At 38.6% G+C, this 121,896-nt stretch overlaps 8 protein-coding genes, 1 long non-coding RNA gene and 1 other non-coding gene across 15 annotated transcripts; 8 read left to right on the forward strand and 2 right to left on the reverse strand.

Annotated features, from left to right (window-relative positions):
• The first annotated feature begins 1,810 nt into the window (after positions 1 to 1,810).
• On the forward strand, positions 1,811 to 15,755 carry LOC116247771 (uncharacterized). Of its 4 annotated transcripts, none has more exons than XM_050076257.1 (4): positions 1,811 to 4,589; positions 7,628 to 8,808; positions 8,881 to 8,945; positions 14,951 to 15,755. In XM_050076257.1, exon 1 carries the CDS (start codon positions 2,279 to 2,281, stop codon positions 4,370 to 4,372), a length of 2,094 nt encoding a protein of 697 aa, XP_049932214.1. In that variant the 5' UTR covers positions 1,811 to 2,278; the 3' UTR covers positions 4,373 to 4,589; positions 7,628 to 8,808; positions 8,881 to 8,945; positions 14,951 to 15,755. The 4 variants fall into 4 exon arrangements, with proteins under 4 accessions (XP_049932214.1, XP_049932215.1, XP_031475940.1 ...); XM_050076258.1 differs by having other exon boundaries at positions 15,074 to 15,755; XM_031620080.2 differs by lacking the exons at positions 7,628 to 8,808; positions 8,881 to 8,945.
• Positions 15,756 to 18,604: 2,849 nt separating this feature from the next.
• Positions 18,605 to 18,678, forward strand: TRNAV-UAC (transfer RNA valine (anticodon UAC)). Its single transcript has one exon. It is a non-coding gene; the product is annotated as a tRNA-Val (tRNA).
• Positions 18,679 to 27,774: 9,096 nt separating this feature from the next.
• Positions 27,775 to 30,588, forward strand: LOC116248897 (probable pectate lyase 5). The gene is made up of 4 exons (XM_031621926.2): positions 27,775 to 27,932; positions 28,586 to 29,326; positions 29,489 to 29,627; positions 29,978 to 30,588. The coding sequence occupies exons 1-4, from the start codon at positions 27,826 to 27,828 to the stop codon at positions 30,197 to 30,199; spliced, it is 1,209 nt and encodes a 402-aa protein (XP_031477786.1). The 5' UTR covers positions 27,775 to 27,825; the 3' UTR covers positions 30,200 to 30,588.
• Positions 30,589 to 41,145: 10,557 nt separating this feature from the next.
• On the forward strand, positions 41,146 to 46,157 carry LOC116248151 (pectate lyase-like). Its single transcript, XM_031620779.2, has 4 exons — positions 41,146 to 41,323; positions 43,118 to 43,858; positions 44,778 to 44,916; positions 45,623 to 46,157. Exons 1-4 carry the CDS (start codon positions 41,205 to 41,207, stop codon positions 45,848 to 45,850), a joined length of 1,227 nt encoding a protein of 408 aa, XP_031476639.1. The 5' UTR covers positions 41,146 to 41,204; the 3' UTR covers positions 45,851 to 46,157.
• Positions 46,158 to 56,675: 10,518 nt separating this feature from the next.
• Positions 56,676 to 66,238, forward strand: LOC116246632 (protein STICHEL-like 1). Of its 2 annotated transcripts, XR_007572668.1 has the most exons (9): positions 56,676 to 57,248; positions 57,466 to 59,477; positions 59,832 to 60,051; positions 60,494 to 60,685; positions 60,810 to 61,028; positions 61,396 to 62,158; positions 65,316 to 65,385; positions 65,523 to 66,033; positions 66,124 to 66,238. XR_007572668.1 is itself a non-coding variant. In XM_031618426.2 (8 exons), the coding sequence occupies exons 2-8, from the start codon at positions 57,591 to 57,593 to the stop codon at positions 65,598 to 65,600; spliced, it is 3,429 nt and encodes a 1,142-aa protein (XP_031474286.1). In that variant the 5' UTR covers positions 56,676 to 57,248; positions 57,466 to 57,590; the 3' UTR covers positions 65,601 to 66,238. The 2 variants fall into 2 exon arrangements, 1 of the variants encoding a protein (XP_031474286.1); XM_031618426.2 differs by having other exon boundaries at positions 65,523 to 66,238.
• Positions 66,239 to 67,941: 1,703 nt separating this feature from the next.
• Positions 67,942 to 89,465, forward strand: LOC116248074 (probable Ufm1-specific protease). 2 transcript variants are annotated; one of them, XM_031620668.2, is made up of 13 exons: positions 67,942 to 68,214; positions 68,550 to 68,894; positions 70,889 to 71,154; positions 71,702 to 71,789; positions 71,866 to 72,041; positions 72,976 to 73,066; positions 73,728 to 73,853; positions 74,618 to 74,668; positions 74,774 to 74,850; positions 86,490 to 86,578; positions 87,616 to 87,727; positions 88,452 to 88,554; positions 89,038 to 89,465. In XM_031620668.2, exons 1-13 carry the CDS (start codon positions 68,028 to 68,030, stop codon positions 89,265 to 89,267), a joined length of 1,941 nt encoding a protein of 646 aa, XP_031476528.1. In that variant the 5' UTR covers positions 67,942 to 68,027; the 3' UTR covers positions 89,268 to 89,465. The 2 variants fall into 2 exon arrangements, with proteins under 2 accessions (XP_031476528.1, XP_031476529.1); XM_031620669.2 differs by having other exon boundaries at positions 74,621 to 74,668.
• LOC126409809 (uncharacterized) lies at positions 74,869 to 77,407 on the forward strand. The gene is made up of 2 exons (XM_050076250.1): positions 74,869 to 77,021; positions 77,315 to 77,407. Exons 1-2 carry the CDS (start codon positions 75,992 to 75,994, stop codon positions 77,356 to 77,358), a joined length of 1,074 nt encoding a protein of 357 aa, XP_049932207.1. The 5' UTR covers positions 74,869 to 75,991; the 3' UTR covers positions 77,359 to 77,407.
• Positions 89,466 to 92,742: 3,277 nt separating the features above from the next.
• LOC116248250 (MA3 DOMAIN-CONTAINING TRANSLATION REGULATORY FACTOR 1-like) lies at positions 92,743 to 98,021 on the reverse strand. Its single transcript, XM_031620929.2, has 3 exons — positions 97,290 to 98,021; positions 94,787 to 94,881; positions 92,743 to 94,710 (listed from the first exon to the last, which is right to left on the reverse strand). Exons 1-3 carry the CDS (start codon positions 97,549 to 97,551, stop codon positions 92,917 to 92,919), a joined length of 2,151 nt encoding a protein of 716 aa, XP_031476789.1. The 5' UTR covers positions 97,552 to 98,021; the 3' UTR covers positions 92,743 to 92,916.
• Positions 98,022 to 108,586: 10,565 nt separating this feature from the next.
• LOC126409810 (uncharacterized) lies at positions 108,587 to 109,101 on the reverse strand. The gene is made up of 2 exons (XR_007572591.1): positions 108,968 to 109,101; positions 108,587 to 108,878 (listed from the first exon to the last, which is right to left on the reverse strand). It is a non-coding gene; the product is annotated as an uncharacterized LOC126409810 (long non-coding RNA).
• On the forward strand, positions 109,044 to 110,925 carry LOC116247957 (uncharacterized). Its single transcript, XM_031620445.2, has 4 exons — positions 109,044 to 109,312; positions 109,420 to 109,821; positions 109,956 to 110,340; positions 110,542 to 110,925. The coding sequence occupies exons 1-4, from the start codon at positions 109,044 to 109,046 to the stop codon at positions 110,782 to 110,784; spliced, it is 1,299 nt and encodes a 432-aa protein (XP_031476305.2). The 3' UTR covers positions 110,785 to 110,925.
• The last annotated feature ends 10,971 nt before the right edge of the window (positions 110,926 to 121,896 follow it).

Genomic DNA, 121,896 nt, shown 5'->3' on the forward strand with positions numbered 1-121,896 from the left:
TAGAAGGACTAAAAGTCGTTGACAAAGCTACCATAAACCATTGGCACGTATAAACCGTCTTGAATGCCAATAGTGACTTTTTTATATGTAGGAAAATTGGTATTAAATGGTCCGGGATAAAAACGGGACCTCTTAAATCATTGTTAAATTACCATTTGCTTGAAAATGTTAAAGTAGAAATTTTTTTTAATAAGAGCTCAAGTTCTCGCCCCTTTTTACCTTTGCTTCTTGGGTGTAATGATCCATAGGCTCTTGATCCACCAGCTTTTTAGTAGTTTGGGTTTTAACATTAAAAAGGATAAGAAGCAAGACAACCAGCTACTTAACAACTCTTCTTATAATGCCTTAAAATATTTCTTTTAATCTTCAATACGAAAATAAATCTTTTGGGTGTTACATTTAGGTTTATTTTGGAGGGTTAAGATTGTTTCGAGATTTGAGTGCTCACAATTAGAATGTTTTTAGCAAATATTGAACTGCAATGGAACTCTCATGTGCATGGCTGTCCTACAAGCCATGCTAAGCCCTTTTGGAGTGAAGTATGATAATCGTGGATGAGAATAAATCTCCCTCATTGTGCATGAATTTCTATTAATTGAAAACTTACATATGGAAGATATGTGTAAAACCCAATTTTGACAACATTTAGGAAGGGATGTAATAACCCGCCCCTTTTTCCCCATACCTGATTTGACCTTACCACCTAAACACACAAACCAAGTCCCAAAAGTTAGTTTAAAAAACACGTTTTCACCACATAACATTTTTTAAGATGTCATCCAAACCTAAATATATTTTTTGTTTTTTCAATTAGTTTAGGAATTGTTCAATGTATTGTGTTTCCTTGAATCATGTCCAAAATGACTTGCATTGCTCAATTATATGTCGTGAGGCTTATATGGGACATTCCTATTAGTAATTACACATTTTAAGCTTTTACTATGAAAACATATAATTACCCAAAGCTTTTTAGCTTTCTCATGAACCAACAATCATCTGAACTAATTTTTTTTAGAATTATGATTGATCAGCCTACATTCATCTTCCAAAAGTGTACATCGCCACCTAAAAATGTGTTGGTAAAATGTGAGTCTCATATAAGTGACCAAAACTGGACCCGAATCAACTAAAATCCAATCACTAAAAGTAAGGTTATATAATAGACTTTATGGAGCTTTCGCTTTGGGGAGACTCCACGTATCTCTGCGCCTAATTGTAATAGATTGTAGCTATCTATATACCTAAAATTCCTAATGAGAGAAGGTGAGCATGTAATATATATTTATATGATCTTTTATATGATATCATATCTCAAACAAGAACCGGCTCGTGTTCATACTCTATGTATCTGTATTATCTACAGTTTTATCCTTCTTTTGAAGTGGTCAATGTAGGAATTTAGGTCGTTTAACTGGTCTTCAAACAATTTTCAGACTAATGTCTCAAGTGCCAAGGGACAACCAATTGTATGTCAAAATTGTGAATGAAAAGAATACTTGGCAAAAACTTTTTGGGATGTTCCAAAGGCATCGATTTCTATTAAAGGTGCTTAAGAAGACCATGGGAATCTGGAGTTTGGAATAATCAATCATATTCATATTTTGTTTAAATCATTTGTACAAATATAGATTTTCAAAATTTTATTGTGTGAAATATTGGAGATATGAAGGACATAAACTTAAGTTTTGTGTGTTTGTAATGTCGTTTACTCATTTGTCGTATATCATGTTTTTTTTTACAAAAGCCCAAAATGGTAAAGAATATCTTTCTCCCCTTGATATCCCAAAAACAAGATTTGGCTCCGAATTAGGTTCGGAGAACAAGGGGGGAGAGAGAGGTTTGGTTGCACTTGGGAGAAAAAAAACACATGAAATTGAAGAGCATGGCGTCGGAAGAAAACAAGGGACGGGGGAGAGGATAAGACTTTTCAAAGTTCGCTTTGAAACGTCGTTCAACTTCAAAGTCGTCTTCTTCTTCCACTTCCTTTCGCCGATCGATCGACCTGTAATAACGATTACGCAGACACGCACGAATCCCACCTCCGATCCGTCGTTCGATACCTCTCTCTTCCTTCAACGGTGTGTAAGAGGAAGCACGGTAAACAAGAAGAACACTAATCCTGAAGTTGGTAGAAGGGAAGATGGTTTAGGAGAGGAGCGTCTATCATTCTCTAGCTCTCTTTCCCCTTCTCTCTCTCTCTCTCCCCCCCTTGGTCCTTCCCTCCCGCTCCCCTGCTCCTTTTTCTCTTACCTTTTCACCTGTTCTCCCGCAACCGACAATGGACCCGATGTCGGAGGAGCAATTGGACTACGAGGACGAGGACGAGGCCTCCGCGGCGGCGGGCGCGCCCGGGGGAGGCCACAAGCTCCAGTATCCCGGTGGCGGCGCCATCTCAGCGCTGGCGGAGGAGGAGCTTCTCGGCGAGGATGATGACTACGACGATCTATACAACGACGTCAACGTCGGCGAGGGTTTCATGAACTCCATTCAGCAGCACCATCCTCCCAACCCTAACCCTAATCCCTCCAACCTACATCCTATCCCGAACGGCCTTCAACCCCCTCCTGCACCTCTCGCTGCACCATCATCATCTGCTGTCGGTAGCTCCGGATTTAGGCCGTCGGAACCGCCGGGAGTGGGAGTCAACATTCCAGGCGTTGGGTTTCAGGATGGGAAGAGCACGAATACCGGCGTCGGCGGCGTCGGTGGGTTTTCCTCCGGTAATAATGATTACGCTGCCCCGAAAGCTAGGGCGTCGGAAATTCCTCTTGATCCAGCGGCTGGGAATTTGGAGCATCGTGGATCCATTCTTCAGGGGAAGCCAGTAGGTGTTGGCGTCCCTGAGCAAGGGGGGAACATGGCTGGGGGACAGACATCTATGCCTGGAGGGGTCAACAGAGGTCCTGGCATCGTCGCGAGCCGGCCACCTCTGCAGCAGATGCAGATGCAGCAGCCACAGCCGATGCAGATGCAGCCTCAGCCTCAGCCTCAGCCTCAGCATCGGCTCCAGATGCAGATGCAGCCGCAACAGCAAATGCAGCAGCCGGCGCCGGCGCCGCCTCAGCAGCAGCAGCAGCAGCAGATGCAGCCGATGGTGGAGAGCAATGGCAACACGATGCTGTTCGTCGGGGAATTGCACTGGTGGACGACGGACGCGGAGCTCGAGAGCGAGCTTTCTAAGTACGGGAAGGTTAAAGAGATCAAGTTCTTTGACGAGAGAGCTAGTGGCAAGTCCAAGGGATACTGCCAGGTAGAATTTTACGACGCTGCAGCAGCTGCTTCTTGTATGGAAGGGATGAACGGTCACGTTTTCAATGGCCGTCCCTGCGTGGTCGTCTTCGCTACCCAGCAGAATCTGAGGCAGATGGGCGCTGCTTATCTCAACAAGACGCAGGCACAGGCTCAAGCTCAGCAGCAGGGAAGGCGAGGTGGTGCTAACAACAACGATGGTAATAGGAATGGTGGGATGAATTATCAAGGAGGAATGGGTGATAACCGGAACTATGGCAGGATGGGTTCGGGAAGAGGTGGGCAGGGGATGCAGAACAGAGGTCAAGGTGGGAACTATATGCAAAACAGGGTTAAAGGAAATATGGGTGGTGGTGGCGCCCCGGTAGGAAGTGGTGGTGCTGGTGCTGGGAAAGGTATGATGACTGGTGCTTTTGGTGGCCCTGCAGTAGGTGGCCCGCCGGGCGCCTTGATGCATCCGCAGGGGCTGATGGGACCTGGTTTTGATCCAACATATGGTTCACATATGGGCCGGGGAGGCATCTATGGTGGTTTCCCTGCCCCTGCGTTTCCCGGGATGATGCCGACATTTCCAGCCGTCAACAATGCTGTCGCTCTTCCTGGTGTGGCGCCTCATGTCAACCCTGCATTCTTTGGTCGTGGAATGGCTGCTAATGGAATGGGGATGATGGGTACTCCTGGAATGGACGGGCATCCTGCTGGCATGTGGACTGATCCATCAATGGGAGGGTGGACACCTGAGGAACATGGAAGAACCAGAGAGTCTAGCTATGGCGATGATGGAGCTTCTGATTATGCATACGGCGAGAGCCAGGACAGAGGTGGAAGATCAGGAAATACGTCAAGAGACAAGGAAAGAGGTGGTTCGGAGCGTGATTCTGATAGGAGACACCGTGATGATAGAGAGGCAGATTGGGACCGTCATAGATACAAGGACGACAAAGAAGGGTATTCGGATCACCGAAACAGAGAACGAGATTGGGGCAACGAGGAAGATTGGGATAGAGGAAGGTCCTCCTCTTCAAGGTCTAGAAGCAAAACTAGGATGTCGCAAGAAGAAGAAAAACGGTCTCGATCTAGGGATGTAGACTACGGGAAGAGGAGACGCCGGCCATCTGAATGAAGAATTTCTCAGTTTTTGTCATATGACATGATAGCAGTATTTCCCTTAAATCCCATTTGCTCACTTCCCTTAGTTTTCCTTCTGATGTACTGCTGCCAGGGTGGTGGGAGTTACTTTCGAGGCTTCAATCTTCCTTGGTGGCAAGACGAACTTGCTCCTTCCTGCTGACTTCTGGTGGCAACACAGTCGGCAGAATTGTTGCATCAGGGTTCAAACAGTAAGTTTCTCATGGTGTGGCAAGAGAGGGTGCATCTCTCTTTGCTAGTTATTTCTTTTATCTTCATCCAAAACACTAAACGAACCCAACTGATGGACTTGTCTGATGGAGGTACTTGGTAGTTTCAAACAGTTAGTGTATTTGATTTACTAGTGTTGGCTTGGGCAGTAAGCTACTTGCTTTATCTACGGTGTGGTTCTGATTTTAAACTGGGGTTCCTGCGCCCGGTCCATGAACTGGAACTTAAGCATATGTAATCTGTGAACGATCCCGGAATTCTTCTTTCCCTATTTCCATGTTGTTAATGGTCATTGTATGTTCTAAGGCCTTTCTTGCCCTTCGCTTTTTGAATACTGGCAAACAAAGGCATATAGTCCACTTGCGTGATTGCAAATCGGATTCAGTTTTGAATAATTAAGTTAGATTAAGTACGTTCTAATGTAGCATATTTGAAGAAAACACATGGTGGCTTTGTGCCACTTTTTTAAAGGAATGTGGAATTTAGCTCCTTATTGCTGCTTCTATTATTTGCTGCTCTTTGAACTCTCTACTGAGTTGAGCTATGATTTCCAATATATTTTTATGCTGTTTCATAATTTCTTTGTCTGAGATGCGCATTGAGTCATTGCAGGTTCTTTTCCAAGCTGTATTATTTTATTTGTAACTTTAGCCATTTGCTCGGTTGTGGGAGAGTATTCCCTTAGTGATGCAGCAACTTAGATTCAACTTGCCATGGATTTCCTTTTACCATGTGCAAGGTCGTTAAACTTTGGTATATGATTAATGGTTTCATTTTGTGATATTACTTTGCTTTGCTTCTTAATAAAACAGTTTTAACTTTTTTCTTGCTTTATTCATTTCAACATATTTTACTTTTCACTCCACAAGTTAACCTACAAAAGAGCCAGTAAAACCAAATGAGAAACTTCCATTTATTTGGCAATTGAGGTGCTATCGACAAGTTCTTGAATGTAATAGGCTGTTAAGCTGTCTACATATGCTGCTTCTTCTTTTCCTATTATTGTTTCTGTGATTTGCTGGAGCTTGTAGGAGAACAAAAATGTCAGTGATGGAATGTTTTCCTTTTTTCCTTCTCATGTTTTATTGGGTTGGTTGCCTTCTACCTTCTTCCTGTTCAGGCCCTTCAGGGGATATGTTTTGTTATGATATGTAGAAGGAAAAGGTTTTTTTGTGCACACTTTCCTGTCTTTTTTTTGAAAGACGGTTTACTGATTGATGGAAAGTGCATGGCAGTTACTTTTTGTTCTGCGCCTATTAATGAGTTGTTGTACTACATGTTAATTATTTGCATTTTTTGGGATAAGATTATCCAACCATAGTTGTCTCATGGATGCTCTATTTAATCATTATATATGGATGCCTTGTGATTGTAATCATCAGGCTTTCTGAATTGTGGTTTACACACACACACACACACACATATGTAACAGCCTATGAGTGAAGAGTTTAGTCCCGTATTGAAAATTATTAAAATCTTCAAGGGCTTATAAGGAGGTTGGTTTAGCAATTGGTCGTGTTAGTTTCTAGCCTTTCTGAGGATGAAATTGAATCTGCTAGGGGCCAGGTTGGGATCCGCCAAACCAGAAGCCTAGTTCAACATTCCGACCAAGGTCCTACATGCGCGGACACGTCTTAGGTGGGATAGATTGTAATGCCCGTATGAGGAATTTAGTCCCTTATATTTATCAAGGGCTTATAAGGAGGTTGGTTAAGTGGTTGTCTTGGTTTCTAGCCTTTTAGGGGTTAGAACCGAAGCTACTAAGTGGTGAGTGAGACCCGCTAGAGCAGAAGTCTGAGCCCGGTGTGGGAGTAGGCTGAGTTGTTACATATGAGTAAAACCAGTCTCAAAATGGGATGGGATTTTCAAGTCTCTTCCCATCCCTGGATTCACTTCTTGAGGTATAGAGGATGGCTGTGAGAAGGGAAAAAGAAAAACGAAAAGTAGACGAGAGAGTGGGCGAAAAAGGGGATTGAAAACCTAGTCCCAAATGAGACTGGTTGAACTCATTCTTATATATTTATATATTTGTGTATGGATGTATAATGTATACAATATCATAAACCCTCAAATTGTATGAATTATGATTGATTTATGTACATTTATATTTTGTGTGCATGTATGTATGTACATACTTATGTTTGTATGCATGTGTGTATGTTTATATGTATATATACCGTTTAGTGCTCAAGCTCATTTGGGGTTTTAGCTGTTTAGTCAAGAGAACATTGAAAGAGGATGGTGTCGTCCAACTAGCTTCTTGGAATTAATTTTTTGAAAGGAAAAATGGGGGAGTGCCTTCAATTTGTAAATCTAATTTTTGCTAATTTTACCTTCTCTGCCTTTAAAAACACGGATTCTGCCTGTTTTGTCATGTATTTATTTTTTGCCAGGCTATGAGAACAATTGAGTGCCGTCAATTTGTTGATCTACATTCTAGCTAATTTTGCCTCTTATACCTGATTAGCTTCATATTTTTTCCTCCTAGAAACCTCTCACATCAACTTTGTTATGATTCTATATTGTACTAAATGGTCTCTTCTTCTTTATGTTGAGGATCATATTGTTTATGATATCAGATCTTCATTCTTCTTTCCTTGCTTTGCTTATTTCTTCTTGCCAATTTTGCCTCTTATACCTTCATATTTTTCCTCCTCGAAATCTCTAGCATCAATGTTGTTATGATTCTTTATTGTACCAAATGGTGGTCTCTGCTGTATTATGTTGAGCATCATATTGTCTATGAGATCAGATGTCCATTCTTCTTTTTATGGTCTGCTTCTTTTGTTACGTCCTCTTATTTTTGAAGTTTTTTTTGTTCTTGGAGAGTTCATAAGCCTCCTTTATTCTCCTAATTCTCCCTCGTATTTTGCATAATCTTCTTAATCTCATCTCTTTTTTTCCCGAGCTGGTGCTTCACTCATCAGGCTGTCAATCTTGAGCAGTTTGTACTGCCATTTGCCATTATCCTTGTGCATGACTTGTACCTGATGTTTCTTATTGTCTATCATTGTTGCAGAATTTCACTACCAAACAGACATTTTTGTTTTTCCTCAGGATTCTATGTTTACTTGTTTTTCATGATGTCACCTGCTCTGAGTCGTTCCTTGAATAACAAGGCTTCAGTTTGGGCACATGGAATATGGGATGGATGGATGTGTCCTCCAGAAGTTGTAGTTTATATCCAACTTCCCAATTCCATGCAAAATTTCAAAAGCTCGTGAATATCTAGCTGAGAGCTTGTGGGTTCCTGCTGATTTGCGCTGGACCCTTCTAGCTGGAAAATTTTTGGGATAAACCCATTGTCCAACGTCATACTCCTCATCACGGTGCTTCTTATTGTACTGTTGGGCCATCTTGTTCTGTGCCGCTGCAAGTCTGCTCTTGATAGCTTCAAGCACCTGATCTCTAGTTTGAAGCTGAATATCCACTTCATCTGGCTGCAATCCTTGAGGGTGAAAGCGATGTAGGTGGTCTTCTGTACATCACTTCAAAGGGAGACATTCCAAATGCTGAATGAATTATAGGCATACTCAGCCCAAGAGAGAGACTCAGTCCAGTTATGAGGCTGACATTCAGCATAGCATCTCAAATAGGTCTCTAATACCCAATGAAGAACCTCCATTTGTCCATTCGATTGTGGATGGTAAGCTGTACTCATTTGTAGCTTGGTCCTCAGTCATGCAAAACAATTTTGCCAAAAGATGCTAAAAAACAAGGGGTTGCAATCACTTTCTATTGATCGCAGCATGCCATGCAATTTCCGAACATGTTCTTGGAATTCTTTTGCTACTTGTTTGGCAGAAAAGAGATTTGCCAAGGCTATAAAATGTGCATATTGGATAAACAATCTACTACCACCAGTAACCGACTCCTCTTTGGATTGGGGCAACCCTTCAATGGAATCCATGGACAAGTCTTCCGAGATTCTGGTGAATAGGCATGGGGTGAAGAAGGCTTACTGGACGAAGAGTTTTATACTTATGTCGTCAATAAGTATTGGATGCCTTCATATATTCTGAGTTTCTGTTCGTCCTACCAGTTTCCCTCTTCATTCCTGGCCAAAAAAAAGTCTAGCGGATTCACTTATATGTCCCCTCTTCCCCTTGATGTCCCCCTTCTACTCCTTCATGGAAATGGGAAATCAGTTGCCTGATCAGATTTGAAGTCGGTGGCACACAGACTGTTTTGGTAATAAAGGTATGGTTCCTTTCACCTATATCCATAAGTCTGGACTGAGTTGTGCTCCAACTGCATCTTCTTTTCCTGCAGGGTCCTAGAAGTGCTATGTGCTTATTGTAGCTTGCACATCTCCAAAGTAGGCCTGCACAACAATGGTAAGAAACTTTGTAATTCAGCCTTACCTTCATCCTCATATTTTCGAGATTAACAGTTGGCTACTATATTCTCAGTCCTTTCTTACGTATGATGTCAAATTCGTGCCCTGCCAACATCATGACCCATTTTAATTGAGTGGCATTGATTTTTTTCTGCCGCATACAGTGTCCCGAGCTGCTTTGGTCGATAAAAACCTAAAATTTCCTTCCCAGGTAATGATGCCATTTCTGAATGGCAAGAATCATCATTGTGAGCTCACACTCATATGCTGACATGCTCTTGAACCTCGTTCCTGTCGCCTTGCTGATAAAGCCATTGGATGTTTCCCTTGGCTTAAAACAGCTCCCACTCCACTTTTGGAGGCATCAGTCTACACATCGTAAAGTTTATTGAAGTCTGGCGTGTCTAAAACTGGGGTGTTTATAATGGCCTGTTTAAGCTTCTCAAATGCAGCGTCTTTGTCTATCCCGTACAAAATGGTCTTTCTTTAGCATGCTGGCCAATGGAGCAACAATAAGGCCATAGTGTCTAACGAATCTGTGGTAGTAACCTGCAAGGCTTAAAAAGCTCTCAACCCCTTCAACCCAATTGGTAACTTCCACTTTCATATAGCTGCCACTTTATCCTCTTCCATTTCCGTCTTCATTGAGAGATGGTGTGACCTAAATAGGACATTTGTTCACTGCCGAATGCACGCTTAGAAGATATACCATGAGGCTGATGGACTCTCAAGCACTTGTAACACCACCTTAAATGGCCTCGATGTTCCTCTTTATTTCTTTGTAAGTCAGTATATCATTGAAAAAACAAGGACAAACCTTCTCAAAAAATGGACGAAAAATGTGATTTGTTAAGGCTTGGAATGTCATGGTTGCATTTGTTAATCCGAAGGGCATTACCTTGAATTCATAATCACTTTCGTGCATATGAAATGTGGTCTTGCAATATATCTTCCTTGGCCATACGAATTACCCTGCGCCTTAGGTTCAACTTGGAATAGATTGCATCCCCTTGTAATTCGTCCAACAACTCTCAATAACAGGGATGAGATATCTATTCTTGATCATGATTGTATTGAGTGCCCTATAATCAACACAAGATCTCCAAGTCGCGATTTTTTTCTTACTAACAAGCCTGGAGAAGAATAAGGGCTCCTACTAGGCTCGATCTCCCATCAGCATGTTTTGTTTAGTTTTTCTATCTCCCCTTTTTGTATATGGTTGTATCCATATGGTCTTAGATTAACTAGCTTAGACCCAACCTCTAGTTTGGTGATCAAATTCACAACTAGGAGGCAGTACTTTAAGACCCTCAAACACATCTTACATATGCACCCATAATATCTTGCAGAAATGATGGGTTCCTTCGACTTGTCACTTAACTGCTGGCTGCTCGATTCAGTTGTCATTAGCAGAAAATACAGTCCCTCTTGGTCTAATTTTTGCAGGTTGTAGGTTGTAGATTGTCATTACGACAAGGCTGTGCTGCAGTTACAGCCTGGATATAAATAGGTCCACAAGCTCCTTTAAAAGTCATTATCATAGCAGTGAAATCCCATGCTACACTCCCCAACTGTTTGAGATTGAATACCAAAAACAAGGTCTTTTCTACCCATAGCCAGGGAAATAGCTCCACAATGAATTTCTGATTGTTTTTCTCTCTTTCTTCTTGAGGGTAGCATCCCTTAGACCGTAATGAACTCTCATTACCCACCACCACTTTGAATCCTAGTTGTTCAAGTATCTTGCATGCACATATTTCAGCAGTCATTTCCCTAATAAAATTATGCATGGAACCCATGTCCACCAATATACTAATGTTGCACCCTTTCAATTTCCCAACACATGCATCACTTGGGGAACATTGTCCCCTCCTAGCCATGAATAGATATCTCAGGAATTAACTCTTCCAGAGTGTCCTCAGCCTCACTTTCTGCCCCTTCATCAACTGTTTCGGGAGGCCTCTCATGATTCGTCCATTGAGTACATATGTAGCTTTTTACATGTGTGCTCGGGGCTCTATTTCTCGTCACATTGAAAGCAAAGGCCCTTCCTCCTATGTTCTTTAATCTGGTCTGGGTTCAATCTTTTAATTAACACTTGCTTGTTTCTAGGAGGTTCATTGGCTGCTGGCAATCCTTTCTGTTTTCTTTTATCGCCACATGTTCCCTATCAGCACCTTACCCATTTGCTCTCCTTCCAATCGATAATCAGCCTGCTAGATTTCTTTCAGCTATTCGTGCTAACTCAAAAGCTTCCAAGAGACTTTGGCGCCTTGCCTCCTGCACTTCTATGTGGTATTCTTCTTTTAACCCTTCAAGTAAGGTGCCAATCAATGATTTGATGGGCCACCCATTACCATATTGCTTAATTTTTCAAAGTCTGTCTGGTATTCACTCACCTTCTTAGATTAATTCTACGTTGTAGTCTACACATGTGGAGGGTCCAAAACTCCCTGTTAGCTCCTCCACAAAGGAATCCCACTATGGCTTCCCCTGCTGAGCAACTAACCACCTGTACCAGCTGTTTGCTGCCCCCTCCAAATGAACTGCCGCATGAGAGACCCTCCATTCCGGTAGAATTCTTTGACGATCAAAGAACTGTTCTGTCCTGAATGCCCAGCTTAATGGATGATCTCTATAAAATTTAGGAAACTCATTTTGGGACGCTGATATACCCATTCGTTTCCATTAGTATTTGGTAAACCAATAGAGGCACCATTAGGAGGTGGTGACGTGGCGGAGATGGATTTGAAGGACCGTGCGAAGGTGTCATAGATTCAGCCCCCCACGTTTCATCCCTCTTCCATCAGTTGTTCACCCTCCTGTGTGGCTGATTTCCTCTCTCAGCAATGTCGTCAGCTCTTGATGCTCAAACAATATGGACTGCGTCTTTTTTGCCATATCAATCATACCTCAATAAATACAAAAACTACAATTTATACAAGATAAGAGAGAGTGAGAGAGAGCGGTTGGAGTCTCCAGTGGCTAGAATTCTAGGTGTTGGACAGTTGGAGAGTCCAGCGGCTAGCAGAGTCAGCTGAAATGTTCACTGACAAAAAAATAGAAATAGAAATACAAGAAAAAGAAAAAATAAGAAATACAAATGTACAAAGAAAAAATGCAATATTAAAATTTAAAAGTCTGTAGTCTGTAAGAGGGAGATAACTCACCCACATGCAGCCTAACCTCACTGAGAATTAGGGTAAAGGCCCTCTGAGCACGAGGGATTCACTTTATTAAGATCAACCATGCCCTAATATATCATGTAAGTCCCTTATAAGGGCCTGAAATGGGTCTGTTACTCTTTTAAGACCCGACCATATCCCCTATTCTATTAGTACTACATATCAGGGTCTGATGCTGTCACATTGCTTGGCTGTAATGCATTATCATCCTTATGCTGAACAAAATTGACATTATGCCTGGGTTCTTTCTGTTGAGTGTTGACTGAAACTCCATGTGAGGGCAAATCCCAACAGTCTGCTGCACTATGACCGCATTTCTTATTTACCTGACATATGATCACACGCTTCTATCATTAGTATTATGTGGTAATGGTAGAATTCCCTTTCTAGACAAATAAAATCTAGCTTTACCTTTGCCTCTTCCTCCTTTTCGTTAAATTTGTCCGTCCTCGACAATGGGTTGCCCAATGTTGGCCAGTTTATCTGAGATGCCTTTCATTTGTTCGTGTTTTCCATAACTTATGAATCCTTTTTCCTGTATTCTAGACCTCCTCCTTCAACTACATGGCATACTTTTCTGAAATTTGAGAATATATCTCATGGAGCATCCACCAAATCTCCTTGGCATTCATCCATCATCTGTGCTGACAAGTACTTCCCAAGACAAGGTAGATATGCAACAACATTCTGTCTTAGCACACCCGAAGACAATAGCAGCATATGTATTTGGAGTCTTGGACTGACTTTCTATTCTCTCCTTCCCCTTTTGTCTCTTCAAAGAACCTAGGTGGGATAGGATCAGACTCATGCAAGTGTCCATCAAGTCTAATGTTGTAAATGGAGGCATTTGATCTGCCCAGATCAGGTAATAGGAGGACATCAACTTCTCCAGGAACAATGGTTGGGAAGAAAAGATGGCTTATGGCCAAAGAAAAGCGGGAATTTTAGCCATGGCACACAAATTGTAGCTTTAAACTGATTGGAAGAGCAGAGGGGGTTCAAATGTATGAATGGAGACAAACATTAGGTTCACGCTCTTTTTCTCCATGTAAGAATAGAGGACTAAAGAAAGGAAAGACATGAGAGGTATAAGAAAGGAGTTCTAGCCGTGAGTGTTTTATAGAAAGCAGCCACCCAAATGAAACAAAACAGCAAACAGAGTCTGCTCAGATTGAGAGCAAATTCAGACAGATGAAGTAGCGGTTCAAGAAGAAGGGAAAAGGTATTGAGCAGGTGAACAAAGGAGGGGGGGGGGGTTGTGGGGGAGAGAGAGAGAGAGACCTTGGACCAATCAGAGAGTATACCAAAACACCTATTCTGATACCATATAAACTTTTCCAGCAGGAAACCTTGATTGGGACTGAAGAGACAGGAGTTAAGAGTCATGAGAGCACTGGCCAAGGTCCCATGATGGAAAGGTGAAAGGCCTTCAGCTCTTTCCATTATTATCAATAAAAGAGATTGGTTTACGTTGGTGTTCCAGAAAATGCTATAATACCTCAAGTGGAATTAGTTATTACAGAAATAGAACCATTTATGAGAAATTACTGAAAGCAACACTATGATAATATAACTATAGTCCTAAGAAATGTTCCCTCTTTACCGACTATAGCTATGAAAGCTTCTGTTTGTACTTTGTGCTTTTTGCATGCATGTGTGTATGTGCATATGCTCTATGTGCATACAGTTGTATATTTATAAATGGAGGGGTCTTAAGTATAAACCTATGCATGCATTTTTTTTTTTTTTTTTGTGGAATGGGTTGCAAGTAGATCTAGAAAATTAAGAATTTTGTGTTATTTTTGCAACTTATATGACATTTTACAAGCCATCTTCGTTTCATCCTAAAACATGAAGAGTTTCCTTTTTTTTTTATGAATTATATGATGTTTAGTGAACTATGTTTTATTTATTTGTTCATTTTTGTTCCACAAAATAAGTGTACTTTCTCGGCTTGCAAATATACTATAACTCTCTTCACAGAGAAGCTCCAGGAATTCCAAGATGGCCTTTTAGTAATCTAAGCTCTGTAATGACTGGATTACATTAATATCAGCATGTTAATCTACCTCTGAACCCCATTTCATGATTCACATGGAGCCATATAAGCTAGTCCAGGCTGGTTCATCTGTCCAAGTCCACTGCTTTGTGTGTCTTTTGGTTAATAAGTGGCGATTTGCAATTTTCTATTAAACATTTCTCTAGCATTATATTTACTCATTTATTCATTTAACTCTTTACTTTCAAGCAAGGGGATGATCCTTGATTTTACTAGACCCTCCTGTTCAAAAAGCACATCCTTATTCCTGAGCAACCCACTCTTTTCAGTTTCTCTTGGCGATCTAAAGTAAATAAATTTTACGACGACGAGCCATGCGAAGAAGATGGTATTACACATCTTATGGCTTCTCATTTATGATAGTTTGTTTTGTGAGAGTCTTGGGAATACTGTGAAATGAATTTGAGACCATATGTCCATGGATGAGATAATGGTTGCTTAAGCTTTGTGACTCTTAGAGTGTTATTACATGGGTTTTTGAAAAAATGTTCATTTAGGTTCAACTGTTCTACTGTCAAAGCTTGAAAAACCTGTAATCAAAAGATCACCTTCATCGGTGTTCATATTCTACTCTTCTATTGTGGTTGAAACTTTTTAATTTTAAAATGGTTCTGGCTTTTTTAGATAATTGTTTTATCTATAGAATGTTGTCCTATTCATCAATGCATGTTTACTGCATTTCTATTTTTGTTTTACACAAACTGGCCCTTCTAGTACCTGATTTCTTTTTTGTGTTTTTTTTGGCATGCTTCTCACAAGTGCCTTACTAAGTGGCTTCATTTCTGTTAATCTGGATGATCGCATCTCCAACCCTGTTTAGATTTGCTCTCTGGATGTCTCAGAGTCTTTACAGGGCTTCTTCTCTACCTTGTATCTTACCAGATGTGGGTTTATGCTGTCAGCAACCCTCAGTGTGGAAATGTCAGAGATTGTGTATCCTTCCACCAATTGTATGTACTGTTCCAATTGCCATGTACTCTTCTTTGACAATTATTGTGTAGGGTCAGACACCATGATGTTTGTAATCCTTTCTCTCAACAAAATGCGGTGCTTGGGTTGGGTTGCCTTGTAACTGTATTCTGGGTTACCATGGGGTTATACGTGTATGTGGCTCACCACTTGCCCTACCAATATATATGTAACATACTCTGTGGGTGGGATTTGTATTATTTTCCTTTCTTGGTTGTTAAGGTGATTTGGGATCTTGTAAGTTTGGAAAGGTAGATATCGTGCCCTGTCTGGATTGCTGGTATTACCACTAATCTGGAGATACAGTAATCATCATGTACTTTGAGCCACAGCTGGAAATCAATTGTACATGCTTATGGATTCTTTTGTACTAGGGCTTAGAGCCCTACTTTGCTTTGTACTTGTATTCTGGAGGTAGATACTCTTTTGTTCTTGATTTTGTATTTAGCTTTGAAGTACCTGCTAATTTGTACTCCCCATTCATGTAAGTCAGAATGAGGGACCACATTTGTAACTGGGAGTTTATGTAATGTGTTGCCTTGTAACTACATTTAGGATAAGTGTGTAATTGGTTGATGTTTACCTTTTTGTTAAATGCACTTGCATGTGCACTTTGTCTGCATTCCCCTGAGAAGATTCATGTTTGATGTGCACAATGATTCTAGTGCTTCATTTGTATCTGGAATATGCTGATGATATCTGCTCAGTGCCAAAGGCCTTCACTGTAAGGCCATGCTGGCAACTGTTGGCTTCACAGTCACAATTCCATGATTGGTTGTAGCTCTTGTTAAATTGTTTTTTCTGTCCATCTTTTATGTACTGCTATAATTGCTTTGTCGTTGGCTTGGTAGGGTATGCTGTGGTGGTTGAGACCGCAAAATCTTCTTTCTTTTCTCTTTATTAGTTGTTGACAGACTTTTACTATTTGAGGGGATAAAAGATTCTTTACCATTGAATTATTTGGTAGGACATGCTCCCAGACGTATTGGGTGTGGGAGTGACCAAACAAAGACACGGATATATTTTGTGCTTCTTTTATTACTTTGTGTCGTATATGCATGTGGATCTGATTGCCTTGTTGATGATGGAAAGTTGGTTGGCAGTTCGTCATTCATTCAGGTACCTGCATATTTTCAATAGTGCTCTAGAAGTGTGTAAACGGATTGTGGTTGCTTGTATCTTCTGGAGTGCCTGTGGGCGCAGATTGTGGAAATAAAGGTTCTTATTTTTCCCAAATGAGATTTAGTTAGATCACGATGCAGTGTAAGCCTGCGAAAAGAGCTGGGTTCTCTTGGGTCCAGATATGTTCAAATTTGATCCAGATCTCGTCTGTTTTAGTTGGTATGCCTATCTAGTCTACGACAGTAAGAAGATTGTTGTGTTACACATATACCTCGCAAGAACACATTCTTGTTTTAGGAAATATGATGTGATTATTTCCAGCATTTGATTGTTGGATTTAATAATGTTTATGACATCCTCCTTTACGAAACAGCAATTTGTGTTCCAGGCGGACAGTTCTGCTGTGTAAATTCACTTAATGTCATCCATATTTAATTGTCATTGACAAATCTATTTTTGACATTTGATTTATAAGGTAATTTCCCCCCTTTTGTCTATACTGACGATGTTCGGCTGCTTATCCTAATTATGTGCTTCGTAAATAAGTCTGTCCTCTGTTGGAAATATTTGTTCGACATTCTGTGTGCATTGTTTCCCTCCTTTCATCTTTCTAAGAGAATCTCCGACCATCTTATTAAAAGACGACTTCTTGTTGGAAATTCAATTTCAGGTTCTTATTTGTAATGTTCAAGGTTGGGATGATTTTGTCATGGTTACTGTGTGGATGAATATGTCGATGGCTCGTGCTAGGAAGTTTAGAAAACCATTTGGTTTAAACATCCTTATTTGATCTTCTCTTAGGCATGCTTTCAGTTCTTTACGATCTGTCTTGCGAGAAAAATCTGTCATGACCATTGGCAGCAGTGCTATGCCGTTGAGCCTGCTTTGATTAACATGGAAAGGTTGGATCTATCTAAACTGCCAACCTGAATCAAAGTTCTCTTGGGTTGGATGAAGCAAATTGGATGTGATTTAATGGTAGTCATTTGCATTTAGGCTCAAGTTTATACTTAATTTAAATTTGATTACATCTTGCAGACATCAGACTGGCCGTCTTTTGTTCGGTTGTTGCAGAAATCATGCCATTCGGCCAAAATCTGAACTATACGGGGCCAGATTTGGTCTGCTTCTACTGTTTGAAGCGGGTTTCTGTAACCCTTTGTCGGGCCGCCGTTGCCTCCTGTGTGCATCGACTCACTAGAGCCGTCGTGGCTCCAATGGATGTTACTGAGTATTACGAAGTTTTCAGTGATAATATAATATAGTGTTTGCATATTTTAAACGGCCTTATACACGACAACAAATGTATTTTAATTGTTTATTATGATAGATGAACCAAGTTAGTCTCTCTTAGCTTTTTAATTTCTTACTGGGTTGGTTACAAGTGAGCTTTGGTAAGCTGATCCAAGTAGAAGGCCAAGTGCTTGGCCCATTTCCCAGCCCCGTTGTCTATTCAGAGTCCATTATCAATTTTCTCATCTCACCGTCCCGGTTACTGTCACCATTTAAATTGTCATTACTCAACTGAGCATGTGTGTGTATATATATATATATATAGCTGATAGTTGTTAGATGGTTTAAAATTCAAAATTTCAACGTTAAAATGACTAAAAATCATTGTTAAAGCCACTTTATACCATTGGCGCATCATAAACCATTGCAAGTGCCAGTGTAGTAATTGACTTGGTTACTTCTTTATCATGTACGAGTGAGAGCAGATCGGGTCAGGCCGAGCATCGCAGGGCACTAGTATGCATTGAATTAGTGATTTCGTTGCCATTGCGTTCAATAAAATCAGATACACTCATTATGGATTTTAATCAGGTTCGGTTAGTCTGACAAATTTGACTGCGTAAGAGTGACAAATGCTCAACTATTCACAATTGGTTTCCCGGAAAGCATTGAACCAATGATCACCCAGGACTTCTGTGTCCCACTAGTGGCGCAAAGGGCTGTGCACCACGGTAGGGTTTTCAATTAGGTGAAGTCGTTAACAAGGGAACCTGCGGCTGGATGGCGATAGGGGTTGGGTGGGGGTTTTGACTGAGGTGAAGTCGTAACCAGGTAGCCGTAGGGGAACTCGTGGCTGGATGGCACTAGGGGCCGGGAATTGTGGGGTTCTATGCACGGTAGAAGCTTTCTTCACAAGGATGGTTTCTCCATAGACAATGCAACCTTAAATCATGTTTCTAATCTGCATCATTTACCCTCGTAGGAGCCACTCTTCTTCATCTGCCTGCATTGCATCAACGTCGACTAAATAATGTAGTCCGTTTTAGTATACATTTACAATTAGTTTCTGTCGGAAACGATAACACAACAGGTGCTGTGGTGTAGTCGGTTATCACGTCAGTCTTACACACTGAAGGTCCCCAGTTCGAACCTGGGCAGCACCACTTTTATTCCCATTTAAATACTATCGTTTTTTTTTTTCCTCCTCCAAGAGACTTTCTACTTAGATAAAGTTTATCGGTCATGACCTTTAAGCAGTCGGTACTAAAGCAGACATGAGCAAAATCTTCACCTTAAAATCAAGCTTCTTCTTTTTATGTCATTTGGTGTGAAACGAAACCCGCTTCAAACAAGAACTGACTTTGTCTCTGTTCGTGAGGAACTAAATAGTTTCCATCAAAATAGATTACAAGTTAATGGAGAACAAGATTGTCTTTCATAGTTTCCCGCGATCAAATGCCCCCTTGAGTTACTGTTAGTTAATATGTAATTTCCGAGGGATATCTTAGGATCATCTTCCTTTAACATAATTTGGCCAAGCTCCGGTTAATCTTAGCTTGTCGATACCCCAAAAAGAAAAAAAAAATAATTTGGAATTAAAGAAATTATGTGAAATTAAGATGTACAACTCTTTTGAGTATGCAATCTAAACCCGATCAGAATTCGGTAATTTGGATTTATTGAAACCCCAATGTGTAAAAAAAAAAAACAAAATAAAACATAAATAAAATAAAACTGGAGCCCGTAACAGTTGTATTTGCTTCATTATTGTTTGATAACATAGTAGACACTTCATGAGTATTTCAGATTGAGGAATGCTCATGAACACTAGAACTATTGTCTTATGAACTTATTTGAATTTTTAAAATAAATTCTTGAGATACTCACAAACTTATTTTAAAAAAAACGGCGTCTTTTGTGACAGACTTCATTCAGCCAATGAGGCTCAGCGGCTTAGGCTTCTTCTCATTACCATGGTATCGAGAGATGTCCTAGGATAATGGAAGTCGCTAAAAACTTCAAGTGTACAACTTCCACAAATGTAGCCAACAACCAGATCTTGATCTTTAAGCAAAAGGATCAACAATAATGAATGTGCGTCCAAATACAAGTTAATTTTCATGAGGTGTCCATTGGGCAACAGTGATGTCTGTCTGGAGTGGTTTTCCGGTTTTCGCCATTTTTTTGGTGAGAGGAAGAGAACTTCACCACCGGAGTGAGAGGTTGAAGCCCCCTTACTTTCCCATCCTGGTCCGAGGTCTAGGGCTACGTTGGGATTTGGGAGCTTACCGTTACTCCATTCAACCAGAGAGTAGTGTCTCCCACCTTTTGTATGGGCTTGTCGCATTACCATAATGCACTTAATTGTGGGATTATGTGTATCTTATGTAAAGACACATCACAAGGGCCAATTATTAAATATGGTTATGTGTTTGGGCCCCAAAAAAGCCCAAATACAGTCCAAAATAAAACAACTACTTAGGAAAAGTCCCAGCCATGAAGACTAAATGAGAATTTATGTGTTTGAACCCGAATACACCACCACCTCTGGCCAATCACCAATAGTAAGTCTAGGGATGTCAATAGATCGGATTTGAATTGGAAGTTCACATATACACAGATTCTAATACAAATAAAGTTCTACACTATATCTCAATCCAATTTTTAAATTCACAAAAAGAAACCGATCCAAAATCTAAATCCGACTTTTCGATATACAATAGAATCTGCAGGAACCAACTTTGGAAATGTCATCGATATTGGATATAGAATCATATATTTGAAACTGAATCCGAATTCAAATCCAAACCTGATTATATCTCCTTGATTATACAAGCATCCAATCCAATTTCTTAATCGAATATATATATATATATATATATATATATATATATATATATATATATATATATATATATATATATATATATATATATATATATATATATATTTTCATACGCGTTTTTTTTTTTTTTTTTTTGAAGTAGTTTGCTTTGATATCAGAACCTAATCCTATCCATTGACATCCCTACCCAAGTCCTGCCACATTGTTAAAAGACTCACCAGCACTTTTTCTCCATGAGCTCTGCAGAGAACGGGACCTACCATGTGCAACACTGTCCCTTGTTTCTCTCAAGAAAGAGGATCTCCACTCTTTGCTTTTCTTTCAATGCCTGTATATGGATAAAAAATCCAAGGCTGTGGACCACACCCTACATGCGTACATGCCTAGACAACATGTACTTTTCTTGACCTTGCTTGCCAATGCTCATGACAGCAACTTTGAGATAACAATAAAGTCATGGAGGATCACTCCCAACACAGCACATGGCCTGAGATTATCACGGCCCCAAGTTCCTCATTATTTGAGAGCTAAAGATGCTTAGAATATTGCTGCATTTGGTGGGGGAAAGGATGAAAGGTAGGGGGAGATGTGTACTCTGTCCCCTCCTCTCCACATGCATTGCCTCCCATGGGGACGCTGATCAGATGGGCAGACTGTGTCCAAATCAGGTTTACATATATTTTTGGTTCTCCCCAAGTGATTAAAACTGTACACAACCACATATCAAACAGGTGGTGGGCACTGGAGCTTACAGTCCGCTTATGAGGCTTTATATTCTTCGTTTTTCTGCATATTAGGTGTGATTCAGAAGGTACCTTGCTCTTTGCTAATGTTGGTAGGCATAATGATCAAACTTCAAGGACATACACAAGGAATCTTTGTCTCTGCAAAATTTTTTCCTTCCAAGTTATTTCAGGAAGGGCACTTTTTATGTGTACTTAACTGATTGTGGCATACTTCTATCATTCATTATTTGTTCCTGGACATGCCAAGTACTGATTGTATAACCTTTGAAAAAAATAGTTCAAGGCTTCGGATCTCGCCAGTTTTGCATGTCAGTGCTGTACTTGCAATAACAATGAAAACTGTTTGGAAATATGTTATGTTAATCAATATGTTTTGTCCATCTTTCATATACCTTGGCAATCTATCTCTCTCTCTCTCTCTCTCTCTCTCTCTCCTTTCTGGGCTTGTGTGGGCACCTGCCCACAGAAAGAAAATGGCCGGAATGGACGAGTTCCATGTGACTAATTTGTAAACTAAAATTGTTGATCAGAGTTTTGTTGGGCATAGTGGTAGATACATATTTGAGCCGGATTTGTTTTGAATCTGGTACCTGGTCCGCGCCCACCTTAAAGTTTGCACCCCATCCAACAGGGGTGCAGGCAGGGTGGGCTACATGTGGGCAATTGCCCGCATGGACCTCAAAAAACTTTTTATTTTTTATGTTGATATTTCTGAACAATTTTTCTCATTTACATATTGATTTTCCTCAAAGATTTAAAATTTTATATACTTAATGCCGCTTAGCTATTGTCTTCCCCACATTTTGTGTCCCCACTTTGCTAACATAACGTGATTGCAAACATGACTAGGCTTGATTTGACATCACATCGAACGCCTTGGTGAAGATCCTGTCAATCTGAATCCATATAAGCTTGCGCAGACAGGACCATGCGATCAGATCTTTGAGAAAATCAAGGGCCCAAAGTTTTGGCTCAACTCGTAGGAATTGGTCCGTGACGGGCCTAGTCCACATCGAGCCTTCCTGGGTCCGACTCTCTCTTATGCAGACAAAATTTGAATCCTTGGTGGGGAAAGAAGTCTAAATCAGGTGGGTAAATTCATCTAATAGATCATGAAAAGATAAGTTATATTTTAAAAAAATGAGATCATGAAAGCGAGATCATTCTACTATTTAGAGGCCAATTAATTAGTATTATGACACCAATCAATCCAAAGGTAACATAGAGATGATCATTCGTTTCAGGGATGTCAATAGATCAGATTCGGATTAGATATCTAATCAAACTGCTTCAAATAGTTGCATATGAAAAATAAACAAATATAAACAGATGTAGAAAATGACATTGATTATATTTGGATTCTGTTTTCAAATAAATATACGGCCGGGCTTAGATTTAATTTTAGATAAATATCCTATATACAATACCCATACCTCTTGAAAGTCAACCGGGTGGTAAAATATCATAATGCAGCTTGGATTCTGTTGTGATTTAAGAATCAAATCCAGATGTGAGCTTAAAAATCGGACGTAGAATTGGATTCAGATTGTGAATTTAATATTCGGATTCACATATATTTGAATTTAAAATTTAAATATTCAAAATAGTTGATAAGTCACTATATCTGATTCGAATCAGATCCATTGACATTCCTATCTAGTTTACTAGAGAGGTGGCAATTTTCTTCTAACGAAAGCACACTGCCCAGACAAACCGAAAATATGTTTCGGATCTTCATACGTATTTGGATTCACATCCTCGACCCACGGCCGGGTCTCTTGGCTCGATGACGTCACATGTGCATAAGCAATTGGGACAACTTGTGCCCAGACAAGTGGTCGCCCTATACAAAGCCCCAGAAACATGAGGACAATCTGTCTTTTTCGTGGGGACACTGTCTCTCTGATCATTCCTCCATTGCAGATAAAGCCAGTAGCAGAGTGGACCATACCTCTTTTGGTGGTTGCTTAGAAGAACACGATGGATCCACGGCCGTTTATTCGTCTTCATGGCTCTGAAATGCACGGGAAAAATAAGCATCGCCCATGTCTCAGCCATGTTCTGAGTTTGCGTCTTCATCTTCCAACATTGCATCTTCTTTTCTGTTGCTAATGTTGCGGATAATTTAAAAAATTATGGGGACCAACGTAACAATGAGAATAAAAAAAATAAAAAAGTCATATAAGGTTTTAATTCTTCGTTACTTGTTCTAGAAATGAAAAGAAAGTGTATGGCTTGCTGATCTCAAAGCCATAAATGGTGCGGAGGGATGTGAAATCTTGTGGATATCTTTGTTTTTAAAGAATATGATAATGTGTTCCGGTCTGCAATGTGCGTAATGAAGAAGCATCTTTATGGCATGTCACACTTTTTTCCTTTTGGCGAACCGTTTATTTCAAAATATAAAAAAATCTAGCGGCACGTAAGTGTAATAAATTAATGCTTTACCTACTTCTTACGTCTTCTTTTTTAAGTTATACCGTTAGAAGATTTCCATTTTCGGACCTAATTTTGCCAATAATTTCGAAAAGGAAGCTGTCCGATGTGATAATGATAATAGGCTCTAGAGTACTATATATTCATTTAAATTACGAAACAAAGCCTAAATAGAACTTTCTATAGTTTGAACTATTATAAAAAGTTAGAGGCAGACTTTTTTCAATGCTAGCCCTGGATTACTTTTTTGTTTTAAACTTTAGCAAATATGTTTTGTGTTTCAGTTGACAAAATTTATACAGCGTTAGAAAAGGTCGGACTATAATAAAAAAGTAGAACCATAATTTCAAAATTTGAACACATTTAAATACAATTTTTCAAGTTTTTTATATATATTAAACTATTAAATTTTTATTTTCTTTTAAATATAAAAAAGAACCAAGGCTGTGTGTGGGCAATTGCCCACTCATTCTGAACAGTGGATAAGTTGAGGCAGAAAATGAACGGCGGCGATGAGAGGAAGGAAAAGAGAAAAAGTGGGGAGCAAGCCCACATGGGGACACTGACGTCATCCAAGAATGAGCGTGATCATGTAGTCCCAATCAGTGCCGTTGTTTACGTGGAGTGGGACCCACCTCGACGATATCGGAAGCGTAAATCAAACGTCTCACGTGCCATGTGCCCTGAACCTCCCTAAGCCCAAGGCTGTTTTCTCGAGTACAAGAATTTTGCATTTTTTTTGTCTTTTATATATATATATATATATGTTCATACATATTTTGATATATTGAAGCCTAAAATTCTAGGATGAAATTAACGTCAATGCTCTAAAAACCTTAGTGATAAGTTAATAAGTAAAAGAATATAACAATTTAAATTAATTCAGGATATGCTTATTTAAGTAAACACATAATTGCAAATACGGCTTACACTTATTCGTAAACGCAGAAGGAGTGATTAAGTTTCTCTTATGTATTTTTGAGTCGCAAGAAATGAATTCTACTTTTTTCTGAAGAATGATTGGACACCGGATCTATGCCGACAAATATGGAACAAGAAACGGTTCACGGGCCTACAATGGATAGCTTAACATTTAAATGAAAGAGAGAAGAAAGGCACAAAAAAAAAAAAAAAGATTTTTCAAAGCTTTCAGTCATTCATTTGAATATTTTCATATTGGTACCTCTATCATTGGCTAGTCTTAAAAGAGCCCTTGGAAATACTGCCAACCTAAAATTCAAAAGAGAAGGTGTTTTTTGGTCGCTTGCTTTTACAAAGTAAAGGCCAATTTGTGACAGCTAAATTTAACTATTAATTTTTCTCAAGTGGTGTTTTTTTTTAGGCAGACATATTTGTGATATATTATTTTTTTAATAATATTGTCCCTAAAGTTTTAATTTCGTTTTTTTGATTCTTTTCTCTTAGTTATCAGGTGGTTTTGGAAACCCAGCCCCATTCCTTTCCCATCCTTTTAGACTAAACTTGAAGATTCCTTTTTGCAAATAAGAGAAAGTTTTGTGAGCTAAAATAATTCTGCCGATTTCCGTGTTAGGGAAACGGCGTCCCCACGGTTTTGCATTTAGATAATCTTACGAATTTGTTTTCCGATGCATCTCGCTTTTGCCCTCGTAGGAAAGGGCATTTCATTTAAACATTAGGGGTATTTTGGTCATTTTATGTTGTGTTTTTTTATGTTTTCTGAAAGGGATCTTCATATTATCTTTTATGGTCAACTTATCATTCAAGAGTGAGGTTCGGTCTTCTTGTTAAGTGGTAAGATAAAATACTCTTTCTGCTCATCCTCTTGACTATGATCATGTGTTTTTCCTCCTTGATTTCATCCTTGTCAATGTTAAGTGAATGCGCTTGATGTTTGTCCAGCTACCAAAATCCAAATCCAAATCCATTTGCACCCCTAAGTCGTGGTTTTGAAGGATTATTGGATCCAGAATGGATATGGAGCCTAGGCTTCTTGAGATTTATGAACCCCCAACATCTAGAGAAAGTAGCCCACTGCATTTCTTTTCAACATTTTCCCTATCATATTCTGCTTAACCGCCCTTTTACCTATATAATAATTCCTAAGTTGTTGACTATTCAAATCTCACATTATTTATTTATCTTTCTCATTAAATGTTATAGATGAGTGGCCATTTCTCTTGTTCCTGGGGTCATAAGCTGCGTTGGAGCGCTTGGTGGGCAGCACGTTATTTTCAAGCTACACGAAAAGCTCTCACCTAGAGAAGTAGCACACACCAGAATAGTAGGTGCGCCATCTTTCTCATTAAATGTTCAACAATTAATATTTACCAAGAAAAATAATGGAAAAATTATTTGAGTTAGATCGACGTCTGCAACTTGAAAATGCTACATGTTGTAGAAAATTTGATGTGTAAATTAACTTTTTAAAGTTTCAGAATCACCAGTCTTGAATTTGTTAGTTCATTCAAAAGAAATAATTTGTCACTATTTGAAGTTTAAACATCCAAATTTATTTGCATTGTTGTCAGATTCAAAAAAAAAAAAAACAAGAAAAAAGGAAACGAATCGCATATAAAGCATCCAAGGGAACTTTTGATGTCATGCCGTTAACATGAGAGTTTCAGTAGTTTTAGTGAGCGAAATTTGTTTAAGTTTCACTTTTACCCTTACAGGAAGGAGTCTAGTATTTAACTAATAAGGGCATTTTTGTCATTCAGACCATAATACATGGTCCCTTCTTAAGGGTCACAACATAGAATTTGTTCTCCAAAGCATGGCATCTTATCACCCTTCCACTAACTTTTTTTTTTTTTGACTCTTTTTTCTCGTCACGACTTCACCTTGAGATCAGCAGCAGAGCTACATATAGGCTGGAGTGGGCAATTGCCCACACCAACAACAATTGTTTTTTAAAAATTATTTATATAAATGTGTTACAAGTATTTACATATTGATATATGTTGTACTCATAAGAAATGAAAATTTCTGCAACAGTGTCTTTTAGCTTAAAATTTTTAGCTCTGAGATTTGTAGATTATGAGGGAAAGGAAATGGTTGCTAGAGAGAGAAAGAGACATTAAAAAGATGCATGATGTATTTTGCTGCCAACCGGTAGTGAGTTGGAAACGCATAAGCTTGTAGCCTCTTTAAATGTATTTCCAACACAGAAAGTCGTGGATGCGTATTTTTGAAATATTATTATTGACTGATATTCTGCTTCCAAATTTGACAAGAAGAGGCGACGACCGAGAAAAAAGGGAGATGAGAAGCGAGAGGTTTGGCCGTCGTAATTCACGGAAGTGAAACGACGGAAATCAAGCCGGTGCCCCTGCCTTTGCCCGTCTTCTCATTTCGTTCGCTCCCTTTTCAAACCTCCCATCATTACTGACGACCGAGCGATTTACCAGCGATATTACTGCAATTGCACCTCCTGTTCTTACTGTATTGAGTAAAGCTGTCCCCATTTCAGAAAATTTCAAGCGGAGTAGATGCTTCAAACAACATGAAAAGGGTAGCAAGGATCTTACGCTCATGTGCCCGCTGCACATAAGAAAGCGTGTTATGGTGCCTTCTTTTATGACATGTGCCCTTGCTAAAAAGGCCAAGGGCTGCATGGTACAAGAAGAAGCACCTTAACTTGTTTCTTTTGGGGTTGTTTGACAATAGAAACAACAACATACAATTTTATAGTTTCGTGTATTCATTATTAAGTTAAATTTATTGAACATTATGTTATAGCATTTTATGAGTTTACGCAACATTTAGGTCAAGATACATGAAACAATATATTACTGTTCATATTACCAAACAACCCACATCGATACAGATAGTCTCGATCTTCTAAGTTGCCCATCACTATGAAAAAGTGCATGAAAGCTACTAATGTTGAAAAATGTTAGATCCACAACAAATGAATCAATGTTAAGCGCCGCAATTTGCAAATATAAACTATTGGCAAGTGGGGACTGCCAGGTCAAGATTGAGTGTTATACTGCTAACTGACATTTGGTAAGTCTTTTCTCGAAATTCGTGAATGTTTAGATCGGTACTTGAATTTCACAAAGAGTTGATGTGGGCTTCGGGAAATTTTTACGCTTAAGGAATATAACATCCACATTTAGCGGCACAAAGCCTCCACATGGGGATGATCTAGGCCACAAATCACGACCAAAAGTGGGCCCTCACCTTGTTTCGCTTTAGTCACGTTGAACGCAGCCCCACCTTCCCCCTTCTCTTTAAATTGCCTCTGCAACTTACAAACTCCAGCAACGACCTCTCCCTCTTGCTCTTGCTCTCTCTCAATGGCGAACCCTTCCTTCTTTCTCTTCTTCTTCTTCCTCCTTGTGGTGACGTCTTCCGCTAGAGCTCCACCGCAAGACCCGGAGCTAATTGTCAAAGAACTGGAGAGGTAAGCCTTGATATCTCACTGCTGGACTTGCAATTTCTTTTTTGTATGTAAATGTGTTGCTTCCAGGCATTATTGGCGGCTGCACTGATCTGATCGCTTCTGCAATTGCATCCTGCTGTAGTGAGGGTAATGTTGATTTTAGGGAGATTTGTTTAGGCCAATGCCGCCTCTGAAAGATCGAGTTTCCTAAACATGGCGGCGGCACCACCTTACCATGCTCCCCTCCGCCGTGAGGTAGCAAGAAATTGAGGTCTAGGATTTGGGAATTGGTCGAGGAGATGAGAAGAATGATGCTATCAATCAGGAGATACAATTTGCTCGTATCTCCAAAGAAGAAAGAGCTATCAGTTAGCAGTATTGGAGTCAAAAATAAACCTGAGGGCATATGCTCTTTTCTAATGTCACTATGAAAATGACTTTTCTACCCTTATTTTCATGGGCTCTACCCCCGCTATCAACGGGGGATTTGGCTCTCACTTTGTGGGATACTTCTCCGGTTCACTTATTTAAAAAGAAATGATGTTAATGTTTGGCAACAGGAACATATCAGATTCATAGTAAAGATGTTATATGAATTTGCTCTACTTCTATTTTTTAAGACAAGTTCATGCAGATCAATCGCTCATGTAATGTACATTTTGAACCTTTTGTAGGGAGATCAATGGATCTAGGAGGGAGCTGGGATACCTCTCCTGCGGCACCGGAAACCCGATCGACGACTGCTGGAGGTGCGACCCCAATTGGGAGGCCAATCGGCAGCGGCTCGCCGACTGCGCCTACGGGTTCGGCAAGAATGCACTTGGAGGAAAGAATGGCAAGACCTATGTTGTTACAGACAGTGGGGACGACGACCCGGTGAACCCAAAGCCCGGCACCCTTAGGTACGCGGTGATCCAGAACGAGCCACTGTGGATCATCTTTGCCCGGGACATGGTCATACAGCTCAAGGAGGAGCTCATCATGAACTCATACAAGACCATAGATGGCCGCGGTGCAAGCGTCCACATAGCCAATGGACCATGCATCACCATCCAGTATGTCACCAACATCATCATACATGGGGTTCACATACATGACTGCAAGCAAGGGGGGAACACCTACGTTCGGGACTCGCCGGAGCACTACGGGTACAGGACCATATCGGACGGCGACGGCGTCTCCATATTCGGGTCAAGCCACATCTGGGTCGACCATTGCTCCCTCTCCAACTGCCATGATGGGCTCATTGATGCCATCCATGGCTCCACTGCCATCACCATCTCCAACAACTACATGACCCATCATGATAAAGTCATGCTTTTGGGTCACAGTGACAGTTATACACAGGATAAAGATATGCAGGTTACCATCGCCTTTAATCACTTTGGTGAAGGCCTCGTTCAAAGGATGCCTAGGTACCCTCAAAAGCCATTAATATTGCACCTTTTCATATATATATATATATACTAACTTTTTATTTTTACAATAATGACATTTGAAAGATCGTTATATTTTCAAAATATGGTCGATATTGGTTAAATTACTGATGTTTGGTAACTATGTTGTGCGTGATTCAGGTGCAGACATGGATATTTTCATGTTGTGAACAACGACTACACTCACTGGGAGATGTATGCTATTGGTGGAAGTGCAGCCCCCACCATTAATAGCCAAGGAAACAGATTTCTTGCACCTGATAACACGTTTAGCAAAGAGGTTAGCTCATTTTTAATGAAATGATGTGTGTAGAGTGCACGCACACATGCACATACATATACACAGTCTCTCTTTATGATGGTACATATTTTTCATGCATGTCAAACTAGCATTAAATTCTTACTGTGACACATACGTAAATATTATTTATTTCCTGAAAAAATGAGCGTATACCCTAAGATATCAGTCATATTGAGAGGTGATCAGATTCACACTTGATACAAGTGGGCAATTCCTGTGGGCATTTATGGTTGTCGGTGGAGCCGCCCTCCTACTTGAATTATTGGTGTTGGCTTTTTCTTCTGCAACTAGGACGAGCACTTAATTCGAGACTAATTTGTCGATGGCAGGTGACGAAGCGAGAGGATGCACCGGAGAGTCAATGGAGCCATTGGAACTGGAGGTCGGAGGGCGACCTGATGCTCAACGGAGCCTTCTTCACTCCGTCCGGCGGCGGCGCGTCGTCCAGCTACGCCAAGGCTTACAGTCTCAGCGCGAGGCCGTCGTCGCTAGTCGGCACTATCACGACGTACGCCGGAGCTCTGAACTGCCGGAAAGGAAGCCGGTGCTAGGCATGGCGACCGAGAGATCAAATTAAGAAGCGCTACAACAATTAGATGCCATACATAAGGAGTACAAAGATTATATAACTATACGTATAAATAGCTATCCTGCTCTTTTCCTTTATTGAGTGGCTTTGGGGAGATTTGCGCTTTTTAAGATTTACTGTCTGTAATTCCAACCTCGTCCTGCTGCCCTTCAACCATTACTGAACAGATTTGGTGGTAGTGGTGGTGAATCTGGTGAAGACTAATGGGAAGAAAAGGCACAATGGGGACGAAGAGTTGATGTTGACTGTCTCAAGAGTGGTAGTGGTGCTAACTACCAACGGTGGAAGTTTCTGCACCGTATTGTACTCTTGAAAGCTCTGATATAATCTATATATTTATTATTCTTCGAATCTGCTGTCAGTCGATTTGGACGCCTCTCTTCCTCTGATCACTGTCTCTTCCATAATAATAATATATGTCTGCACACAGACGTACATGGACACGCATCGACGTTTCTACAATCACAAAAATAAAGGCATCAATGGACGGCTGTTGGTTAATTATTAAGGAATAGAAGACGGTTGGTAGAAAGAAGTGAGCCTCTATTCTTATGTAGATCTCTAGCTGCACATAGTCTACGAAATTAACAATTGCCATTTTGATCAGTCGCAGAATTCGATGCAATCTGTAGAAAAGCCATGGCGATTCTTCTTCTCTATCGTATGTCTATTGGAGTACTCCAACTCAATCGTATGATATAGAAAGTTGATCTAGACCTGTTCCATATCTACATTGATCCACTGGAAATAACTATATATTCAACCATATTGAAACCAGAGATGACAATATATTCGATTTAAATCGGACATTCGACTGAACAGTTCTAAAAGAATTGGGTATGCAAAAAAAACATATTTGACTAAGAAATCAGACAGCTGATCAAATTTGGATTTATATATCCTTAAACATCGACTGGATTCAGATCAGATTTCGTTTTAAATAAATGTCATATCTCCAGTACTCTTACATTTTGAAAGTGGGCTGGATTCGATCCAAAATTTGGATTTGGCTATGAATATAAAAAATAGTTTTTGATTAGATTTCGATTGTGAACTTGGAATCTGGATTTGAATATGACTTTTCTTCATTTGTATTAGAGTTTAAATTTGAATATGAGTATATGAATGTTCGAAAAAATAGATACAGTTAAGAGTATATCCAATTCGAATATGATCCATTTGCATCCCCACTTGACAATGTGACAACAACTTATCTAACTTTGCAGTCGGAAGTACTGACCAGGAATTGGATCTAATGCTTACATCCAAAAACCACAAAATGACATGACCCTTTTGGGACGCTAACTTCAAAATCAACACTTGAAGGAACATTAGATTCCTTAAGAATAAGCAAGCTGGATTAAGGCGCACCGCCAATAATCTTGTAAGAGAATATAATGCAGCACAACTGGAAATGAGCATCTTTCCAAACACTAGAGGGACGTCCATGGACTCCTCTTGTCTCGTTCATCGTGGGAGCAACGACATAGTTGCATCATTTGGGAATCCACACGCAAGAATCCAAGAATGTCAATGCAGGTTCCCCAATAATTGTATTGGGTGTGATCTAGTAAGGCTCCACTTGCAAGCATTTGATCAATTCTGTAAAGCCAATATGTCCTATGCATTTCCTAGACGACGAATAAGTATATAAGGGAATAGTGAGTTGTGCTTCCCTGTTTTTCTTCTCTTAATACCTCCCGGCTAGCAAACACTGGCAAGTGTATCTTTACAGTTATAAGATCAACCATGTAGATGAATGCAAAACGTTAAAATTACTAAAAGATAAAGGAAAAGCATACAAACAGCGTATAAATATTTACATCCTAAGATTGAGGTTCATAGTTTTCTAATTAATTGGCTCATGAAGACCAATCTAGACATCAAGTGTTTATGTTCATTTTCCCATTTTTTGTCTAGTTTTTGTTTATCTATATGATCAAATTTATCAGAAACCACAAATAGGAAAAGCGTATTCGGTAATAATTCTCTCTCTCTCTCTCTCTCTCTGTATGTGTGTGACGGCCGACCGCCGAATGTTGTTAACAATTGATGGTGTAGTGATAGTTTCTAAATATAGAAGAATCTGGTAACATTTGACAGCTGGCTGATTTCAATTTTTCTTCCCTCTCTCTTGTGTTGTAGTGACGGTTTTTAAATATAAAAGCATCCGGTAACATTTGACAGCGGGTTCATTTCAATTTTTCTTCTCTCTCTCTCTCTCTCTTTCTCTCGATATACATGTACACACATATATATATATATATAAAAGGTGAAGTCTTCTTAACATCTGAATATCCATCCAATCACGCTTGCCTAACGGATTACATCAAGCAGGCGTGATTAAAGACACTGTTTGATGCAATATAAGGTAGTGTACTGTGAGCAATTGGGGAGCTAGAAATTTAGGGGTAAACTATACATTCAAAATTTTAAAAGGGATAAAAGTGTAATATTTAAAAGGCTAGAAGATTTATAATATCTAAACTAGTAAATATATATATATATATAAGAGAGTGAAAAATTAGGTGGCTAACAAAAGTCTTATATTATATACCAAACTTAATAAAAATAATCTGGTTCGTCAATTCTAAGCAGATCTGATGATAGAAATTAAATTTAAAATATGAAAACTAAGTTTTCTTTTCAAGAGATGGAAATTCCCTTCAAAAGCTACAAGTATTTTTTTCTTTCTGTGTCTACTATTTCATCTAAGGCATATTTCAATCTCTTGAAAAAAAAAAAAAAAGTTTTACTTTTATATTTTCAACTTGATCTCTACCATCCTATGTCGTTAGAATCAAACCGATCACAAAAATGATTATCATTAGTGCACAAGAATTTGATAGGCATGTATATATATATATATATATATTATATGTTTAAAGTATAATATAATGAAAAAAATTTTGGCGTCAGGATGACCTCGTTATGAGCAACATGAAGTAGCCTAACATGCTATTTTTGACGGGGCGACAAGTTTCCATTATGTTATAAAAAGAAAATAGTACAGACACATGCATCAATTATTGCCCATTAGCTCTACTCTAGAATTTGACTCCGGCGGAGACAAGGCAAAGCACGACGCTGTCGGCAGGAGATGATGTCGATGCATGTGCGCTTCCTTCACATCATTTCTTCTTAACCCGCTGTTACCAATCATCAATCACCACATTCGGTCGACGAGACCCTCTTCCTCTTCTTGTTTCCATGTATTTACATCTCAAGTTGAAAAAACAGCCTAACGGCGGGCATAGCATAGCTGGTTCGCCAAACCTGGTGTGCCGACAAAGTGTCATCTCTTGAGAGGTTTGCGGACAAAGTGTCATTAATTTGGTTCCTGTAAATCCTTATCATCCTTATCAGTCGGATTACAGTGAAGATGCAAGACAATCAAATTAAAAGGTATATCATAAAACCACGCAAGTTTACAAGACCGTCTTCTTGTTTCATTGATTTACGTCTCATGATCAAACTGTCTAAGGGCATAGTATAGCTGGTTTGTCTAAAACGTAGTGTGCGGACAAGATCTCATCTCTTGAGAGGTTTGCCGATCAATTTGATTCCTGTAAGTACTGATCATTCCGATTATGGTGAAGATGCAAGACATTCAAATTAAAGGACATGTCATAAAGCCACAGAGGTTTCCAAACAGCCTTGAACCAAGAAAAAGGTGATCAAACACCGTGTGATTTCGAGCATAAGTGCGATCCATCGTCTCAAGAAAAGGAGTTGGGGGGATCTCTGTAATTTGTCGGCAGGCCTTTCTGTAGAGCTTCGTGTCATTGACAAGGAAAGCCACCAAGCTTCTTCGGATCCAGTGGTCCTGTTTTATACATCCCAGCTAAGCTGTCTTTTTGGTGTTCAATCTTTGGAATCTTTCGCTGCGAATTGAAAGGCGGTAAAAGCAAAAACAACCCTTCGAGCAGTTCAGTCAAAGATTTTACATATATGTGTCACTGCAATTGCTTAGACTCTACTACATTTTTCGGCCGAACAACTTGCAGCTTCAAGCGGTACGTTGAGTTGCAGCCTTGAGATTTGAACTTTAGCTTTAGCTTCAACTTGCATCAACCACTAGTAATAAATGGATGCATGTCTCATCATATAAATTATAAGGTACAAACTATAGTCATAATTTTTTTATTTTTGCGTTTTAAGCTTTAATATTTTTTGGGTATGATACGGTGAGCATGAAAAAAATGGAAGAAGTACAGTATTTTTTAAAAAAAAGTTAAGTAGATAAGCAACAAATGAAAATTAGAAAATGAAAACAAGCAAAAAACATGAAAAATGCCTTAAATGAAAAAAAAGGAAAAAAAAATGTGTTTTTTTCGTTTAAAAGTTGACATTTTTAATACACTTTCCAAGTAAAAGAGTTCTCAACCTTGTTAATTTGTTGAAAATTTCAGTTAATTCTAGCTCGGTCTAAAGAAGACATGGCAAAGGGAATAGAGGGGTGTACCGGTTTCTTTTTCGAGTGATGAATTGTTAACATCTCGCTCACCTTGATAAAAACTCACTGTGCTCTACACATCGTTGAGAGCATCTCAGTATATACCATTGCCCCGACATGGCAGGGTTTTAGAAGTGACTTCTAAGGCAGGGTTTGAACTTGATAGAAGTGACTTCTAAGGCAGGGTTAGACGAAGGCTCCATAAGTGCAGAAAAGTTACTTTCTCTTACGCTGGCAGAATATGTCTGGTAAAACACAACCTACTGCAGATTGTCTCATACTGGGCTGGGCTCGTGCATTCAAACTTCTAACTGGTACCATCCATAAACAAACACCTCAGACCTTCTGGCCTTTGGATGCTTAAAACAACACCCTCTAGCTCTTCTTCTTGAAAGGTAATCATATGGAGCTGGGGCGAAGTGGCCCACAGGATTCAGTGGAAGCTAGAAAATGGTGGAAGGATCCGTTTTTGGCTGGATGCTTAGGGATGGAGTGTCCTTCATACTCTGCTCCCTAGTGGCTACGGTGGTTGCCTTTCTGACCAGTCGCTAAGTTTCAATCTGCTCAACACCATTGCACCTGTCCGGCAGCTTGGAAACTTGGAGTCGGCCCCTTGGTTTCGGCAATTTTTCAGCTAAGTCACATGGGTAGAGACACAAACATGACAAGTTTAAAACATGTGGGTATAGGTATATATATATATATATATCAAAATAAAAGCAACATTTAAATAAACAAATGATTTTAAATAAAAACATTACATGTTAATGAATAGTAACTTTAAAAACATAATGAAAACTAAACTACAGAAAATTAAATAATGTAAAATTAAATAGTTTTGATTTGTTTCGATCTAAAAAGTACCTAAGTGTGTCCACGTACGCACTTTTAATATGGAAACGTCGACATGGATACATGAACCTTAACCTTATTGAACTATTCAAGTTCTCCCCAACCAAAGACTAAAGACTAACACTTGGGTCCTTGCTGTTGCTACCTCGCTCTCCAGCCTTCAGATGTATAACAAAAATTAGAGAGGAGGAAGACTCAGCCATTTGGCGTAGTTACATATGGGCACTCAAAAGCACCTTCCAGCTCCACATGGCGACTTGCAAGAACAGGATCCAAACTATGGATAAATGAAAGATGTGTTTGGAATCACCTCTGTCAACATGTTCCTTCTCTGCAAAAATGAGGAGGAAACGAATCCTCATTTGTTCACCACATGCGCCTACTCTGAACCCATTTGGAAGTGGTTTCCAAGAAGATTCGAACAATGCACTCCTTTATGCCCCCAAATGACCTTCAATTGGCAACAATTTGTCAATCTTTGCTGCCAACGATTATTGGAGGCATATGGAATAGACATGATAGACACTCTCCTCCCATCCCCAACCCTGTAAGTTCATCTGGAAAGACCTTAGATGTGTGTGTGAGAGAGAACATCTCTCAATTTCAAGTACACCCATGATATGGGCATTTGGTTTTCTAGGGCGGAGCCAAGGGGGCAGCATGGGTCTTAGTTCCACCTCAAAAGTTTTTTTTTTAAATTTATATGTAAATTTTAAAAAATTTTACTTGTTTTATATAAAAATTTTGAAAAATAATATTTCGGTTCTTGTCAAAATTTAAAAACTTTAACTTGACCCCTCTTATAAAAAATTTCTGGCTTCCCAAGTTGTATCGTTTAGACCTAGTCCGATAGAAGCAACTTCCATATTACCACACTGGGTAGCAGGAGGAATCATAACCTTGGCCCTCTCAAGCCACCATGCTACTTCCCTAGCTGCCATAATCCACTCTCTAGATGATATTATATTTTCAAGATTCCATTGCCAAGGAAAAAATGACTCTCTCTATCGGTCCTCCCATGTGGATCAAAAGATGCCTGACTCAGCCTTCAAATGCGGCACAAGCATCGTCTCTTTTTGTTCTGCTGCATAAGTCGGATTACTTTCTCCTTGGTCACTGATTAGTTTCTGTTACACACTTGTACCCCTCTTGTGAGGGGCGCTTTAGTCATTTGGACACCCAAACACTTTCTTAGTGTTCGGGCGGAGCATTCATTGAAGTCATCCAAGGCATGAAGCTCGAAGAAGTTTGAGAGAACAGCGCCATAACGACATAGACACTTTCCCAACACTAAGGATATATATATATATATATATGCCAAAAAGAACAAGTGTCTTATAGTAGAGGCGAAGTCAGTATTTTCTTTAGGAACGAGCCGACAATCCAACCTCTGGATTTTGGTAGGGCCAAATTAAATTCAAATCCAAAAAATACATGACGCAATTAAAAAAAAATTATTTTTTTCATTGGCCAGGATAAAGCCATGGCCTACGTAGGCCCTCCACTCCCTCTCGCCCCTGCCTTATAGAGTGTGCCACAATCAGCCAGTCAAAGGCGCTTGAACCCAGTGAGTGTTCTAAGCCAATTCCTTACTCACACATTTTAGTTGAATGGTATATCATAAGTTCATTCACGTTTCGAAACAATCTTGCAACCCAAAAATAAAAGAAATGGGGGAGGGCTTCAACGCTTCTTCGGATAGCTTCCGTTCACTCACTCACCAAGTAACATTACTGTCTCTAAACTTAAAGTTATAGTTTTGGTTTTTGGCATGTAAACCTCTTGGCCGGGTTCTATCATCTCAAAGAATTCAGTTAACAATTATAAACAGTTAAAAGAGACTTGGATTGATCTTGGCTTTGACGTAGACCCGCTTGAAACTTTGTTGTGCCGAATCGGATTCTGACCTAACTTTTAATGTACTTCGTAGCAAATTTTCTTGGGTCCTTGGTTTGACCCCCCATGCAAACATGAACACATTTTTCAAGCGTGAGATTTGATCAATTTTCTCATGTTCTGGTTGAAAAATGTGGCCTTCCCTTAGCACATTCACCGGCGTGGGTCTTCCACAACATGCTTGTTTTTTCATTTGACGTTGGAAGCCATTGCCATTATTTTTATTGAAGTTAGTACCAATCTAAAAATGTCCGCATTCTTTGATGCTGCCACAGAACAAAAAAAAAAAGAAATCTATTGAGTACTAATAAATACATAGTTAACGTCATGATTTAGTTTGGCCCTACTCGGATAAATTTATTAGACCGGTTGACCCGGTTAAATGACCGTTATGCCCACCCCTGAAAAAATTTCTGACCCCGCCCTATTCACAAATAACATTTGGGAGTTTTAAATGGCCAAATTTTATCTGGGGTATATATGGCGAGCTTGAAAAAATACGAAAAAAATATGGTGAATTTTTAAAAGTTTAAAAAATTAAAAATAAGAAAAAATAAAATAAGTGAGAAAATAATAACTCAAACATCAAAAGATAATTTGATTTGCAACAAATAAAAATAGAAAATGAAAAAAAATGTTTGGCATTTAAAAAGTGAAAAAAAAAGTGTTAAAACATGTTTTTTTCGTTTTAATGTTTTATTTACCAAATTATATTTTTTAAGTTTTAAACGGCATTTAATTTTCTCATTTTTTTAAAAAAAATAACACGTTTTTTTGTTATATGTTAACAACCAAGCCCACTAGGTCCATGAATCTTAGGGGCTGCCCCATAAAACTGAACCCAGGTCCACCTAAACCCAATTACCAAATTAAAGTTTGAGAGTGGCTTTGTGGGGGCAGAGACCCCAAGTATCTCCATCCCTGCTTTGATATTTTATGGGACAATTGAAAAAAGGCCGGACCCAATTTTCAGGCTGAAAATTTGGAACTATTGGCTTTGTAAAATGGTAACATATTTCAGGAACTTTTTCTCCCCGTTTGATTAGAGGAATAAGTTCTTCTTCAGTCGTACATGCCAGAAAAAGTTTCGGGGTATATGTCAAGAGGTCGGACTTTCTGTGCAATTATGATCTTGAATCCAGACTCAACTAATGGAAACCATATTGGATTGATGTATTGAATAGGGGCTTGTGTATATGCAGTTCTCTAACTAGCTAATTGAAATCTGTGTTCAGATCCATATTAAGTCCTAATCCAAATAGATAGAAACCATGTAATTGCATGTAAACTTGGACTTGATGCTGGTCAGACTCAGTTTTCGACAATGCCTAGATCCAACCCGAACCCGAACGTCCTTGCATCCCTGCTCATATATGATATAGGCACTCTTATATGTAGGATTCGCCTTAGAAATGCACTTACATGTGGGAGAAAAAAAGTTATTAGGCTTATAATTTCTGTGTATTAATTTTTCGGGATATAAAGAAACTCATCACCAGTCAAAGCGACTTATGGTACGCTTGCATATCTTATCAGGTTTTAATACCCAGATACCTCATTAATTTGAAGGAGAAGTCCAAGAGAAGGTACGCTTGTACCATATGAATATTATGCATACATAGGACCAAATAAAAAGATTAATTAATGCAAGCTGGCACCCAAAATTTTCATTTTAAATATTTGGGCATCTGGCTTTTCAATCCAGCAGGTAAGCTTAGATTAGCTAGAGCTTTGAACTGTCAGATTAATACATTTTTATGACATTATTATATATATATAAATATATTATAGAAAATAAATTAGTAGGTACATGACCCTTAAATGCATGAACTGTAAAGAATTATCTTGGTCGTCCATTTTTGTATATATATATATATATATATATATATATATATATATATATATATATATATATAATTATCAAGAAAAATGTTAATATGAGTCTGGAAATTCCAGAAAATGAAAAATATAAGGACATATGTTCACCGTGATGGGCGGACGTGAGGAGAGGGAGAAGTCAAGGGAGGGCGTGTGCCTGAGACTGAGCGTCTCCAAATTTACTCAACCGTTCAAACGAACTTTTGTTTCGTTTTCAAAAAAGTTGTTCTCCCCATCATTTCGTTACAATTTTCAATTTGCACAGTGCAAAAACATTTTTTTAGGAGAAAATGTCTCGATGTAGGCTATTTTACAAAGGAATACCTATACTTTTTGGATATTTTTATTTACATCCTACCTTTTGCAGGATTAACCCAAAGAGCATCCTTAAGGGGGCGTTTGGTTGGCAGGAAAAGCACTGTTCAACAGGAAAAAAAAATTCAAATTTTTGAAACTTTTCCATTTCATCAAACATGGAAAAAAAATTTGGACCGTTGGAGATGATTCTCGAAAAATATTTCCGGAAAAATTTCTCCAGCGAAAGGGGTGGAGAAATTTTTCCGGAAAAATTTTTGTGACCGTTGGAGGAGGAAATTTTTTCTCCCTCCTCCCTCCTTCTCTTCTTCCTCCTTCTTCCTCACCATTCCCATCAAACAAAGAATTTTTTTCCTAGAAAAAATTTTCTTCCAAAACAAACACAAACCGGTTTTGGAAAAATGGAAAAATTTTTCCGTTTCTTCAATTCCAGAATTTTTTTTCTGGAATTTTTTTTCCAGAAATTTTTTTCTGGCCATCAAACGGCCCCTAAGGGTTAAAGCTGACTGCAGTTAAATGGGTAATGGTGCCGAGAAAGGATGACTTTGCTTTTTCTCGTGTGCTCTTAGGTTGCCTGTCTAGCTTTGAGGGGTAGCATAACTAGTTTGAGGGGTAGCATAACTAGTCGGCCAAGCGTCATGCAAATGATGCATCAGGTGTTATTCATGTAGACTGCAACGATAGCATGCAGGACACCTGAGTTGAAAGATGTATTATAAAACTACTTAGGTCTCAAATCAGTCCTCAACCTTGAAGACAATAAACAAGAAAGTGGTTTTGCATTTAGAATACTATTTAATTTGCATGTCTAAAATCATAAGTATTAAAGCATAAATTAGGAGAATGGCAATTAACAATGGACAGTTTCCAAATTGAAACATGCATTTGAAAAAGGATGGCATAAATTATAATTCAAAAATAATTTTCTTTAAGATTTTTCAAAACAGTATGAGCAATGTTTGTTTCATCGTAAGGAGACATGCCATAACTAAAGCAGAGTGAACTATTTTTTCTGTAACCCCAACTATCATGATTCAAAAAAATTTAGCAAATGATTAAAGAGCACCAACGTATAAACAAGCAAACAGTTGATAATCACCAATACGTAAATCCCAAAAAAAATCGTAGTACTGTGTGGGCTACTGCCCACAGAAACCCACAGGTGGCTCCAAGTGGTACCCATTTCAGACGCATCTCTCTCGAGATTTTTGTGACTAAAAATAAACAGTGCAGAAATTTAAAAAACTTTCTGCGAGGCTAACAGGCCAGAGGTAAAATATTGACCTATTAACAGGCTTTTTGAAATATGCTAATTTACTTGTCCTTTTTACGAAAGATAGGTGCTTAAATATGAAAATCTGCCCACCACATTTAGCGGCAGGAAATCAACCCCCAGGACGGGAATCTCCCATGTTTACCACAAATCACGAACAAAGTTGGGCCCGCCTCTGTTTGGTTTAGCCGTCGAACCGGAACTTGTTCGTTCTCCTTTAAATGCTCGTCGTCCAAGACTGCAACTGCTACCAGCAGCCGACTCCCTTCCTGTCTTCTTCCCCTTCTCCTGATCTTAATGGCAAATCCAGCCTTCCTCCTCTTCTCCCTTGTGATCTCTCTCTTTCTGGTTAGCTGCATTTCCTCGAGAACTCCATCACAACGACGCGCTGATCAAATCGTCAAGGATGAGGAAAAGTAAGCTTCAAAACTACATTCATTGCAGTGAATTTGTTATTTGATACTTTAATTCAATGCCTTTCAATCAAAAGAAGGTGGTGGCGGAACTGTATTGAATGTCTTTCTCAAATGTATGTAGAATTTCAATTTGATGCTGTGTTGCTGTACTCTCTCTCCTTAATTCAATGCCTTGCATGCTCTGTAAATTTTAAGTGACTATGTTGTCATCTTATTGCAGTAAAAACTGAATCTATGTTCTACTGTTATATGTTACAAGAAATGGTAAAACATCATGAAGAGTGACGATTTTCAAGAAGAGATTGTCAGTGTGGTTTGAAAGGGTTAACTTGGGGACTTGTGAGTCTTTCCGATCGAGGTCATTGAGTGAAACTTCTCAGTCTGGTTGACACATGAATAAAATCGAGCGTCATAAGCAAAAAATAAAGATAAAATTTTGTATGTTAAACTAAGAAATTAGTCAAATTGCTTTGTTTACTTCATTTTGTATCAAGATTTTTCACATAAAATCTCTCTGTTTCTCTTTCCCTAGTATGTTCAGGAAGTTGGGATTTTACTGTCAATGGTAGCGGTTCTCTTTCAACGTTAATTGATTTTGAAATGCTGTCTTGGAAATTGATCAATGTTATTGGAAGATCCGTTCCCCTAGAACGAAGCTCTTCATTCTAACCGTAAACAGCAAGGAGGAGATTGATAGCTTGAATTTGAGATGCTTAGGACTTGTGAGCTGTGGATTCAAGTTTAGACCTCCTCCCCTTTGATCTTAAACCAAACTTTTTCTTAATGCAAAAGAAGTGAAATAAGGATCTTAGACCGTGGATTTTATCATGGATCTTTTGCCATATCAGTAAAAGCGTGATACGTCAGATCTACATCAGGTCATAAATTTCAACTATGAAGTAACCAATTACTTAAAGACAGAAATAAGTTGCTAAAATGCTGGTTCTGTTTTGTGGTTGTGTTTTGGAGCCAACGTTGAGAAGAATATGAGTGTGTGACATAATAATTAATATTGTGTTTGTAGACAACATCCTAATGAGGTAGGTGGCGAGCATTAAATATTCAGTAAATCATCCTCAGTCTTCATATCTCCTGTCGGGAGAAAATTTTACGAAAACCAACTCAACTGTTCAATTCAATTGGTCAGGTAGACAATCTTAAGTTGGAGTTTCCTTTTGATTAATACAAATCTACGTAGAGGTTCCAGAACATCTTATTGATATACCATCAAAGCATGCTGTTTTGTGTTAGGGTTCTGCACTTTACATAAAAGAAGCTGATAGTTAAATGAAAAAAAGTCAGACTTAAGCATTTTCCAGTTCAAATGCGGTATGGAGTACCCTAGCTCCATCTTCAACATGAAATTGCTGCAATAGAAGATGTTATTGATATACCATCAAAGCTTTGATAACCTTATTTTCTTGCGGAAAATCTTTGTTGAGTTCAAATGTGGTGTGCAGTTAGTTCACTAGCTCGATCTTCAACATGAACTTGCTGCAACACAAATCTTATTTTGGAGGAATTAGGGAAACTATGGTAGATCTCCATTTGAAGGCTGAGCCAAGGGGGAAGCCTGCATGGGCTCTCGCCCCACCTCGAAATCTTAAAAAAAAAATTAACATGTAAATTTCAAAAAATTTTACTTGTCATATATATAAAAATTGATATTTCGGTCTGTGTCAAAACTTAGAAACTTTAAATTCAGCCTGCCTGATTGAAAATTTTTGGCTCTGCCCAGTCCAACTACGTCTTTAACCAACAATTTTACTTTGTTTTTGGCTTGGTGCACCTTAGGATCGTCAATGGCTCAAGGAGGGGGCTGCAGTACCTTTCATGCCGGACCGGCAACCCGATCGACGATTGCTGGCGGTGCGACCCGAATTGGGCATCAAACCGGCAGCGGCTCGCCGACTGCGCGATCGGGTTCGGCAAGAATGCAATTGGAGGAGGGAATGGAAGGATTTATATTGTGGACGACAATGGGGACGACGACCCAGTGAACCCCAAGCCCGGCACACTTAGGTATGGGGTGATCCAAACCGAGCCCTTGTGGATCATCTTTGCCCGGGACATGGTGATACAGCTCCAGCAGCAACTGGTCATGAACTCACACAAGACCATAGACGGCCGCGGTGCAAGCGTTCACATAGCCAATGGCCCATGCATCACCATCCATGATGTCAGCAACATCATCATACATGGCATCCACATCCATGATTGCAAGCCATCACCTCCAGGCACCATAAGGGACTCTCCTCAGCACGCTGGTCGCTGGATCGAATCGGACGGCGATGGCATCTCCATATTTGCATCTAGGGACATCTGGGTCGACCATTGCTCCCTCTCCAACTGCCATGATGGGCTCATTGATGCCATTCATGATTCCACGGACATCACCATTTCCAACAACTACATGACCCATCATGATAAGGTCATGCTCTTGGGCCATAGCGACGCTTACCTGCCGGATAAAGCCATGAGAGTTACTGTAGCCTTTAATCACTTTGGAGAGGGCCTTGTCCAAAGGATGCCTAGGTATGTCCCACAAACTCTTCATCTTCTTCTAAATATTTAGATGATGATATATAATATTTTATGATGATATATAATATTTCATCTGATATTTAATTCTTTTTGAGTGGGAGAGACTTACCACCCGTGAAAGAGCCGAAGCTTTTATCCAACACTTTATCTTCTTAGCACTGTTTTTGGTGTCTCGAGATGTCGTCCCCTCTGTACTTCAACTTGTACATCAGTGGTCATACTTTTACACTACATGAGGTTGACGCTATTAATACTCGACATGAATACTGACCACCTAACACCACATCTCAAGCTGTTGCACTAACCTAATAGGGGACCAACTTCTATGTAATTAGATGATGATATTTCCTTTCTTCCCTTTCTTTTGAAAATTTTCGCTTACTCATGCATATATCATTGAAAAAAAAAGTCTAATTATCATATACTTGTGAATGTCCACTGCTTTAATTTGCTTACATCTACCAAGTAAAGATGTCAAGGTGAAGCACTTTATTTTGGAGAATTTTAAGAGGTTAAATGCTTGCTCGGATTACACATTTTAAAACCAAGTTTTCACAAAATCCAGTTGTACGTAGAAACTTGATGTCTTAATTGGGTTTTTAAATAGAAGAACAGCTTATTTTTGCTTTGTGTAATTTAGTTTTTGTTTTGAATGATAATAACTTGTTTTCTGTGAGAATCTATTAAACTTGATAAATAAGAGGAAGAACAGGTTTTGAGTTTTCATTCTGAAAAAATTGGAGAGCAGCTTTTTCATTTGAAAATCTGTTTCCCTCGAACCAAGCCTATGAAAAATTCAGATTACAGCAGTGTTGCGAATGTCATATTCAGAAGCTCGTTTCTTAGATGAAAATTACCTCCTTTTATTTCAAAAGTTGACTAACTTTTGTTTTCTAATGCCTTGTATCAGGTGCAGACATGGATTTTTCCATATTGTGAACAATGACTACACTCACTGGGAAATGTACGCCATTGGTGGGAGTGCGGACCCTACGATCATCAGCCAGGGCAACAGATTTCTTGCACCCAATACTCGATTCGATAAAGAGGTGATCATCCTAGATTTTGCGTAATACATCAATTTCATACTGTGCTTAATTCTTGTGCATTGGTCGATAGCAAAATTTTATAATGCTACTTACATGCAGTACTCTTTTTTATTTTTATTATAAGCTTATGATCTACTGTTTCACAAATTATAATGGGTATTTCTCAAAATCTTTCATGAGAAAAAGGGTCAGCAAATCATCCAAAGGCTTAAGAGAAAAAAGGATCACATGATTTGGATCAGGTGATCCAGTTTCAGAATGGATTGAAAATCATCAGTCTAAACTTCTTCAACTCATAAATTCCAATCTACCATTCACCAACGCTTTTCTTAGAATACACAAGAGTGAAAAGTTCACATGTAAGTCTTATACATATATGGTTACATTTGCCAAACGAGGACATTAAATAATTCTGATGCATGAGTTGAATTTTCTTCTGAAGAGAGTGTGTTTGTGTGTGATAAACAATTCAAATTGCATTAGAACTTAATAGTAAGAAACCAAGGATTTTCAAGAGACATTGGATTCGAAGCATCTCAGTGAATCATTAAAAATTTTACAGAAAGAAACATATCTGTAATAAGCGACAAAGACGATCAGGGGCTAAGAGAACTCGAATTTCGAGGCGTGTTGTCCGCACGCTAGTGTTCCCTGGAGAGTGATGTGATGATCGTAAATGAAGTCAATGACGACAACTGGGTGGCAGGTAACGAAGCGGGAGAACGCACCTGAGAGCGAATGGACGCACTGGAACTGGGTCTCGGAGGGCGATCTCATGCTGAACGGAGCCTACTTCCTTCCGTCGGGCTCAGGCGCAGGGGCGGCTACCAGCTACGCGAGGGCTGACAGCCTCAGCGCCAGGCCGGCCTCCTTCGTCCCCTACGTCACCGCCTCCGCCGGAACCCTCACCTGCAGGAAGGGAAGCCAATGCTAGCGCGGCCGGAGCTCTACCGGCAATCACTCGCCAACTTCTGCTGGTGGTGGCAGAAAGGGCTAGCGCAACGAGTGAATGAGTTGCAACAGGAGTATCTCCTGTTCAAAGTTTTTTTCTCTTTTCCTTTTTGTCTTTTCCCCCTCAAAAAGTTTGTACTGAACTCTCCACCTCGATAGATTGCATGCTTCGGGGTAAATAGCTTAGAAGGCTGTGTAGGACGAGTTGATGTGATCCCACTGTGCTATGTTCCCTGTCTGTGGGGAGGCACTGTTCATCACATTGGGGTTAATTTACATGCTTTATTATCTCTCTTTTCATATATAATATATACATATATATATATGTATATATGTATGACAAGAAATATGTTCTTCTACTTAATTTTACAACAACATTACAAAGACGCACCCAACAATGGGTTAACAACAAATCAAATCAGCATCTAACTTTTGGGCATCTGCCTGTGTGCGGTGAAACCCGTCAATGCAAAGTGAAGAAAATGCATTCGGCAAGACGGGAAGCATGTCTGCCGATTCACCGGCAGGCAGAACAGAAATGTTTTCTTCACCTTCTACAGACACAACAAAACTCCATTTTAGTAGACTTGAAATCGAGTTTCCTAATTAATCTAGCAATAAAGAACTCAAATCATTCAAAAAGTTAATCTATTCTCTGCTAAAAAATCAACTGTCAATGACTCAATACATCAGTAGGTTGCTTTTTAGGGGCATTGCCTAACTGCTCGGGTTAGATTCTGTCAAAAAGAAGGTGTCTTGTTCGATTGTTGTAGGCATTGTTCCTCAAGTGTGGCATTCATTCAAGTTAATGATACACTGCTGCACATCGAAACAGCTCAAGAACCTAAAAACAGGAAAACATGGAAGCCTTCAAGAACCTAAGAACAGGAAAATACGGAAGCCTTCAGTTTTGGTTACATACGGTGAGATGAACCTTTCTCCTACCCAGAATGGATTTTAGCATGATTTTTGCTACATCTAACCACTAATCTCTGTTCAGTCACTGGAAAAGTGATTCACATGATTTCAAGAGCGTAGATCCACTAAGCAAAGTCAAATCGACGGTAAGAAGATCAGGTCGACGTTTGAGAAAATGCGGGCGAGATGCCTTTTTTCTCAACAAAATTCAAAATTTGATCCTCTTATTTCAATGAATCTACATCACATAAAGAACAATGGCAGTTTTTTGACTTTGCATACTGGGGTTTCACCACCCACTGGTGCGTCTGATTTGGCATAATAGAAAAGGGTTGAGATTTAAGGCTCGGCATGGGGTCGGGCCGTTGGTGGGTTCTAGGTATCCAGCCAAAACTCAGGCCCAGACCAAGAAAAAAAGGGCACCGAGCCCGCCCGATAATTTATCGAGCCAGCCCGGTTGACTCGACAAGCTCGGGTGAGTTCGATACTGTAATATTTATTTTATTAATATATATATATATATATATAATGCCCCAAAGACAAAAAAAAATTCGCTTTCGCCTCCTGACAAGCAGCTGTTGGCCCAACTAAGTGCACCAAACCCATTGAATTTGTAAAAAATGTGTCTGTAATTTCTTTCTTGTTGCCTTTCATTCTCTCTCTCTCTCTCTCTTTTTGATCTCTCTTCTTATCTCGAATAAAAATTTACGCTAAAGTTTTAGGCAAGTTAGGCCGGCAAATATAGGTCTGAATTTGAACATAATTGCATATATACAATTCAATTGAGATGAATCTGGTAGGGGCTAGCTGGTTTCGACTAGAACCTTGTTCGAGCTAGTAAATATGCCGCTCGTAGCCTGTTTGCTCCAATACATGCACTCGGACAATCTTTCATTTCATCTGTGATTCTAACCTAATCAATTCTGTTTCCGAACAAAAACTTAGGGGCAATATATATCTTCAAACTTTACAATTTCACATGTTTTTGGGTCACCAAAGATCTTAGATCTAGAGCTGATTTTAAAACCTCAGATCTGAGATCTGAGAGGTTTTAAAAACTTTTGTTTAATGCACTTCCTCAACCTTCTTTCTCTCCTCCTCTCACTACCTTCATGTGTGGATCATCTGAAATCGAAACTTGGCAACCAACAAAAGAATCTTGTTTTCTTGTAAGTTGTATAAGTTGTTTGTTATACCAGTACCAGACACGTATAAGTGCAAAACAAAACAGGTCCAGATCCATTTTTTATTCTCATTTTTTCATTTGAGTCCAGTCTTAGGAACTCGAATCCTGTTGATGGAATTGATACCATGAACTCGAACCCTCATTAGAATCCAAATAAATTCCTTTGATTTGAGATTCCTGAATTTCAGCATTCTCACAAATCTGAAATCTGAAGTTCTTAAATCTACATTTTGATAAACCTCAAATTTTCTCCGTAAATTCGACCTCAGATCTCATATCTGAGGCTATCAAGTGCAACATTAGTTTGTGTCTGTTTTACAACGGACCTAAAATCCACAGCAATCTAAAATTTAATATCTTAAATCCATAAATTTAATATCAGACCACCAACCACCTTAAATTCATGGTTTTTAACATGAATGAAGTCTATGTTATTGTTTAAACTGAAGATTTTTCAAATCACACATTTTTATCAAATAAAATGCAATCTATTTATTTATTGTTTGAACATTATAAACAAATGGCCACATGACAGCTTCACGTAAAAAATATATATATATATATATCCAGGCATCATGTCTTTTTCAGTAGATATGTCCTGTGTTTAAACGCTAGGTGAGTTTATGAACCCTACATCGACGCCAGCTGCTGTGCGGCAGATATGATGAGAATAGGCCTGCATATATACACAGCGTTTATTATTCCTTCAAGACTCCTAGGCATTGTACTGCCTTCTCTACCGTCACGTCTCATTATGTGGACGAAGAAAAGATAAATTGTCGCTTCTCCACATCACGTCACTCCTTTTATGTCTCCATGCATGAGATAGTTTGTCTGTTGTACATGTGGAGAAGGAAGCAGGCACGGCATTCCCCTGTTGACAAGGGACCTGTCCTCATCCCCCTTGCCCTTTTCATACTGAAGTAAGCGAATATAATTTGTGGGAGCAAACTAGACATCTATGGCTAGTTGGCTACGCCTCCTTAGTTTTTTACCCTTCTTTACTTGGTGGTTTTACTGCTACCAGAAGCATCTCACGGCAATTTTGTAGCTCCACACGCTCATTAATATTAAAACAGAAATAAGTGTAACTTGATTTGAAAAGCATAATAATCTTGTTCTTCTCTCTTTTATATATATATATATATATATATATATATATATATATATATATATATATATATATATATATATATATATATATATATATATATATATATAAAGAGAGAGAGAGTAGAGCGGGCTCAGACCCCACCACTTAGCCTTAAGATTGATATCCCTAATGTAGGGATGTCAATATGTCCCATTTGAATCGAATATTTGATCGATCCGACTCAAAAAAATCGGATATGGAAAAAAATTTAATATCTCATGAAGAAATCAGATCAAATTCGGATTTAATAAATGGCATCTGATCAGATTCGAATATATATATAAATATCCAATTGGATTCGGATTCATATCGAATTCATTTTTAGACAAATATTATGTATTTAATGTTATTAAAACTTGAAAATTGGCAAAATCCAGTTCAAAATTCAGATTTAGATTCAAATATAAATTTAAAACTCAGATTCGGATTGTAAAATCTGTTTTTGGATTCGGATCTGGATATGACCTTTTTTTATTTGAATTTGAATCTGAATTCGAATCCAGAAATGAATATCCCAAAAAACGGATATGATTAAGGACAAATCCTATCCGTTGACATACCTACCTTACCCCCAAGCCAATACTCCTGAATATCATCAACACAGCACCTTCTAAGAATTGAACCAAGGGTATGTGTGAGAGAAAGAGAGACATTGGTGCTAGATGCTAGATGTTGAATACTTAAATGCTAGACAGATAAAGAAACAATTTCAACATTTCATCTTACTATTGAGAGAAACATGTGTGAACTAACTTTTCATCGGGTTTAAATAAACTAAATGTTACCTGATGGTTGTACTGAAGAATTTGTGGGTAAAAACTGTCACTCAAAAGAGCATTAGCAACGTTTATGTGCAACAGCACTTTATGGTGCTTTTAGCGAAGTTTTTCAATGACAGATTTTTTGAACTTTTATCTATCCAACATCATATTGACGTCCAACAAATTAATAGCGGCACATGTCAATTTTTAACTGTTTTTTTTTTATATTTAGTTTTAAATGTTAAGTACTTTATATGTTTCATTTATTTTTTAAAAACCTACTTTTTAGTTATTTTTAGCTGATTCACAACTTAATCGGCTGAATCAATGAAATCGCCAATTCATCACCCCACCGATTCTGTTCATGAACTTTTCGGGTGAGCAAGGGGTATTAAATCCACCGCTCGAAAAAGGCCCGAAGGTCCCCCATTCCCCCTGCTTCCAGGGTCCTGAGCTGCGTCGGTGTCAGTGATAGCAACGGTGCACCCTTCAGTTTGGGTGCTGCGCCCTACCGCCTTAAGATACAGGAACATAACGCCTATGAGAATCGAACTAGAGACCTGCCTTAATACAGGCCCCTAGCTCGACCAGCTACGCTATACCCCTTGAGGCTTGTTCATGAACTTTTACCTGCTGCAACAACCGGTTGAAAGTTCGAATCCTTTGAGATACATAAAAGGAACGAGTGCTCATATTTTTGTGACTTGAAACCCAAGGTAGGTCAAGATGTTTATATTTATGTTACTCAGTAAAATTGATTTGCTTCCTTTGCTCCCATGATCACCTATGCCAAATATTGCCATCCTTGGATATTATATGTCTGCCCTTTTATAGCTTCAAGGTTAGTCTCGTTGATGTTGGTAAGCGGTAAACTGCGGTTTTAACTGTTTTATTGAGAATTTCCACCTTGCTACTTAACAAAAACCTAATGAATTTTATTTATATATTTTAACTGAAGAAAACATTTTTAAAATGTTGGCTCGCACTTAGAGATGTACAACAAGTCCAGCCAAGTCAGGCTTTCCTCAATTAAAACTAAGTTATAAAAGAGTCGAGTTCGACTCGTTTAAACTCGACTTGGCTTGTGTCTTGCCTACTTGATAATCTTCAAGGGAATGTAGGTAAGTTTTGAAGAATTTTAACATCATTTTTGTTGTTTTCATTTAAAGAAAATATATGAATCTACACAAGCTTTACTGAGTCAAGCTCGAGTGATCGCTTATTGTACGTTTCTAATCCAAATACCACCAGCTGATATTCTTATCATTTCATTTTGTAAAGAAAACTCGCTTTAGTATATGTAGTGGCAGACCCAATACCTTTCCAAAAAGGTGGCCATTATGGAATTTTCAAAATCTTTTTTGGGGCCAAACTGACATTTTTGAAAAGTTTAGTCTCAAAAATTTTGACTTTTCAAAAGCTCAAGGGTGCCATGGCCATTGTGGGGGCTTCTTGGCTCTGACCTAAGTATCTTCCGTTGGAAAGTTATAAATAAGGTAGATTCAAGACATGCAAAAACATTTCATATTTGTGGTATTTTTACATGGGTGTCACAAGCATCGATTCTACCACTATGTGAAAAAGATTATTTAAGATCCTCGGTTATGTCACAGGGACTCTTTCAAAAAAAAAGGGCCGCACTTGTATCAACACGACACTAGTGCTGGTTATGGCGCAACTCCAACATGCACTCCAACCACATCCTTTCTTATGCAAGTTTAAATTTTTTTTTTTTTTATGTATAGTAATGAAAGTAAAAGAAAAGACATATTAAGTTAAGAAACAAGTAAAAATTATATATACCATGACTACATACATTTATATATATATAATAAATATTATATATATATATATATATATATATACATCCACATCCCGGTATCCGCACCCCGCACTCATGTGACATAAATCCTCGGTTTGGAGCTGAAATCTCATATTAGAGATGATGGGATTGTGAAGCTATGATTTCTAATGATCTCAAATCTCAATATATGAAACGCACGCCCCCTGAATTTTGAATCTTCTTCAACGTCCAGGTTTCTAAGTTGAAAGTTTAAAACCTTTAGTTACCATCTCCGACGGTTCTTATCAAAATGGCATTCCTTAGTTGCAAGTGCCACCGACGTCCCATTGAATACACCCTACAACGACTTACTGGATTTAATATAAATACAAAGAATGCAATGTTTGAATGGTCAGCATCTGGACGAAAGACTACCAATGCTGCCGTAAAAATTGGCTTTAATGTGGCCGATTCAAGGCGTACCATGTCTCGGCCTTTAATTATTTTTAAACTATTTTTTAGGATTCTAATTCGATTTTTGCCGAATCATTTATTATAAGGAAGTAAAGCGCCTCAACCATTTCAAACTAACTTGTCTAAGCATTCATTGTTTGAGCAGCAATAAAGAGGAGCCTTGGCGCCTAAGCAGTTGTAGTGGGTGAGTCACCATTTACTGGGGGGCAGTTGAAGGTTTGATTTTATAGGTGCTCAGCTCTGCACCTACTTCTACGTGCTTCAATTAGACTTGGGCGCTAAGGCCCATTATAATAAAAAAATATTTTTAAATATAAAATAAATTAAAAATATATTTTAAATCAAATAAAAAATATTTTTTATTTGTTATTGGACCAAATTGAGCCCCCATCGGGCTATAACCCGGGCCAGTTTTTCGGGCTTGATCAGATCGGATGTCCAGGTCTAGTCTCAATGCAAAGGTAAAAGGGGTTTGTAGATGATGTTTTCAAAAAACTTGGTTTGGTGGAAAATAAGTTGTAAAAACTAGATTCGTCGCGAAACTATTGTTTCAAAATTTTAACAATAACTAAAATATAATTTTTCAAAATATTTATATAGATTAAATAGAAATTTGTAAATAAATTTATTCATCTTAAAAAAAAAAGGAGAGGGTGCCATGGCCCCATGCCTTAACCCTTGTTTATTAGATTAGTAAATTGGTGAAAGTTTGCTCATTTGTTTGAATTCAATAAGTATTATTATAAATTGGAACGACTAATTTTTAGGGTAAAGAGAAGCGCTTCGACCTCTCTGAACACCCATAAATTGTGACTTTGGTGTTGAATTCCAAAAGTGAAAAAAAAAAAAAAAAAACAACACCAACATTTGGAAAAGTGGGCTGATTTTTTACAATTTAGAAATTGGTGAAAACATCTTTTCAAAAACCCTTTCACTTTCATTCCAAAAAATGCCTCGACACACTTCCTTTTCTTAAATACAAACCTATCTTATTTTGGCTTAAATTCTCAATTTATGATTTATTATTTGATATTGGGACGTCTGGCATTTCAAGTTCAAGACATTTTCCACTTTCAAGTGTTTGTGTTCTTTAACTTGTTTTTCAATATGATAAAAATAAAAAGCCCTAACAAACGACCTTGCTTCGAAAACATTGAAGTGAAAATGCAAAACATCAGCTGCTTTTTTGTGTTATGGACAAAAAAATGGGTCAGAATAAAATTTTATTTTAAAAAGGTTCGTTTCTTTTTCAATTGAAGAAAAAAAAAAAAAAGACAAGGAACTCAGTAAGAGTAAGGCAAGGGAACCATTTGTAGTGAATGTCTCGTTTCATGTCATGTCAAAAGGGAACAGTAAGTTTGACCAAGCCATGCAGTTTTAAAATTTTCAAGAGAAAAACCAAGAGCACCCAATGATCAAGCCCATTCTTGTGGCTACATGCAATTGCTGGCAACAAACTCCAAATCCACGCGTTTCTTCAGCAAACATGGGGCTTGATTTTTAAATTTTGAAGCATGTCAAGGGATCAAAAACTGCTTCTGCGAGAAGCTCGATGCCGCCATTCGCTCCCCAATAAGTGGCCGCGACGTACGGCAGCCGTGTGGTAGAAAGCGTCAAAAGTTTTTAACTATTCCTTTTAATTTTTCTTTTAACCGTCCGAGAAAAGTGACGGCTTGTCTTACCAAGGCAGCGCGGCGAGAGAGGGAATTCCCTTTAAAAATTTGGGAGGGAAAATCGAGACGATATCTCGAATATCTAAGATATCAACGCTTTTAATTTTATCTTTAAAAAAAACAAGTTTATATATATATATTTTTTTTAAAGAAAGTCATGAGGCGCAGCGTTGAGTTTGACTTCCTTCTTTTTTTTTATTATTTATACGGAGATGAGGTTTTCGTTCCGAACTTTTTTAAAATAAAAAGGTACTTTTATCGTTTCATCTTTTACAGTCTCAATTTCTGTGATTCGATCTTGAGCTGACAATCGAGTGAAGTCTGCTCCTTCATAAGCAATAGTAGATTTCACAACTAATCTTACATACATTAAGAAAATGCACATTCTATTCTGGTTGATTTTATGTTGGAGATCACGACACTCAAATTGAAGAACATATCCCATTTTATGTTGTACATATTAGCCATTGTCATGAGTCGGTCGCGCTACTCCACTAAAGGTGGGACATATTATGTATGTGAACAAGTACATGTGGGAATTTAAATTGGGTCACCCGATGCTATATGTACAACACTACAACCTTACAACTTTCTAATTTGTGTACCATCGCCAACAGTACGCGGCAAAATTATGTGACATGGTTTATTTTATTTTATTTTATTATATTATTATTATTATAGCCCATCCATTCGACTTTACTACATTGGTCAGGAATGTGGTTTTCCCATTCATTTTTTGTCTTCCATGGAGGTTTTGCATGGTTGTGGATCAAATATGTACTTCTTTTTTTCTAGCTCATGCCAGTGAGACATAGATAGGTGGGGGCTTTGTGTAGTATACATCCTACATAATATATTTTTTGAACGTTTAAATGAGTGGCTGAAGTTTGGTAGATCCAAGGGCAGAGTCAGGATTTTGTTCAGGAGCAGGCCAACAGTCCGACCTCTGGATTCGGGTAGAGCCAAACTGAATTTTAATAAAAAAATACATTACGTAATTAAAAAATATTAATTTTTCAATGTAAAAGAAAAATCATTGATTGGGGTGGGGCCATGGCCTAGGCGCCCCCCCTTCCCTCCACCCCTAGGTAGACTTAGGCTTAGTTATATAGGATAGCCCCACAAAACCCAAGTCAATGCTTCATGACCAAATGAAATTTTGTTAACTATATGTTTAGTGTTTTATGGGAAAAAATTTCTAGTTCGGATGCCTTCATAGTTCATTCTTAAAAAATATCTTAATCAACACCGCTTGGAAGAAGGCTCCCCACGATGACATTATTAAAAATAATTGAAATTTTTTCTTATTTTTTAATTTCTTACATAATTTTCTAAGAAGTTTTTTTTCAAGTAAAATTTTCCTTATATTCACAATTGTTCAGCCAATAAAACTAAAAGATTAAAAATCATTCGAGTTTCCAAATGGCATTGAACTCCAAGAATAAGAGGGAAAAGAAGGAGGGTGGAGCAGGTTCAGCCTCTTCTAGGTGCCTCTAATAAACTAAAAGATTAAAAACCTATATCTATGGAATGATGTTGAAACATGGCTTGACCATTGTGAGAAAGCATTTAGTGGGCTTCGGGTTTTAACTGGGGGGTAAAATTAAATACTCTTTTGACTCATTCGCAATCCTTTTTTACTGTTCATGATACAAAGTCACATCTTCACGATTTCATTAACTCAGGGTTTTAGTCTTGCTAGCATTCATTGACAACGACTTGAATTCATATATTACTATTGAACCTTCATCGCTTGGCTTATATTCATGGCACTCAAGGACTACCTTCATGAGTAAACTTTGACTGCATTTTTTCACTTTTTTTCAATTTAGAGTAAAATTTTGCCTTCCCTTTTTATTAAACTATAGCTATGCATTTTCTAATTCTATTTATGTCTTTGTTTTGCTGATTTGCAACTAATTTTGCAACGTAATCGGTGGCTTCGCCGATTCGATATATTGAAAACCGGTTTTTTTAAGCCTGCTTTGATTAGCATATATATATATATATATATATATATATATATATGTATATCGTCATGATAAATAGAATGCGTAGCCTAACTTCCATAATCAAAACTGATAAAAGATCTTGGGTTTCCTTTTATGACAAAATATCTATACAAGAAAGATGAGCGGCTTCCAAAAGTACAAAGTTGTTGATAATAAGAGATAATTAAATGAAAATACATGCAATTTTTACGCCAGTAATAAAAAACAACCTTCAGTTATTACTCTTACTAACAAAGGCAGGCTTTCATCAATCAAACCCATTTTTATCAACTACTTGAATTAATGATATATAGAATGACCAAAATACTGAAAGTTAAGTTTTTATAATCATGTAAAGTTTGTATCGTTTTTCTTAGTGTACTCGAGAATATCTGTACGTGCTTAATCATATCTAAATTGGTATTTTTTTTAATCAATTTTTGAATAAATGAGATCGAGCCTTCTTATTAATGCTAAGAAAGTGTAAAAAAACCCTCTCTGTTTACAAAGTTCGTATTTATACACCCGTTTAGTTATTTATATATTTTTTACTTAATGACAAAAAACATGAGTATACTGAAAAAATTGAAAAATTAAGCGACAACTATTATTTTCAATTAAATTATTTTTAATATATATATATATATATATATTAAAATTAACGCGCATATTTAAATTTTTCTTGAAAAAACAAATTAACGCCGTGTTTTATTTAGTTGCGAGGAAAGCATAAACGACGTCCCTCGTAACAATAAACAAATAGGGGCCGTTACGAGGGAGAGGGGGAGGGAATATATTTAAAAAAGGACGCACGCCAACGTATTGACTCTACGCGACGGTGCTACCATAAACGACACACACGGGCGGGGGGCTCTCTATCCTTCTCTCTCGATCTCTCGTTCCGAGGCAGAGAGAGGTGGAAGAATCTGCAACGGCTTTGCAGAGATCATGGACCTGTGATTAGTCTCTGATCAGCTTGTCTATTTGCTTCTCGTTCCCTTCCTCCCATCCTTATCACTCTCTCTCTTTAGGTTGGTGATAGTAATATTATTAAAAAAAGAGAGAAGAAAGAAAAATGGCAGTGGTCGCAGAGCTATCAATGTCTCGCTACTGTTTGCCTCTCTCTCTTTCTTCCCCCTCCTGTTCCTTCTCCGCCTCCTGCATTTATTCCGTTGCTTTTATCCGCCTCTTTAACTTCACCTCCTTTCCGCTGCACTCTTCCATAGAACATTTCCTGGTCTTCTTCAGAGCCTTTCCTCTGCCTCCTGTAAAAGCCTGAAGAACAAAAGTGAGAGAGACAGTGAGAGAGTGGAGAGGTTATGTTTTTCCCAAGCGGTGTTCATGCTTTTTTATTGCCTGTGAGAATGGTTTCCTTTGGGGAGGAAGAAGAAAAGGAAGAAGGGGACATACCACTGTCAGGTCGCTTCTGATCCCTTTTCATGGTATGTCCAGGCTTCACAAGACAAACTCTTCTCTGCATGTTTATATATTCCAGGAAAATATATAATGTCGCTTTTCTCTTTTGTGTTTGGAGTTGGGTGTTTGAAAAAAACTCGTTCCTGAGTCAGAGGTTTTCTTTTGCGATGTCTTATTGTTGGTTTGTGCTTCTTTCTCTTTCCTGCGAATATGTGTGAGTGGATATGCTCATTGTCTTTGCAGGAAGGAGCTTGGGGTTTCGTTGGGGAGCATAGGAAATGCAGGTAGGAGGTGGAATTGGTTGATGCAAAGAGGACTGTGGATTGGTTGTTCGTTGCTGTTCTTCTTCTTTCCTATAAGGAAGAAACATGGAAAGAGGCCGCCATTCTGTTGATTTGCCGATTTCCAGAACCCTTGTTGCTCTTAGAAGGGTTAGGTCCTTGAGGGATCCCACCACCAATTCCATGAGCAGAATTTCTGCCTTCACCAGCAATTTGGATTGGGAAACCCAGTCTTGCAATGCCGGTTGGAATGGTGTAGGGAAGGAATCCCATTTTGATGAAGGGGACAGAGAATGCAGGTTGCGATCTGTAGAGGCATTGTTTGAAGGTGATGGTAGGAGGAGGATTGATGGTGCCCATCAAGTTGGCACTTCTACTGCTGCTAGAATTAGCAGAAATGGCAGTCTTCGGAGGCAGGTTGATGCTGAATCCAACGCTTCTGTGTCGAGTCACGAAGGAAGACGTGATGACAAGGTATTAGTGCAGGAAAACAGGCTTAAATACAACAAGGAATTTAATGTCAGGAGCAAGAAGTTGGAAGCCAAAGAGCTGAAAGAAATCCTGTATTCCAATAATGATACAGGATCTTGTTCGACTGCTCTTCGTTCCAATTTGGGTTCACCTTGCTATTCGCTGGATCAAGAGGTTTGTCATTCGCCTTCCTTATCTGCATTGGAGAACTATCCAAGTGATCCAAGAAGGTTGGAATGCAATAGGATGGTCAATGCGTTGGATGGACTAGCAGAAGAGGTGAAGCATGTGAGCAGCCAGTGTTCGCCTCTATCTGAGTGTCAAAGCAATGGCTTTGAACAACGCAAAGTCAGGATGGATTACAGCAAGCATGTCAAGCCATGGGGACACAGCGAGGAGGATTTTGAATGTGAAGATGAACTTGCTTGTTGTTGTTCAACAAGAACCATGAGATTTAGCAATAGATTCTTTCCCCATCTTTGCAGATGTGGCTTGCCATCCAATCAGGTCCGGTGCTCTAGAAGAAAGTCATCCAAGCTATATAAGAGCAACAACATCAATTTTCACAAGGCATCCATGTCAGACAACTCAAGCCCCTCTGTTCCTTTGTTAAGAAGTACAGGAGAGGATATCCGGCATTTGAGAGCAGAATGTATAAATGGGTGCTTCTGCCGGCATGAAAATTTGGCCTTTGAGGATGCTGATGATCGCTGTAGTGTACAACATTCAGAGGGTACCAGAGCGTCGACATATCAGAACCAAGAAACAAGTTTGTGTTCTGTTGATGATGCAAAATGTTTAAGCCAAAAGTTCCGGCCAAAGAGTTTTGACGATCTCGTAGGCCAAAATCTTGTCGTTCAATCTCTCAAGAATGCTGTCTTGAAAGGCAAGGTAGCGCCCTTTTATCTTTTCGAAGGTCCTCATGGTACGGGTAAAACATCGACTGCTAGAGTGTTCTCCACGGCTTTGAACTGTCTTTCTACAGAGGATCTCAGACCATGTGGATTCTGCTTGGAGTGCATTGCATTCTTATCTGGGCAGAGTGTAGATATCAAAGAGATCGACTTTGGTAGGGCCAAACATATGTTTATGTTAAAGTCACTTGTAAAACATGCCACAATTCATTCACCTGCTACATCTCGGTATAGCATATTTATCTTAAATGAGTGCCACTTACTTCAGGGGGAGCTATGGGCTTCTCTTTTGAAGTGCATGGAGAAACTCCCTAGATATGTCGTCTTCATATTTATCACAGCTGACCCTGATAAGCTGCCCCGTGCTGCCTTATCTCGATGCCAGAGGTATCATTTTTCCAAGATAAAGCCGAAGGAGATTTTAAGCAGGCTGTGTAGACTTTGTGTTCAAGAAAATATGGATTTTGATAAGTCTGCATTGGAGTACGTAGCTGGTAAATCCAACGGTTCTCTTCAAGACGCGGAAGCCATGCTTGAGCAGCTGACTTTGCTGGGTCAAAGGATCACCGTACCTTTAGTGCTTGAGCTGGTTAGTGACACTTTTTACTTCTTCCTGTTGTTTCTTCATAAACAATCTGGTGAACTGTTGATTTGACCTTAAGTCTTGGGATACTAAGGTGACGTTGAATGGCCCTGAAGAACTTTCCTGGAAGAAGGATTCCAGGAAAATTCTTTGGGAACAGTGTGGAACCAGAAAAATTCTTCTTTATTCCAAATTCGGAGTGCTTAATCAATCAGAAAAATTATGAGTGGAAAAATAATGTGCAGTGCAATAAAATAGCTTGATTGAGGATGTGCCTGAGAGGATGGACCTTGAACCATTAGTCAAGTTTATTTTTAGTAACAACAGAAGCATCCTTACCTTATTTTTGCTGCTTTTCAGACGGGAGTAATATCAGATGACGAGCTGTTCGATTTGCTGGACATGGCCTTATCAGCAGATACATGCAACACAGTGCGAAGGGCTAGGGAGCTTATGAGATCTAGAGTTGATCCCATGGCCTTGGTTTCACAATTGGCGAATCTTATTATGGACATTCTGGCGGGCTGGCGCCAATGGAGAATCTCTGGAATCAGTAGAAAGTTTTTCAAGAGCCATAGCTGTAGGTTCATCGTCTTATATATGTATGCTGACTGAAATGTTATATTTTCAGCTTTTTGGTGACAATATTTATGGCTTTTATAGTTTCTCCAGGGGCTCATTTTTTAACCAAAGCTGCTTGTTTAGTACTATAGATTAATTATTCTGTTGAGTTGGCAGAAAACAGAAGGAACATCTTCTAGTGTTTGTCGTTCTCATTCATTCATGAGAAAAAATTGCTTTTTTAATCATAAGTTGAAACTAGTACTCATTATTTATGCTAAATCTTGACTTAACGTATAGAAGTTATGCTGGTACTTTCTGACACACCTGCATCATGTCATGTCTTTGTTTGCAATGGATTGCCTTTCTTCTTGCTGACTATATCTTTTCTATGCACATCTAATTTTGAGAATAATTTGATACCTTTGGTGAACTAATTTTTTTCACTGCATATGTTGCAGTAACTGAGGTTGAGTTACAAAGACTGCGTCATTCGCTAAAAATACTTTCTGAAGCAGAAAAGCAGCTGAGGATGTCAAAGAACCAAACTACATGGCTGACTGTAGCACTATTGCAGTTTGGTAATATGGAGCCTTCTTTACCTCTAAACCTTGATAATCCATGGGCATCCCAGGGCTCACCTGAATTGAGAGGTAAATCAAACAAATTTATATTTCGGTCTCTGAGGCTCAGCTGATTTTTTCAACTCAACTATATGACATTATCTACAATATACTGGATCTATCTCCTTACAATTTCTTGGATTCTCAAATGCAGACGATAACTTCTCGTGTGCATCCTTTCCTGTTGATAGCTCAAGGAACTCGCTTGTTCATGTAATGGATATTCATGAACCATATTGGCTTGAGTTGCAGAATGATAAGTCTGGCACATTAGATGCTGTCTGGAGAAAAACGCTTGCAAACCTACAGTCTAGAACTCTAAAAGACTTTCTAGAAAGGGAAGGCCAATTGTCATCCCTTTGTATTGATAAAGGTTAGTGTTCAACTTCAATCGCAGCATATCTTAGCTTTTGACCAGATAATCTTTTAGGGCATCAATTCTTGAAGCAGTTTTAGCTACTTTACAATTGACAGCACACACGGGATCCACTTTCCTCCACCACAGTGAAGCTGATGAATCTACTTGGTCATTAAGTTTAACTTCAGGCCCATCTTCACATTTTTAGTGGAAGTTTGAATTCAACTGAGTGGAAGTGAAGCAGTGGAATTATTTCCATAAGTTGACTTGACCCCATGATCGAACCTGTTGTTGTTATGATGTCTAGAAATGCAAAAGATATCAATGAGTTGGATATGCTACATGCGTGAGAGTTGATGAGATTCTTATTTATGGATTGCAGGTCTTGGAATAGCTGAATTGCAATTCCGTCATCCTGAACAAGTATTGAGGGCTGAAAAGTCACAGAAGCATATTAAAAATTCTCTTAGGGGAGTGTTGGGTTGTGATATGGAAGTCAGAATTAATCTCATCCCAGTGTCTTACCCAGAATCCAGTGTGGAAGTTCAGCAGTCATATCGAAGTAAACCAGGAAATAAAGGCCCCAGTGCCAATGAGAACTATCTAAATTCTCCTCTCTCACATCAGCAACCAAAAACTAGTAGAAGGAAACACAAAAGCAAACTTTCTGAGGTTAATGTTTGCCATTTCTTTCCATGTATGCGGAAACAAGATTCAAAAAACATGCAAGAGGTAGCCCTTCACCCAAAAGAAATATACTCTCCCGATAATCTCGGCAGAAATGCTGCAGTTGAGGATGCTGCCAAGAACCAGAAGATAGGTAATGGTGATGCAGCAAGTGTGTGTGTTCTTGAAAATGCATGCTTGAAGCAAGTTAAACATCGTGACTTCCAATATCAGGCCCTTGCCACACCCAAAATCCACAAGAGCTGCTTCCCTGTGGTCATCAGATTCCGAAGAAGGCTGCATGCATCTGATAATGTCCAAACCGTGGATTTGAAGACCAATGTTCATGAAGAGCTTGAACATTCTGATCCAAGGGAGGCATCCTTTAAGGCCTATATTTGCACAGATGACTCATGTGTCTCCTCTTCAAATCCATGTTCCCAATCTACCTTCAACAACAAATTCAATAACCAGGACAAGTAAGTGGTTTGAAAGTTTCATTTCCTGCTAATGCAATCTTATTTGGTTTATCAAATCCACATGGAACTTTTGTGGGGGTTCCTATGATTCAAGCCTTGCCTTTCCATCTACTTATAGTTGGATTTGGATAGTAGATCATATGACTGATTCTGTTGTTACTGTCTCCTTGCCCGGTAGTACATGCGTTCACAGTACAAACTAATGGTTCATTTTGCATGCGCTTACAATATTTTTAGTTAGATCTTAAGCCTATCATAGGCAAACTTCTGATAGAAAAATGCTAAAAAGTTGCAAAATATAATACTTCTATAGCCCTGGGATCAAATGCAGAAGTGATCCTAAGGCTCTTAAACACTTATACCTCAGTCAGAAACATCACTCTAAGTCACGTGGCTTGGCTTCCTGTGCTTTCTTGCCTTTTGTTACTTCTATCTACTGATTTCCAACTTCCAAGTTCTTAGCAATATGTCCATCAAATAACTAACTATTAGTGGCACTCACTGATGTCATGTTTCACTTATTACTTCAATGCTGGTGTAAGTTGTAATGAATTAAATTGATGCTTTACCATTTCCTAGTGAATCCATTTCACTTGTTCTGCTAGCCATGAAAGATGTTCACGAGACTAAAGATATTAGGGGAACTCTCCAGAGTCATGTTTCGCTTAGTACTTCAAATCTGGTCTAAGTTGTGAAGAATTGAATTGATCCTTTACTGTCTCCAGTGAATACATGTCATTTCTGCCAGCCATAGCATATGTTCATTTGAATTAGAGGTTTTATAACAATTATATCATTTGTGATATATGACTTGACTGCTCAACAGGAGATTACTTTGTTGTGCAGTACAGTTAATTATTATGCAGTAAATGCCTTAGCCTCCAACTTTTGAGTGGTTAATTAGCTTATTTTTCAAGGCATCTAGGTGCTACCCAACGCTTGGTGCCTAGGTGTCTAGCCTAAAAAGGCATCCAATATTTAACAAACTTTTATTCTGTTACTAACTCTTCAGTTCTTTGAGACTTCTTCTGAAATTAAGTCATGTCTAGTTAAAGATTAAACTCATAATCAAGAATTGCATTTAGTCTGCAAATGAAGGTGGAAAGTGACCAATATTAACAAACTTTTATTCTGTTGTGTACTGAATATTTGATGACCATGAATTGATAAGTGTATGTATCAAAAAGGATTTGTACAACATAGTTATTTAGGAAATGTTTTACGTTTCATGTGTGGACTATCATCTACATAGTTCATATTGTTTCTTTGCAGCTCTAACATCAGACTATGTTGAAGTGAGGTCTGCACAGCTTTCTCTGTTTACTAGACATGCAGTAAACAAGAGAAACTAGTAGACTTTTTACCATAAACCTAGGTTTTAACTTTTAAGTTTTAACATGGGTAAGAAGGCCGGCATAGGTTCCACAAAATATGTTTTAGAGCACATAAGTTACATGCAGAAATTCCTGGTTTTATAGAATATGTTGGATGGCTGGAACTTCCACTTGATGAGTTGATATAGAATATGTAATTAACGTATAGCAAACTGTACTTAAAGAACAGAAGTTATATAGTGTAACTGTACATAATATATGACAATATGTATATACGGTATAACAGTGGATAATAAAATTACAGAACTTTAATTTGGAATTTTGAAGGGACTTTCACCTTCCCATGGACTAGGTGCCAGGCTAGCACCTATTGCCTAAGTGATGGACTTAGGCGACAGGCTTAGGCTACGGGTATGGACTCATGCCTAGTCCACGCCTAGGTGTCACGCCCTTAACAACTAAGTTAACTAGTAAAAGGCACTAAATTTATGAGGTCATGTTGTAGGGATAGTCAAGGGGTTGGTTCTGCTTATGGTTCTGAAATCTGTCATAGTTTTTTTCTCTAATCAAAGTCAGATTCAGATTGAAACTCATACAATGACACTGCAACTAAATTTTCAAATCCAATTGATTGGGTAATGGCTGCAGTACAATCTGAGATCTTTCAGCAGTGTGGTTCAGCTAGATTTATTTCTAGTGTTTATAAAAGGTATTTTGGTGTGCATAAAGCAAGTGAGATTTATCTAAGAGCAATCTTTCTGAAAAAGTAGACGTAGTAGCCACAAAGATCACAATATTTTCAAAAATATTTGTGAATTTATGATATGGACCAAAAAGTGAAAATAACTTAAAAAAGGGGAAAAATACACAATTTTTCAAAAAATAAAAAATGAAAAATATTTTATCATGAACTTTTCACTATTTTTTGTTTTCATTTTTTTAAACTTTTATTTCATTCTTTCATTTATTACTTTATCATTTTAACAAGAAAGTTTTTGTCTTCTCATTAGTTTCTCATTTATTTTATTATTACATAATATTTTGATTTGTTTTAAAACTCCAAGATTTTCCTTAAAAAACAATTTTGCTAAAAAAGTACCCAAGAAAAACCTTGCTGAGAAAACCCGAGAATGATATTTGCAGCTATAGCTGAAACATATGCATACCTATATAGATGCAAAACAGTATTCCCTTCAATGTAAAATGAATGCTTTTCCACATCAGGATTTCAAAGATGATTATATAAGAACAAGCCCATGAGCTTGCAGCTTTGGATACAGGAATTCAGCAACCGTTATGGAACTCGCAATTTGGCTTCTATATAAGGAGATGTAATGTAATGTGGAAGTCAAATTGGAGAATTCCCGTGACAATCTGGAACGGAACTAAAAAGTGGCACCTTCTAGAACAAAGGCGCCAGATAAATACAGAGGGTTGGCTTTTTTGTTGGAGAAGTCTTTGAAAGCTGCTTTTGCTGCTCATCTGTCATTGACATTGTAACTGCAAGGAACTGGACTTGTTCCAGGGAAAGAAGGCCATTAAGAATTTCAAATGTAGGATCTAGGAAGTTGAAATGTTTCATAAAACCAAGGCAGGAGTTTGTGAACAAAATGAAATGTTGGTATTGGTGTGTATTTATGCCTAATCCACTCAAAGGCACAGAAATGAGCATGCACACCTCTAAGCAACACCTCATTGTGATTCATCAGAACTTGAGTCTGTTGCATATTTCAATTGTTCTTATTGTTTGCTAGAACGGCATTGTGGAATGTTTAAATCATTTATTCCTTGACCCTCTTTTTTTCTGCTACATGAATTCCCAGGTCAAGCAAATGTTCAAGAACTGCGTTTAAGTTTCACTGTTGGAAAGCTCCAAAGTTCTGCATTAAGAAGGTACACACCTGACTGAATCATCTGTCTTTTGAACCTAGAAAGGCTACACACACACACACTCACACACACACACACATATATACGGGAAGGTATATAATGTATGTCTGATTTTGAGATATTTTCGTCCACTTGTTCAGATCTGGAAGAAAAGAAGGCAGCGGCAATGGAAATCCAGATTGATCAGGTGGGTCCTACATTGTACAGCTGAGGATTAGGTCGATGGATCTATGATGATTTGTAGCAGCTATGACAATTAGACATAGCAAAAATCTGTTGCTCAGAGGCACAATCTTTCCATGTGATGCATTTGCAATATGTTCTGCTGCTACTAGTGCCTATCTTTGCAGCAAGCTGGAGGTGCCTATTCTATCAAGGGAGTAAAATTTTGGCAACTTTAGGAGTTTATTCCGGTGGCTTAATTTGATTTTTTTTTTTCGATATCATATTGAGTTATTGATTAATGCTGGGCTAAAACGATTCAGCAGGAGCTGTGAATATGAAAAATATGTAACACAGACAGTATCACTGGTTCACGTGGCATCGGAATGCTCCTTAAGTTACAAGATTAAGCACTACATTCCGGCAGATTGGTATATATACTGATCGTATTTGTTTCGAAGAACAGTACTTGCATTTTTGTATCAAGAGGTATCAAATTGGTGCTATAGAAGCCTCACTTGTTTCTTGCATGAAACAATTTGATGCAGAGTGGTAATTGTTCTTATTTTCTTGCATTAGATTGAAGGTTGCTGTTACTTTAGGAGGCCGTTTGGTAATAGGAACAACTTGTTACTATTCCATAAATTATGCTCAAGGCAGATTCATAGAGTATTGTGTTATAGTGTTTTACAAACCTGTCTTAATCTTAACTGTTGATGTTGCCAAACAGCTCTTAGAGGTTGTTTGGCAATGAGACCCACCTGATACAGTTTCATGATCCTCATGGGATATTGTCACATGGTGTTCGTAACAAACCGTTATTGTTGCCTCCCTCTTCCTGTTAAAAAATAAATAAATAAACAGAATGAGCTTGAAATTCGCCATAACCAAGATCCTCTATATCTAACAAAATGCAGTCATAAAGATACACAAATTGGAAGAATATAAAATCATTTATTTTTTTTTTCAAACTCATCACAAAACAAAAGAGAGGGAGAGCAACCGCCTCCGCTTAGGCCATACAGGCTTTCTTCTCTTTGTTTATTAATCCAGTTCAATTTAATTAGGTTCTCCAAAACCTAATTCTTTTGAAAAGATGGTTTTAACAACTCTAGCAAATCATAGGCAACATCAGCTCTAGATTAAGAACATTTAGGCCACATCAAGAAAAATGAAGCATGCGTTTCAGAAGTTTGTAAATTTAAAGAGTTACAGAAAACAAATTATTGTTTTGTTCAACCAAGGGTATCTTATCATTTCAACTCAATTCTCTTTTCAGGTCCCAAAAGTACACACACTGGATTTTCTAAATTTCCAGGATTCCTCTCACTTTGTACATGGAAAACTTTCCCAAGTCGAGAGACTAAAGCGACATTTGTTTACCTCGGATATGAGGTTTTTGAGGTCAGGCCCACCCCATCAATTAGACCTCAAGTCTGAGATTTTAGTTATATACTGAGGATCTCAGAATTCTCATTTTTCTATAGATCTGAAACCCAGTGTTTGTTTACTCTACAGGCTCCGAATTACAAATCAGCCTAGTATATGAGATATGAGCTATCAAAGGCACCAGGTGCGTTTGTTTCACCACGGTGATATGAGATCACTAGGATTTCAAATCTTACGGATTTTAAGAGATCGAATCCCATCCTACCTTAAATTCATGGTTTCCTACATGTAACGTGCATCTTAAATCCACGTTACTGAAATTAAATCCATCTTACGGAGATATTTCAAAGAACACCATTTAATGCAGCTTGTAGTCTAAGATATGAGACTATAAAAAACAACCTTGATGCATAAGATAGGACTATGTAATCGGTTCCCTGCCTCTAGGGCAGAGCTTGTTTTGGCTTGTAATTTGACGGCCTAAGATCCATACATCCAGCCTGAATCCACCGTGCCATGACCTTTAAGCTGAAAATGAATCGGATATATTTCTTGATCCAAATTATAACAATTAAGGTATAAGCTATCAATACGCACTCATCTAAATCAAATCCATTTCTGATGTAAAACTCGATAATTTCGGCTGGATCATGGTGGAATCCTATAATCAGATGGGATCCGGTCAGTGGTGGACTTAAAAATTTTTCATGAAGAGAATCAAATTAAAGTTTTAAATTTTAACTAGAGTCAAAATATCATTTTTCAAAATAAAATATCATTTTTCAAATTAAAGTTTTAAATTTTAACTAGAGTCAAAATATCATTTTTCAAAATAAAATATCATTTTTCAAAATTTTTGTATAAAACAGGTGAATGTTTTTAAAATTTAAAGTAAGTTTTTTTTTTTCAAAGGCCCATGCGAGCCGTAGGCTCTGCCCCGGGATCCGGTTATCATGTTTGAGATAAACACTGAAACCGATCCGCTTGAATTTCCTCAAGCACCTTTCCGGTTTCCACTTCCCGTTTGAGCGACGTCGACATCTTCGACTGAAAGCTCCCGCGGCTGACGGCCCCGAGCAAGGGGGAGAGAGAGGATGGAGAGGACGGGAGATGGGCGTTCCCTGAGGATTCTCTGCCCAAAACTGAAGGCCGTGTTGAGGGAACCTGGCCTCCAGTGGTTGATCGGTTCGCCGGCGCTGCCTTTCACCGTCGTGTCCTCCGTCCGATGCCTCCACACTCTCCAGGAGGGACCTTTCTGCCCCGATTACGAAGCAGAAGCCGGTATTCTTTCTTTATAGTTTTTTAGTTTTCTTGTGTTTGCGGTCGTTTCCGTTGTTTCTTGTTTCGGAATGTTAATGGAGTGGTAATATGTTAAAATCTCGTGCATATATATACATCCTTAATTTAGTTGGTTGCTGCGATTGCTTGTTTTCCTTCCTTTCCATATTTTCTTCTGTGATCAGCTTGATGGTTTACACCATTTGTGCTTCTGTCCTTACTCCATAGCATCTTCCGATTGTGACAAAGTTCATCGAGTTCATGTTCAGCATTAGGTTGGTGTTTCTCTAAGGAATCTATATCTGTGCTAATTGTTGCTGTTTTCTTTTTCATATCAGATGATCTTAGGTCACTGCTGCCAAGAGGCTTTAATGTTATTGGAGCTATTTATCTCAGTGATACGAATTGGGAAATCAATGCTCGTAAAGCAGCAGCAGCTTCTGCTGAAATAAGCCGAATCCTATGCCGGGGTGATGGTATCTCTAGCACGATAGGAGCAGCTGGTGACCTCAATTCTAAGGAGATACACTATTTTATTGCGAACAGCAGCGATTCCATGGAGCCAGTTGTTTCTCTTACTTTCGAAGAGAATCCTGAAAACTCTTTATGGGAAATAGGATGCCTCCTAAGGGCCGAGGTGGAAATGAAGTTGCCCATATATTTTTCCACGACTAGACCATCAGGTATTTGACTCTGTTAGATACTCCTTTTTTGTGCCCATATAATGATAATAAAGTCTTAATATCCCATTAACCCTGTCCCCTTTCCTGGACAGATAGGGCTGGCAGCACTCTCCTTTTTCTTCGAATAGTCTATTATTTGTTCTCTATGTTAGTGCTTTAGTATTTTCAATATTCTTCTTTTAGAATTTTAAGTGTTTTAAGCAAAATTTTTCTCTTAAAAAAAAGCCCTGCAAAAATATGTTTCTGTTGTAATGATAACTATTGCAATTTTATTGTGCCATTTTGAGCTGATGTTTTGTGATTATCATGAATCATGACACTTTTCCAGTTCTATCACTGGCAAAAAATACCTGATAATACTGCTTGATAGTTTCAAAATGTTGGGGATGCTAAACTGTTCTCTCTATCAATTACAGAAGGTGATGTACATTAAAATTTTGGTATACTAGTGTTCAGAAGTTTCTGTTATTCCAAGGTCTAATTTATTAGGCACCAACGTACTACTCGTAGATGATTATTCTTCTAAAATTTTCTCCCATGTTCCACATGCTCCGTCCCTTTCTCCTTCCGTTTGAGAATTATAATTGAACTATGTCCATACTTTCCTGTCCTATAAGCATAGAACAATCATGTCTTAATGTTTTGAGTCTTGGCGAGGTTGTGGTTTCTCCAATTCACAAAGATACTTTGCTGTCAATTGAGTGGGCATCAATTTTTCACTTTTTTGGTTACGATTCAAGGATCTTGAATCATTGACGTTCAGAAGTTATCCCTGTCTATTGTTAAATGAAAATGCTTGTGCTGAAGAGGCTCAGATCAAAGCATGATCGTCAGGGTCATGAATATCATGTTGAGGTCCGTTAGTTGACTCAAAGCGTATATTTGTTAGGGAATTAGGATACAGTTCACTGGTGGTGGACAAAATAGAGAATCCAGTATCTAAGAGTTCTGAGTATTGCAAACACGGCCATCAAACATGATCCAAAACTATGGAATTGAAAATTAATAATGATCCATCTCATGAACTTGGATGATGATAACACTTATGTTGGTAATTCTTAATGGTGCATCTCCATTATGTCAAAATGGAGTTGTGAACGAAGGGTGTTTATCTTGCTTCAGGTCCTCCACATTCACAGTGGCTTTCCTTCTATAATGCTATTGTGCAGCAGAATATGTTTCTCATTTCTAGAAGAATTTTGGATGGATGGATCACTACAAAGGAGAGAAGTGTGTTTTTGGTTATGCTGCTTGGTGAAGACAATTGTGAGGACTGAACTAGTCAGTTGTGGCTGGATATGTTTATGATAAATTGAGTTCCTATATCTAGAGCTGCAAATTTTCTAGAATCTAGATTTTGTTCAAAACGGCAGAACCTAATTCACTTTATTGTTCATGGGGACACTTGCATTTTGGATATTTCTATTGGTTTCTTCTTCAATGACATGCAGTAAGATGGGGTTTCCCATTGCAAATAGTGGTTAATTTTCAGTGGTGGTATTGCTAGTTGGTAGGAACACCAGCCCTTTAAAGATAGAAAACTTCTTTTTTTCTTTTGTTATTTGTACGTATACTGGCCCATTTTTCTTCTTTTGACAGGCTAGTCACAGGTCTATATTCTTTCTTTTGGTCAAGTTGCAAAAGTCTTGCATCTCTTGTGATGTACTTTTTAGAATTTCTAGCAATACTTGTGAATATATCATGCTCCTGTCTTTAGTCACTCATTTATAGATTCTTTCTTTTCTAATGCTTGCTGATATATGTGTAAGGTGGAGAAACAAAATAAAGAGTTGACACATTGGGGTGCCAACCATATTGAATTTGTCTGATGGTTCTGAGTATGATTTCATGTGACAGTTGTTTCTTCTGTATTTGGTTTTTTAATGAATATGATTTTATTTGTTGCTTGAAGCAAACACTGTGTCTTCCTAGTGGTTTCACTCTGCCACTCAATTATAAGAAACTTGTTTGTTATCCTTTGGTGCTTTGTGTAGACATGGAGCAGATTTTATTCCCTACTGTCGATGGGATTATTGAACAGCTAAGAAGTCCTTCAGTCGTGTATATGGTGAAAGCTTCAAATGGTTCATGTGAAGCAGGCTACATCAATGTGCTGCGCTTTTCTGAGTTGGATTTTAGCGCAGATGGATTCCATGTTAAACATTTGGAGAATGCTAATGAAGGAATACGATCAGAAAGGCAATTATGTTCGTACTTTTGCTCAAGGAGAGATTCTGGATCGGCATGTAGGTTACAAGAGGTAAGCTAGGGTTTTCCTGTACCTCTATGAGTGTACATAGGTGTGAGATATGATCCTGCAATTCTTAAATTGCTTCTGGTTACCACGTTTTGTCACCTTGTTCTGAATGGAGCTCTTTGGGAAGTTCTGAATTGCATACAGTTGCTTGTAGAAGCATGCCATAAAGGGATAAACTTGGTTTGAAAAGTATAGAACAAATTTACAAAAAAATCATTAAAGTTTTCTTGGCATCCAACAGGCTTGATTTTGTATCAACCATACGCTACCAATACTTTTGGAAGACAGACAAAATCTTTGGTGTGGAGCTGTATTGTTTTTGTCGTTATCTCAACATTCTGTGAGTTTGAATAATCATTGTGCAAGAAGCTCATCTAGGGCTAAGTTTCTTGCTTTTCCTCAATAATATTTTGCATTTAGTAGTCTAGATTGTCCATGATGGTAGTTCAATTTGCCTTTTTAGATCAATGAATTTTCAAGTTCTGTGGAGAAATGTGTCAGCACTTCTATACCTTTATTTTCTACTTACAACTTTGAACAATATTGTCAGGTTACACAACCAATACAAGTCAAGATATTCTTTAATCAATCTAAAAAGATGGTAAAGCCTGCTGCACCTGTTGCTGAATTCTTTCCAGGTATGTAGTTATCCCCTTTTCTGATTGTTCGTTTCCTATTGCATCCTCTTATATTATGGTTGTTTGTCCCAATCAGCTGATGGTCCTGCCGGGCAGGTCATGTTGAATGTCAATCTTGACATTCTAGGTTATGCATCAAAGGGCCTCCCTGTTGCAGCAGCCGTTTCAAAAATTGTTATCCCTGGTTTGATTGACCAGCTGATTGTGTTGAGAAGCAAGTTTGTGGGAGATATCACATCAGAGCCGCACCAGGTTTGCTGCATCTTTCCTCTTCCTGACATTTATATCATATTAATGATAGTATTCTATTTATTCTTTCTATCATGTTTGAATTGGACACTTAAATGTGACAAACATTGTACAAATCTTGTTCTCTTGTGAAACAGAGAACATGATAGATTGGTAATCCTCAAAATGCAACATGATAAAGAACAATGTCAATCCTTTGTGCAGTCATGCACCATAAAATTGGCAGAATCAATGTTTGGTACTGCAATGACCAATTATAGTTCAGTACTTGCTAAAATTGGCTTTTAGGAACTAAAATGGTTAAGAGATAGATATTCTCCTATTTGATGGACAGTTCAGTTTGGGAGATATCTGCATGGATAGGTAGCATAGAATTACATTTATGATTTATGTGATCTTAATCTCCATTCAATTTATTCTTCATTGGTCATATTTCTCTTTCAAGTGACGTTTGTGGGAGATATCACATCACAGCCGCACCAGGTTTTGCTGCATCTTTCCTCTTCCTGACATTTATATCGTATTAATGATAGTGTTCCATTTGTTTTTTCTATCATGTTTGAATTGGACACTTAAATGTGACAAACATTGTACAAATCTTGTTTTCTTGTGAAACAGAGAACATGGTAGATTAGTAATCTCAAAATGCAACATAATAAAGAACAATGTCAATCTTTTGTGCAGTCATGCACCATAAAATTGGCAGAATCAATGTTTGGTACTGTAATGACCAATCATAGTTCAGTACTTGCTAAAATTGGCTTTTAGGAACTAAAATGGTTAAGCAATAGATATTCTCTTATTTGATGGACAGTTCAGTTTGGGAGATATCTGCATGGATAGGTAGCATAGAATGACATTTATGTGATCTTAATCTCCATTCAATTTATTCTTCATTGGTCATATTCCTCTTTTAAGTGACGTGCTGTGTTTGCAGTTCTGTCCATATCACTTCTTGCCTCCTGGATTTCTTCACCCAGTTACAGCTATTTATGAACTTAGTTATGGGGAGACAGAGAGAAAACAAGGTATCATGTGCAATTGGTGTATTTCATTCTTTAGGATTAATACTGGAAATATTATGTACATTTTAGGCATGTCTTTCTGTTATTTGTTATCTCTTATAAATTTATAAATTGGATTTAACATGTTATGTGGTATAATTTTGTAAGACTGCATGTTATCCTATGTTTTTTCAGAAAAATCTGTGTTACAGCTCAAAGCTGTGATAGATTGATAGTGGTAATACAAATGATGGAAAGCAAATGTCATGGCCCATGGGATAATGATGCCTGTAGGAGTTGCAACCAGACAAAAAAATTCTACATAGATAGCAATTTAGCAGTTAGTAGTTTTGCATCATGCAGGTGGTTACTTTGCTTTGGTCATGCTGTTATTTTTCTTTTTTACCCTTGATTAGAGAGCAGTTTTCAGGTAACTTAAGTTTAAACTTTAAATCTACTGAGAAGTTTGTTGATAAGTCTTAAAAGTTCTATGCATAGATGAGATCTGTTTGGGGTTGAGCTCTTAGGTAGTTGCACTTTTAGTGTTTTAATAGATTTTCTGGAAACCTCAAATAATTGTGTTGCATCTTCATTGTGTTTCTTTTTTGTGATAGCTCATCTCTATGCATACTGAAGCTAAATCTACATCTGATACGTACATATTATTAGGGCTTCATCTGTGCAGTTGAACTCAGAAGACAACTGCACCTAAGGCTTGGTTTACCTATGGATCGCCCGCTTCTTAGAGTTGCAAATGCCCTTGCTTTTGTTGTTGAAGCCGATTTATTTGGGGATAAGAAGTTAAGGAAAGGTAACTGTTTCAGATCATTCATTCTTGGGGTTGTTATTTGATTTCATACTTTTTATTAAGTATTTTGGAAAAAATCTACTGGGAATCATAACTGGGTTGTACCAGTGTCAACTTACTTACCTGTGGTTGATTTCCAAGTGGGAAGTTCCAAGTGTGCTCTCCTGATCTCAGGGTGCATCCTGGTTTGCATTAATGAAGAGGTTCCTGACTAGATGACTGGACCTTAATGGAAACCATCAAAAGATATGGAGATAAGCTTATACTTTAGTTTAGCACTTAAAAAAAAATTGTAAAAAGTGAAAAAAAAAAGCTGGATGATACTGTTTACCTTTTTTTTTGTTGTGATGATACTGTGTTATATTTGAATTTCTTGTAGTTTCCACAGATCATGAGATTTTACCTTTTTGTTGTTTTCTCATAATCTGGCTATAAAGTTGCAAGATTTTAAGATCTCTCTGACATCCTGTGAATATGGAATAGCATCCCTATACATAAGCCTGAGTGCATGGGTCCATCCCTGGGATCTTTTTGCTCCAAGAATGAGTATGCTTTTAGTAGCCTCTGGATTTGATATCTTCCTGCTAATTCATGTGAACATTTTGATATCTATCTGAATTTTTCTGCTTAGATGTTGGGTTTTCTTTTTGTAATTTATTTTGAGGGTTGCTGGTGGGATTCTCTTAAGTCCATCTTTATGCTTCTCGTTGACCTAGCCTCTAATATAACATGATTAAATAGTGACTGGTTCTTGTCTGATTTTGTAGCAGACTCCAATAGACTCAGAGATGTTCACAGTGGGATGCCAAGTAGTGGTGGTCAGTGTTAACTAATTTCTTTAACGTTGAATTTTTAATTGACCATCCGGCTTAATCTTTTGCTGATACGAAGTCCATGCTAACTTTTAATCTTACCTCATGCAGTTTCTGGGGGTTTACTATCATTGGTTGATGGTTCATATGAATACTACCATTACCTTCAAGATGGCATAAATGACAATGTAATGTGAACCTTTCTCAACTTCAAAATGTTCTGATGTCAGCTTTGTCGGTTGTATTTTTTGGTGACATGTCTCTCTTCTCATTGGGTTTTTTTTTTAGAAATTTCATTCATATTTACTGATATTTGTTGGACTTCGATTATACCTGTCAAAATGACATAGGTACATGAACACATGCACACACACACATGACTTCTGACATATGTGGACCAGAAAACCTAAAGACTATAAGCAGCATTATGAGGCATAGCCATCCAGTTGATATGATTGGATGGCTGAAGAAGCAGGTGGGCTAAATTTTGACTTAAAGAGTCATTTTGCATGTGATTTCTGAGCCAGTTGGTTAAAATTAAAAAAAACTTTATCTCTGACTTTACATTTCTTTTTGTTAGAATATGTTGTTGTGGGAACCGGGTCCATATCTGGACCCGGTTCTATGGGGCGCGGGTACCGAGGCGGACTCGGTACCCTAGGCGGCTTCTCCTCTCTCCCTCTATATATTGTCACTTATGTGTAAGTGTTGAATTAAGTGGAATAACATTTTCTCTCTCCTAGGGTTGCGGTTGTGCACCTAGGTTAGAGCTTCTCCGTGGTTTTTCACCTCTCTTTGAGGTTTTCCACGTATATTGTGTGTTCCTTCTCTTTCTCTCCATCTTGGTGTGTGTTTCTACATGGTATCAGAGCCAACGCGTGAGAGATCGTTGGTGTGATAGTCGTGTTTCCGCTGTTTTTTTGCCGCTGCGGTTTCCTCCGGGTTTTTTTCTCTGCCGCTGCTGCGTCGTCGCTCTCTGCTGCGCCGCCGCCATCCAGCGCTGCCAGCTGCGCCGCCACCGTCCAGCGCTGCCAGCGGCGCCGCCACCGTCCAGCGCTGCCAGCGGCGCCGCCACCGTCCAGCGCTGCCAGCGGCACCGCCATCGTCCGGCGCGGTTGTTCTCTGCTGCGTTGCCGCTGTCCATCACTGCCGTTGCCCACTTCAGCGCCGCCGCCGTCCCGCGCCACCGCTACCCATCGCCGTCGCCGTCCATCGTTCCCAGCGCCGCCCAGGAACGTCGCCGCCTGCCTTCCGTAGCCGCTGCCTCATTCCCGTCGCCTCTGCCTAGTTCTCGCCGCTGTGCCTCTTGTTGCTGTGTGCGTGTTTGTGATGGCAGACGCGATGGGGACTCAAAAAGATGCTGTTCTTGACGCGGGCAGCGCTTCCAAGACTGAGAACGTGCCGATCCAGGTCACCTCCATCCGTCTGACCAAGGACAATTACCTATCTTGGTCTGCCGCTCTCGAGATTGGGATTACTAGCCGTGGGCGTCTCTCTTACATCACTGGCGACAAACCTGCGCCCATCAAATCTGATCCTCATTGGGCAACGTGGGCGTTGGAGGACAGCCAAGTGAAGGTATGGATTATCAGCTCCGTGTCCTCCGATATCCAGCCCCTCATTCTGCGGAAGCCGACCTCTTTTGATATGTGGACTGTGCTTGCGAAGATGTATGGTCGCAAGAAGAGACATCTGCGTACCTATCAGATTAAACGCAGTATTTACTCCCTGACACAGGGTGATTTGTCTGTTGCTGCCTTCTATGCTGCCCTGAAGACCAAATGGGAGGAGCTAGATTATCATGTGACTGAGGAGTGGAAGTGCGGTTCAGATCATTCCCTCTACTGGGAAAAGGAATGGATGGACCGTACGTTTTTGTTTCTGGGAGGCCTGCGGGATGAATTTGAGTCTATTCGTAGCCAGATTCTTAATGGTGATGAAATTCCGGGGATAGAGGAAGTATATGCCCGAGTTGAGTCTGAAGAACAACGTCGCCAGGTGATGCATCTTGACACCGGTCATGGCCCTTCTGCCTTTGTCAGCCGTGCCTCTGGGACTGGGCAGCGTCCTGCCCGGCATTGCACTCATTGCAACAAGTTGGGGCATTCGGTGGATTTCTGTTGGGATCTTCATCCCGAGAAGAGACTGGTCAGAGGTCGTCCTCCCTCTGGCAAGCGTAGCCCTTCTGTGTCTGATTCCAGTCAGAGCAATTCTTCTAGTGGTGCAAAGTCCAAGCTGTCCCCTGCTCAACTCAAGGAGCTACAGGCATACATCAGCCGCCTATCTACTACCCCTGAGGAGTCCTCCACGTCTGAAGGGGCTCAGCTAGCCCAAGCCCTCGTTGCCTCGACTGATCAAGGTAACCCTTCTCTTGGTGATTGGATTGTTGATAGTGGAGCCACTCACCACATGACAGGGGACTCTAAACTCTTTCAAGAATATCAACTTTCCTCTGGCAAGCAACGCGTGTCTATGGCAGATGGGTCTTCTATCTCTGTGGCTGGGAAAGGGAGCTTGTCCCTGTTGAACAAATACCGTCTCCACAATGCCTTGCATGTTCCAAATATTCCTGTGAACCTACTCTCTGTCAGCAGTATTACTAAAGAATTAAACTGTAATCTGATTTTCTCTGCTGATCACTGTTCCCTGCAGGACTTGGTGACGGGGAAGAAGATTTGGATTGGTTCGGTTACTGATGGGCTCTACAGATTGCCGGTACAAGTTGCTTCAGCATTGATTTCTGCCACGAGTGGTCACTTGTCTGGTGTGAATGATAGATCTACTGTTCTGCGATGGCACGAGCGTCTTGGACATCTCCCATTTCAGTTAATAAAGAAGTTGTTTCCTCATTTGTTTGCTTCTGTCTCCATTGACTCCTTCGCTTGTGAAGTGTGTCAATTGGCTAAACATGTCAGGGCTTCGTACCCTATCTCATTGAATAAAACCACTCATCCGTTTGCCTTAGTTCATTCCGATGTTTGGGGTCCTTCTGGAGTACCCACGTGTGGTGGTTGTCACTATTTTTTGACGCTTATTGATGATTACTCTAGATGTACGTTCGTGTACTTATTGCGAGACCGTAGTCAGGTTCCAGCAGTTGTGAAAAACTTTGTTGCCTTTGTTGAGACTCAATTCCATACAACTGTTCAAGCTTTCCGTACGGATAATGCTAAGGAATATGTCTCAATCCCTTGATGATTTCTTGAAAGGCAAGGGTATTGTTCATGAAACCTCTTGTAGTTATACCCCTCCTCAAAATGGTATAGCTGAACGTAAAAATCGTCACCTTTTGAATGTTACCGGGGCCATTATGTTCCAACGCCATGTCCCGAAGCGGTATTGGGGTGATGCACTTCTCACTAGTGCACACCTCATTAACCTTATGCCTACTAGGGTGTTGGATGGTCAGTCTCCTTATTCTACCCTGTGGCCCACTCAGAATCCGTGGCCTCTTACTCCTCGTGTCTTTGGGTGCAGTTGTTTTGTGCATAATCATAGCCCTACTCTCAAAAAGCTTGATCCCCGGTCTATTAAAGGAGTTTTCTTGGGGTACTCTTCCACTCAGAAGGGGTACAAATGTGTGGATCCCACTACTTCCAAAGTGTATGTTTCGAGGGATGTCACATTTCATGAACATGAGTCATATTTTCCGGTGAATCCTCTTCAGGGGGAGTGTATTGGGCACAAAGGGGAAGAGTATTCCTCTAATCAGCTGATTCAGTTTATGGAGTTTTTGGACTACAAGGTTAGTCCCAGTGTGATTGACACGGTCACGGTCAGTAATGAGAAGGGCAGTTATATGGAAGGGGTCACGATGGATGCTCAACCCACTGTTGCCAGGGATCACTTGTTTGGCCAGGTTTATGTCAGAAAGGAGAAAGCTACAGTGGAAGATGTTGGTGATGAGGATAGAACCAATCCCAATCCCGTGATCTCCCTGGATGACCCAAGTCCATCGAATGGAGAGCTCCCCATTGCTTTGCGCAAAGGCACCAGGTCATGTACTTCTCACCCTATTCAGAGATTTGTTTCTTATGCTAAGCTCAGTACAAATTACAAATGTTTTATCACAACCTTATCCAAAGTTGTTATTCCCAGGTCGGTGGATGATGCTAAGGATGATCCCAAGTGGTTACATGCTATGACGGAGGAGATGGGTGCGTTAGCTAAGAACAAAACATGGGAAGTGGTTGATATCCCTAAAGGGACACACTTAGTTGGCTCTAAGTGGGTGTACAACGTGAAGTATAAACCTGATGGCACTGTAGATCGATATAAAGCTCGTCTGGTTGCAAAGGGGTTCAACCAGAAGTATGGGATTGACTATCTTGAGACCTTTGCCCCTGTTGCAAAGTTGAAGACCGTGAGGGTTATTCTTGCTCTTGCTGTGCACAGGAAGTGGCGCATGGACCAACTTGATGTTAAAAATGCATTCTTGAACGGCCATCTGGAGGAAGAAGTCTATATGAGCATGCCTCCCGGGTATGTTCAAGAGGGAAAATGTTGTCACCTCAAGAAAGCTTTGTATGGCTTGAAGCAGTCGCCTAGAGCTTGGTTTGAGAGACTAAGGATCGTTATGAAGTCTACTGGGTACAAGCAAGGAAATGGAGATCATACCCTATTCATAAAGCAGAGAGATGGTCTGGTGAGTCTTCTCCTTGTCTACGTTGATGATATGATTGTCACTAGCAGTGATGAGGAAGAAAACAGGAAGATGAAGGAGAGATTAGCTAAAGAATTCGACCTCAAGGATCTGGGTAAACTGAGATACTTTCTGGGGATAGAGATTGCTCGATCAGGGACAGGGCTGGTTATGAATCAAAGGAAGTACACTCTTGACTTACTAAAGGAGACAGGTAAACTTGGTTGTAGGCCCTATCTTACTCCTATGGAATCGGGAACTAAGATAAGTATCAAGACAGACACTATTCTGGATGAGGAAGGAAAAGGGCGATATCAGAGGCTAGTAGGTAAGCTTATCTATCTTACTCTAACTCGCCCTGATATCACGTATGCGGTAAATGTGCTAAGTCAATTTATGCATGCTCCCACGGATTGTCACTGGAAGAGTGCAGAAAGAGTGTTGGGATATCTAAAGAATGACCCAGGAAAAGGACTGCTGTATACTCGACAAGACAAACTTACTATTGAGGGCTACTCAGATGCAGATTGGGCAGGTTGCACTGACACAAGGAGGTCCACTACAGGGTATTGTATCTTTCTTGGAGGTAACCTAGTTGTTTGGAGAAGCAAGAGGCAAGAAGTGTGTTCGAGGTCTAGTGCTGAGGCTGAGTACAGGGCTGTTGCAATGGGAGTTACAGAGATGCTGTGGCTGAAGATCCTTTTGACTGATATTGGTGTGGAACTGGAAGATAAAATGAAGATGTACTGTGACAACAAGTCTGCGATTAATCTTGCCAATAATCCAGTTCTACATGACAGGACCAAACATGTGGAGACTGACCGTCACTTTATCCGGGAACGCATTGACTCAAAGGAGCTGATTCTGCCATATATGAAGTCTGAAGATCAAGTTGCAGACGTCCTAACTAAATGGCTTTGTACTTCTTCATTCGAAAAGAATGTTAGCAAGCTTGGCATGTTTGACATGTATGCCAAGCTTGAGGGGGAGTGTTAGAATATGTTGTTGTGGGAACCGGGTCCATATCTGGACCCGGTTCTATGGGGCGCGGGTACCGAGGCGGACTCGGTACCCTAGGCGGCTTCTCCTCTCTCCCTCTATATATTGTCACTTATGTGTAAGTGTTGAATTAAGTGGAATAACATTTTCTCTCTCCTAGGGTTGCGGTTGTGCACCTAGGTTAGAGCTTCTCCGTGGTTTTTCACCTCTCTTTGAGGTTTTCCACGTATATTGTGTGTTCCTTCTCTTTCTCTCCATCTTGGTGTGTGTTTCTACACTTTTTTAAGGGCATTTAGACTTCTTCCACTATTATGATTAGTTATGTCTTTCAGGGTTACTTTAGCCACATTTATTATTACATTTTAGGGCAGAGGAATTCAAACCTAAAAAGCTCCTTTTCTTTGTATAACGTATTGAGATTGAGTATAACAAAATGGATTTCCTTTATCTGCAGTGTCTATTTTTCGTGTACTCAATGCAGATTCAAGCATGGTATCATAGCTGTTTTAGAAAGTTAAGAGGAGAACACATTTGGAAAACAGTGAGCTGAGGCAAGTCAAGTGCATCTCTGTCTTTAGATATCATATTGGACAGCATCATTAGGGTGGTTATTCTCCAAGATCTGAGCAGTTTTGAGCTCGGTTTTGCTGTGGACCACTTTTAGGTTTAATAGGAAACAAGCTTATGAAAAATTGGCTTGGGTTTGTGTTTTACATCCTTTTCTCCCTGTTCCTGGATACTGCCTGCTTTGGAGAAAAATCTGAGCATTTTGGTCAGCCTGAATTTCTTGAAGTGTTCTGAGACTCAATGAGCATTGTTGGGGGTTGTCTTTGATACTGAACAGGACAAAACACTTTGGATGCAGAACACAAGCTGTTGAGCTTGTGTATATTCTTCTTATGTCTTTAAGGGAAGTGATCTAAGTTAAGTTGTTTTTTTATTCAAGACGTGCTTGGAGGATGTGGACTTTGTCAAACTTAGTATATATGCTGTTTGTTGTTGTTGTAGCCATTATAAGGAAGAACAATTAGCTATTGATTTCTTTGCTTGTATCTGTCCCTGCATGTATTGGTTTCTTCCTTTGTCAAACTGTTGACTGAATGTTTCTCTTTGCAAATTTACTCTTTGGGACAGCTCATATTGCTATTTGAGATTGTTAATTCCGATTGAGTTTCAAAGATGGATAAGAAAGAAGTGATGCATGTAATGGCATTGAAATTTGATAGCATAAAGTATGCTGGCCGGATTGAATAGGGGGTTTATTAGTTGGGAGTATGTTGATGGAAGAAAAGAGAGTACCTGAAGCAGATGATGAGAACTTTGCAACTGCATTTAGTGAATGGAACAAAAGCCACTCAATAATCAAGTCTTGGCTGTTGGGAGCTATTGAACCCAACATAACTTTTAAGTAGTCAAATTTAATGAGGCAAACTATAGCTGGGAATATTTAAGAAAAATATTTTGAAATGGGCATGGAGGTATCAGTTGGCCCAGCCTCCCAAGATTTGACTATTTGAGAGGTCTGAGTCAAGGAGATGAATGTACGCGAGCATTTTTTAAAAATTCAAACTATTGGACCATCTGACTTTGGTGCTACCTAATGTAAAATCTGCAAAATGTAAGGGATGTATAGAAGGAAAACCTGAACCTGAAGTTCAAGATTAATATGAAATTATTGACCTACTGATGGCTTTGAGAGCAGAACATGGAAGTATTCAAGGTCCTCCATCTGGATTCTTACTTTTCTTGATGATTGTACAAGATTTAGTTCAATATTTTTCATCAAAATGGAAATGAACTTGATAATTTCAAAAGGATTTTGTGTTGTGGTTGATACTTGATTCTCTGCAAGGATCAAAATATTGTGTTCAGATTAGGGGCTGCAATATGTTAGCCATGTGTTCTAAGAATTTTTACAGTTGAAAGGCATAGTTCATCAACTGACTTATCCCTGTACACCAAAGCAACACAGTGTTGCAGAGTGGGTTATGAAACTGCTAGGTCATTCTTGTTTTCTAGTGGAATGCCTAAAGTTAGACTGCGCAGATGCAGCATTTATGGCAATTTATTAAATCAATCGCATGTCATCTGGAGTTCTGAAGGGGATTCACCCTAGTAGAAGTTATATGGAAGAACACCCAACTACAAGATGACAAAAGTTTTTGAATATACTTGTTTGCAGTGCGACCAACAACCAAGAGATAAGTGCACTCTTGCAGTGAAATGTTTCTTTTAGGAATTTTCAGAAGAAAGTGTAAAAATGCTGGTCCCATTGGAAAAAATTGTGGACTTCAAGACATCCGGTGTTTCATAAATATAGACTTGTTTTATGCAAGTGAAGAAGATTTACAAAAGTAGGTGTAATTTATCCTTCTTTATCTCATGCTATTGAGAAAACTTACTATGGTGAGCCCCATACTTGCGATCTTGGAGAACCTAATATTCAAGGCAGATGTAAGAGCAAAATAGACGAACAAAATCAGACTTATGGAAGGAGAGAACAAGGGATTATTGGCACAGACCGGGAGTCGAACCCAGGAAGAACGTACCTTTTTTTGGTGGATCTGGTCAATTCGAATCTTCCCCTAAATGATCCTGAAACCCACACTTCAAGACCAAACTTTCATTACTTCAGATCCGTTGTCCCTATTCATCCTCACGGATGTCATATTTCTCAAGACTTTTGTTCCTCCTATCTCTTTTTCCCCTTACGAGCGCTCTCCAAGATGTTGAGCATATCTTGCTTTAGTTTGCTTCCATATTGAATCATGAATCTTATGAAGAATAGTATCTGAAGAAGAGTGAGAATGTGCAACGGCTAAAAGAGTTCAGTTCTTTAGAAAGAAAAATGACATGCAGTTTAGTGAACTTTATTGCTGGGGAAAACATTGTTGGTTGAAAATGGGTCTTGATTAAGACAAAGCCAGATGGAACAATTGAACACCACAGTATAATCAACAATTTGGGATTGGTTAGTTTGAGACTTTTGCTCTTCTCCACATGACAGCGATAAAGACAACGGTAGCTGGGGCAACCTCAAAAGGTTGGAAATTATGACAACTTAATTAAAGAATGAACTTTTGAATGGAGATCTTGGTGATGAAGTGTGCTTAGAGCTTCCACTAGGAATCTTTGATCCTAAGGGCATGGTATGCAGACTAAAAGGGCTCTATATTGCTTGAAACCTCATTGATTGTGGTGGTTTCAAAAGTTCTGCTGTAAAATAATTAGGTTGAGGCAGAAATGTTATGATCCAACTTTGTTTCTCGTCAACTAAACAAGGCAAGTCTATCCTCCTACATGTGGATGACATGATCATCACTAGAGATTATTTAGAAAAAAAATGATCATATGAAGAGAAGGCTGACTCAAATTTTCTGGATAATAGATGATTCTTTTCGAAGTATTTGCTTGGTCTTGAAATTTCCAACTCAAGAAGGGGACTATATGTCACAGCATAAGTATGAGGCAGATCTAGTGGACAAGGCCATATTAACTAGTGACATTATGAAGGTGAAATGTCCAATGGAACCAAATGCGAAATTAAGATCTCCCCTGATAGGGAGGAGCTTCAGCACCCTATTATCTTTAGGCAACTAGTAGTGGGCTTGACATATTTAACTATTTGTAAACCTAATGTAACATGTGCAGTCCATGTGATAAGTCAGTCCTGACCTCACCTGGGTTGCTATTTTTCTATAGTATTTGATATGTGAGAAATACTATGCACTTAGATGTGTTCTTTTCTTCAACTAGTTGCCAAGAGCTTAGAGCTTATTGTGATGCAGTTCATATTGCCAAGAAACCAGAATTCCATGCAGATAAAATACATTGGAATATATGGTCAATATGAAGGTATAATTGCACTTGAACATGTGAGCTCAGAGGAACAAATGTGTTCACCCAGAGTCTAGCACCTTCAAGATTTAGAATATTTCTCCCCAATCTTCCTCTCACCATACTACGTTTGAGGGGAGTATTGATAAATGCAATTTACTGTACATATTATTGTGTGTTGTTCTATGCTTTCTTTTCAAGAGTTTTAGTCTCGTACCACCATTATGATTAGTTATTTCTGTCAGTGTCAGGGTTCTCTGTGTCCACATTTATTCTTAACATGGACTTTCCATGTACACGAAATTGGTATCGAATAGGACAAAATGGTGTCCTCTCTTTGCACTTGTATTCTTTGTGTATTTTGACATGCAGATTCAAACAATTAGATTGACCAGACAACTCGTAATTGGTGCTTAGAGTTATCACACACACCATTTTGTTGTCAAGTGAGTACTAATGTGTGTATATATATATATATATATATATATTATATATATATATATATATATATATATATAAATATAAATATATATATATATATATATATATATATATATATATATATATATATATATATATATAGGGGGTCGAAGACTCAAATATCGAGGAAGATTAGATAGTTGCCTACTTGAGTTGTCCTCACAGTTGCTGTCCAGAGTGCATCAGTTTTTGTTTTTGACAATTTTTTACATAATTATTATGCATGTGATCTGCACGTCTAAATATTTGCAAATAAAGAAAAAAAAGAAACATGTTTTCTGGACTTGTAAGATGAGTTTCAGAAGTGAAAGAAATGCACACTGTTGATTTTAAAATTTTGTCTACACGTAACACGCCCATGTTGTAAAAGACATATCGTAACGTATATGGTTGGGCTGACCTATACACTGTATCGTAAACGTAGCGTAGCGTATCGTAAAGTTAATTTTTTAATTCATAAAAAAAATTTAAAAATAGAAAAATAGAGAAAAAAATACAAAAAATCAGTAAAATAGGAAAAACAAAGAATTTTTTGGGGAAAATGTGTTTTATATAAAAAAAACTCATCACATCATTCATAAACCATAATATATTAACAACACATTTAGAAATGAGAAATAAGAAATTAATAATAACATAATAAGCGTCTATCACAACTTTAATGTTTATAAAGTGTTTTAGATTACATTACAAGTTCACAAAATATAATATATCATGATTATCATCACTCAAGGTCTCATCATACCCATGGGCACATGAGTAAACCTTCTTATCCACCAGCAAGTTCTCCCCTAAGTCAATGATTTATCACATAAATGGGCAATTTTTGTAGAAAAACTAGTAAAACTTCTCCCTCTTACAACTTGTATACATGTTTGGAAAGAGGAAGCGAGAGGTTCTTTTGTAAAAAAATACAAAAATTCATTTCATCCTCGTATCATACGATACAGGGATGTGTCGACAGTATCATACAATACGTCCCCCGTATCGCATGATACGGCAGATACGCCTATGATACAAAAGTGTATCGTGTACTGTATAGGTTTTTCAAACCTATACAATACGTATCGCACGATATGGGCCCATATCGTGCGACACAAATAACACTGCTTAAAAGCATAATTTTTTGGATTCAAAATGGTTTGATGTAAAAATCACATCCATAAGGTAATCAGTAATAGAAATGAGGGAAATGGACTAGTTGAACGGGTTTCCATTGGCGTGATTTTTCTTGGGTATTAATTGGGGATTTTATTTTGCTCAGGAAAATCTGTGAAATTCAAATGATTAAAATTATAGAAATAATATGAATATTTGCGAAATTTTGAGTTTTCTTATGAATGGAATGATAAAATTTGAAAGTTTCAAACAATGATTAAAATGTTGGTAAAAACTCAAACCACTAAAATATATAAAAATATTTTTTCTGAAAAAATATATAAAAAAAATATTTGTTCATTTGGGCAATTTCTTCAATTATCATGATATTTTCATAGCCAGGGTAATACACAATTCTTGGTTCAGCAATGGCCTAGCATTTGTGTGGATGAAATTCCAGCAGTGAAAGGTGGCAGGCATGTTTTAGCCTTTTAGCCTTTTAGGATTGATTTTGCTTAAGGAATGACCTCTTAGTCTTTTATGAGGTAACTATTGTTTCACGTTCTTAAAAGTTCAAAATGTTCTTGTAGCAGTTTGTTTTAGCTCACCTGTGGTTGTCTTTGCTTTTGTTGTAAGCTTGGGACCTCCTCATTAATGGCCACATGGAAACCATTTTTTTATGCTTTTACTTTGAAATTTTGAATGATTATATTCTGTTTTATCTTCCAGATTCCTTGTCATCTGATTATGATTCGGCTATATTGATTTTAGGGATGGGGCTGTGCTTACCGATCATTGCAGACTATAATTTCATGGTTTAAGTTGCAACATTACACATCTTTGAATGTCCCTTCTCATAGGTAAAGTTACAACATCTCCAAGTGATGTGGGCTTGATCTTATTGAGCTCTTTCAACTGAGTTTTTTGTTGCTGGTTGGTCTTTATGTCAGCCCACATTCTCATATGATGTTTGTAATATCCACTTTGTATGAATTTTCTGGTTATAATCTTTCTTGTCATTCTTCTAATGGAGAGAACTTTGCATGAGTCTTAAAATGATAAGGTAAACCTCACTAGTAGACAATATGCAGGACATGGGAAGCGTTCTAAAAGTTTGAAGGTTTGTTTGAAACATTTATTATGCAATACTAAGAAATGGACACATATAATATGCTCCTGCGAACTTATTTAAGATTGTAAATACAATATCCTATGTATCTTTCAATGTGGTAAAAGTAAAACAGTAAGATTTATCTTATGGTATGAGACCAAATACTTTTGGAAAACATATCGGTAGCTCATTTTACAATTTAAGGAGTCTGATGAGCCTTGTGGAAAACTTAGAAAACCATAAATCAGTCTTTAAGATCAATGTTTTTTGGTGTTTTTGGTTTTTTTTTACCATAGAGACTCTTGTCATGAACGTTGGAGTACATAAAGAATTTATATTGTTTTTTCTACCACCCAGTCCTTCATGCTTTGAGGTAACAACAGTTGACAGAAAAGTTTATTGATGACAGTGTTGAGGTCCTAAGGACTAGAAGGTAAAATAAAAAAATGAGGAGGGAGAAGTAGGTGGAGATGTAATGATGATGGACATGTTCTAATTCTTTCTTTATTATTTTTTAATATGAAATAGAAGGTTTGACTTTTGCTTGTTAATAAATCACTTAAGTCCTTGTTACTGATAAATAACTTTACTTGTTGTACTATGAAATTATTAAAACTTTGCTTATATTTGAATATTGAATTTTGTATTTATAATTCACAATTTCCATAATGTTTTTTGGGCAATTGTGCTACAACTCAGTGACATGTTTGGCAACATTGGCCGTGAAAGTTACTTCACTAACCTTAAGGTTTTAGACTTTCAATTTTGCATTCACTATCTCTGCAGGGAGATTCAACAAGCTCTTGTAGAAATTGGCGATAAGGAACTCTCTTTTATTGGATCAAGTGAGTGGATTGGTGCAATTGAGTTAAGCTATGTCCTTGACAAACTTTTGGGTGTAAGTATCACCAATGACTTTTATATGTATTAATTTTAAGTAAGAATTTGATTGAAGCTAAGAGAATGATCCACAACATTACAAGTGTAATGATTTTGGCAGCCATCATATTCTTTTAATTCCAAACATGGCTAAAATTAAAAAGTTTGTTTTTGTTTTCACTGTGTATAAAAGTAATAGAAATATTGATGGTGTTTTGAAAAGCCCTGTTTTTATCGTTAAAATGAACTAAAAGGTTTTCAATGGAAAATGTCTTGACATTTTCATAATACCACTAAAAAATAAGTAATGCAATATTTTCTCTATTTTAAAAATCTTTTATCTATGTGTTTCGTGTATATTTTCCTTTTTTTTCCCTTTTGGAAGTTGGAAAACTATATTGAATACTTTTTAATGTTTTTGTAACAGAATTAATAGACAAATTCTTAATTTCATGATTTTTTATGGATTCTTTGTATATATTTTTAATTTTTTGAAATCTTGAATATCCCAGGAAAAGTAAAGTTGAAAAAGGAAACTGCTGAGAATAACTTTTCTAAGAGCAATATGTGTGACTATGCATAGAATTAGAACCTGTTAATAATATTATGACGGACAGCTGCTCTTGCAACATATTCCATCTGAAGAAATTCTTTGACCTGTGCAAACTTCATTTCTGTTGTCACCTGTCAATGGTTTGCACAGATGTACCCACAATGTCTAAGTGTGGAATGATATTTGGCAGGTAACTTGCAAGATTATAAATGTCAGATCTGGTTCTGAGCTTCCTGAGAAATGTAGAGAGCTGGCTTTGCATTTTGAAACACAGGGAACTCCTGTCATGATTGGTTTGTTTCTCCAATATCCTTTTTCTTATTTTCATTTTCGTAATCCTACTTTTTTTACATGTTTATGTCTGTCATATTTGTATTGGAAGAGCCTTGATTTTCCTGTACAGAGTGGCTATTAGTTGTGTCTGGACTGGAGACATTAAGTTATCACCAATTTTACGTTAACAGCAGATGGGTTCTGATTTGAAAGTCCTCAATTTTGTTCACATCTGGATTCTGTCATCAAACTCTGCTTCTCTCTGAATGGGTGATGCTCAGAGATACTATTACATGATTTTCATCAGCAGTTAATTGACCATTCGCTGCATGTGACTGGTCAATTTTCTCACAGACCTTTCAAAGGGAGGTCTGTTATGTTGTGCTTGGACTGTGACCTATTTTGAACTCATTATCATGATTAACATTGTACTATTTACAGATAAAAATAACGTCGTGATCCACTGCTATTCCTAAATGTTATCTTTCTTTTGCAAATTCTAGGAGGTGGTGTTCTTGCCTATACTCTCCTGGGAGTTGATTACAACGACCAAACTGGGGACTGTGCTTTCCTTATCCTAGATCCCCACTATACCGGGAAAGATGAGATCAAAAGCATTTTAAATGGTGGATGGTGCGGCTGGAAGAAGGCTGTTGACAGTAAAGGCAAGCACTTCTTTTTGCACGACAAGTTTTACAACTTATTACTTCCACAAAGGCCCAATATGGTGTAAGGATCCTGCTGTGTAATATCATGCAATGCAGCAATTCAAACAGCCTTTACATCAGGCTTCTTCTGAAAAATTTTGTCGACATGTGGCTTCATGAATTGAAAGATCAGACGGTCGAAGCAGGCAAGCGGTTCAGTTCAAATATTTTGGCAAACTTGCAAGGATAATCAAGTCTGATATTTAATATAAATTGATTACTGATTCACTTGTCAACATGCTCATTTCATTTCTGGCGCATGCTGTTATTCGATGGAAAACATGCTCTTATAGGAAGTTTGTTGTTAGGTAACTGTGCCAGAAGTTGTGTAATGCATGACACTGTTATCTGGTAGGCTCAAATGTTTTAGTTGCACGCTTAATCGGACAGTCAAAGTGAACAACTTGAGAAATATTAATAAGATCATAGAATTATCAACTAATTAAATTAAAATAGTTTATCATTAGAGTATTTTAAATAACTTTGAAAAATATCCTAGAACTCATTTGCTCATTGGTATTAATTTCAAGTTCCTGTCAAAACAGCGGTCACCTTTTGCCTCGTAGAAGGGAATGTGCTTAACATTAAAAATGATGCACATCGGAGGTCATGTTAATGCATTGGGCTCGGTACAGCTCTTTTCGTCCATATCGATATGCACCTAATACTAATAGCTGCGCATCGGAGGTCGAGAGGATCATACCACGGGCATCTTGGTTGTTCCAGCTTTCCCAATAAAAAAGTTCGATTTTCTTAAGCAACTTATCAATCAGCTGTTTTCTAATGATACCATAAATAGAGCTATTGTTGCTCGATGTAAGCAAAAGCCCAACTGCTGCCCACGTTAATGCCGACCAAAAGCGTACTCGTGCTTCGGTTTTGAATCCCAAAATTTATAAAAAGGTTGAATGCAAGTCCTGCATTATTATATCCAGAAAATAGCTTGTACCAACTACAGATTTGAGTGGCCCGTGTCATTCAAATGATTCTCATTTCAAATTAATTTGCCGAGATAATTATGACGAATGTTATTTTCTTAGGTAGCATTTACGCTAGAAGAGCATTCACCATAGGGGCCAAGGCAAGTATGGATATGATGTGAGCAACGACCATACAGGTTCACGAAAAGTGTTTATTTTCATATTGAAACTTTATGGCAGTTTTTCTTTTTTACATAGAAGTGCCCCTTCAAAGTTTTAAATTATATGAGTAGTGCTCCATAACTAATTTTTTCTGACACCACCCGTGGCTCACCAGTCAAACAAGATCCACTCTCATCTAGAGGTAGAGATACTTTTTCATAGGCACAAAGGAAGCCATTATGGCAGATCCTGCTATGGGTGTACAAGAGCGAACCTTGGCCAAATATGCTGGCATAGCACCGACTTCCTTTTCAAAGGAAGGAAAGGAAGTTGGGCTCACAACCTATATCCTGTAGTGGAGTGCGGTTGAATTGATTTCTGCCGTTCTCGTTTGCTACTAGAAGCTAGTGCTAGCTAGACTGGGAGAAACCGTCAAAGCTCACTAGACGTTTACAAGTGGAAAACTCCATAATTTCCGAATGCTTCTTTCCCCAATAGGCTGAACCTGGGGTGCTTTTTAATGGACGGCAAACATCTTGTGAGTTTACCACCTGAAAGACAGCGATCAGCCATTTTGCGCTTTTCTTTGAACTAAGGGCATTAACTTAATTGGAGTCAGAATTATCTTCACAAGGAAACAACAAAGGTGCATGAAATTAGTGAGAACAATTCACTAACCATACAGCTTTAATTGGCATAAAATTCAAAGAGAAAGCTAGACTTGAAAAACTGGCAACTTTACTTGGAGGAATTCCACTACCTCAACTATAAAAGTACTGTGTGTTAAGTAAACTTCACAGCACTTGACAGGATGTTCACCCATAAGATACTCCCTCTACTGAATTCGAGTATTGTAACTTCACTCATCTCCCTAAAAGCACGCCAAAAGAAAAACACTCGGCTATCAGAACCCCCAAAAATCAACCGGCTTTAAGGAAGATTTTTTGCGTTGAGCTTCAATTTCTTTTTGGAAAAAAAACCAATAAAGAACCAACTGGAAGAGTAGTCAAGTGGAAATAAAAAAGAACTTTTAGCATTTTATTTACATAAGAATCTTTGAATAGTACCACCTTTTGTCTTCCTCTCTTCAGTAGCATCACCTTTCTAAGGGCAGGAAACGCATGTATTCATTCTTAATTTGAGAATGCACCTCACACGTAATGAATTTTCTGTTCCAAGGCTGGGCTGGAACTTCAAAAAACTGTCCTACCACAATCCATTAACTTTAGGCCAAACGTCATGCAGTTAAATCGAATGATTCTGGTAAGCTTCTCCTTTCCATTGGGACAAATATCAAATAAGTATTTTCAGTTTGAAAGGATGAAAACATGGATAGTAAGCTGCAGGAAACCTCAACATACAATTACGAAATTACAGTAGTGAGAAGCATTTCTGAAAAATAATGAACAGGTTGGCCGTGCATGCAAATTTTCCCTCCCCAGAAACACTGCCACTCAACTGAACGAACCACAAAGACTTGTGCCATTGCAGAGAAGCTTACGGACAAAGAAACCAAATTTATCACATCAAAGAAAGGTCAAATTTTCAGAGTTTAAACTACACCCCTTAATCTCAAGATTTAGAATCAGATTTATTTTCTAGTTTTATCTAAACCATTCCCCTGAATCCACTCCAACCGATGCCAATGGGTAGAAAGCAAAAGCAAAATACATGGATAGTTAAATCAGGATCAGATCCACAGAGAGATTATAACCCCACCATACATACTATTCATTTGCATCATAATTTTTTTTTAAAAGTTTAGAGTAAACATTGGAAATAGTGGGGTGTAAAAGAAATTGGAATAATTTTCGTTTTCATTCACACTGGGGAAGAACAGTATGACACACGTTCTCCATCCATGTCCCTAGGAGGACAAAGGGTGTGACAAGATCTAAAGAAATTCTCTACCGTCCATATAAGAAGAGAACAAAGGGTTATGACAAGATATAACACAAACCTTTTCCATCAGTGCACATAGGACAAAGATTCATGAGTCATGAAAAAAATATAAAAATTTCAGAATTATTATGCCACATGATACAAATATGCATCGAATAGAGTGGATCTCGCAGGGAGGCAATTGTAGGTACAAGGAGTCAAGCCAACACAGTCAAGTCTCCCACCTTGACAATGATTTCCTTATTATTTAGAAACAAAACAAATTTTCAAGATGGATCTCACTCATGTACACATGGTAACTATCAGTGAAAAGTCCATGCAATCTAGTTCATGTGTGAAGGCGGATACTGAACATACTGTTGAACAAAATTTACGAGAGGTATATTTGAATTATCTTTTTTTTTTATATTTGTCATCTATGTTAAATGACTTAGAAACTTTGAATTGCCTGTGTGATGTTTTAAGTTTCTCTTTCTATATGTGATCCATAAAATTTTCCCGCTATCCTCTTCCTGTATAAAAAAAGGAAAATAATTGAAAGGAAAGAAAGCTATTTTTTACAGTGGATGAAGGTATTTGCAAACCAGCAAGAACGACAGAACCAATCCATACAGTCACCTGCGTAAATTACAGAGGATCCAACAGTGCCAAGCTTAAGAAAACTGGAAGGGGATCAGATACCTGGAGCAGGTCATGAGGTAGGAGCGTATACAAATGACGCTGAAAGCCACTTATTTTTCCTTGCAAATTCAACATATGATCGGAACTTCTCACCTGCATTAGGAATATCAAGCTCCAAATCATCCAGCTCATTAGCCACCCTTGAAAAACCCTTGGTCATCTGGTTGATAGTAATCAGCCCCTCACTGAAAGACTCCTGCAGCAGATCCAACATCCTGTCATTTTTCTTTTCCATCGCCATAACCAATGCTTTCTTCACAACCTCATGGTTAAAGAAAGGCATTCCAATGTCTCGGATGCACTGACAAGCTTCTGAAACAACACCTCCTGTTTCATACTCCTCCAGAAGCTTTATTATCTTGTCTTTGGCATCTTCCACAGCCCACCCAGTTCCACCACCCCAACAGCGTAAAATCCTCTCACCTGCATGCCGAGCAGAAATGAGTGAGTGTGCCATATGTACAGTCTCACTCCCGCTACAGTTGGGTGGAAGCTTAGCACTGATATCATCCAAATTCAGGGGGACTAAGATGTCATCAATCACAGCTCTAGCCAGAAAAAGAGCAATCTCATTTGAAGCGTCCAACACGTCAAGTGCAGTGTCTTCTGCAGACTCCAAAAGTAACACAAACCCATTAACAATGTCTTCTGTTGAAAACAGCTCCGTATGAAGTGCAGAAAGAAGAACAGAAGCCATCTCCTTCTCATGGTTTTTCCTGTCCATTGCAAGAGTAATCAGTTTCTTCAGAAAAATAGGATTAAATTTTGGTGCAGAAAGATCTTCAAGGCTACGAATTAATTCAGGAATATCATCAGAAAGAAAATATTCGTGAATAATAGCTACAGCCTCTTCTTTGAAATGCCTCAGTTCTTCATCATTTTCATCTGTCTGTTGTCCAACCATACCCAAGGATTTTAGTGACGTAGGATCTAGCCATCCCTCTGTCGTAGCTTTTGGAATCATCAGTTGAAAACGTTCTTTCGCAGAAGGAATGTCAAGTGAGAGATCATCAAGACTTTCTGCAAGCCGACCAAAACCTTTATTAAACTGATTAGAAGTTATAAGCCCTTCATCTGCAGCTTCCTTCAATAAATTAAATATCAGTGTCTCAGCTGCTTGATTCTCCATTGCAACAATTAAAGCCCTCTTAACCACTTCATGGTGGAAAAATGCAACTCCCAGCTCTCTTATGCACCTGCAAGCTTCTATGGTATCCCCACTCTCAATATATTCACTCAACAAATCTCCAATCTTCTTCTTCACTTCCTCTACTGTAATATGTGTGGTGCCACCCCATCTCCTCTCCACTATTTCTGCATGATGTGGTGCAGATAAATAGCTCTTTTCTGCTGTCAGGATAGCTTCAAGCCCTTTAGATGAATCCCGCAATGTCTTCTTAGCTCTTGTAAGAAATGCAGGTGGTAAGATGTCATCAACCACAGCACGTGCAATAAACAGGGCAAGAACATCTACGGCATCAAGTATGTCAAGAGCTAAGTCATCAGCTGATTCAAGAAGCATGAGAAATCCCTGCCTAATTTGGTCAGGACTAATCACATCAGCATAAAGAGCTGAGAGAAGAACTGAGGCCATTTCCTTCTCTTTGTCATGCCTGTCCATTGCCATGGAAATAAGCCTTTTAACAAAGTAATGGTGATACTCCAAATACCCAAGGTCTTGGAGGTCTGATGCAGCCACTTCTACAGCACCTGTGCTGAAATATTCCTCTATGATGGCGACCACGAACTTCTTGTACTCATCAAATGGAGTGGTTATCGTAGTACCCACTAGTTGATACGGTTCCTGCAATCCTAAGCAAATTAAACATACAGGAAAGGAGAAAAACACACTTTCAACCACCTGCAAAAAGGAAAAATACCTCTCCACTATCATAATTTGGGTCCTTCCTGTCTATGCATGAAGCACCATCCGTATCAAGTAATTTACCCCAGGTTCCCTTGCCTCCAGCACCATCTAAGGAAATGATTTAATTTAGAAGAAATTAATTTGGGGCCAATAAGTGCATCAAATGATAATGAACCCATAGTAGAACGGTACTTGAGATTTAAAATTGAAAGTCAACAAAGAAAAATTGAACCAACCCTATAATGAAGTTGGTAGGAGAAATAATTTCCGTGCTTCGAGAAGAAATAAGAGGATGAGTGTCAAGATAAAAAAAAAGGACAAATTAAAGCACCAATGAAACTTGCTATGGCATTGAGACATCTTCACACATGCATGCCTAAAAAATATGTTGGTACAAAGCAAGATGGCATCATGACAGACATTAAGTAGCAAAAATGCCTGCATGAGATGACTGATATAGTCCCCTTGTCATCATTGATGGACATACACATAGTCATCAATAGAGATGCTGAGCAGTATGGATTAGAGATAGATCGGATCCTAGATGCAGATCCTGTTAGGCTTTGGATTTGGTTTATTTTGACAATGATGTTATTTTGGGTTTGGATTTTTTATCTATCTGACCGCAGATCCAATTTGGATCTAAGGATTGGGCCCTACTTGTTGTGTTGTCATCCATTTCAATTTTCAAACACTGGACACCAACAGTTCCACCAAGATGCATCTGTCATGTGATACCTTAAACGAAACTCTTTCATAAAATACACCTGATAATACTAAATTGATAATTCCCAATGTACCTCCATGATAATTTCCACCCGCTTGCAGCACAATCTCATTATACATGCAAGAAAGGAGTATGCCCGCATTGATGAGATGAAAGGAGGCAGTAGCTTTTGCCTTTCGGAATCAGTTTAGTCAAGGAAGAATTAGCTCCTACGAAATTGCAATCAAACAAAACAAACTCTTCAATATTTGCTCCCAAAGAATATGCAGAAAAAATGCCATCTCACATAGACAGGGCTTCTGATTTTTTAAAATGAAACTCCTTTTGCAAACCAGTGCCAACATATTCATGGGTGGTCAACTACCTCATCAATTTTATTTATTTCTCCAACATGTTAACATAATGAAAGACGAGTTCCATACCCACTCTCCTGATAACTTCCATAAGGAGAAAAGCCAAGTTATAAAGTCTTCAATAAAGAATCCTTCCTGAATAATAGGTCTCCACAGTCCAGTAGCCACCAAACTAGCTCCCACTTTCATCATGTGTCACGAACACGTTTTTTAGCCTCAGAATCTTTGGAGTCGGTATACTGAAATGTTTCTCACTGGTGACAAATGTAACAGCCCAGTTGGTGAAATTTGTACCAAAGTTATATTACAAGGCCAGAACCCTATCTAGATACCATTTCTGATCAGTCGTTCTCACTCCATCATATTGGAGGTATTACGTAGCCTGTTCCAGGTTTATCAGAAATGCTCTGGACATGGAAGAATAATTCCCAGGAACTATTGTGCTCCGGAAGTGTGAAGCTTGAAGCTTTTGATGCATGGGACAAAGTTCTAACTTGTTGAAGTGTGCTTTCATCATGTCTCTCCCCGTAGAGGAACCTCACTTTCCTAAATTCTTTTCTGATTAACTTAATGCAGAAACTGCAGAGTGCAGTATCAAAGGTCTGCACCTAGTCAATGACTTTGAATTTCTACTCATAAGGAGATAGAAAGCCAGAAGTAATGCACAGTGTTCAAAATTCAAATCCACTAAATTGATCCAGTTTTATGGAGGAGACATGCCCAATCCCCATACTTTCTTTGCATCACATGATATACCAAGTTTAACTTTCTACACTTGCAAAGCTTCAGTTCACAAACTTGTGACAGCATAGTCATAACAAGAATATTTTTAAAGGATGAAAGAAACGAGGAGTGTAGGTTGAAAACCGAAACATTTATCAGATAAAAATGACTTACTTTGATCATCAGATATTACTTTGATTTGATCTCCATGAAATTTTAGAATTGCCTGTAATTAAGGTGAGAAAATGTACAGAAAAATGGGAACCTAGATAATCAAAAACCAAACTTAGAAGCTATTAGAACAAGCCATGTCGAATATTTAGCAGGATTCGTTACATCTAAGGATCTAATTCCAAATATTTATATAAAAGTAAATTATTTGGCGAAACATCTGCTCTGAAGTGGTGACAGATTGCTACACACAGACAGGGAGACACTACCTAGGTCCTTCAAGAACACGATAAACTGAAACCGTGCAAAAGTTGGTAAAATAGACACGAAGGAAACTCGCTTATTGAACAAAATGTATAACTTTTAGATTTATAAAATTCAGCTGGGGCGGTATGCGTTAACCAAGCAACTTCAAGTGCTCATTTGAACAAAGAGGAAGACGAGCAGCCGAACACACGACAACCAAAAGGGAGAGCAAGGAGAAACGATGAATAATAATCAAGAAGAAGAAGGTCATGGAAGCAGCTGGGGCACCGACTCACCCTTCTTGACGCGGACGACCTTTCCCGAGTGCGTGCGGCGGACGTGCCTGACGGCAAGCCCCACCGCAGGCGCCTTGGTTCCCGTACTCACTTTGATCTGGTGCTCTGGAAGCAATGTTGAGGAGGTCGCAGACTTCGGCGACGACGACAAGAGATCCATCGAGTTCTGCCTCAGCAATTCCCGCTGCTCGTCCGTCAGAAGCAGCCCCTCATCCCCCGCGGCCGTCGTCGTCGTCGACGACACCGTCGTTGATGATGCCATCGGCACAACAAAACCAATCAATCCGCGAAGAAAAATCTGTCCGTAGAGAGATGAACAACAGATGAAACCAATTATCGCCGGAATCCACGCTCTTAAACCGAATCCAGAACCGATCCTTCTCCACTCGACATTTTCCACCCAGAGAGAGCGAGAGCGAGAACGAGAGAAGGAGAGAAGACCCTAAGACGGGGCGTGGGACCCGCTTCTTTTGGGCTCCAGATGGCGGAGCAAAACCAGCGTGCGTGCTGTGGCGGCGGTGGCGCTCGTGGCGGTGTCGGCGATTCAAGGAGTGAAGCGAAACAACCCCTTCAGTCCCACTAGCAAGTCCTAACCCATCAAACCCAATCGCTCAACGTCCTTTTCCTCGTTTGCTCCCCCATTTTCACTTTAATGCTTTTCCATCACAGGGACACTCCGACGCCTCATCCCATCGTGTCCTTCCGAGCTCTCACTTTCCGGCGATGGATCGCCGAAATCAGTCCAAAAACCCGAACAAATCTAATGAGCTGCCCTCCTTGATGGGAACGATAAAAGTTCAGCTCCATAAATTGTAACAACAACGGCGCGCTCAAAAATTTCTGCCACAATTACAGTTAAAAATTCTACATTGTTATCGTTCTCTCTTTTTTTTTTTTTTTTTAATAAAATGGATCTGGAACCTCTCTCCCGGCTAAAAATTTCATGATCTATTGATAGAAAAAAAAAAAAAAGCAAACGGAAATGACAATGTATTCTACCTTTGTTGTTTCAGACTGGGAAGATCAAGAAGATCAACTTTTCACTGTTTTTCGAAAAAACCTTTATGCCCACAATCCTTACCGCTTCCAAGGATCTACCATCCGCCGTCTCTCAACCACGCAAAATCGTAATCGACACAAGTAGACGGTTATGTAACTCCTTTTCGATTATTGTATAGATTTTAGATCTAGTTCATCATGAGCAGATCTAGATCTAAAATTCAACATCTATGGCTACATCTACTGGTTTTATGTTGATAAAAATCAAACTAGCGATTGAATTCATGTTCATGGAATCCAACTAGAGACCGACCTTTCTATCAATCATTTGTCTTGGATTCATGCTCATGGGAATCAAATTAAAGACCGGCCTTCTATCACAAACGTTTTTGCTTGTTCTAATACCACTCATAGTTTTCATTAACAACACTGGCTTAATCGACTTATTTAGAAGATTTGCATGAAAAATAGCAAACTAAATCCTTTTGCTGGTGAGACGTTGCTTTGCATCTTCCCTTGAAAATTATGGATGAGTAGGAATCTACACTTACCAACGAGAATGTAATGTCACCTACCGAATAATATATTTGGAAAGAGATATAATACAGGATAGAAAGGAAGACCCACCCGAAGAGGCTCGCTCGAGTGGTGCTCCTGCCACACTTCAACTTGCAGGTTGGTGAACTCCCTTTTTACAACATAAAGAATTGACACCTTAAAAATTTGAAGTAGAGACCTATCGTGCGTAATGCCAACCCCCTCAAGGATGTTAAAAGTTCAAGTTGAATAATAATGACATTTTTTTTATAGTTTATAATGTTGGATTAGGTTAACTAGTAAGATCGAGATACTATTATTATTATTTTATGCAAGGTTGAGATTCAAACACCATGTAGGAAGACAACACCAGGGAAAAAAGTCCAAGACAACAAAAATGACGAGATAGAGACTTGATCCTAATTTAATTAAGCACTTCAGCTGGACAAGGACAACCTGTCGCCGCTAAGACCACATATAATGGTGGCAAAGCTTTAGGCCTAATATCATTAGAAGAAGTTATACTGCATTAAACGTTTTGGGCGCCCATTACCTTACTTTTTTGTCTTCTACGAAATTTAAGTTAAGATTAGGAAAAAAAGAGAGGATATGCTATAATGATAACGGACGATAAGATAAGATGTGTGATATATATATATATATATATATATATATATATATATATATATATAGAGAGAGAGAGAGAGAGAGAAAGAGAGAGAGAGCTCTAGCTATTCAAAGTCGCTCAACCCTCTAACTAGGGTCATCTATTTGAAGCTTCAAATAAATAATTGAGAGAAAAACCAGAAAAAAAATGTAAACTAATATTAAATGATAAAAATATTCATCATCATTTCCCCATATTTGTTTGTTAATGATCCATCATGATAGATTGAACGGTCCTAATTAGAGATGAGGAGCGGAATCCCAATTTGGCAGCGGGAGCTTGACCCAACACAGATCAATTTTAATAAAAAAACATTGAAAATATATATTATATAATATGCATATATATATATATATATATAATTATAATTATAGTTATAATAATAGTTAATAAAAAAAATTTGCTGGGCACACAGGGGATCGAGATGCAGGCTGACGATGACCTCGCCAACGAGTATGAAACGTGCTGCAGTGGGTTTGTGGGCACCTTGACGTAGGAAATAAATGTGTTACATTGGTGGCGTGATGAAGGTGAGCAGCTACGATGGAGACGGAAGCTGAAGTTGGCCACGGCTTGCAACCAACGCTATCCCTCGCTTCCCACCCTACGAAACCCCATTTCCACCCTTCTTTCTACCACCTGAACAAGCCATACCTTCACTCTACTGCACCAATTTCTTCCTCTCCAGTCTTTTACGTATATTATGTACCTGAACCCAAACTCTAAATCCAAAGCATATGTGTAAGAGAAGTTGTTGACAGACTTCATGCACGAATTACTTTTATGAGAATTTAAGATCAATGACGTTGCAGTGCTTTAATTTTTTCTAAAACATTCGGTAGTTATAGATTTCAATTTATGCATCAGATTTTAGGCTATGACATTCAGCACTTATATATATTTCGATTCGATGAGCCGCTGAGGCTCTCTCTAGTCTTGCAAGAAGATGAGAGAGAAGGAGGGGGGAGATAAATCTGATATATGTCAAAAAAAGCCAAAGTTATCATTCAGTTTTCCTTCCAAAATGAGAATGTGTATGCTGGTGAATGAACTGATATTAAAAAAAGGATCCTATATTTCAGTTTGAATACAAAAGACCCACTAAGTTTGTTAGAAAAGCCTAAGATAAGGCTTGACAAAAATGATCAACTTGTAATAGAAGCATTGCATTAGTGATTCATGAATCTGTGACAAAGATTGTCATAAATTTGTAGAATAATCAAATGCCCATCAATGTCACTGTGGTACGCCACAATTGGTGGAGTACCCGTACCGGTATGCTGGTATGGCAATACCGGTAGGGTGGTACGGCCCGGGTACATTTAGGTTTGGTCTCGGGTTAAAACCAGATCCAAACTATATCATAACTTAAAAAGTTAAAAAAAGGTGGCTTGATCTTTTTTTTTTTTTTGACTTACGAAATTATCCATGGTTTCATAGAATGAACATTGTCTTAATGTGATGATATCATTTGGTTTTTTAATTTTTTAAATTAAAAATATATAATAATATATAATATTTACTGTATCGCCATACCAAGATTTACAAAAACACCATACCAGTACTCGTACCCCCGTACTCGTATCAGCACCCGTACCATTGTAACATAGATGCCCATAGACATTTGACAATTATAACATGTTTTTTCATGTATCTGCCCTAAAAAATAGAGTTGATTAAGTAACCAGTGTTGCATGAATCTACCATAATTTTTGAGACAAATACATAAGATTATATTACTGTCCTCATTGCAAAACGACTCGAACCTGCATTGTTATGACTTCTCCAACTCAACACATTCAAAGCTGTTGAAAATCAAGAGGCTCTATGCCTACAGGATTTCTTGATAGAATCTAGTTGAGATATGCCTGATTTGGATCCTTTTAAGTGAGTCAAAAGCTTTCAAATGAAGGGATAAAATAGAAGATTTTGAATAGACTTTTAGTTTGCTTTAGACAGATAATATTACAAAAAAATGGTGAAGCTTGTTTGAGAAATTATAGGAAATAGGCAATTCAGGTCAGGTTAGATGTTATTTGAACTTCAACTAATTCATAGTTGGTAAACTCATGACTCGAACTCAAATAGTTTAAAGACTCTGTTCTGGAGTTAAAGATTTGACGCGGAAACTCAAAGGTTAGCTCTTAAATTTTTATGGTGCACTTTTTTTTATAAATAAACTAAAACAGTAAGTTATTTTTAATTTTTTTCATCAACTAAAACTAAATAATATGCAATATGAGGATTTGCTTATAATTGATAAAAGTTTGTGATATTTCACAATTCAAAAAATAACAAACTTTTAGTATTCAACATCACACGACAAATTAAATGTGACGCTCCAATGTCATACACAACTTAACGAAGATTTGGATCCCAATACTAAACTCAGAAGTCACATTTGGATACTAATTTGAAGAAATAACTAATAACTTGATATTGGAATTTCAATAGCAGGCTGATTTGAATACGAACTCTTAAACTGACCACAATCCGGTTATGATCTTCCTATGATGACCCTTACTATCTAGAATCAGATCCAGACTCGTATCTAAACAATCCGATCCAAGGATTGTTCCCGAAATTCATGGCTCAACGGTTATTTTGAATTATTGAAGGGATAAATGCGTCCTGACGAGTTAGTAACCGGATAACCGGCCGCTGACGCGCGGTTAGGGGAAGAACCACGGGTGCAGAAAGAGGAAGAATAACGTGCGGAAGACGCTCGCATATACTGGATGGGCCCATCATCTGAACCATCAAAGTTTCAAAACTTAACCGTCAAGTTAGGGACGATGAGTGGCGAGATTTTTTGACGTGATGTGCACGGTTCGGGTTGGGTTGGATATTTGATCAAATCCGAGCATGTGTGGTTGAACTTAATAAGAGAAGATCATATCCAAATCACGACTGAAGCCGGATTCAGTTCGGTGAAATTTACGCAGACCCAAATCCGAATTCAAAGCTTTAAACTACCCGACTTGATTTTATGGGCGTTTAATATTCCCAGGTTTATATCTCTAAGGTTTAAATATTTTATTTCATGAAATATAGTGTCATTATGGATATTGTTTTCATATTTAACAATAAAATGTTGGACATAATTATACCGTGCTCCCCATGATAAGATGGTGTTTTGAAAGCTTTGCGTTTTCTAAGAAAAATAAATTTTATTTTTTTATCAAACATCCTCTTTAGATTCCAGATCAAATTCTGTCCACAATATTCGGAATATGATTTGGCAGTGTACAACTGACTTATCCTAAAGGTAAGCGAGATCAGGTCTCGGATCCTGTTTGGTGAAGCCAGAAGTTGGTGCATAACTTCTTCAATGAAACTAGAAACTAGGTCCGGACATGGACATCTGGTAGGGCCGGTCCAAGGCTCGACAAAGTCAGGTTCGGGCAAGTCAAAAGCCCTTGCCGCTAACTCACTAACTCAACCATGACCCACTTATTTAAATATATATATATATATATATATATATGAGTCTCAGTCAGCCCTCCAATTCTTGACTGGGCCACCCCAAGTGTCCTGACCCAACGCCCACCCTTCAAGCAGATCCTTGTCCAGTCAAATATTTGGATGTAAGGTCTGAGGCTCTCAAAACACCATAATGAAGTCTGAACGTCCAAATCATATATCCAGATTTGAGTTCTAAATATGTTTAACGTTAGAGATCCAGATCCATTTTTGTGTTCAAATAGAAGTGGGATCGGAGAGGGGATTTGATCCACTAAGGACTCGTCCTCGCATCCAATCGTCTCTAGATCTGCCTTGTATTGCATGATTTGTGCCTTAGCGAGGGAGGGTGCATGGAGCTTGTTGGTATTGAATAGGGGTAGAGCAAAAATTTTTTTATAAGGGAGGCCAAATTAAATTTTTTAAATTTTGACAAAATTTTCTAAAATTTAGATAAAATTTTACATGTAATTTTTTTTAAAAATTAAGGTGGGACCAGGGTCTGAGTAGGATCATGATCAGCCTTTAAGCACTGAACTTAAATTTATAAGTTATCAATAAATAAATTCTTTTTTTATTTACCTTTGTAGTCTTTTTATAAAAAAAAAAGATAAAAAAGTGAGAAGGGTGAGCACAAAACATTAGCACGTCTAGAGTGGGTCTCCATGATCATTGGGAAAGACCCCTTTCGTGTCCGTTCATTTTTTTTCTTTATTAATGTTCATTCAAATAATCGTGTTAAGTTCGAGCTCAATACTTAGCTCAATACTTAACTCCTGAGTCGAGCTCAAGCCTTGATCTTGTTGTTTACGAGTTTGTCGAGTATTGATTGAATCGAGCTCGAGTTTAACACATAATGATGAATATTAATTCTATTCAAATGAGTTTTGAGCTTTAATCGAGTCAAACTCGATCTTAACACGTAACTGCCGAGTTAAGCTCAAGCTGCTTTTGTTGAGCTATTCTCGAGCTAAATGAACTCGGCCTCGACTTGGCTCGCGTCCATCCCTACTTCCACTCCCTAAAAGTACCGCTGCTGGAGAACGAAATTTGAAATTTTGAATCAAAAGCTATTACTTGCAAGCTTATGGAAAGTCATTACGTGGAAGTTAAACATTTTCTACATTTGCATTTTATCATATACAATGTGAAAATGTTGATTCCCTTAGCGTTTTTTTGCTATAATCTCCAATAACTACCTCACATTTTTCAAAGTTTCTGATATTGACTTCTTCCTTGCTGGAAATTGTTAAAATAAGATATCTAAATATTATTTTTCTGAATTTTTATATAAAACAAGTGAATCTTTTTAAAATTTACATGTAAATTTTATTTATTTTTTTTAGGAGGCGCTGAGCCCATGCAGCCCGGCTCCACCCCTGCATGAAAGTGTAATTCCTCTTCAGCAAAAGCATTCTCCTTACCTTTTCAGGAAAAGAAAAGGACTCATCTTTTGAGCTAATAACAAATTATTGCTCAACTTTTAAAAGCTAACTCAACTTCTCAAACAAACATTAGAATCTCTTTTACATAGAACACATTAAATTTTAAATATAAAATAATAAACATATTTTTATAATTTAAAGGAAAAACCACTTAGTTATAAACAAAAATATTTGAGGTAGATTCACCAAAACCATTGTTATTGTTCTTACTACCAAGCAACCACTTATTGAACAAACAATAATACAGCTAACAGTTATATCTAACAAATGAACCCCGGAATATGTAAAAGAACAAGGAGTTTATTTTATACGCTTTCCTAACTTGTGCATCCACCATTGTTGTTTGAGCTTTTAGAAGGATTACCATATAAAAACCATTACTGTGGCGTGGAGATGAAGTCATTTGTAGCTTAATGATGTAAAACGCCTTGTCGACCACTCATTCCTAGTGGTCGTCCCTTCATCAAAATGCTTCCAATGATGCATTTGTTATGTTGATTATCATTTTATATTTTATCAGTTATTAAGAAGTCTCATAATTAGGATTCAAAAAGTTTGGACTTAGTTCGGACCTAGTATCCACCAAATCCAACTTAATCAGATCTCTCGGGCTCAAAATTTTGCAAGCTAACCTAAGTCCAACGAACCATGGGATCAAGTCGGATCTTTTTCATAACAATATGGCTTACTTTCGTAGTGAGGCAGATCCCAACCTATCTTTTAGGAGTTTCGGTTTCATTTTAAAAATTTTTAGCAATTATGATAATTCATCTGTTAGTCAACCTCTTTACAAAAGATTCCTTTTAATCTTAGATATGAGACTAAAAATTTTACAATTGGGAGTTACATTTCTCCAAACCAAGTCGAACATATTGCACATTGGGTTAAGGTTTAGGTAGGGGTGAACAAGGACTTGAGGTACTCGAGCTTGACTCTCTAAAATTCGGCTCGTGGACGAGTTCGAACCGAGTCATTTGCTTAACGAGTCGAGCGCGAGTTCATGAGTCCACTCGTTCAAATAATCGAGTTAAGTTAGAGCTCAACACGTAATGCCGAGTCGAGCTCGAGCCTTAATCGAGTTTGTCGAGCCTTAATCAAGTTGAAATATTCAAACGAGTTTACGACTTTGTTGAGTCTTAATTGAGTCGAGCTCAAGTTCAACGTGTACCAATGAATATCAATTCTATTCAAACGAGTTTGTCGAGCTTCAATCGAGTCGAGCCCAAGCCCAACATGTAACTGCCGAGTCGAGCTGCTTCCATGGAGCTATTCTTGAGCTCGAGCTGAGTGAACTCAAGCTCGACTCGACTCGTGTTCACCCCTAGGTTTGGGTATCGTTTCCATTACTGGATCCAACTAAAGGGTGAAGTTTGGAGATGATTATCCAGATCTGAGTGGGTTTAGGAAGCTGAGGGATGACCCGAACTTGAATCCTGCTTAATCTCAAAATGCGAACTAACTAAACCTAATCTAATTGGTTCAACCATGAAACTAAAGCATTTTCCTACCTAATCCGATCTGGATTGCCGATCCAGATTGAGAGCAGGTTTGATTAAATTATCTGATTGGTAGGAACTAATATCCATTTCAAACTTGTTTAGCTTTCATTTATACCAAACTTAGTCTCCATTGTGACCAAGTAAAATACTATTTCATCATTTTGACAACGAAGGCAAATGTATCATAATTGGGAACAGAAAAGTTCGTTGTATATATAACGTTATAATGTCTGATAAGGAAAAAAACGTTAAAATAGCAAAGACACTGGTCGAAGCAACAGTAAGAGGAAAGGAGCCGTTGAATGAGGAAGATGGACGGTCTAGATGAGAGCGGCGCGGAGGAGGCGTGAGGGAGGAGCGTGGGCATGCATTGCTCTCCCGCGAAAAAGAGAAAAGGAGGAGAAAAAAAAAATAAAATGGGAAGAGGAGGAAGACAGGTGGGAGACTGCGTGGGCGAGCAAATGCGGACACCTCATACGTTTTCCCTTCCCTTGATAAACTCCTGAGGGATATTCCTTCCCCTTCCTCCGTTGCATGTTGTATAAAAGGAAAACCAGGAGAGGAGGAGGTTGTGAAAAGGGAGATAGAAAGAAGGGGAAGAAAAAGTAGGGAGATTAATCGTCTGAGAACTATTTGTAATCGAAAGAGAGAGAGAAAGGGGCTATTGATTTGTTGGTTCGATCATCGAGCTGGTTCTGTCGATCAGCTTTTTCTTAATTCACTTTTTTGATCGGTTTAAGTCGAGAACTGGAATTAGAATTGGGACTCTTCGATTTCCTTTTTCCTTTTTTTTGATTCTTCGTTTTCCTGCTTCGTAATACCGGCGGGGAGAGTCGTGGTGGATTTCCGGCTGCCCCGTCCCTCTTTCTTCTTTGGTGTTTTCTCAGATTCGGATGCGTTTTACAGAGACTCGTAGACTGCTGTAATGCTCTCTCTCTCTCTCCCTCTCTCTCTTTGTGTGTGTGTGGTTGTGGAAATTGCTTTTCTCCTGTGGGTTTCGATGGCGGGGATGGGGGCTTCTGGATGGTTTTCCCTTTTCAGTTTCCTTGTATTTCCCGGAAATGAAAATTTTCTGCTTCTGGTTTTCAATGTTTTAAGGGGTTTGATGACTCGATTCGGTTTATGATGTTTAAAATTCAACTTTTGTTGTCAAGGGGCCTTTTGATCAATCACTGGTGCTCTGTTTTTCTGTTTCGAAGCCCTTTGAAGATGAGGATGACGATGGTTGTCCATTGGTTGTTTATCCTTTGCCACTGTGGGATCGTGTGGTTGCTGTTTGGACTTTCTTAAAATTATTTTTTTTTCTATACCTTCGCTCTGTTGGTTTATGAGAACAATTACATATTGACAGGAATTTGGGTTTTCTTCTGTTGAGTTGATAAAATTTGTCTGTTTTGTCTTAAATCTTTTGGCTTTTAAGTGGCGAGGGTTTAATATGGATGATCGGAATTGCTTATTGCTCTTATTGGTCATCCGTTTAATGCACACACCTTGACCTCAATGGCAGATGATTTCCCAATTGATGAATGATGGGGGATGTCGAGCTTCCTTTTCTGCTGCTTTCTGAGTCTGATTCTTTGTAGGAAGCCACACCTTTGACCTCAATGGCAGATGATTTCCTAATTGATGAATGCTGGGGGATGTCGAGCTTCCTTTTCTGCTGCTTTCTGAGTCTGATTCTTTGTAGGAAGCCACACCTTTGACCTCAATGGCAGATGATTTCCTAATTGATGAATGCTGGGGGATGTCGAGCTTCCTTTTCTGCTGCTTTCTGAGTCTGATTCTTTGAAGGAAGCCATCCCATTTAAAGTTTTGTTCTGTTTACCGTTGTCCTGTGATCGATTTCAGTGGCGCTTAACAATTTGAGAGCTTCACTTTACAACAAAATTTAATGATCTTGGCTTTAATCCTGCTTTTGTTTCTGCCCATTTTGGAAAAATACAGAGCCCTCCATCTAAGAGGAAAATCTTGGACAAGGTACCGCTTTTATCAGGAAAAAGGAGGAGGAGAAGAGAAGGAAAGAAAATCCTCATTATGATTTAAGTGTTTGGCAATTGCATATTGGGGAAGTTCTCCAATCATGACAACTGGGACAGATTCAGCCTTATGTCAATATTGTTGTATAGTCGCTACTATTCTGCTAATGAAGGCTTCGTTTATGCCCACGGAAAGTTGATAGCTACTTCCGGAATTGTTGGCAAAACATGGCCGGTCATAATGAATGCTTGCTGTTTATTCTTTTCAGATTTTTCTTCACATGGCACCAGCTAAGACATTAGTTTCGCGTTTCCATGTCGGCGTGAACATTTTCTGCTTCTTGCTGCTGCCTTTTTCTGCCAATGGTCTATTCGTAACAATGAATATGATTCCACATTTTAAGTAGTTTAATTATTGGTGCAGCTGCAACTAAATTGTTCCCACATTATCCTTTGTTTCTTTTTCTGCGAATGTGCTAAGTAGTTGCGCAAGTTTGTGGTGGCGTTTGTGAATCCACATTCGACATGAATAAGAGGCATAGTTTGCCACTTATACCAATAAAGTGTTAGTGAGCTTTTCAATTTGCATTGTATATTGTGATAGTAAAGGAATTGAATGCTTGCATTGGATGAATCCGTGAAGATAAAAGTACAGTTCTATTGTATGGCAAGCTTGAGAGCGGTAAATAAGCTGGTTTCTTTTTAAATGCAGCCCCCGTACCTAGCGATTGTTTAACTTCATTGAGGGCACTGCAGGCAGCAGTGCCCATGGACACTACAACAAGTGGACCCTTCTCTCAGTCTGCAACCATTCAATATCATGGCATTGTCGATCAGTCTCTCACCCTTGCCCCTCAGGTGCAGACGTACCATCGTCAGCAGCGGCATTGTTATGGAGAATCTACTCCGGGAGAGTTCCCTTTGGCTGCCAATCCCTCCATTGTTCTTCATGTACTTACAGGGTGTAATTTGGATCCTCATGACCTGGCAAAATTAGAGGCAAGCTTCCAGTTCGTCGATTCACGTCCTACAATTTTTTTTTCTGGTTTAGAATTGATAATGCTTCTATCTTCTTGAGTTTGTTTCAGGTGACGTGTTCCTTCTTCAGGCAGCCCGCTAACTTTGCTCCTGACACTGAACTTTCAATATCGGAGCTTGCTGCTCTGGACATGTGCCAGAAAAGAGCTATCTTTAAGCCAATGAACAAACAAGAGAGGGAGTTTCTGAAGGAAAGATGTGGGGGGTCATGGAAGTTGGTTCTGAGGTTCTTGCTGGCAGGAGAAAAATGTTGCAGGAGAGAAAAGTCTCAAGCAATAGCTGGTCCTGGGCACAGCATTGCGGTAACATCATCCGGAACTGTCTATTCCTTTGGGTCTAATAATTCCGGGCAGCTTGGCCATGGGACGTTAGAAGAAGAATACCGTCCACGCCAGATCAGGTCATCTTGCACGCAGAATTTCAGAATTTGCTAGTTTTTCTATTCCGTCTCCTGATAATGTACTTCCCTGGCTTAATTTCGAGAAGACCCATTGTTTACATGTTCAGGTCCTTGGCTGGTATTCGAATTATTCAAGCAGCAGCTGGTGCTGGAAGGACAATGCTGATCACTGATGCTGGGCAAGTGTATGCATTTGGGAAGGAATCTTTCGGTGAGGCTGAATATGGTGGCCAAGGAGCGAAATGTGTGACAACTCCTCAGTTGATTGAATCTTTGAAGGGCATATTCGTTGTTCAAGCAGCTATAGGAAATTTCTTTACTGCAGTGCTATCCAGAGAGGGAAACGTCTATACCTTTTCATGGGGTTCCGATGCAAGACTTGGTCACCAGACGGAGTCGACTGATGTGGAGCCTCGTCTGATGGGAGGTGTTCTTGAGAATGTCCCTGTAGTACAGATTGCAGCGGGATATTGTTACCTTCTTGCACTGGCTTGCCAACCTAGTGGAATGTAAGTTCGACATTAACATGGCGTCACACTTAGCCTGTTTATGCAGCTGCAGTTCACAATGGCAGCATTTGTGCCTGTGGAGTTGCTGCTTGGAACTGAAACATGTTACTGAAAATGCTTCGTTTCCAATGCAGGTCTGTGTACTCTGTCGGTTGTGGTTTGGGAGGAAAACTGGGACATGGCTGCAGAACTGATGAAAAACAACCACGACTGATAGAACAGTTTAGGACTCTGAATCTTCAGCCTGCTGTTGTGGCTGCTGGTGCATGGCATGCAGCAGTGGTTGGAAAAGATGGGCGTGTCTGTACATGGGGTTGGGGCCGTTATGGGTGCCTGGGACATGGAAACGAGGAGTGTGAAACTATTCCAAAGGTCGTGGAGTCCCTGAATGGGATCAAAGCTGTTCATGTTGCAACTGGTGACTATACAACATTTGTGGTCTCTGAAGATGGGGATGTCTACTCCTTCGGCTGTGGAGAATCTTCTAGCTTAGGGCACTCCACTGGTACAGATGGCCAGGTATTCTTCTGTTTAACTTGCCTTGTGGTATTGACTACACTGATATAAATTGAGGAGGTTTTTCGCTCTTAATAGATGGAGCCCCCATGTAGATACGTTTACATCTCTATTTACAGTAACTCGTTGTTCTTGACATGTAGCTTGTTCAGGTTATGTCTGTTACTGCTTTTTTGCCTAATGGAGTCTGATTGTGTGCTGCAGGCCAATAGGCATGTGAATGTGCTGAGCCCTGAGTTAGTTACATCGCTCAAGCAGGCAAATAAGAAGGTTGTGCAGATTAGCCTAACCAATTCAATATACTGGAATGCACATACTTTTGCACTCACAGATTCAGGAGGGCTTTATGCATTTGGTGCTGGTGACAAGGGGCAGCTTGGCACTACACTCATGGCTCATCAGAGCGAGAGGGACAGTCCTGAGCTGGTTGATTTAGACCTTACTTAAATTATAGCGCATAGATAACCTTGTTAATTCCTGTTAGTCTTCCTGATTTACTCCTTGTCTTCTGCTCCTGTTTGATATCTTGAATTGTAAATATGAAACACAAGTGAATGAAGAACAATCAAGTTAAGTGCAATCTTAGCATTTTCTTTTTGCTCAAATGCTCAAAAAGATGAAAGCCGACAATATTCTTTCTTGGCCAGTCCGTATTCTAATTCTGATGTCGTACTAGTAGTCTCGCTCAATTGTCCAGAAAGACTGAAGCTGTATCTCAGGAGGCGTCTTTGACAATATTCTTTCTGCTTACTTAGTATTATCATGTCATACTAGCAATTTGATGAAAGCAATTTGTCAATATACTGAAACGGGGATGGGATCTCATCCAGTTTACCATCTAAGCATGCAGAGCTAAGCCATCAAGAAGGTGCTCTGGCATGTCTGTCTTTCCTGTGATGAGCCCATATTGTCCCTGTTTCTTGACTGGATGTGCTGGTATATAGTATGGCTTTTCTAAATGTGGTTACAATATCTGGAAAACATGGTTCATCTTTATGTGAAGAGTCTAGCCAGCGTCAACAGTCGTTCATGGTCTAAATCGTAGGGCCATTGGTACAAATCCTAAGCTTCTTATCTGGAAATGATAACTTTTCTCTGTTTTCCTGGCCATGGAGTCTATACAAGAAAACTGAAGGGGGATTTGTTGTGGGATGCTTGTTGCTGCTGTTGTTTTCTGTCTTTAATTTTAAGTTTTGGAATGATGGATTAGGTTCAGATGGAAGCAGATAATTTCCTGAACTCTGACAAACTTATTCCCTGAACTCTGAGAAACTTATTTGAATACTTTATTAACTGCTGATGGTTACTTTTTGTCTGGATAATAATGACTGCTAAATTTTGTGATTCTGATTTAATACGCATATTGGTTACTTGACAAATGCCGGTGCATTTTGTCTTCATCTTGTACTTGTTGCAGGTTCTTATAACTATTGCGCTGGGTGTGAAGTTGACAGCTCTCTCTCTCTACTTAGAATAAATTCAATTAATAACTGAGTTCCCACTTGATTTAAGGACTTTAGCTTGTCTTTCTTACATATTTTCTTATATAATTTAGTAGTATAAACTTACTATTCGGAAAGTTAATAGTTATTATATTTTCCAAAACCAAACAAAAAATACGCAATCGTTGAACGTTGTCCTAGAGTCCACCCGGTAACAAGGTCCTGTAAATAACCCGGGCTTTTATGGCTGGACATGCGCTGTGTGCAGAGAATGAGTGGACAATGCTTCGGAGGGACATTCTGTGTCAAGCTCTAAGTATAATTCTCGCTTAAAAATCTACGTCGTTTATTCGGATCCTCTTTGAAGACATTCTCCAGGTTTTTTACAAGGCCATTTGATAATCGAATACTCGACTGTTCTTTTGATCAACCTCATTATTTAAAGAGGTGAATCATCAGGACCCATTTTCCTTTTCTTGAACAATTTTGTTTGTACAAAATATAGGCTTTTGTTCTAAAAGAAAGATTCCGGGCATAAATTCTCTAGGTTTATCCAAAAAAATAATTCGTTCACGTCAGACTTTAGAAATTACAAAACCAATCTTAATTAAAAGCATGAAGATACTCTTCTCCACCTATATTTTTTATATGTTGCGGGCAATTAGCTAAAGAAGACAGGAGATTCTCCATTCTTCCTGCCTCTATACTATACTGCAGTGGGGTACGGTACAGGCAGGGGCGGAGGGAGGGGGGCGCCTAGGCCATGGTTCCACCCTAAGTAGCTTAAAAAAAAAATTACGTTAGAAAAATAAAAATTTGTTAGTTATGCAATGTATTTTTTTGACTTGGATTCAGTTTGGCCCTACTCAGATTGATGTTGAACTATTTGGCCCGTCCTGTAACAAAATCCTGGCTCCGTCCCTGAGTACACCCTCCAATTTGAGTGTTGTTATCTTAGGAGAGTAACACCTATTGGAATCAACATGCAACTTGCTTTTTATATGCTCCCCTGCCCGGCTAGCTATGCTATGCTCCTTGAGGGGCCTGTATTTTCATGTTTATTATAATGATACATGCATATTGACTTTCTAGGTATGCTGGCTTAATGTAACAACAAGAGCGATTCCTTAAGGGGGCATTCGGCAATATGACCAAGCTAACAAGGATTATCTGTAACGAAATAGCTTCTTCATCGGTCTTAGTCACTTTCAAATGTTGATGAATTATCAAGAGGCAGTGGCGGAGCTAGAAATTTCTGACCGAGGGCACCTTAAATTTAAATTAAATTTCAAACTTTAAGGGCCATTATATATAAAAAAAACTGACAAATTAATGAAGTTTAAATATACAGGTAAATTAAATTTCGTGGGCTGGTGTGGGCACCACCGCAGTTGGGAGGAGGGATCCTTTCTAGAAAAAAAAAAAAAAATATTGCTTGCTAGAAGTTGCATCATTTAAGAGAATGAAGCTTGAAATTTAATTGGGAACAGCTAAAAAGGTGTGCTTTCTTCTCTTTTATTTTGTTTTGAACAACCAACAAATATCTAACATTGATGTGCTAGTGTGGCTCCCACAGTGGAATATATTCAAGCTGCACCTGTCACACATTTTTGCAACTGACCATAGATAAGTTTCCTGAGAGCTACTAACCTTTTGATGTCTACATGCATGTTCATCTGGAAAATGGATTGGGTGCAATAGAGTTTTGCAGATTCGGCACAATTGTGTTTCAAAAATTGAAGATTTTATGTTATTGTAGAACATAGCCGTATGAAATGTGATGTACAAAGTTAGGAGCCTAAAAGTTCAAGCTTAATCGTGGACTCCAAAATAAACAAGCCTAAACATCTGCTTTTAGGTTTTGAATCACTTAGATAACATTCGCCTTGATTAGAGTTTAAAATGTTAAAAAGTGGTTCATAGAGGCACATAATTTTGCTAAGTATATTGCACCTGCGGCAGCTCAAAACTATGGGCACATGTGTGTATGCATATCATATTTACAAATAACGTTTTAAAGTTTTAAACGGCGAGGTTTTTCTCGAGTATAATACGGCGAACTTGAAAAAAACAGAAAAAATATGTTAAAACTTTTTAAAATCTAAAAAAGCTAAAAATGAGGGAAAAGTAAAAGAAGTGAGAAACTAATAACACAAACATGAAAAGGTAAGTCGATTTGCAACAAATAAAAAAAAAATAAAAAAATTGTTTGGCATTAAATAATGAAAAAAGAGAAAAAAAACACGTTAAAAACATGTTTTTTTTAAATACATTTTTTAAAGTTTTAAATGGTAATTTAATTTATCATGTTTTTTCACATTTTAAAAAAAACACACATTTTTTGTGACTATGATGCATATGTGGTGCAGTGATAGGCAGATCTTCCATGTTCCAAAGCTCAAAGCAAACACATGGTTATCTGCCAATCTGGTAAGGCTCTTTCGGCAAGTGGGAACCCATGCCTGAGTGAGAGACCAAAGCCTCCTTTCCACCATTTACTCTTCCCTTCATGTGCCGCACAAACATGCCACTATTTGGCAGCACAAAGGAGTAGCACATATGGAAATGAAACTAAAGAAGCCTTAATGGTGCGCCACTCAGGCCTACCAGCTGTGCTACGCCCTTGGGGCCAGTAAAGCTCTTACAAGGGAAAGTTTATGAGCAGTAGGAAGAAACCCTTATCTAAGTGCAAATGAATGTTTTCAAACTTAAATTGAAGGCAGTGAGCGCTTGCTTCCTGGATTTGAATCTTGATTGTCCTTCAAGTTTCATACCCCACTTTTCTAGGATGAACGTCATATACAAAGCTGGAAATGTTTTATTTTATCTGCGCACTTATAAGGGAAAAGCATCATCACCACATGCAGTGCATCAATTCTTCTGGGCCCAAAAGCGAAGGCAATTTTAGATCATAGAAAAGATGCTCAAGGGTCACTTTCTTCATTGGTGTAATCAACTTCCATTCTACTCCTCGATTTAACTTTTGTGTCATTTTCAAAAGAACTGTTGAACTATATTTGAATATATCCTGCAAGACTCTTTCAGCCAAACTTTGTTCACTCCATGTGACAGATAATGTCCCCGAGTTTTAAACGATGAGGTTTTTTTCGGGTATAATACGATGAACTTAAAAAATAGGAGAAAAACTAATTTTTTTAAAAAAATTAAAAAAAACTATAGATAAAAAAATAAAATAAATAAGAAAATAATAACACAAAGATGAAAAGATAAACAGATTTGCACAAATGAAAAATAAAAAATAAAAAAAACTTTTTGGCATTACAAAAATAAAAAATGAAAAAAGTGAAAAAACGCGAAAGACACGAAAAACGTGTTTTTTTTTCGGTTTTAATGTTTTTTTCTTAAAAAAAGTTTTTTTTAAAGTTTTAGACGACATTTCATTTTCTCGCGTTTTTTCGAAAATAATGCTTATTTTGTGACTATACTTTAGACCGTGTATGACAGTGGAAAAAAATCCTGAACTTTCTCCCCAGGAGCCAATATTAGTAGCTTTCTGTAACATACGAAACCTTAGGTAGGTTTTGGAGAATTATTCTTCAAAATTTGCAGTCACCGGACTCGTGGTCAGCAAGCAACTGAAGTCCTCAAAATCTTATCCGTTACATTTAAATAATCATAAATGGCTTTTGGAGGACCCAAGTTATATTTTCGTGCATGCATCGAAGTGAAAAATCAAACGAAAACAATAAAACATAATAAGAAAATGGGTTTCGATTTATACGGCACACACTGAGAATGCACCAATCTGATGGTGACAAATTGTCAGATATTGTGAATCCTGAAACTTGAATCCATGGAGCGCCTTCCAGTGGTAGAGTTCATCAGTGCAGACCATATATGTCTTAAGATCTTCCATATTATGCAACAAATTTTTTTTTTCCATATTTCTTTTCCCGACTTTGAATAGCTAAGTTATGAACTAAAATCAAGCCATTCAAGGTAGGGGTGAACACGAGCCGAGTAAAACCTGGAGCTCTAACTTATTCGACGGAAGCAGCTCAAGCCCGACTCAGCAGTTATGTGTTGAGCTAGAGCTCGACTCGATTAAGGGTCGACAAACTCGTTTGAATAGAATTGATATTCATCATTACGTGTTGATCTCGAGCTCCACTCTATTAAGGCGAGCTGAGCTTTAACACGTTTTTTCTTAGACCCCTTTTGGTTATCAAATATCAAAAGTTCAAGTAAGGGTTTCCATCCGGGATTTTTTTTTTTTTTTTAAAGTAAAAAATTACACGCTAAGACTTGACAAAAAGAGAACCAATCTCAAAGAACAGCTAACTTTTGATATATTTAAAATAATAAGTAAAGAAACAAAATTTCCCTTCCCATTTTTTTAAAAGTTTAATTAAAATTAAAAAAAATGCAGTCACCCAGGCGATGGCATCCAAGTTTATAAAAATATTTATGTGGATATTGGCTGGTTAAGGTATAAATTGGCATGACTTGTTAACTGGGTAGACATTGTGAGGTTCGTTTATCTAATGAAGGCCCCTAGCAATACTTCTATGCATGATGGCATCCCGTGATTTTTCACTTTCATATCTTGAAATAGAGGCATGAGGAGTTGGAGTAATGACTGATATGAAATTTTATGTTCCATTTGTATCTTGGATAAAATATTCAACACATATTTGATCTCAAGGAAAATGTGTATCTTTCTTAAATTTTTTTGCAGATCTACCAAAATGGATGAATGGCATCTTGCAGTTCCTCAGTAAAGCTTCCTACAAGAGTAAAATCATCCACATAAACCAAAATATAAACAAATAGGAGAAGATGAAACTCATATGAACAAGGACTAATCAACTTTGTTTTCTTTGAGATAAGGTGGTCAAAACAAGCAACTATTTAAGATCATACAAAGATCAAACCATCTATGCACATTGGAATGTAGGTGAATCTCAAACCTCGACACTTGATTCAAGTAGACTTCCTCTTTCAATTGTAAGCTGTATTTGAAGGAACTAACTCCCAAGTATTATTTCTGGACAATGCATTCATCTCACTATTTATAGTCTCAACTCATTGAGGATCACTTTGAGCAGGCATCCTGAAAAGTAGGGATGAAAACCAACTGAATTTGGCAGGAGTGTACTCTTAATTATATTCGTTTTTTTTTTTTTTTGGGACAACCACATTCAGATTCAAATACAAATTGAAGAAAAGTCATATCTGAATCCAAATCCAAATTCAATCTGAATCCAATGTTTAAAGTCACATCCAAATCTGAACTGATAGAATGTTTATTTTAAACTATATCCGATCCGAGTTCGAATTCACACCTGATCAAATATTTATGTAAATCCAAATTTGAAATTTCTTTTTTCAATCCAATTTATTAATTGGATGTTAATTTTGCCACATCCAGTTTTCTTTGGATAATTCAATTGGACAAATCACATTTATTCACATCCCTACAGAAAAGCGGCTGCTTGACATAGGTTTTCATCAATAGGAGTTGTGATTGGTTGTAGTTAATTTGAAACAACATTGTCATGACTTAATATTGTGGTGGATGAGATAGAACTGCATCATTGCTTGATGGTAAATGATGAAACTTAATAGAACTCAGTTCATTTAGGTCACAGTTTGAAAGACTGTTGTGGGTGGTGTATATATATCCAGAGAAAGCTTTAACAACCAACCACTTGATGGACACCATGTTCAATGAGAGGAGCTTCACATATTGAATATACAAAGCTGGTTTCACTAAAAACTGTATGTTGAGATGTCACAAACAAGAACATCAATATAGAATGTGAATAAACAGTATGGCAAAAAACTGACATATAATTCTTCAATTTTGGTTCTGACAGCAGTAACATCCAAAATTCTTCTGCAGCACATCCAATCCTTCCTTCCTTTTAAAAACTATGAAGTCTTCCTCCACATTCTTTATGGAACTTAGGCATCATCTCTAAAAATTTCAAACCCTCCAGAAGTCCTTGCCTCGACTTCAACATCGCTGCGATACCGAGAGTGCCTACGCCATTGTAGGTGATACCTGCTGTTCTTATGCACCCACTGGACTTCACGTTCACTATATTGAAGAAAAGAATCTTATCTTCGTGAAATCACACGTCTTATCCTCATAACATAAACATGTTTGGATCCAGGATGTGTCTCTGCAGGGGATCCTTGAGGACCCAAACTTAGAGACAACCAAATACTACACTTCCTTTGCCTTCTTGCAACTAATAAGAATATGAATATTTGATTATTCTACTTTCCTGCAAAACAAACAAATGTTAGCAAGATAGATCCCCTGCTTCTGGCAACATCCCTTTGCACGTCATGTAGGTGTACCAATTTCCTTTTGTCAGGGCTTGGCACGATCCATATCTCATCTCTCCATCTTACTTTCCTCAGAGCTTCTCTACATGTCTTCCAAATCTCATCCGCCTTCAGACAAGCCTACCCATCCACCCTCCAAATCAAACATATCTTCCTTACCATTGAGAGTGATGCCATCTAGAACTCTTTCACTCAATCAGTCCCATTCAGATCTGTCATCCTACTTTCTTCTCAAAGGAGCAACATTTTCCTGACAGTGAGCCCTAACTCCTTTTCAACCAACCTATAGTCTTGGTCTAACTCTAGAAATGGGAGCTTGGCCGTTCCAACAATCTTGCTAAAATCTGATTCGGCTCTCATTCTTAAGTTGTCATTTTGCATTATCTTTAATCCAAGATCAGCAACGAAGCAGCCATTTTCAGCCCCAATAGCCTTTGCTTGGATTTCTCAAGGTTCACAGGCTATGAGTACAGAGGTATTTATCCTTATAAAGATCTGCCCAAAGACCATCACAATAAAGCAGCCTACTGCACTATTAGCTAAAAGCCGTCAGTTCATTTCCTCCAATCTTTTAGTCCCAACACCACCCTCATCCAAGAGAAAACTAAGGTTGCTCCAACTGACATAGTGGATCTCTCTAGTAGTCTCATCATCATTCCGTGGAAACCAAGCCTGGACATCCGGCGGGGCCGGGCCGGCCTGGCCCGATAGAAGCCGAGTCCAGCCCAGCCCGATATTTGAAACCCGAGCCCGAGCCCGAAACTCGAGCTCGATCATGTTAAATTTTTTTTTAAACATAAAATATTTTTGTATATAAAATATATTTTAATTAATAAAAATATATATTATTAATAAAATAAAAATAACATTTAAAATTTATCAGACTGTATCGACCCCGTCGAGCTGACCCGGGCCCAATAGGGCTGGGTACCGAGTACCCAACCGGTACCGGCCTGATGCCCACCTCTAATAGAAACGACATATAAATCTTCTCCATCTTTTTAATGATATTCTAAAAAATTATGAAAACCTTCATCCAATATAAGGGGAGCATCATAAGAACATGATTGATCAAAGTGCGGCACCCAGCATAAGAAAGTTTTTGAATTTCTTAAGCAAGAATAAGTCCATGAAGACCGAGAATAATCATTAAATGTTAACAAGTAAAAGAAAACCCTTCATGTGAAAGACATGGTGCCAGCCCTAGAAGTCATCATGAAGAACTCAAGTAGGTTAGAAGCATGAAAATCAAACTTGTTGGCAATGAATATTTCATAGAGCACAGGCAGCGCAAAGCCACAATTCACTCTTATTATCAACAAAAAATGAAATGAAAAATGTTCATTCTACCTAATGTCTAGAAATTTATGTGACCCAAACAATAGTGCTACATATCTATCCCAAATACACCAGTTTGAAGGCAGCAAGTATCTCCATATTGCCATGTTCATGAACAACATTATTCCAAAACTGAAAGGCTGACTTCGTTCAAGCAAGAACTCCATCATCAACAAATTCTTGATAGCAAAGCCATTTAGTAAAGCTGTGAAGACACCAAATGACACAGGGCATAAGGTATGCAACGACCATATCAAAAAGGACCAACTCAACGACTATATCAGCAAAGGCAATGGGCATGACAAAAGGCAAGAAGTATGCAACGAGCAAATCAAGGAGGAAAAACTCAACATCTATATCAGCAAAGGAAATGAACTCAACGTCTACACCAGCAAAGGAAGATACCCCCAATTCCAAAAGAAAGAAATTAACGGTGTATTTCAAAAATATAATCATAGACCCATTGAGATCTGTACATCTATAAAAGCATAATAGAGCCTCAACTCATCAAGCTGCTGTGATTTGAGAGAAGAGGACGTGGATTTATACCGAACCTCTATAAACACCTATTCCAAAATCTCTCTATTCTCTTGTCCTTAACATGGTATCAGAGCTACCTTTCGGTAAAGGAAATTTCTGCGAGAGACTGGATACAATTCTGCAGTGGCTCGAGAGATTGAGCTAATTCCGAAACAGTTTTTTTTTTAGGCAGAGTGCTGGAAAACCTGTTGCGATTTTCCCTGGCGTTACCAGCTCCGGCGACCAAAGGTATCGACCAAGAGCTCTTGGATTCGTTTGTCTCTGAAGATCCTTTCTACCAATTTTGAGAATTTTTGGCATTGGTGTTAAGGCGTTATGGTTTTTTGAACGTCCACCTGTCCCTAGAAGACGTCTTCCTCTGTTTCTCCCCCACGGTCATAGCCGTGTAAGCTTCACAAGGCGATCTATGGTCTCAAACAAGCTCCTCGAGCTTGGTATCAAAAACTTAGCCACGCCTTGGTAAACAATGGTTTCTCTATCTCCAAAACTGACACCTCTCTTTCTATTTCTCAACAGGGGTCTTGTGTGGTATATGTATTAGTGTATGTGGATGACATATTAGTCACTGGAAATTCTCCTCCCCACCACATTGACAAATTGATCAAATACCTAACCACAACCTTTGTAAAAGACCTTGGATTGCTCCACTATTTTCTTGGCATCAATGTCTGTCACTCTGCCGGGGGCCTCCTTTTATCACAACAACAATATTGCCTGGACCTTCTCAAACGAACCAACATGGTTGGCACCAAACCAGCCCCTTGGCCTATGTCGGCCTCCCAAAATCTCTCCCAAGGCACCGACGTAGCATATCACAACCCTACTGAATACCGGCAGGTGGTCGGAACTCAGCAATATCTAATATTAACACAACCAGACTTAGCATTTCCAGTAAACAAAGTCTGTCAGTTTATGCACAAACCCACTCAAGAGCATTGGACAACAGTTAAACGGATACTTCGTTATGTCAAAAGCACCCTTCATTTTGGACTCTTGATACGGCCCTCAACCAGTCTACATCTAAACACCTACTCTGATGCAGATTGGGCTGGGTGCCTCGATAACCGTAAATCCACAGGGGGATATGCTGTATTCTTTGAGCCCAAGATCATCTCTTGAAGCTCCTAAAAGCAACACACTGTTGCTCGCTCAAGTTTAGAAGCAGAATACAGGGCCGTTGCAAATGCCACTGCAGAACTCATATGAGTTCAGTATCTCCTACAAGAACTTCACATCTCCATCCCATCTACTCCAATTCTCTGGTGTGACAATATCAATCCAACCTATATGGCGGCTCACCCAGTTTTTCATAGTCGAAGCAAACACATTGAACTTGATGTTCACTTTGTTCGCGACCGCATAGCCAAAAACCAACTGCTAGTTAAATATATTCCATCCTCCCATCAACTAGCCGATATTCTCACCAAACCACTGCCCAACACTCCCTTCCAGACTCTTCGTTCCAAACTCAACGTCATTCCTGGCCCGTTGAGTTTGCAGGGGGATGTGAAGACACCAGATGGCACAGAGCATAAGGTATGCAACGACCATATCAAAAAGGACCAATTCAACGACTATATCAGCAAAGGCAATGGGCATGACAAAAGGCAAGAAGTATGTAACGACCAAATCAAGGAGGGAAAACTCAACGTCTATACCAGCAAAGGAAATGAACTCAACGTCTACACCAGCAAATGAAGATACGCCCAATTCTAAAAGGAAGGAATTAACGTCAATGGTGTACTTCAAAAATATAATCATAGACCCGTTGAGATCTGTACATCTATAAAAGCATAATGGAGCCTCAACTCAGCAAGCTGCTGTGATTGAGAGAAGAGGACGTAGGTTTATACCGAACCTCTATAAACACCTATTCCAAAATCTCTCTATTCTCTTGTCCTTAACAGAAGCCACCTTTTAA

The sequence above is a fragment of the Nymphaea colorata genome, chromosome 2 (genome assembly GCF_008831285.2).
Source record: "Nymphaea colorata isolate Beijing-Zhang1983 chromosome 2, ASM883128v2, whole genome shotgun sequence".
NCBI classification, from domain to species: Eukaryota; Viridiplantae; Streptophyta; class Magnoliopsida; order Nymphaeales; family Nymphaeaceae; genus Nymphaea; species Nymphaea colorata.

What these genes read in the sequence shown, in the direction of transcription:
- LOC116247771 (XM_050076257.1), top strand. Translation starts at nt 2,279, where the DNA reads ATGGACCCGATGTCGGAGGAGCAATTGGACTACGAGGACGAGGACGAG.
- LOC116248897 (XM_031621926.2), top strand. Translation starts at nt 27,826, where the DNA reads ATGGCGAACCCTTCCTTCTTTCTCTTCTTCTTCTTCCTCCTTGTGGTG. An exon ending in CTCGTTCAAAGGATGCCTAG is followed by an intron (nt 29,327 to 29,488) that starts GTACCCTCAAAA and finishes TGCGTGATTCAG; the next exon opens with GTGCAGACATGGATATTTTC. An exon ending in ATAACACGTTTAGCAAAGAG is followed by an intron (nt 29,628 to 29,977) that starts GTTAGCTCATTT and finishes TGTCGATGGCAG; the next exon opens with GTGACGAAGCGAGAGGATGC.
- LOC116248151 (XM_031620779.2), top strand. Translation starts at nt 41,205, where the DNA reads ATGGCAAATCCAGCCTTCCTCCTCTTCTCCCTTGTGATCTCTCTCTTT. An exon ending in CTTGTCCAAAGGATGCCTAG is followed by an intron (nt 43,859 to 44,777) that starts GTATGTCCCACA and finishes GCCTTGTATCAG; the next exon opens with GTGCAGACATGGATTTTTCC. An exon ending in ATACTCGATTCGATAAAGAG is followed by an intron (nt 44,917 to 45,622) that starts GTGATCATCCTA and finishes ACTGGGTGGCAG; the next exon opens with GTAACGAAGCGGGAGAACGC.
- LOC116246632 (XM_031618426.2), top strand. Translation starts at nt 57,591, where the DNA reads ATGGAAAGAGGCCGCCATTCTGTTGATTTGCCGATTTCCAGAACCCTT. An exon ending in TACCTTTAGTGCTTGAGCTG is followed by an intron (nt 59,478 to 59,831) that starts GTTAGTGACACT and finishes GCTGCTTTTCAG; the next exon opens with ACGGGAGTAATATCAGATGA. An exon ending in AAATTCAATAACCAGGACAA is followed by an intron (nt 62,159 to 65,315) that starts GTAAGTGGTTTG and finishes ATGAATTCCCAG; the next exon opens with GTCAAGCAAATGTTCAAGAA.
- LOC116248074 (XM_031620668.2), top strand. Translation starts at nt 68,028, where the DNA reads ATGGAGAGGACGGGAGATGGGCGTTCCCTGAGGATTCTCTGCCCAAAA. An exon ending in CGGCATGTAGGTTACAAGAG is followed by an intron (nt 71,155 to 71,701) that starts GTAAGCTAGGGT and finishes CAATATTGTCAG; the next exon opens with GTTACACAACCAATACAAGT. An exon ending in TGTTGCTGAATTCTTTCCAG is followed by an intron (nt 71,790 to 71,865) that starts GTATGTAGTTAT and finishes TGTCCCAATCAG; the next exon opens with CTGATGGTCCTGCCGGGCAG.
- LOC126409809 (XM_050076250.1), top strand. Translation starts at nt 75,992, where the DNA reads ATGGCAGACGCGATGGGGACTCAAAAAGATGCTGTTCTTGACGCGGGC. An exon ending in CGTTGCCTCGACTGATCAAG is followed by an intron (nt 77,022 to 77,314) that starts GTAACCCTTCTC and finishes TGTTCCCTGCAG; the next exon opens with GACTTGGTGACGGGGAAGAA.
- LOC116248250 (XM_031620929.2), bottom strand. Translation starts at nt 97,551, where the DNA reads ATGGCATCATCAACGACGGTGTCGTCGACGACGACGACGGCCGCGGGG. An exon ending in GGTCGTCCGCGTCAAGAAGG is followed by an intron (nt 94,882 to 97,289) that starts GTGAGTCGGTGC and finishes TCATTTCCTTAG; the next exon opens with ATGGTGCTGGAGGCAAGGGA. An exon ending in CAAATTATGATAGTGGAGAG is followed by an intron (nt 94,711 to 94,786) that starts GTATTTTTCCTT and finishes TTAGGATTGCAG; the next exon opens with GAACCGTATCAACTAGTGGG.
- LOC116247957 (XM_031620445.2), top strand. Translation starts at nt 109,044, where the DNA reads ATGTGCCAGAAAAGAGCTATCTTTAAGCCAATGAACAAACAAGAGAGG. An exon ending in TACCGTCCACGCCAGATCAG is followed by an intron (nt 109,313 to 109,419) that starts GTCATCTTGCAC and finishes TTACATGTTCAG; the next exon opens with GTCCTTGGCTGGTATTCGAA. An exon ending in CCACTGGTACAGATGGCCAG is followed by an intron (nt 110,341 to 110,541) that starts GTATTCTTCTGT and finishes TGTGTGCTGCAG; the next exon opens with GCCAATAGGCATGTGAATGT.